Here is a 144,179-nt window from a genome sequence, read left to right on the forward strand (position 1 = left end):
TACCGTGCTCTTAAACATATCTCTCTAGTGATTGAATATCCTTATTGAATTAAACCCATAATTTTTTCTAGCCTTATTTTGGCAAGATTCAGCTTCCATCTCCTGCTGGATCACATTGTACGTTCTTCTGTTATAAAGCTGTTTACTAACAGAAATATGTTCCTTATGTAGCAGCTCTGAACGCAAGTCTCTGTAAGTTTCTATGGATAAACTGAATTCCTTGTAAGTCACTATCATACTTTTAAAAGCATGCATTTAACTATGCTAACTGATGGATTTTCTGTACTACGAAAAATCTGAATGGCAATTAGGTTTTTTTTATTGTCCGATGCTCAGAGGCCAAGCAGCAAGGTGAACTAAGCTTATAGCTACACAGTAAAAAAACAGTTGATAGTTGATATTTTTTCTTTCTTGCTTTTAAAAAATGAAATAAATTAAGATATGATTCTTTATGTCCATAAAAGTGTTGGGGGACATCTTAAGCTGATTTAAGCGATCATAGCTGTACTGGAGTTGGTAAAACCACAATAACCCGCATATACTAGCAACCTGACTTATCAGAATTAGCATTTCTAAACAGGATTGCAGGATTAATTCTTTTCATTAAGAAAAAAGCAAGGAGATCTGTGAGCAGTAGAACTAATGAAGCTTAGTTTCCTCCATTTCCCAGCAATTCGCATCCCTCCTGCCTCTTTCTGACTACTTCCCACATTATTTCCACAGCTCTCTGTCCCTTACGCCTTCAGTTCCTGCATCATCCATCTATCAGGCCAGGGAAGAAATAGCTGGTACTGTAGCTGGTTCAGGGCTAGGTGTATATACCTAGATGTCCAGGGTGTGCGCAGCAATCAGCTGGAGCAATCAGCAAACACAATAGGGAGAACTAAGTTCTCCTTACCTTTCTTTCCAAGGGGGCACTAACTTGGACCTTAATACTCTCAGCCACTGAATTCCATAAAATTTTTATTAAGTTAATATCCTTAAGAACTCTATCCCTCTACTAAACTTGTTTAAAGTTGGTGAAGAGATCCAACAGTTATGAGGAGGCACTGACACACAGAGTAACTGCATAAGCCTCATTTCCTTAGGAAAAAGAGGCTAGAAATGAAAGAATACGTTCCCAGCAATGTAACAGAATGGACGGCTATCACAGCACTTCAGTGGCATAACGTATGATGTGGTTTTGCTGAAGTTCAAGCTTAGACTAGTAATTGTACTTTTGCTCGCAGGCACACACGAGCAAGCCCATTTTAATGGCATGTTCTTATTGTGCTGCTCCGTAATGTGTTCTGATTTCAGAACTGCGATGCCATTGCCACAGGTAAAACAACCAGCATGACCAGAAAGAATTAGTAATATCCACTTAAAAGCAGTAACAGGATATTTGTGAGTGACTGGAGTCCCTGGGAATTTGAAGATTCTATAAAGCAACGCTACTTTGTGATAGTATCGCCAAAGATTTTTTCTCCCATGTGAGCAACTATATTTGCTGCTTGATTGATTAACACCTTCTGTGATGGAATCTAAATCTGAAGTGACCGTCAGCAGCCGTGAGTCACCAGCTCTTTGTAGGACACAACGGCGTTTGCTTCATATGGAGAATGGAACAGAGATTCTTCTGCTGCTCGGTGCAAAAAAAGTCACACCATCTTTGAAGTCTTTCCTTCAGCATTACTAGAGATGCAGATTATAACCCCCCATTATTCACAGGGAATAAAGTTCTGATAGCTTTTTTTATTTGGGGTTCCACTTTACTTCTCAAAACAGTTTAAAGAAAGCACCACTAGGATTTGAAGAGTTATAATGGGAGTGATAAGATTATGATGGTCCTATACAATATTCCAAGTAATAAAAAACCATATGTCCTCAATGAATTTCAGTTCTTGGCTTGCCATCATGATTAGTTTCTACCAGTAATGCTAGTGAGGAGCCATCTTTTACATCTATAATGTTCCCATAATGAAAGGCCTGCATGTATGCGTCCATAGAAGGCATACACACAAGATCGTGGCTACACAGGGATAATGAAGCCAACGGGGGCTGCCAGAAAGAAGTGTGTTGCACAGCAGGAATGTATTTGTTTACACCTGACTGCTGCAGCGTTTCACAGCACCTCTTACGGGACAGAGCAGAGGTGGGTTAGACAGAGAGCTCCAGAAGCGCAGGGAGAATAATTAGTCCCGAATTACGTATTTTGGGCCGGACCCAGCAGGAATTTACTGAATAAAAGAAACGGAAGACAGACATCTTGGAAGGCCAGTGTCTGTGTTAGGGGGTGACAAGGCTGAGGAGCAGGTCACCGAGAGCACCGCAGGCCAGCCATGAGCCTGCTGCCCCCAGCACCTGGCTCTGCCCGGCCGGCCGGAGGCCGAGACCTCTGCAGGGGACCAGGGCCGCGCCACCAGGGAGGATGTGGGTCGAGGATCTTCACACATTTTGCCAGATGTGCACTGATTCGTAACTACTTTTGTGTGGAAAAGTTACCGGCGTGCCCCCCCCAAGGCAGTGAATTACAGCAAGCGCAGGCACCCCACGGCTGCACCTCACTTGTTCTTCTCTGTGGAGGAATGGGTGAGCCTGATCTCCCCGGGTTTCTGAGGGAGGAGTGAGAGGACGTTTTCCAAAAGTGAAAAGCTGTTGCAGAACGGGAATTTTCTGTTTCCATCTCTGGGAATTTGGGGGACATTTTTGGCCAGGGCTGGCATGCATCGCAGGCCTCGCAGTGGTAGCCCAGGCCTGGTCACCGCCGCGTTGCCTCAAGACGCCCGGGCTTCCCTGGGGCCCCGGGTGTCCTCTCCCGCGGGTGTGCCAGGCTCGGCGGCGGCGGCGCGGGGCGGCGGCGCGGGGCGGCGGCTGCGGCCTCTCCTCCGGAACCTCTGGGCGGCGGCGGCGCGGCGCGGCGGAGCGTGTTCGTCGCGGCGCGCTCCGATGCCGCCCCGCGCGCAGGGGCATTGTGGGTGCTGGGCTGCCGCCGCTGCGGCTTTCGGCGGGTTCTGTTAAAATGGCGCCCTAGGCGGCGGCGGCCGGGGCGGGAGCGGGAGGAGTCGCCGGGTCCTTGCGCTGCTGAGCGGGAGCCGCTTCCTCTTCTCTTTTCCTCTGTCATCCTGCCGCGCTCCCGGCTCTGCCGCCCGCTGCCTCCCACCTCCTGCCTCCCGGGCGGCGATGGCGACTCCGGACCAAAAATCCCCCAACGTTTTGCTGCAGAACCTCTGCTGCCGCATCCTGGGCAAAAGCGAAGGTAACGGCTTTCTCCTCTCCCCGTCCCCCGCCATTCCCCCCACCGACAGCCGTTGGAGCCCGCGAGCGGGGGGGGTGGTGCAGGCGGGGGCGAGGAGGGTGTGCGAGCCCCGGGGGGGCGAGGGGGTGCCGGGGGGGGGAACGGGCGCCGTCGCCGTGGGGTGGAAAGGTGCGGGCCCCGCCGGACCGGGCGCCAAGGGCGTCCCCTTTGCCCCCCGCGGGGCCAGGCAGCCCGGGCCGTCCGCCCTGGGCCTCCGGGCGGCTCTGCTGGCGGAGCCCCGTGGCGGGAGGTGGGCTTGCGGCGCCTTCGGGTCCTCCTCCCCCAGAGCGCTCCGCCGGCGCTCCTGACGGCACTCTCCTCTTGCGGGGAGGGGGGCACCGCTGCCGGGGTGTTTGGGGCAAAAGGTGGCTCAAGTACGCGTTCAGGAGTCTCTGCCTTCCTCCGCTGTCTGCTCAAGTTGAGCCATTGACGTCCGTTAGGTCCTCTACAGGTCCTCTACATCTTGATGCTGCTGTGATCCTCCAGCAAGGGAATGCATCTCTTGCCTGTTTGCGTAAGTTTCTATCTGTTGCAATCAAGGCAAAGGCTCTGTTTGTCGTAAGCAGTTGGAGGGTGGAAAGGAAGAGGTGCATCTGCTAAGTCTCCTTTTTAAGTTGCTCTGTTTATAAGCATTGCTCACCAGACAAATTCATGCCATAGCTTTTTTTATATCTATTTTCTTGTATGAGAGATGGCTTTCTTCCTTATTAGTAGTAGCTGTGTAGTCTTTTATGTGTTCTTTCCTCCCTCCATGCCACTCTCTTCTGACAAGTCTCTCCTGGTTACCTTTAGGTATTTCTGCGACAGTAACTAATAATTTTGAGTATTGACCTGTTGTAAAGAATTGGGTTCAAACTGACTAAAACATGGCCTATGAGTTAATTACTCCTATCTTAGAAGTCTAGAAAATGAGTGACGAGGTGCAAATATACTTGTTTTGTCTCTCTCTCAAACTTTCTGTTTCCACCTATTGGAGACAGGACCTCACAGTCCCACACAACATCCTTGTCTCTAAATTGGTAAGATATAGGTTTGATGGATGGACTATTCGATGGATAAGGAACTGGCTGGGTGGCCCCATCCAAAGAGTTGCAGTCAACGTCGAAATGGAGATCGGTAACAAGTGGTGTCCTTCAGGGGTCTGTTTTGGGATTGATGCTGCTCAATATCTTTGTTAATGACATAGACAGTGGGATTGAGTACACCCTCAGCAAGTTTGCGGATGACACCAAGCTGAGCGATGTGGCTGATACCCTTGAGGGAGGGGATGCTATCCAGAGGGACATTGACTGGCTTGAGGAGTGGGCCAATGTGAACTTCATGAAGTTCAACAAGGCAAAGTGCAAGGTCCTACACCTGGGTCAGGGCAGTCCCTGGTATCAGTACTGGCTGGGCGATGAATGGATTGAAGCGGCCCTGCGGAGAAGGACTTGGGGATATTGGTAGATGAAAAATTGGACATGAGCCAGCAATGTGCACTTGCAGCCCGGAAAGCCAATCATATCCTGGGCTGCATGAAAAGAAGCGTGGCCAGCAGGTTGATTCTCCCCCTCTATTCCACCCTTGGAAGTGCATCCAGCTCTGGGGCCCCCAGTACAAGTCAGACATGGACATGTTAGAGTGGGTCCAAAGGAGGGCCATAAAAATGGTCAAAAGGCTGGAACACCTCTCCTATGAAGAAAAGCTGAGAGAGTTGGGGTTGTTCAGCCTGGAGAAGAGAAGGCTCTGGGGAGACCTTATTGCAGCCTTTCAGTACTTGAAGGCTTATGAGAAAGATGGAGAGAGACTTTTTACCAGGGCCTGCAGTGACAGGACAAGGGACAACTATTTTAAACAGAAGGAAGGTAGATTTAGGTTGGACATAAGGAAGAATTTTTTTTGCGATTAGGGTGGCGAGACACTGGAACAGGTTGCCCAGAGAAGTTGTGGATGCCCCATCATTGGAAGTGTTCAAGGTGAGATAGGATGGGGCTTTGAGCAATCTGATCTAGTTGAAGATGTCCTTGCCCATGGCAGGGAGGTTGGACTAGATGATCCATGATGGTCCCTTCCGGCCCAAACTATTCTGTGATTCATCTGAGAAACTTGAAAGAGTTGGGAAGAAGTTGATCTCCTTGTCTTCACTGAAATGTTGAGTAGGGACCCCTTCACAGAAACATGCTTAAAGCTGTTGATTGCTGTAGGTCTTGTTTTGTTTTTCCAAAATCCTTTCCCTCTCTATTGCATGTTTAAGTCTTCTGCAATGCCATAAATTTCCCATTTCCAGAATTGTCAATCTGTAATAGTTCTGTGACAAGAATTTCTGATGTGAGATTTTATCAGGATGTGGCAAGTTTCTACTCTTTTCCTAGCTCCCCCAAATCAGTGTTTGCTTCTGAACGGTTTAATACCTACTGTGTTTTTATGTAACTACACGTTTCTTTTAGCGACTGGTTTAATTGTGTATTAAAGGTTATTTCACATCAGCCTACAATTCTAAGGTGCTGTTATAGCTCTGCTTTTAGAGAGCTATAACTCGCTTCTAACATTTGGAATTTTCTTCTAATACAATTGATACATGTTCTTATTTAAGAAAACTTCAAACTTTTCACTAACAGAAATCTCAAATTATTGTGCTAGGTCTGCTCCCAAAAAGAAAAAAAGAAAAAAAAAAAAAGAAGAAAAAAAAAGAAAAAAAATTGGAAAAGAAATTGGTTTGCTTTATTGGAGTAGTGGAGGCCTCTTTGCTTCATGACTCTCTTTTGTAGATTTGAAAGGAGCTGTGATCTAAACTTAATCTAAGCTTGTTTCTTGGTATTGAGTATCTTATCTATGTCTGTGATAGTTATAAAACTTAAACAGAGAATTAGAATAGAAACAGAAAACTGCGTTTATTACTCACAGTATGATGTATGAGGATTGAGGAGAGGTGGCTCACTTCTACTGACTTTGGATCAAGTCTTCTTTTTGAAATCATAGTTTCTATACATCTCCCTCTCTTCTGGCTGGAGTAATAAGTTTATTTGCAAGCAGTACGTGTAAAAAAAAAAAAAAAAAGGGAAGAGAACTCTAATTTTTATTATTTTTTTAAAATAAGTGTTCAACCTATTCCTGTACACTGGGATTCTACTCATGTAACTAAAATCTCTGTTGCATGTGTGTGACTAATGAAAGAGGAAATTTTGCCCAAAATCATGGTAAGCTGCTGCATGCAATCTGTAGTTCACTTAGCTGTTCACTTGTGGGTTATCTGAGGAGTTCTTTGAAGTAACAACTTTAAAAAATTAGTGTGGGTTGTCCGCCACATATATTATCACCCATATTTTTATGCATGTGACAGATAGGAAGCCCATCCTTACCCTGCTCTTTATTTTTCTGCTATGAGGAACTCTAGCACTGAAGACTCGCCCTTCTAACATAAGACTTCTCTTGAATGAAGTCTATGGTCAACTGTAGTATGTGTGTTAGTTTGTCATCAACTCAGCTATTCATATAAAGCTTGTAGAGACTGATAAATCGAAAAGTCTTTGTGGAAGAAATCCCGGTCATGAAAGGTGTGTATGGCATCCTTTGTGTTGAGGTGTGATGCACGTATCCCTAGGTGATAGGGAAACCACCAGACAAGTTATTTAGCATCTCACTGTTTTTCAGACTTGTAACTCTAATTTCCTTTCAGCACAGGATAAGTTTGAAGTATGATATTTGTGTGTGATTAGTGGTCTACATGCAGCTTCCCCTCTCCTTGTGTATTGATGCAGTTAGGCTGCTTTGTAAACACATGTTCTCTTTTTTGAAGAAGACCTTACAAGCATTATCAGTTTAGTCTTTGATAAGTGATTTATAATGCTCAATTATTTCCACAGAGTTTAGGGGGGAAAAAAGCTTAGATCCTTAAGAGATTTTTAAATTAATTAGAGAAATTTCTCATAAGAATTAGTAACAAGAAGCTGAAGCTAGGTACAAACAGCCATCTTTAACCATTTGTATAGTTATCCTGCTGTGAATGTCTTTAAATCCTAGCTTTTGATACCTTCCTGGAATACGTACTTTAGTGAAATACAAGATAATGAGGTAATTGGGTGAAATATAATATGTAAATAATAGAAGAGTTGAGATTCGATGATCTAATGGTTCTTCCTGCCTGTACGTTCCCTGAGTTTTTGTATTTCAGAAGGTTTGATCTACTTGGCTATGTTCCTTCTCAGCACTTCTGTTTTATTATGTTTGTGAAGAAGCTATGGCTTCAGAAGGAGATGAAGGATTCCGTTTATATAATGTCTGTATCATAATAGCGCACTTACAACTAATGTGGGGTGAGTGGTCTTACTCTGCATCCGTGTTTATGTTCTGCGATCCCATGCCTGAAGTTCTCCGTAAGCCTGATGGAGCCTGTTGTCTGCTGGGGATTCTTTTGCTTCTGCCCGTGATGGCCTTAGAAGGCCTCTGCCTTCCCCACTTCTTAAAGATTTATGTTGCAGTGAATTTGCGCTATGATGGAATGTGACAGCAGAGGCTCCCAGTGGTGGAGCTATCTTCTCTCTCTCTTCCCACTTTTTTGAGACCATCAACTAAGTAGATGGCTTGCTTAGTTTCCAAAATCAGTCAGCTGCATAGGCCTAGTTACGATTTTTTTTACAAACAGCTCTGCTTCTGAGAAATTCATTACAAGGTCTGCTGAGTTACATGGAAGAACTCTATTTAAAATTAAAAAAAAAAAAAGTCTACCTCAACTTTTTTTTGGTAGAACTAAGGTTTGAAAGCTCTCTGTTCCTGTGCTTTAGCCAGTTCTCAACTAAGAGCTTAAAGCTAGCTTCCCATGGTGCTATGTGTCTGCAGTCACTCACTGCGGTTAGTTGGGGATCTCTGCGCTCTGCAGTTGGAGCCATTGCTGGCCTCTTTCTTCCTCATGTCCTCACAGTGTCTAAGAACTAGTGTACTAGTTTTGCATTATCAATCTTTGTGTTTAACCAGGCTATCCACCTCACTTTTACACTCATACCTGATCTTGCAGAGAGCTTGCCTGCCTATGCAGTAATTTCTGTCATTTTTTTTTTCCCTTATTTGTGGTCTCCCAACAGTTATACAGGGTTGCATGCCTCTCTTTGGACAGTGAGTTTAATCCTTCTGACAAAAAGCTGCTTGTTCTTAGCTGTCTTTCACAAACCTCCTGGTAATCTTAGTCAGAAACTTTGTAGACTGCTGTACAAGCTTGTCAGTTGCAATAACTCTTAGTGCCTCCCATTGAATCAAATGGTATTGCTGTAAATATTCAAGCTACATCTATTTGGTTTTGAATCCTAAAAAGATTTTTGTGTGCCAAAGTGCTTCTGCAGGTACGCACGCTCTAGAAAGTAGCATGTCAGTCTTCAGAGCGTAGTTTGCTACCTGAAGTCTGTAATATGGCCTTAATAACTTAATCTCTGTAATCTCAGTGGGGATTTTGTTATTGTTGTATGTGTGGGGTTTGAGGTTTTTTATTTTTTTTTTTTTAAGCTCTGAACTATTAGAATGAATCTTAAACTTTCATGGTGAGGGGAAAGCATAGAGTTCATTCAAAAGGTGGTATGGAGGATTTTTTACCTATGCTAATAACAGAAGCAAATGCAAGTTGACAATTTAGGTAAAAATTCACAGTGAGGGGAAAGTTCTGAGAAGATTATGTGACCAAGCTGCTGATAGTCCAGTGGGACATTCCTCAAATAAAACTGTTTACTGACAATACAACAAAAGCCAGCAATATTAAGAGAATTAAAGAATAGTTATGTTTCCTATGCAGTGCTTCCAAGTTTGTGGACATCTTCTAAATAAGGAAAGGCATGGGAGTGTGTGTGGTTTGGGTTTTATTTTGTGGGTTTGTTGGTTTTTTTCCTTTGTAGGAGAGGAGTGTGGAGATTGGAAAGACGGTTAATTAAGAATAAACTTAAAATGCTTCAAATAAAAACTTGGAGAATATTTTGACGTTTACATTTTATAATTTGTTTTTATTGTTATTTTTCCTTCTGAAAGAAATGAACTTACAACAAAGAAGTTTAAGATAGTTGGCTAAAGCAGAAGACTGATGCAAAATTAATTTTTTTCAGGAATACTTCAAACTGGGCTGGTCCTAAAATTACATTTCTCAAACACAATGTTTTGTAGAGGAGCAAGTATTTTTGCTTACTATGTGTGTAGATTCTCTTAAAAACAAAATAGTAACACTAGTGGCCTTCTAGACTAGTATTTTAGTTTATCAGTATATGGAATCATATCGATGCAATTGCTTTTTTTCCCCCACTAATAATTCATACTGACGTAGAACTTTTGATGTAGTTAAAACAGAGAAGATACAGCAGCATTACTGTATTGACAAACTCAGTATCTGCTCACGCTATATGTGAGAAGGTTCTCAAGTTTTACAGCTTTTCTTCCAGGCTTAGTTTTGCAAAAGTAGCACATTAGGTGTTTAGCAAATGCTTTGTTACAGGGAAGATGTTTGATTTTTTTCTTCAGCATGTGTTGGATGGCAGCATCTATATCTGAGTAAGTTGCAGCAATAGTTGTTAGCTGGTCAGTGCCACACATAGAGCATTGAACACAGTTTAGAGTGTGATTGTTTTACAATAATTTTGCATCTGCATTTAAGCAAAACTGTTGTCTGGGATGACAGACAGCTGACTGGAAGAAGAGATAGTGGAGAGAGTTTGCTAATCTCTGAAGTCTTTTAAGAAAAAGATTACTGTTTGGTTTAGATAAGCTTTCTTTAGAATTGTCCTATAGTTTAGAAATTATGCTTACAGACAAATTGAAATAACCAAATGTCTTCTTTCCAGGAAACAAGGTTTCTCACAATCATGATACGTTAATGTTTGGAAACAGGGTTTCAGTAGGTACTTAGGTTTTCAGGACGTTTTTTTTCCTCTGGAAACTTCAATAGACACATAGCTGACGTGTTGAAAGAAATGTATAAGACTGTAAAGTGAATTTCAGTTCACTTCCTTAAAATTATAGGTAATGTTAGAAGCTTCTTTTTGGCAAAAGACTTGCTGAATTTTAGCATTTCCTCTGAAATACTGGCTTCTTGAAAGTAGATTGGCCAATTGTCTCTTTGTCTCTTAAACTTTTCCGTTAAGCTTTTCTTTTGTTCTATTTCTCCTTGCTTTCTTTACAACCAAATTCTTCCTATGCATTGCTTCTATATTTTTGGCATGTGCTACACTTGTATTTTCTGCAGCTTTAAAATGCTGTTATCTGCCTTTTGAAGCAGTTCAGTTTTAATACTACATTGTTTGTAGGAAAGTTTGAATGGCTGGGTGGATAGAAATCTTTGAATTCTTGATAGATTGCTGTGCTCGAAGGAGAGAGTTTTACTTTTTTTTTTTTTTTTTTTTGGTGACTCACAAGTGCTATTTTTTTTGTTTAGCTGTATGGCTGCTTACCAGTATCATTAATTGCGTATGTATACGTGTATTACTTAAGGGGTATAGTCTGAGGGGGAGTGGCTGTTGTTATCTGCATTCACTGCACTGATCAGACTCTGGAAAACAGGTAATGATCAGTGTTGTTTTCCCCCCTTACCCCACAAACAGCTGCATCGATTTCATGCGTCAGATATGTTGAGCTTGCTGTTACATAATAGATTCATGCCGTAATCACTTTTTGATGAAGAAGGATGTACGCATACATAGCTGTGTATTTTATGCCTGTCTGCTGTCATAATGGCTGTTCTTTGAGGAGGGAAGCAATTAAACATGTCTATTAGTTATAAACTATGTGAATCTTTATTTTACTGACAGATATCCGTATTAAATTATGTTTAATCACTTTAGGTACTGAAGTTATTTTACAGACTTATAAGAAATAATCTGCTGAAGAAACTCCCACAGCAGGGAGTTTTGTTTGTAAAAGAGAAGCTGGACTTGATATGAATAAAACACGAAAATCTGAATAAAATCTAACATAAAAACAGTTTTGCTACAATGCTGTTGAATTGCCAGTGCAAATCTGTATGTGTAAAGAGCAGTTATCTTTGTTCCATATCGTTAGTAGTGTAACAGGTTTAATAATCAGAATTTTTTGATGGGATTGTAGTCTTTTAACTAGAGATCTCTCTCAGATGCCTTGTTAGGGCAGTATGGAAAAGACTATACTAAGTTTCTGTGCTTTAACTAGTCTTGCTATGGTTGGTGTTGAAACAGAAGGTTATTATAGAAGGTTATATGCCTTTCTTAAAACTTCCCCATTACAGGAAAAAACCCTGCTACTTGCTATTAATAATGTATCTGTTGTGTTTTTTATTAGATTGAGGACTTATGTTTAAATCTTCAAGGTTTCTGTCCAGAAACTTTCACATGTGTTTCTCTGTCTCTCAGTCTTGCCTTCAATATTCCCTTGTACCACAGAACTAGAAGCATAGGTAGCCTTTTAAAAGCGCTAGTGTCAGAGGCAGATTGGAGAACACACAAATGGCAAAGTCCATGATTTTCTCTTGTTGTTTTGAGGTAAATCCCTATTCTAACATCATCAACCAAAAAACCCCACCCAAACTTGTGGCAATATATAGCTGTCTTTCTGAGTCAATTTTTCTGGAGAAATTAAATTCCAGAGAGTCTCTAGAGACTTTGTATGTATCTTTGATGGATTTTGTAATTATCTCATCAGGTGACTCAAGATAGTAAGCCTACTTGATTTCTCATTGTGTTGATCTTGGTTCACTTGAATTTAATCTAACCCCCCCAAACCACAGGGAACAATAGAGAGAAAACATAGCATTTAAATCTTTTTGAAACACTGATTTGAAACATTTTGTTCAGAAACCAAAGAATTTTTAAAAAGTGAATAAACACTGTAAATACAGCATTGCTTACATGGAAAAACAGTGCATTGTCATTCAGTGTAAATAAATAAAATGTAATGCTCTGATTTTTAATTTTTTTTTCCAAGCATTAAGCTTACTGATAATCACAGTATAAATCATAGCGTATACAGAAACGTTAGCAGAAGCAGCTGAATGAATAATGCTCAATTGTCCAGATGTAGCAGAATTATTTTTTTAAAATCAGCTACATATTTTCTTATTCAACACTCTTATTAAGATAAACATACTGTGATATATTGCAAGATCATAAATGCATAGGAAGCAAGTTCATTCAGTAAAGTTAAATAAGTCTTTATTTCCTGTGGACAAGTCGTCTCTTCAGTAAACCCCCTGCATTCCTCAGCTGCAATACTGCCAGCTTGTACTTTCATTCCCTGTAGCTCTCTTCAGAAATCCCTCTTCCCTCATCCTCCAGGTCAATGTTCCTTTGTGCTTGCTGGCTGCGGTCCGGGCAGAATGGAGTACCTGATATTGCTAATTCTGTGCAGGCAGACAAGAGGGAATACTTAACCACTGAGCTTTCCCTGCAATCTCTCCCTGAGGGAGAGCTGTTTGGATGTTTGTTCTACCAGTCCCCAGTTTCTATGAAAGCTGTTTAACTTGATATCCCTCAGATCTCTATCAAATTTGTTGTGTGTTTTAAAAAAAAAAAAGGTAAAGGGCAATCCCTAAGGGATAGGGTGATGCAGGTGGACATAGAAGTTAATTTCTGAATATAATTTTCCTTAGAAAATCAGGGTAATGCATCTGAGGAGCGAGGAGGAACTGTAGGGGGAAGTTCTTGTGCCTTTGTTGTGGTTGGGGGGTGTGTGTCTCTGTGTTTGTTGTTTTATTTTTTAGGACTATGTTTATTTATGGCTTTTTTAATTGCTTCTTTCTTTTTATATTTTTCTATAACTTGTATTGAACTAGTTTACTGGAGATCCATTCTCTCTTGCTTTTTAGTGGATAATCAGTGAGGGAGTTCATTATTTAATCTAGATACATGTTCTAACTGAAAAAGTACTTTGGTATCAACCCTTGATCCTTCTCCTGACTTTAGTTCATCCAAAATGCTTGCCTGGAACTCCTGTAGCAATTTTATTTTTAATTTGTAGCCCATGTTAAGTCACTATAGCAACACTCCAAAAATATGTAAGAATGACTAGGAAAACCTAGCTCTTGCCTAACTGCTGCTAGGTATACAGTTGAGGAATTAACAAATGACAAAATTCTTACTGTTGTTTGGGATAACTTAGTGCCAATATTTGACTTCCATTGCCCTTGCAGAATACTTTTGGGAATCTTGAGTTGTTCTGTAATGACATGCATTGTACTTAAGAATTACTCAGAATTACTTCCTCATACTTACTCTTCCCACCTGGTTCATCAGTTCAGTTTAAGCTATCAATAGCTGAACTATTAAATTATTTTATATGTGTATTTCTAAGTCCTTATTGCAAACGAGGGGTTGCTTAGTCTAACAGTAGAGCTATTCTTTCTGTGAGGCATTTAATTTATGCAGATTTGTGACCTTACAGTAGTCTGGATATTGACGTTTTCTTCCCTGAAAGTAGAATGATACCCTTGCTCCTTTTGTAGTCCAATATTGTCAAATATTGTTAAATATTAATGATTCTATCTGAGCAGATTTTTTTCCTGATTGTGTGAAGTACTGCTTTGTGTGAACTGGTTAATGTTTGCTGGTCTACAGTTGTATTCTAGTAGATTAGGACCAGTGGGTGGCATTTATATCACAAGACAGTCAAAAATGGGCATTCAAAAAGAATGTAGCACATTCTGACTTCAAATTTCTTCTTTCCGTAAATTTCTGGAGTTTTTCATGTGTTTAATCAGTAATTGACTCCTAGTATCTCCCGGGTGATTTTTTTCAATTGTCAATATTAGTTAATTTAAGAGCTGATTCAACGTTTAAAATATCTCTGCTTCTAGTGGACCTTTACCCTATTCCATTTTTCTGTTCCTTTTGTATGTATTTGTCCAGACCAGCATTCTTTCTTTTTCCTTGGCTGAACCATTGCTGCATTACTCTATGATTTTCTCTGAAAGTTGACTGCTTAACTGACTAAATAAAACACATGAGGAGTCTGACGCATTTGCACACAAAATTTTTATATACAAAACAGACTTAATACGCAGAATTGCGTAGATGATTTTTTTTTTTTCCTGAAGTCGGGAAGTGTAAGGATTCAGTAGCTGACACCACGCATTTACATTTACTTTTTCTTATGGACCTTTCCCCTCATGTTATTACAGTTATTCCTTAAGAGGAGTAGAAATTTGTCTGATGTTTTGTAGGGGCACTTGACACGTCTGTAGGGTTATAATTTGATTGATTTTTCAGGTCAATAAATGGGAACGTTACTATGCTGTAGAGGCATTAATACTGAGCTGGCCCTATCTCAGTGTTACTAGACTATTAATCTTCCCAAAAAGCAGAGATTCTTGCACTAAACCAATACTGTTCAGCAACAATGTTAAAAACAGAGTTATTGCATGATGAAGGAGCAGTGGAGGGAAGTCACTGGCTTGTGACCTCTCCATTAGTATCTATATTATGCATTGGAATACGATGGCAATATCTCTGAGCTAGCTTTGAACCTAAGTGGTGAAACCATGTAAACTGATTTAAAAACAAAACAAAACAAAAAAACTGAAAACAACACGCAAACTGGTAAAACCACTGTTGTGGATATCTGAGTAAAGATCCACAGGTAGGATAATCGAGTTTTGGTGCCTGGTGAGAGCACGTGCCTGGTGAACATGGCTATATTGTTCCTATGTGTGAGCTGAATTGTGTGGCTTTGTGGCAAGTCCCGCAGCATTCCGGTCTGTGGAGAAGGGCAGAGCCAGTTGAAGTGTGCTAACGCTCTCTAATTAGTGGGCTTCTAATAAGAAAGGGTTATTGGCAAATTTAAGTGCAATTATTTTGTGGAGTGTGTAGAGGTGAGTGTGTTTGAAGTATAGCATGGATAATATGCTCATGGGTAAACTGGACTTTACCGCCCTCTGGCTAGAAGTGTGTCTAAGGATTATAGTATAACATTACCTGATCTGAGCCAGGTACATTTATGCTGGATTCAGCCGTAGCAATGCAATCTCAAGTTTATTTATTTATGTTAATAGAACTTTAACACTCTGCTTAACTGAGAGAGTTTTCCTTTTTTCTTTCAGCTGATGCAGCCCAGCAGTTTCAGTATGCAGTGAGAGTTATTGGAAGCAACTTTGCTCCCACCGTTGAACGGGATGAATTTCTTGTGGCGGAGAAAATCAAGAAAGAACGTAAGTGCATCTTTGGTTTTTTTCTTAGAAATAGGAATGGAAGTTCTTCAGGAAGTTATCTGATCAGTTTATTCCTCTGAAAATGGGACAACTCTGTCTCAGAGATTGTTATCTAATTTGTTATTAATGCTCACCCCCTGAAAATCTCATGATGGAAATTCTATTAATTCCCCAGTTAGTATGCCTGAGTGGCTATTTGTATACACAGCTCAGATTTTTCTGAATGCTCAGCTTAGACTTCCCTTGCTGCCATTTACTTCGTATCTTAGCCACCATGAAAATAAAGAACAATCGATATTGCACTCCTTTCACTTTAATAATACTCAGACTTTATGAATTCATGGTTCTTTTTAGAAGACTGATATTTTTGTGATGTGCACTTTAGAAATATTACACTTTGGCACAGTTAACTTCATGAGCACCTGTGTGAAACTTGCCGAATGAGCATCCTGGGAACTGATGGAATTGTTTATGTGACTTACCTGATATTTCTTGCCTTCAGTTTCTCTACAAGTTTATCTGCAACCACCTTCTCAAAACCAAAACATTAGACCGTGACAGTGTAAGTTATGTTGCAGTTACATTCCATTGTGCTCTGTGCTGCTCTGAATCAAGTGTTGCACTGTGTGAATCCAATGGGAATGTGATGCATTCTTCTTGAAAAGCCAAATACTGCTTTCAGCAGATTATGTGCTCTACAGTAGAACGTCCAGAAACAATTTCTTGAAGTATGCTAATTAAATTAAAGCTTCATATTTGAGCTTTGAATATTCAGTCAGGGAGATTGAATTAGGGTGACTGAAGTCAGTAGTTGTAACTGTTTTAAAGTACGTGTGTATTTCTTGCTGACGCAGAGCTTCCATGACTTGCTGATAGGCAAATAAGCCTATCAGAATTTCTCTAGATGCAACTCCAAAACACTGTATTCTAGAGTATACACTTTCTGCATGAGTTTCTATGTGCTTTGGCTAATACTAGCCAGCACAGCATATATTGTTTGGGCCTATTGCCAGGAGTTTTGAAGAGGGCTATCTCCCTCATCTTCCTTCTCCCCAGCTTCAGTTTGTAGGCTGATGTTAGTAACAAGTCATGTAACAAGTAACTGGATATATCCTTCTAACTTTACATTTATTTTGGAGTTACCGTGCAGGAAGTCACTTATTTGGCAAAATGTACTTAGCAGTGGCTTTTGATGCTAATTAACATTTCTAACATTTAACAGCAATTTTTTATTATTAAGGTTTCTTCAGATGTTTTTGGTTTATCTTTTTTTTTTTTAAACATGGCTCTTTCTGATGTAGCATGGCTTTTCTGAAGACATCTTAAAGCTTGAAGATGTTTTTCCTCTGAGCAAAGACTTCTGTTATGTAACTGGCAGTGATTGAGACTGTTATTTTTCTTAATATATAAAAGTTGTGTGACTGGAATTCTGCTTGACTTTGATCAAGTGGCATTACTACTTTTATTTCTTGCTTTTATTGCCTAAAATAGGAACAGTTACACTTAGTTTTGTGAGGGGCTTTGTAGCATTCTTTAACCCATATCTGCTTTCAATTATGTTTTAATTTCCTAAACCTACAGAATGGCAGACTAGACTTTAAAAGGGCACTTATTTAGGAGGTGTATATTTTTATTGCTCTAAGAAAAAACAGGTACATCACTTCTGATGCAAGAATTTTCAGGGCTCTAGTGCAGATAACATGAGAACAGGGAAAACTGTATGAGTAAATAGAGTGAAACAGTTAAGCATCATTATGCTTTCTTGGGTACGTTTTCCGATTTACCACAAATACATAATTTCAGATATGACTATTACAGTTCTTTCAATTTTTTAATCTATATTGCTTTTTTTTAATAGTTGTGCGACAAAGAAGGGAAGCAGATGCTGCTTTGTTTTCAGAACTCTACAGAAAACTCAGTTCACAGGTAGTGTAATAAATGTATAAAGAGTAAAGAAACTGAAAGCACACATATGCATTCTTCTGACATTATAGAGTTGTTTTGGAGAGTGCTCGGGTCATTAACAGCATTTTTCCTGAGAGGATGGTTGAATACTGGAACAGGTTGCCTGGAAAGTTGTGGAGTTATAAAACAAGATTCCCTGTTGTCATTTGCACATACCTGATGTTTGACAACAAAAATTAGTTAATGTAAAAGATAATGTTTTCTATATTACAGAAAATTTGTCCTTGTTTTGCTCTTTATGTTTAGGAGAAATGTTTTTCTCTGTTCTTCTGCTTTTTATTCATAAATTTATGTATAGATCACGGCTGAGTTCTACAGGATAATACTAAGATTTTAAGATGACAAAGAAGTGATTCTGTGGAGAGTATGACTAGTCAGAACTTGGTTCTGCCCCTCCCCTCATCCATACTTACTGACGAGTTTGTTAGTGCTTGGAGCTTAAGTTAGTATGTAACTCTTCCTGTTTTCCTTATCCTGTGGGTTTGTGTATTATTTGCATTGGTCTGTACAGTGAAGCAAGTGTCACTGGTTTGCACACAGCTGTTCCGATGACCTCAGTCATTGGTTTCAGCCTCTTCTTGCATGTATTACACTATGTGATCTGCCTCTTTTAATACAGATTTTCTGTAATGTGCTTCTGTAGCTTATGTACTATGTTGCCATACCATTGCATTTGGCAAGCAACATAGCTGCAGAGCATGATGGCTGTAAACTTTGAAACAGAATGCCTTGTCTGTGTTCATATCAGTGCGGATATTCTTCTGAATGTAATACATCAGCTATGTCCTCATGTTTTGCTGCCTGCTCAAATGTTTGAGGTTCTTTTAACCTTCTGTCTTTTTTTTTTTTCTGTGCTAGCATCTTGTGTACATGAAATGGTATCATCTGAATACTGCCTTCTTTAAAATTCACTCTACCAATTATTATTCAATCTGCTGTTAGGTTTATTACTAATGGTGGACAATCATTTATTTTCCCCATGACCTTAGGGAAGGGCACAGAAGGAATATGCGTTTTCTGAATCAATGAGGCTTTTTCTTCCTCCAGCAATTCTCTTGAAAGCAACTAGGAGAAAGCAAAAAGCTTGTGTGAATCTGTTTTAACTTCGTTTCACCCATTTCTCTAAAGAGAAAAGGAGGTCAGTGCTTATTTTAGTGGCAGCTTGCCAGTTCAGCAAACCACGCTTCTTGAGGCACTTAGACTTATTCTATTCTGGCCAGTAGAAGAAGCAGTAATGTTGCTACTCCTTCTTCACCGTTTGTTAATGAGTTGCTGGATTAATTATTTGCAATACCTCTACTTTTTGCTTGTTGAGATCAAAGCAGAAGATAATAGACTACTTTACATAATAATATAGAATGTCTCCTTCGACTCTTACGTAACAATATAGAGCTTCAGTAGGTTTGGTTAGTGGGCTCTGTCCTGAAGAAAGAAGTGTTCTATGGCCAAACTTCTTATGCTATGTAACATATGCGCACAAAATGCATAATTTGCAAAGAAACAGGAAAAATAGAAAAAGGTGAGAATGAAAATGTGTTTAAAAAAGAGAATTTCAAAGTGACCTTGAAAGTGCTTTTTGGCAAGACTGAGAGCACTGAATTACATTGCTTCATAAGGGATAGAATCTTTGTTGAATCTTGGTATGACTAAAGTTTCCTTTATATTCAACATTCTTTAGTATTCCAGACCATAGCCTGATCAATATTGTCAGGGAATTTGTATGAGTTTCTTTGACTTACTCCACTACTTAATGTCCATTATAAGGTTCTATGTCTCTGATCAATTCAGGTGCAAGCGTTAGTGTCACAGAACTACAGAGTAACATATCTAGAAACGTGTATCTAAAAGAAAACGTTTTAATATTTGCCATAAATCTTCTCTTCAAAGCGTTTTTTTTTGTAGCTTGGGCTTTAGCATTGTTCTGTCTTCTGCTGAGATATCTAAAGCTGCTGAGAGTGTTATTCTAACAGTCTGTATGTATCTGCCTATTTGTCTGTTTGCTGGAGACTATATTGCATATTCCTCAAGTTTCATGTTAACAATGTCTCTATCTTAAGCTGTGAAAATTTTGATAGCTCTCTTAAATGGCATTTAAAGTAATAGAAATTGAAGCCTCAAACTTTTGAAGCCTCCCTGTAAAGCAGAATGAAGGGGAAAGTGGAGAAAAGACAGTTCTTTACTTAAAATTGTGCCAAGAGTTTTTCTTCTTCACCTTTGGCATCTGCATCTAAGATGTTTTAAATGGTGAGAGTGTGTGGGAATGCTGGTAAAAGTTCAACTCTGTATAAACCTCGTTCTTAGTAGCTATGAATTTTAATTTGAGTGTATTTGCTGATCTCAGAGCAGCTGAGAGTTCATGATTTGAACACAGTGGAGAAAATGCATAAAATTAGCAATACAGAGGCTGTAGTGTACATTCCCAGTTTACTCAAGAACATGGCTCTGAGTTGGTCCTATTTGTATGGAAGATTGATTTGTATGTGTACATGTTAGTAGGCTGGATAATTAAAAAAAAATCCATTATTATCAAGAGTTAAACTCATTTCTGTTTGTTTTAATCTTTTTCTAAAGGGCATTTTGAAAAACAAATGGTCAATACTCTACCTCCTGCTTAGCCTTAGTGAAGATCCACGTAAGCAGTCTAACAAGGTAAGTGAGGAGACCTTTGTTACTTCTGAGGAACAGTAAATGTGTGTCACTTGGATGTCATTAAGAATCACTATCCAGACTTAGCCAACACCTCAGGTTGTGTTTGTGGTGTTTGTGTGTGAGGCTGAAAGGAAGAACATGCTTGACACAAGTATCTGCAATTTTTTTCTGTGTAATTTTTTTGTACTAAGTAAATGTAAAAATATGAGCTGTCCATTTGTAGCTGAAGTTGTGGCTTTATTAAATGGGCGATTTTTTTGTTTGCTTTCTGCTTGGCACTGTAATGTCTGCTCACGTGCTAATGAGTTTGAAATGGATTAGGGAGAGCAAAATTTCTCCTTTGGTTGCAGCTCTGCTAGCACCGAAGTGCTTTTAGCAGCTATTGCTAGTGATAATTCGCAGGCAAAAATAAGCTATATTGCTAAAAGTACTTTTGTTCACTGTAAGGGACTTGCTTTTTTGTCATTATAATTCTAACAACAAATTTTTCTCTGTATAAACATGGTCTTCAGTTATTATTTGCGTTCTTGAATATTACACTCCTGTTAACTGAAGACATGACTTAAAGCAACTCACAAATCTTTTCTTTTTACTCCTCCCTTTTCAAATCCTCTCCTTTTTAGGTATCAAGTTATGCCACACTTTTTGCTCAAGCATTGCCACGGGATGCTCACTCAACCCCTTATTACTATGCCAGGCCTCAAAGCCTTCCCTTGAATTACCAAGACCGCAGTGCTCAGTCTGCCCAGAGTTCTGGCAGCATGGGGAGCAGTGGAATTAGCAGCATCAGCCTGTATGCCCTGAATGGGCCAACGCCAACTCCGCAATCACTCCTTCCAGGGTAAACTAAACTGTTTTACCTTATAAATAGGTTGGGGGAAGACTAGAGATGATCTGCTCTTTTTTTCTTTCTTTCTTTTTTCTTTTCTTTTTTTTTTTTCTTTCCTGCACCCTCCCCATTTGTATGCCATTGGAAATACCACTGTAGGTGCATAGAAACTGAGTTCCTTAGCTGAACAGTTCGAATATCAAGTGCTGTCGTAGGACCATATGAAGCCATAAATGCCTGGCCAAGTGTATCTGTTCTTAAACTTAATCTTAGTTATCTGCTGACCAGCTGATCTTTCACTGGATCGACTCCTTTGGATTCTAGTGCCAAGTCCTTTTCCAAATTTCTCAGTTCTCTGAAACCCTTTAAAATAGTCTTTGTCTTTCTTCTGTAAACACCCTGGATTTAGAGTCCTCACTCAAGTTCCTTTTACTAAGCATTCCTCAGCCAGTGTCAAATTAGTAGACTTAACATCCTCCATTTTCAAGTGGGTGACCTTTCTTGCATGGTCTGACTTTCTTTTAAGCGTGTTCACAGCAGGTTGGCAGTTGTACTAGAGCAGTCTTGCATCTTGAGTGGACAGGAGGTTTTTTGAAAAAAAAAAAAAAAATTATACAACAGTTGATTAAAAAAAATTACTTATTAGAAAAAAAATCCTAAAACACCTACTGTTCAGCAGTGGTTTAATTGTCTGTTCGTACCAAGATGAATCTACATTTGGAACTGAAACATTCAAATACCAAATAGTTCAGATTTTTGATGGGTGAAAGCTGGCCATTGTAAGCCATAAGATGATGACCTGATTATTGACTTTGTTAAATAAGCCAACATAGACAGTTACATGCTCAAAATCTGAGCCATTCTTGTGCCATTGGATATCATGTTGTATTACCCCTGCAGTTCTACAAAGCCTGACAGAGACGCCCTGCACAGTCTGTGTTCTATGGAGGGAAAATGAACGTGTTCATAGTCTGTGAGAGGGAGTGGTTCAATGGCCATTCTGTAATATATACCTGGAAATACATTGCTTCATAGAAGTTGAGCATGGAAAAGTGAAAGAATGTCACAAAACTTGGAAAAGTGACGACTGTAGTTATTTGCATAGCCGTTTCAGCCTTGAACGAAAAAGCCTGGAAATAAAGCCCTCGTCCAAAAGCAATGGGGACATCACTTTTCAAGAAACTGTGGTTAATGTCAGAAAGACTCAAGAGAATATAATAAAAGGAAGAAAAATAATCTTAAGGCATGTGGAAATGATCAAAGCCCTCTTGTTTTGTCCTAACGGGAGCTTCGTGGGTTTTGATTTGACCAAATTCCTAATATAAGGCTAATTTATGGAAATTTTTATTAATTTCTTTCCTTTCTCATAATCAGAAAAGAGAAAGACACCATGTTCTTGTCTCTTAATTCTCCTCCCCACCCCCAACAGTCACGAAACAAACACAAAATCGGAATAGATGCATTTTCAGAAAGTACCACAGCTTTATTTTGAGTTGAAGGGTTTTTTTTTAACACAGTGTATTTGAGATGATTTATAGAACTCATATTATGGAACTAATAACCAGTGCTGACACAACTGGATTTTATTGTTATTAATGTGCTTTACAATACAAATACTTTCTTGACTTTGTCAGTACTAGGTTTGTATGGTGTATCTTGGATGCACAAGTAGAGGATATCTTTAAGCTAGGAACATTGTGGGAGGACTATGCCCCACAACTGAGTGAGGAGGTGGTAGACCAGGTTAGTAAGCAAAAGGTGCAGGGTGATGTGGTCAACAGAGACCTTGAAACCAACAGAGCCAGGCAGAAGGGGGTCCACCCAAGTGTGTGCACACAAATGAGGAACGTGGAGACGACAGCCTTATAAAGGAAGCTCTCACACTTTTTCTGGGACATCAGCACAACTTTGCTGGAGTGCCTACATGCTAACACATGCAGCATGGGGAACAGACAGGAGGACTTAAGAGGTCTGTGTGCAGTATTAGGGCTATGATCTCATTGGGATCACAAAAACATGGTGGGATAGTTCGTACCACTGCCGTGTTGTAGAGGGTGGATACAGGCTCTTCGGAAAGGACAGGCTAGGATGGCAAGGAGAGGAAATTGCTGTTTACATGAGAAAGCAGCAAAAATGTATGGAGCTTTGCCTAGGGACCGATGAGGTGCCAGATAAGACTTCATGGGTTAGGATTAAAGGGCAGACCAACATGGGTGATGCTGTAGCGGGCATCTGCTGTAGACTGCCTTATCAGGAAGAGGTAGATGAGGTCTTTAGACAACTGGAAGAAGCCTTACATTTGCAGGAGCTGGTGTTCATGGGGGGCTTTAATCACCACAATGTCTGCTGGAGGGGGAGTGCTGCAGGGCACAAGCAATCTGGAAGGTTTCTGAAGTGCACTGATGGTAACTTTCTGACACAGGTGATTGAGGAGATGATGAGGAGAGGTGCTTTGCTGGGCTTGACGTTTTTACAGACAAGGAAGAACTGGTTGGGAAGGCAAAGGTTGGGTCCAGCCTTGGCTGCAAGTGATCGTGAGATGGTGCAGCTCAGGATTCTGAAAGGAGGAAGCAGAGCAAAAAGCAGGATCCCATCCCTGGACTTCAGGAGAGACTTGGGCTTTTCTGGGATCTGCTTGGAAGAATCCCATGAGAGACTCCCCTGGACAAAAGAGGGGTACAGGAGAGAATAGAATAGTTCAGTTTGAAGAGACCTACAACAATCATCTGGTCCAACTGCCTGACCTGAGAGCTGGTTGATATTCAAGGATCATCTCCTTCAAGCTCAAGAATGGTCCACCCTGACGAGCAGGAAGTGCCCTTGCCACCTGCAAGGGTGGCAGGAGGCCTGCATGGATGAACAAGTTGCTCCTGACAAAACTCGGACATAAAAAAGTGTACAAAAGACGGAAGTAGGGGAAGGTGCAGAGCGGCATCCAGCGTGCAGGCGAAGCCCAAACTCCCCTGGAGTTGAATCTATCTAGGGACGTGAAGGGCAACAAGAAAGAATTCTACAAGTACATGAGCAGTAAAGGAAGGCTAGGGAAAACATAGGCCTGCTGCTCAAGGGGCAGGGGCTGTGGTGACAGACGATGTGGAAAAGGCCAAGGTACTTGGTACTTTCTTCGCCTTGGTCTATGCTGGTAAGATCAGTCCAGGACCCTGAGACCCCTGGGAAAATCTTCATTGCTCCCAATTTACCACTGGCAGAGGATGATCAGGGCCCATGTGACCTGATGGGATGCATCCAAAAGTGCTGAGGGAGCTGGCCACTGTCATTGTGAGGCCATTCTTGGTAATGTTTAAAGACATGGCAATTGGGGGAGGTTCCTGAGGACTGGGGAGGAATAGCCCCATGCACTAGTACATACTGGGGCTGACTGGCTGCAAAACAGCTTTTCAGAAAGGGCCCTGGGGTTCCTGGTAGACACTAAGTCGAACATGAGTGTGCAATGTGTGGTAAAGAAGGCCAACAGCCTCTTGGGCTGCATTAGGAAGAGCATCACCGGGAGGTTGAGGGAGGTAAACCTTCCTCTCTGCCCAGTACTGGTGAGGACACATCTGAAATGCTGGGTCCAGTTACGGTACAAAAAAAGACTGAAGAGAGTCTGGAGAAGAAACCGCAAACTAATTAAGGGGTTGGAGCATCTGACATATGAGGGGAGGCTGAGAGAGCTGGGACTGTTCAGCCTGGAGAAGAAAAGGCTCAGGGGATCTTACCCGTGGGATTGTACCTGACCAGGGGAGTAGAGAAGACTGAGCCAGACTTTTCTCAGTAGTGCCTAGGGAAAGGACAAGAGGTAATTGGCAAAACTTGTAAGACTGGGAATCCCAGTTAAACATAAGGGAAAAAACTTCTTTTACAGTGAGGTGAGGTGTGTGTTTGGGGGCAGGGGGGATGTTGTGAAACATTGCAAGAGGTTGCACAGAGAGGTGGTGTAGTCTCCATGCTTGAAAATATTCAAAACATGACTGGACAATGCACCAGGCAACCTTCTCTAGCTGACCCTGCTTTGAGCAGGAGGGCTGGAGGAGGTGATCTCCAGAGGCCTCTTCCAACCTTAGCCATTATATAATCCTGATACAGTATAGAAAGGTATATCAGTGAGGTTATTTTGTATATCTGCTTGCTTAAAAATATCAGCAGAACCTACCCTGTTCCTGTCATATTCTTGGTCTGACCTGTTCAGACTGTTCAATTTCATAGCAATTTCACTGCTCTCTTTAGTCCTGAGTCTGTGAGCTGGGCAACCCCAATTAGATCTTCCAGTGAGTTTCATTCCTCCTGAACTTCTCTTTATACGTGTTTCCCTTTCTTTCTAGAGTACATTCTTCTTGAAGTGTAATAGCCTAAATTCAGTGTTTCACTCTAGTTGAGGTGTTACAAATGCTAAGCACAACAGAGTTGCTCTGTCTTGCAGGCTGTGTTCTTGTTCACTAGCTACAATCATATAAGTACGTGTGACATCCCATGAGTTATGATGTGGGGGTTGAGAGAGCAAGGGCATTCCTCAGCTTTTTTTACATGGACATTTGTGTTGCAGTCTTGTTCCATCTCTCCCTGCAACTGTGCTTTCACAGCTTTGTGGAATTCTTTTATTTTTTTTTTTTTTTAAATATGCGTATACTCCAAATGTTTACATTCAATTGCGGGACCAGGGAGGAATGGTCAACAGCAAAAATCCTTTGCAAATATTTTCAACTTCTTTATTTTTTATCATCATGATACAGAAATAATCAGAAAGCTAACTTCTAGTCTTAACATTTTTCATGTTTAAGGCTATTTTTGTGAGAAGAATTGACAAGTTTGAGAGGGAGGGAAATCGGAGCTTGTCTAGATGTTCCCTCCTCGTTCACATCTTCAGGCAGTTGATACAAACTATCCTAAATGGTAGAGTAGCAGGAAAGTGAACTTTCTCCTCCTTCTCTCCTTTCCTTTAGTTCTTTGGCATGTAACTACAGTTTCAAGTGATAACAAAACTTAAATATTTGTTGTTTATTATGACTGTTGTTTATTATTATTATAGTTGACTTCACTTTTAATCCATTTCAGCGTATCTACACAGTTCAGTGTGGGCAAAGTCAATCTTTGATATGAAATCATATTTGTCAAATTCGTACCTTCTTTCTTTTCTACAGGTTTTTTTTTTAAAAGTGTAAGTTTATAGGAAGTAATAAATTGCTTGTATAGTCTGCACACTTTTTTAAGGTTCCTTTATTAAAAAAAGAACACAAACAAAACAGCCACAAAAAACAAACTCAAGCTTGGGGCATTTTTCAAAATTTGCATACCCCAAACGAGGTGGTGGGTATAGAATCAAAGTTTTTAAAGATGTTTCTTCCTTTTGTCCTTCCAGACAATCCTATCAAGCCCCAGGCGTTGGAGATTGCCTCCGTCAACAATTAGGGTCACGTCTCGCGTGGACTCTAACTGCAAGCCAGCCTTCTTTACAAAGCACTACCTCAAAAGGCTTTTCAAATGCTGTCTCCCGTGGTGTGCCAAGGTCAAGACGAGAAGGGGATGCAAGTGGTGAGCAAAGATGCATTTGTTAAAGATAACTTTTTACAATTGTTATCTAAATCCTCCATTATTGTTTAATGATTTTGAAATAGTTTTATAGCATGTTGAATTTTTTGAGGAGTGTTTTGCTAGAATGTATTCGATGGAATGATGGAAGCAAATACAGAAGACTAGTATATTTGGCCACAATCTCATTGGCTGGTTGTTAATTTCTTTTTGCAATGATTGGTTTGATAATGTGTTCTGGTCTTCTTAAAAGACTGACTTCATTGCAGTGTTTGTCAGAATCAAGTGATTGTGGTTTGTGAGTAATGATCACGCTTTTGATGATCAGAAGATGCTGCTGCTTTTAGAAAGTCAGAAAGGGAGCTTAATGAATAGAACTTGTTGAAATAGACTCAGCCATTTGTGATTCTGTCTTTTAAAACTTGGAAATATGCACTGGAATAGAGAACTATTAAAACTACTTTTTTCTTTAAATTAGCACACTGTTTATGGTGGTTGTATTTAGAGCAATTGACATAAAATATTGTCAATAAAATAAAAAATAGATAAATATTACCAATTTATTTCCTTGATTAAGCGGCTGTAAACTTGAAACTGATGCCTAGAGGATCTATTCTGAATTTACACGAGTGTAACTAAGGAGAAATTGTTTAACAGATTACCTCTGTGGCAATTGTGTAAGTTTCAACCCGCTCTACTTTTACTGTAAAAGTGGGAGACTTTTCTGAATAAGTGAGCTAATGGCGGATGTTGTCATCCTACAGTGCTGTTACTCTCTGGCAAAGAAAGATAAGAGATGTGGTGGTTTTTTTGTTTTTGTTTTAATAACTCCAATATAAAGAATTGTGGGTAGTTAGAAGCTAAAATATAGTCTGTTTGCCAGTCCCTGCATCTTTATGAGTAACAGTGCACAAAGCAACAGCTTGTAGACCAGAGTTGTACTGGTATATCTGAGGGCAGCATTTGGCATTTAGAACCTAATAAACAATACTGTTGATGTGCAAGAGGGCGTGTATATATATATAAAATATATTTATAAATATATATTATTTTTATATACATGATAGATTTAATATATATAAATATAGAAAAACATGTAAAAATAAATAAAATCTAGCACTGCCTCTTATTTTTGTTTTACTAATTGCTGTAAAGAGCAGTACAAACTTGTTTCATTCAGTCAGCCAGCAGCTGTGACTCTTGATTCTTGTGTTGGGTGGGTATAAGGACTGACAGTTGTCTTAAGTGTAGTCCCTGGTTGATGTAGAAATAGAGCTGCATTCAGAATATAAAAGGCTATTGTCAAGAAGATATATGAATATGAAATTCTTCTAACTAATTAAAAGGTGTTTTTTTTCTTCTAAGGTTGGTTTCTGTTAATTGGAGTTTTCTTATTGCTGCATTTGCACAGACAGTATAATCAGGAGCATTGTATGGCTGATATGAATACCTGATGTGTTATTTACCAATTACAGAAACATGCACTTGAATCTTCTACCATTTCACTAAGAGTTCCTAAAAGGGACTAGCTATTCTTGTGCACATCTTGATATTATGAGGAGAGTCTGGGTTTTAAACAGCATCTTGAGGTGATGGCTACTTTCGCCAAAATAAGAATAGAATCTATTTTTTGTTGTTTTTGTTCTGGTGAAGTGGATTGTTGGGGAGGCAAACTGATGAGAGTAAGAATGCTGTCAAATTTGGGAGAAGCATGTTGTAGCATCTCAATTTCTGGATAGTCGTTGAAATTGTTTTATTCTTGATATCTTAAATGAAATTACAGAAGCAGATGGTGCTGTTTAGTTATGATGCTTGCCTCAGAACTTGCTCTGGTGATTGAATCAGATAATGAGTTTAAGAATTGGCTGAAGTGTTGGTTAAAATATAACATGCCCTGTGTCATACAAGCTGACCTGCTCTGAGAGAATCCCAGGTATCGGTAGAGGCAGGTAAAGGGAATTCTTGGCTTTCCTGTCAGGTTGTTAATAGGACTTAAAACATTTCTTTACAGGTTATAAACACAGGCTTTCTCTTTCCTTTTTTTGGTAGGCTTCTAAATAGCTTTTTGAAGTTGTAATCAAAACTAATTGTCCCAACAAATCTAAATACTTGTTGTTTTTTGTTTTTTTGTTTGTTTGTTTGTTTTTTGTTTTTTTCTTTTTTCTTTCTAGGATCTGTTGAAATAACCGAAGCAAACCTTGTAAGAGATGTTTTGTATGTCTTCCAGGGAATAGATGGCAAAAACATCAAAATGTGCAATTCTGAAAATTGCTATAAAGTGGAGGGAAAGGTACTGTATGGTGACTTGTATTTCATATGTGAGCAGAGAGGTACGTAGGGGAAAAATAGCCATGAAAAACATGTTTAAAAAGTTAAAATATTATCACAAGTCTTTACTCCCTCCCCCAGCTTTTTTTTTTTTTAGTAGGACAGAGTAGATTCAACAGTACTATTTTAAAATTGAATGGGTAGATTAGGTCCCAGAAAAAAACTGTAGCATTTCACAAGATGTGAGTAGACTCCCAACTATTAAGCCAGTACAAAAACTCCTAAGTTATGGATTAATTTGAGGATTTTTGTCATCATTTTCCCTCCCCAGTGTATAAGAATGAATGTAGAGAAGATACAGGCTTTTGACCACATTATTTTTGGATTAAATTTAACAGCCTAAGATGTGGCATGGATGCTGGCCACTTGACATTATGGGCTTGATTACAACTTACAAGTGATCGGATGGGATTGTGCAGATCACCCAAGAAAGGACTGGTGATAGAACTGAAGAGAGTGTTTTCAACTCCTGTTGTTGATAGAAAATCCAGCTGATGTGAATTTGAAGGAAGGTGTCGAATAGGGGGCAGAGGAGCAGGAGAGAAGCCTGAGAGAGAGAAGATCTGGCTTTAAGGTGGTGAGATGTTAAGCATATTTGCAATGTGGAAAAAAACCCAAGGGTGAGATTGGGTCAGCTGAGCAAAGAACAAAAAAATGGCACTAGTTGCTTTAGCATCTTCTCCTTATTCAGTATTTAGACAGTACTGTATCACAGTTCAGTTTCAGCTCGCTAATTGGCTTTTGTGTTCTTGTTCGAATGGAGTGACAGTGCTTCTGATTTTCACTTGTATTAAGAACTTTGTACTATGACAATATGACATAGTCCTAAAATGGTGGGGAATTTATTTTGGGCCATTTCATGTGCCAAGAGCGCAGTAGACTTTATCTTAATGTTGATGATAACTGAATTAGTTTCCTCCATAGTTCCTCCATAATAATAGTAAAAAGTGGAATGTATAATTGTTCCCCCTGTAACTTTATAATGACATTTAGGGCTGCTTAGTGGAGGAAAAAATGGAAAACTTAAATCTTGTTAAATCTTGTTAATAAACAGATTCTTAAAGATGTCATCTTCTGCACCTATAGATGCTGCAAAGGCTGTAATTCCTCAACACCTGTCCTGAGTTAATTATGTTCGATATATAAGTTAGATTATATATGGCAAAGGAAAGGTAGCATAATAGATTTTTCTAGAGGAATGTGGAGAAAACTTAACCAGTGATTGCAAAATTGGCACTATGGGTTTAATTAGTTTTCCGTGTAGTTTTCATATCAAACAGGCTAGTTTGAGGTGAAAAACTGTTTTAGTTTTAACTCCTAAGTCTGTTAATACAGGGAGTTTGATTATTCAGATGGTTTGTGGTCAATAATGCTTTTTCCTGAGAACTTTGTGTCTTCAGTTATTTTTGTGAAGTCAGTTGTCTTCCATCCTTCTTCCTTATTGGCACTTGTACCGAGCTACCGGACCCAGTGAAGTTGAAGGTATTTGACTGACTAGAGCTGCAGCTGGAGCTTTTTCTGATGAACAAGGAGGACCAAGATCATACCTTCTCTAGCTGTGTTGACTGCATGTTAGGCAAAAAAGTAGTCAAAGCATGTAGTTTTCCCTCAGCTGCACAAGGAAAATGTCATTGTACACAGTCTGTTTTTTCCAGAAAGAAACACACTTTCCAAGCTGTTATTCTTGCCTGAATGTTTTCTAATGTCAACGTTAATATTAGGTCTGTTGGTGACATTCAGCACTGTATAAGCTAGCAGCTTCTGATTTGATCTAAGAGATACAAATGTAATAACACTAAGCTAATTTTCTTGTTCCTCATTTGATTCCAGTGGATGTGTATTGTACTTAACGCTTGCCACACACTCTGTAGTTGTAGAATTCTAAATAGTTCTTATGTCATCTCTTTGGTTTTAGCTGTGGGCAGAGTTTCTAACTGTGTCCAATCATGCTTGTTTAGGCTAGAATTTATCCCATAGAAGTTGTTCAAGAAGTTAAAGCTGTGTGTGTATATCTAAGCAAAGAAGGCCAGGGACTGAACTCTGGTCTTACAACCAAGTGCTACTGCCTGGTTCAAGCCCACACTGCTGTGGCTAACAGGCTCTTGTAGCTGATTTTTATCTTAGAGAATGACTGTACTGCTAACTAAAAGGCTTAAGGAGGGAGCTTGATCTTTAGCAATCTGTTCAGCTTGTTAGTGCACTTCCTTGCTTTGGTTTGGACTGTTCCAGCTGGCTCTCTAAGTTGAAATTGTCTGTAGAGGTGGGATAGGGCCAATAGCTGTGGGCAAAAGTCTCTGCCTCTTGGCCTAATGGATCAGTCATATTGTTTGTTTTTATTTATCCAATACAATTTTGAAAACTGGATGATGGTGTTCTTGGGTAATGTGACAAAATGTGGTAGAAGCAAAACTCAAGTAGGAACAAGAGGAAGAGTGTCTTATGTGTGGGTAATTTAAAGGAAGAAATGTGCTGACTCAGATGAAAATAGCAGTAGTAGTAGTAGAATAGGGTATTGGGACTAAGGCAGGCTTGCAGGGTGAAGCGAGATACCTGGCATGTGAGATACCTGGTATAAGAAAAGTAAAAACAGACTAGAAGAGCTCAGAGGGGCACAGGATTCAATAGCTTATAAAAGCTGTTACTGGTAGGTCGGGTTTAAATTTGGCATTGGGTCATTTGTCTTCTATTAAAGGTTTGTTTCACATGTAGTAGTAATAATTACTTTCTCTAGATTTCTTCATTAGTTTCAGTGATTGACTCCTCCTGTAGAGCTCTAATATTTTCAGTCTTGCTGATTATCAGGATACGGTGAAGTGTGATTCTACATCATAAAACTTCAGATTTCTTCTTTTCTGAAGACCTTTTTGTTACGGCCATAATTGCCTAATATAAAAAGAGTGTATGAATACTCTCACATTAAGATTTCCAAAAGGGAAGGTCACAAAGTTGCCAGTAGTTTGTTGCTGATGCCTTTTCAATGCTTTTCTGTATAAATTTAATGCTAATTACATGGGTGTCTGCTTTTTTGGCACTATCTCTGCTGTAGAATGTAAAATGATTGTTTCCTGAACTGGCTTGTTTTATGAGAAAGAGGGGCTTTCTGGAGAAACAAGTACTGGCACGGTAGATTCGACTTAAAATTGCAAGTTACTGTTTCTGTTAACTTTCTAGGTGAGCTTGTCCAAATCTCTTAGAGATACTACAAGCAGACTTGCGGAGTTGGGATGGCTACATAATAAAATAAGAAAATACACAGACCAGAGGAGTTTGGATCGTGCGTTTGGACTTGTGGGACAGGTAGGTCAGCTAAAAAATTGATTTTACTACAATATTTTGATCTTGTTTCCCTTAGAAACTACCGAGTAAAATGCAGTACTAGAATGAATAGTAAACTTTGGAGCCTGGATCATTTGTCCTTTGATTTTGCTCCTTTTATGGACTGCCACTTTTGGTATGGGTCATAGTCTGAAGGCAAGGGAAAGGCATTTGCTCTTGCTGGTCGTAAGGAGTTGCCCCTGTCATTTGTAACTGGAAAGTCTCGTGCATAGAATCGTTTTCTTAATCTCCTTTTTTTAAAATTCACATTTGTTTTAAGTACTTATGCATGTTTATAAACAAAAACATTGCTTAAATGGGATGGTGGCATCCCTGAGCTAACTAATCACCAATTCAGTTGTTAGGGTGACCTATGCAGGAGATGTTCTTGTCGGCTAATGTTCATGTTTGTGTTAATACTGCACTAACTTACATAAAATGCAAATACCCCATTATCTTCTGCCTTTCTTTTGAATACAGCATCAAAAGAGTGTTAATTTTTGTTTTTATAGGTTTCATCATCATGATTTGTAGTCTGCAGTAACTTCACAGCTGCTGTAATACCCAAAACCACATTTACTGCTAAGGCATTCCCGTTTCCTCTCACTTGCTCCCTCTGTAAAACTGGATATTATCCCTTCTGAGTCGACAGAAATGTTATCCTTGCCTCTAGCCATAACATCCTACCTAATCTGCCAAGAAATTGAAGTGCTTCTCCCTTCAATCTAATTTTTCTTAAGAGGTCAGTAGAGACACTGTAGTGCTTCCTACTTTTCTAATGTTTTATTCTGTTCCCTTCTGTCTCTTACTCCTAGTAACCCTTTTAGTTACATATTTCTAGTGATCCAATGCTGATTTCCATGTTTTATATGGTAGTGCTATTGTATATGCATTTTCTTCAGACTCTCCCTCTTATATCTGGGTGAAGTTTCTTATTCTTTATCTAGCAGTTTCCTGCTTATGCTTATTTGTACTGTCTCTGGCTTTAATCTTCAAGTTTACAGCAAGGGGAGAGCTTTAATTCTTCAGTGAATTTAAATGTGCAATATCTTAGCTACATATGCAGGTTTCAGATCCCGTGCAGAAGACTGTGCAGTTAGTTAGCTGAATCTGCACAGCTCTTATGCTGTTAATTTTGCTTGACGCAAGCACTTATATATATTTCTAGGACATAAGTGTACAAACAAAACCATATATTCTACTCCTGCTGTCAGTATCTGGGCAAAAAGAGTATGTACCATTGCTCTTCACGGCTCTTATAGCTGACAATTTCAGGTGCTGCACACTGTGCATTAAGAATTTAGCATAAGAATATATCGGGCATTCTAAAGCATCTTTTGCTTAATGTTTTAAAAGAACGCTAGCGTAAACCCCTGTTTAAACCACATGTAGGGTAAGATGTCTGTCACCTCTTTTATATGATTCTGGTGACTGTTTTTACCATGCAAAATGTCAGGTATTGACAATTATTAGGAGTAGAGATATAACAATATACTGCACTTAAACATTATATTCTTCTACCTTTGCTGCTTAGTATCTAAGTTCTACTTTGTCCTCAGAAAGCAAAAAGAATAATCAGCAATGAAATATAACTTGCTTTATATTTTGACATTTTGCCCATTTAGAACCAGTTGAGGTAGTGGGCATTTTAATTTTTTTCTCTTGAACAAGCATTCTGTTTCCTTCCTGAATTCTCTTTTGCTGTAGACCAAATCAGAATTCTAGGATAATGTCCAGTTTTCCGTAACAGTTTGGGAAAAAATGTGTAATCTGTAATGCAGCAATTGGCACTGGATGTAAATTTTAACTTCTAAAGCTTCTCTGAAAAGTTGATGGCCAGTTAGATCATAAATCCTTTTGGCTACTAAAGTCAGTGACTACTGTTCTCACTTTTTAAGTAGATGTATAGTGCCTTTGAATGTTTTCTTGGAGGCTCTACTCTGCCGTCTATCTTGGCAAATGCTACTTTAATAGGTTCAAAAATGTACTGAAGAAGCAAGTGAGAAGAAATGAAAAGTGGGGTTACACATAAGGGGATTTCTTTTTGCCCTTCAGTATCCTCTGGAATAAAATTAATTTCAAATTTCTTTCCAATTTATAATGTTAAGTTGAAGAAAGGAATCTTCTTTCCTTATAAAAGATACAATGACAAGATTAATGATTTTTTTTTTCCCTAGGCTTCTTAGCCTCCTAGCAGGTAGGCCTCTTAGCAGAAAGAAGATTTATTTTCTCTTTGTGCTTGTAGTAATGATTTCTCCCTTGTACATACTCTAGTGAAAAATATTTTACTTTAAGTTCTTGGGTTCTTTTTGTATGAGATTTTCCTTTTTTTTTTCCAAGTTACTTTGACTGTGATGATTTGAAAAGGTGTTGAGGGGAAAGTCCTGGGGAATTTCCTATTAAAAAAATTTCCATTAAAATAGATATCAAAATAATTAGCTAAGAATTGGTTAAGAAATCAGTTCTGAAGAATTTGTATGTGTGCATGGAAGTACTCTTCAAAAAACCCAAAACCAACCAAACAAAAAATTTTAAAACGCCCCAAAAGTGCTTAAAGTCCAAAATTTTCAACTCAGTCCAAAAATAATGAGCCATATTTTTCATTCTGTTTTAGAAAATGTGTTGCAGGATTTTTTTTAATCTGTATGGTAGGTTAAGAACATTACAAAAACAAAGCAGAACCCCAGGATCCCAGACCGTGGAAAACTATCCATTACTAAACAAGTATTCTTTCAGGAATTGTTTTTAAAATCTACCTTTATTTATTTATTTTTAAACAACCCAAAGTAGCTGTGCTTAGAATTGTTTTACAAAGAGGAATCTTTGCTTTAATTCAGGCCTGTTAAATTCTGCACGTTTTACAGATTTCTTAGGCTATACTTAGTGTTATTCATATTTTCCATGTCAAGTGAAGAATCATATACGACTGTCAATTGATAAAAGGCCAAAAATTTAGAGTATTAGATCCAGCAGCACTTACTGGGAGTATTCTTTTATGAGCATTGTGTTTTGTTGTTCATGTCATATAGTCTACACTGTAAATATAATGATGGTTGCCTAACTTCTGTGTTCTGTTACTAGAGGCGTTCCTGAAATTGAAACTTTATTACTTTACTACATACTGTATTTTACATAATTATTAAAGAAAATTTCTTTAATGTTATAATTTGCACATCCCTATGGTAATTATTAATGTCTTTATTGAGATGATATATCTATTTGGAGAGTTATGCTTGTCATAGTTTAATTGGTTGCTAGAATTAAGGCAGCAAGAAACAGAAAGTCACTTGACAATGTGTATATATTCTTGGAAAAGGTCTGTGCATCTCTTGGGGAAGCTCTTATACGTTGGCCAGTTTTCTAAGAGTTGCCTTTTGTGCTGAAACTTGTAGCTTGATTCCTTTTAGGAAATTTCTAACTACCTTCACAGTGTGGTGATAGGATAAAAATTATTCTAGATTAAACCAAAAAGATTTTTCCTGATTTTTTTTTCCTTTTTTTTTTTCTTTTTTCTCCTTTCTCTTACAGAGTTTTTGTGCAGCCTTACATCAGGAACTTAAAGAATACTACCGACTTCTGTCTGTTTTACATTCTCAGGTAAGTTAAGTGGTTCTTATTTAACTTTCTTATTTTGCTTTACCTTATCTGAATATTTCCTAAAAGGTCTACCTAGGTATCCCTTTAGAAAGGGAAGGATGTACAGCAATTTCTATTGACAGTGGACACAATTCTCTGTAACTTGTACATTTCTTACTCTTTGGATGTATGTTACCAATGAATATTTTTCTCTTAGAAATTCACTGTTATTTTGAGGTATTACATATAAACAAGGAATATAATGTGTATTTCTAAGCCTCTGTCCCTTTTTTGCATCATTTTTGTCAGTTTCATCTTGCGTGATATCTTTATCATTAAAATCCCAAACAGCATGACACATCTTTGAAGGGAGAAACGCTCTGTGTTTCAAGGAATGCATGGCTCAGCAGCTAGGAACAACAGTTCCAACATTTTGTTCTGTATGGGGCGGTTTGTGCACTTTCCTTGTCCCTCCCGTTCTATTGAGAATAAGATGTTTCAGTGTTTCATTATTTTTCTGTGGCGTATAGACCAACTCAATGCTGATAATCTTGCAGTTTTTTCACAAATATTTGTAAGTATGTGCACCTAGACGCTAGCTATAAAATAAAAAATAGATTTTTTTTTTTCCCTTCTGCTTTTTTTTTAATATGGTACTTTCAAGGAGTTCATTATTTATAATTGAGAAAAATTTATTCTGAGAATTGACCTAAAGTTAGATTAAAATGCCATTTAAAATTCTGATTTAAAAAAATCTGTAGTTTGAGTCATAGGCTTCTGTAAACGTTTTCAAATCTATTCCTTTTGACTCACTTGCAGTTCTTTAACATTCCTGACTTTTGGAATGCCTGTCATACCTACTTTTTGCTTGTTTTTCCTGGCTACCATCCAGTTACTCTTTTTGTAATTATTTGTAATATGTTTGCTCTCTTGGTTAGCTGGAGCTTTGATTTATTCTAACTTCTAAAACTTCTTGACCATGAAAATACTTACAACTTCTTTGAAATGCAGCTTCCTCTACCTTTTGTGCTCCACTAAACTTTTCAAAAGAAGAGATGAGTCTGGTGGGAGGGGAAGCATGTGAGGGAAAAACGAAAGGAAAGTTCTGGCATCACTTATTTTCAAACTGCATTTGCCTTTGTGGTGGGTTGACCCTGGCCAGCAGCCAAACACCTACCCAGTCTCTCGCTCACCCCTGTCTCTTGGGCAATGGGGAGAAAATAGAAGGAAGGCAAAAAGACAAGTCAATCAATTTAGTGATAGTTTAATAGGGAAAGGAAAAGCTGTGCGTGCAAGCAAAGCAAAGTAAGGAATTCATTCGCTACTTCCTATCAGCAGGCAGATGTCCAGCCACTTCCTGGCAAGCAGAGCCTCAGCCACTTAACACTTGCTTGGGAAGACAAAGTCTATCACCACAAATGTCCCCTCTTTCTCCTCCTTTCCCTGAGCTTTTCTTCCTGAGAAAAGCTTTTTGTCCTCCATATGTTTGGAGATGGTTTCCAAGATTAGTTGCTCTGTCAGCATCACCAGAATGAGGTGAGTCTCTCTGGTGTGTAGTTCAACAGATCCTCCTTCTTGAAGACAGAGTGACATTTGCTTTCTCCCAGTTGTCAGGAACCTCCTCTGATTGCTGTGGTGTTGCAAAGATAATCAAGAGTGGCCTTGCAGTGACATTGGCCAGCTCCCTCAGCACTCATGGGTGCATCCCATCAGGTCTTATAGGCTTAGGTATATCCAGTTTGTTTAATGTTTCCTAACCTGATCCTTCTCCACTCTAAGTCTCCCTTGGTCCAGACTTCCCCTCTGATCTCAGGTGACATCTGGTATTCCCAACGGCAAATCTTACCAAAAAACAGCATAGAAGGCATTGAGTACCTCAGCCTTTTCCATTTTTCCTGTGACCACTTTCTCAGCACCATTCAATAGCTGGACCCACATTTTTCCTGGTCTTCCTTTTACTGCTTTTCCTACTACTCTTCATGTTCCTTGCCAGATTCATCTCCAGTGTTAGAGTTCATGAGTATATTGAGCACATCGATTAAATGCATTCTAGTAGGGAACAGTCAATACAGTGTCTGTAATGTAATGTTTTGCTGCACTAGCAGACTGGAGTTTGTGGGATGTCCCTCAGCACCTGACTGAAGGGGGTCCCAGAGGATTTTCAAGAAGCCCCTGGCTTCTTGGGAAGGAGAAGACTCCTTCCCAAAGGCTGTGAAAGAAAGGAAGGAGACCCAACAGTGGAGGAGAGATTCTCTTGTGACTTGAAGGCTGGGAAGCACAAGGTCACATTGCAGGATGGAGAAGGGTCAGTAGTGTGCACCAAAGGTAGGTGCTGGCACTGCTTTTAGTTGATGTCGATGAGAAGGTAAGGCAGAGTGAAATCTCCCAGTCTGTCAATGAAAGCTTGCTAACATTGGTACTCTGGATGCTCTGTCCATGGCAAGGAGCAGCGTGAAACAGAGTGTGTGAGCAAATAAGTGCTGGGGAGCCCCGATATGGGAGGTACAAGGTTTTTTATCTGGAGGAAAGCTAATCTAGTGCATGCTTCCTCAGTGCCAAACTTGGCATCAGCAGGCCCAATTTGGGAAAAACCTTGGTGTTCTTGCAGGTGGTTGTCTGCACTGCTGGACTTCGTGTGCATTTGGGCGCCAGGGGGATGGGCACCGAGAACAAAGCAGCAGGTGCCAGTGGGACAGTGGAGCACTGTGTGCAGTCCTGATGGCTCAGACGTTGGGGAGGTGGAGACTAAGGAGGGAGGAAGTTGGCTAAAATCCTCGGGAGCATGGGACAATTGCTGTGTGGGGAGAGGGGAGATGGGCTGAGTCTCTTGAGGCTGAAGAGGAAAAGGCACAGGGGGGCTGTGGCTGAGGCTTCCAAACTGATGAAGGATAAGTGAAACACAAAATTGTGGGATATGTTGAATGGCTGCGAGAGGAAAAGGGGCACTCTGTGAAATCAGCAGGGGGTGGGTATAAAATAGAGGAGAGTAACCAACTTGCAAAATTTGTTTCCCTAGGATGTTGTGGCAAAAGGCAGTACCAACAAGTTGAAAAAGGGATTATACAAATTCATGGAAGGCAGATCTGTAAACTGTTATTAGAAGGGCTGAGCAAGGATGCATCCTCTGACGTCCTCAACGCTGCAACTGGGCTGCAAGGAGCCTAAGGGGGACAGATTACAGAAAGGGGTCAGCTTTGCATGCTCTTCTTGTACAGCACTTCCTTTTGTCATTATTGGAGATAGAGCAGTAGTTCATTTAGCCAGGGTTCTGACAGAGGATGGCATTTATGTTCATAATTGCTGGAGCAGAAATCTTTAAGAAAGAAGTCGGCATTCTCAAGACTTGTGCCAGATTATCCCAGAGGTGAGCTTGGTGACTTGTCAATTTTATTTTAAAAAGTGATGAAAAAAATCTACTTTTTTTGAAGGACACTTTCTTTGCAAAACTGTACATTTCAGTTGCTTGAAAACATGTAGAAAATTGTGTCTTGGAATTGAGTGCATGCTGCATTCCTGTATTCAGGAGATCATACAGGCTGCCAGCTTAGGAGTTGTTAGCTGCAGTTCTAGTTAGCAGTTCAGGCGTAGTAGTACATAACAAGAATCTCATCAAAGGGTTCTGTACTGTCTTTCTCTATATAACTTTATATTATGCCTTCAGAGCTCCCCCCAAACGTGTTTTTTTCTCTGAAAGAGTTGCCCTGAGTGTATACTATTCTGTAAGCTTTTCAGGTCTTTTCCTTGCAGACTGTTTTCACATTGTGAGCCCCTTTAAAAATGCGCTTCCATGATGAAGATGTAAGTGTATAATCTCTTCCCTAAAGACAAAGGGCAGTTCTTGCTCATATATCTCTCTTATCATTGCCAATTTCCATCTTTTTCCAAGATGAGTTCAAAACAAAAAACAAAAAAAACCAAAAACCAAAAAACAAACAAACAAAAAAACATGGACCCAGGAGCATTCAGAAGCTAATGAATTTAACTGGCTCTAAGGCTGAGCTTAATGTGGATGACACTAGTCTTAAGTTTAACTGATACATTGTATTTGGCAAAAAAATGTGCTAGCTGTGGAAGCACAGAGTGGATTTGTTGTGGCATACAAGAAGAAACAGAGCATCTTTTCTAAGAGTTTATCTGCTTGGACTGCTCTAGGAACTTGATTCTGTATTCTTAAGTTGTGTTCTTATCCTTACTCCATCTGTACTTGTATGAGATGTGCATTTGCATCTCAGATGCAAATATTTGGCTTTCATTTTCCATGGTGTTGGAAGATTCATGGTAGTCACATTGTGACAGATTTTTCTTATCGTAGCTTTTAATGTTTTTTTCAATAGTAGCAATTCTTTAATCTCGCTGTATACCTAACTGATGGCTTCTGGAGGAAGACGTTGAACAGAATTTGTCCCATGTTGAACTAAAATAAGATGGCTGTGCAGTAATAAAAATTTTGCCTCCTACACCCTTTCCTTTCCTTTAGATGTTTTTCTTTACTCTTTTCTGAACATCTCTTTGGCCAATATTTGCTGACTTTCAGGATCTCTGCTCTCTTTTTCTTTGCTCTTTTCTCCTTTTGTGACTATCTATCACCTTGCTTTCTTTAACTTTCTTGGCCTTTGTGCTCTGTCTGCCCTATTATACTTCTACTTGTCTCTGTCCTTTCACCTGCGCATGATTCTCTATTTCCTCTTATGTGGCTCTTGCGTTTTGGCCCAGTGATTTAATGAGAGAACATATAATACTGGGTATTTCAAGTGTATTAGTAAAAAGCTAACTTCAGAACAAAAACTGTGAAACATCAGTTCTGCTTCAGTTTTGCCAGTTTTGTTCCTTGATATGTCTTTCTGTTTCTAATTTGATCAGTTGCAATTGGAAGATGATCAGGGTGTGAATTTGGGACTTGAGAGCAGTTTAACACTTCGGCGTCTTCTAGTCTGGACATACGATCCTAAAATAAGGTTAAAGACCCTTGCAGCACTTGTTGATCACTGTCAAGGTCTGTTTAACATAAATTTAGTATTTATGGGGAAGTTATGTTACTTTGAGTGGTTGTGCATGCCAAAGGTGGATATCAATAATATTACTGTTATGTTTTTTTAGAAAATTTTAAGTAGCTAATCCAAAGGATTCTCTCTCTTTTAGTTAAAGCAAAAAACTGACAAATTGTAGTGCTGTTTTGATACACTTAGGCTTTTTCATGTTGTGTTTTTTTTTTTTTTTAAACTAGAACATGCGTGAGAAATCCTTCAAATTTTATGCACACACTTTGCATGCTGGTTTCAATTATTAATTTTAGTCATCTTTCAGAGAATGTTACACTGCAAAAACCCACTAATACACTATGAAATGGTTGGCTTAGTCTCTTCATTATGTATGAGTATTACGCTATTCCTCTATATATGATGGCATACAGGAGTCATTTGCAACTTGTTTGCAGATTCATGTGAAACAACGAAACTTTACAAATCCGCACATAGTGCGTGGCTGTATTGACAATCCATGCTGAGGAGAAAATGCTGAGGAGTGGTATTGGAATTGACGAAAACTTTGGCCAGTAACTGACCTGTAGGCTATGCTTCTCCCTAAGGGTACTTCAGCTTTGCTGTCTTTGAAAATAAATGGAGATCGTGGCCCTTTGGAAAGAGCATCTTAACCAAAAAAGCTTACATCTGTTTTACCTTGATTATCGGAATTGGTAACAATTTTGGAAAAAAAAGTGGGCTTTACTTTTAAGACATTCAGGAAAATTTTGAATGCTGCAGACTGTGCTGCAAGGAACCTTTAAGCTGTGCAGCATAACAGCAAAACAAGTACTAGTTCTACTTTTTTTTTCTTTTTTTTTTTTTTTTTGACAGCCTCTTACCTTTCAATTGCAAGACGACAGGAGATACTGCCTAGAGGAGCCATGGGGGGAACTGTTACCTAGAAGCAGGAAAGATGTGTTTGTGTGTATGTATGCACACAGATCATCTGAGAGAGAGTCAAGTACAGGAAAGAAGGAAAAGATACTAAGGCTCCTTTAATGCTATTCTGGTGGGGATGGTTGTGAAGAAAAGCATAAAGTCAACCTCTGTGTGTGATCTGATGCCTTGAAATTTGCATTCCTTCAAGCTACCATAAAGTAGACAGAATACGGTGTCAGAGAACTGTGCTTAATGCTTCAGTGAGATTAATGATTCATGCCTTAAAACCTAGGAATTCCCTGTCAACATAAAAAAAAACCTAAAACTTTTGCTACATTTTAGAATTTCTGTCCAGGAAGCTCTGGGTGACATATGACTAGCTAAAATCAATGGCTGCTGAATTTAAGTGTGGTATATATATTTTTCTGTCATACATTTTTGTTCCTCTCCCCTATGATCTTACAGGGAGGAAAGGTGGTGAACTAGCCTCAGCAGTTCATGCCTATACTAAAACAGGAGATCCCTACATGAGATCTCTGGTTCAGCACATTCTTGGCTTAGTATCCCATCCTGTACTGAATTTCCTTTATCGCTGGATTTATGATGGAGAGCTGGAGGATACATACCATGAGGTAATGTAGGTGATACAATAAATATTTTATCTCTGTTCGTTTGCTTTGTGCGAGTGTAATCTGTGGGAAGTTTAGAGGAGAATTTGAAAAGTAGACTGTGATGGAAATATGTAACATATGAGTAAGTAATATATACAGTGACAACATGAAATGTGACTCTCTTCGTGGATTCAGTCAGTGCGATGTCTGGAGGTTGCAATGCAGTACACTGTCTTCAGTGAATCATATCCTGGGTCTGTTTAGTAGAGGCAGAATGGTGGATTAACAATAGATGCTTGCTTCTGAAGAGAGACAAAGTCATCTCTCTATCTTTTCTTGCTTAGTGTAACAATAGTAATCTATGCCGAGTTCTTTGTAGCTGTTTAAAATGCAAGCCTTGTATTTGGAATAAAGTTCAGAATATTCTACTCTGACTACCTACGGTTATCTTCCGTTTCATAAATAACTTCAGTTTGTCAAATTGGGTAGAAGAGGTTTACGGTTCCTCTAGAGTTCCTCTAGAAACTCTACAGAGCTATTTGTTCTGACTTCGGTAACAGCAAGTTCTAGTAACTGTCCTTTTTCTTATTAGAAATGTCTCCAATCAGTACAGTCTTGTTAAAGTGACATTTTTTTGGTTCCAAGAAGCCAAAGAATAATTTTTAAAAATGAATTGAGCACTTCTGACACACATCGCAGTAACTTTACTTGTGAAATATGCTGTCTGATTTCTGAAACTGTCCATCTGGGTCAAAATGAAAATGAGTACAAATATCGCCCACAGCTGATCTTTAAGGTCAGCGTTAGGAGACTTGTGTGAGATGTCTATGAGTCTTTATGGCTAGAAGTGTACTTCTACTACACCTCAGACGTGAGGTGTTGTCTTTTTTGGTTTTTATATCATTCATTAGCTTTCAACTCTTTGTTTAAAAATTTACACATGCACTGTAAGAGTGTTCTTAATACTGAAAATCACTGTTGGATGTGGTATACTGAAAGCTACAATTTTCATACCTTAGACACAGTTTTTGAACAAAGACAATTGTCCATTCTTGGTGGAAATGGTTTTTGGAGGCAGTGAAAAAAGTTCTTGTCCAAAAAATGAATATCTTGTTTGACAGGATGAGGACAGAATCCATCTACAAGTCATTTTAACAAAACTAATTATGTAGTTTTAGTTTCTTACAAATGAAAGTATTCTCTTGTGTGGAATTGAGAGACCTTAGCATTTGATCACCAGTTTAATCACAGGATTTGTTGGTTTTGTGGTGGTTTTTTTTTTCTGCAATTCTGCATTTATTAAAACAGGAGGAAATTCAAAGGGGCTTGAGTAAAAATAGAACCAGTAAAATAAAAGCATATTATACTTATATTCTGAACTTTATCTCCTACCCTAACAGTATAACTAATTGCTGGAAAATGCTATACGCTTTGTATTTCATAGTGGATGTTTTACAGATAGTACATTTTACCCTGAGGTAGTCAAGGTTTCATAATGTACAGAGGAGATTAAGTTATGTGAGCTGTTGTTTAACTTTTTTCTTCAGAGTTCATATTGGCCAACATACAATTTACATATCAATTGCCAGGACAAGTCTGCATGTTAGCTATGAAAAAAATTTTTTTTTTTGCTTTTTTACTTAAAAGAATAACTCAGAATATTTTTAGTTCTCTGAATACAGAAATGAAACTCTACGGGAGAGAGTTTACATTAATCTTTTGGTTTTAATGTTTATTTCAATCTACAGTTTTTTGTAGCTTCAGATCCTACAGTTAAAACTGATCGGTTGTGGCATGACAAATACACTTTGAGAAAATCAATGATCCCTTCTTTTATTACAATGGAGCAATCAAAAAAGGTATGAATTCAAAAGTTAATCTTCTGATGATTTGTTTGCCCTATGCTGCTGTTTAGATTTCCATTAAGAAAATAGAGGCCAAATTTAACAATAAATAATTGTCTTAAGAATTTTAGAATTGTTTGCTGAGGAAGACTATAAGACGGTTTCTCCTTTCCATTCTCTAACTGATAAACTTTGTTTAAGGAGATCTCAAGGGAGGAAAAGAAGTTTATGTTTAAAACCTTTTTGTGTTAGCATTGAAGTTCTGCATTGCTGTGGTTGGGATTGTGAAGCTAAGCGCACAGAAAGATGACAAAAGACCCTGTCATCCTGGTGGCTGTACGTGGCTTTTTTGTGTTTTATTGTTTTCTTATATGCAAATCACTTAAAAAAAAAAAAAATCCTTTTTTCTTCAGGTCCTCCTAATAGGAAAATCCATAAACTTCTTGCATCAAGTTTGTCATGATCAAACTCCATCCACAAAGATGATTGCTGTGGCAAAATCTGCAGAGTCTTCAAAAGATGGTAGAGTATCAAGAAGTTAGTCAACTTCTTCCCTTTGAACTGAGCTCTGTAAAATATGTGGTTTAGACTGTAAACAGACATTTTGGATAGTGGGGTGGAAAGGAGTACAAAAGTCACATCTGCCCTAAAATATAGGTATTTTAATGGATACTTGCATTTTGCAAAAGATGTAGGAAGATGCATATGTGTAATCTTCTTTTCTTAATTTGATAGGTTTGCTGGATGGTTCTTGATGTACTGGATTTCTGAATGAAACCATTCAGAAACCAGTCTGCCTTCAGCTGACTTTTGTTGAGGGGGGTGGGGTGGGGGCAGGGATATTCTTGAGTGCTGCAGTAAGAATTTAGCACTTGTGACTTCTCATCAAATATACTTCATCATACAATTCCATAATAATACTGAATTAATTCTGTGATTAAAAAATAATAAATAATCCATTAGTTGTAAATAAGAGAATAAGCAGTAAAAACAGGCAGGACAGAAGCCTTTCTGTAAATGCACTCTAACACTATAATATGTCCAAAGTGAGTATGTGGAATATCAGTAAAATTCTTCTTGAAGATTACTTAAAATTGGGGTTGCCAGTTGTTGAACATTAAACCAAAACTTAACTGTCAGAATTCCTTCAAGTTATTTCTTTCTATTCAGAAGAGATTTCGGTTTTAATGAATGAGAACTTATATACCATTTGCAGTTACTCTTTGGTGGCATATTCTTTGCAGTGAAGTTAACATTGTTATGATGAAAGATAGCAAATAATAAACATCTAAAACAAGGAGACACTATGTGTAAATATTAAGCAAAGAAGGTAAGGTAATGCATAGGATGCCGCTGCATCTGGCAGAAAGGACAACTTGCTCTCGCCTGGTGAAGGTTATATTTTACTGCTATAACTTCTTTTTATAACTTGTTTAACATACCAAAGAGAGTCTAATTGTTAAGATGTAGATCACTGGGATAATTTCTCTGATGCTATTTTGTACATAGTTTCTAGAAGCGTAATGATGTCCTACTAGTATATCCAGCTTCTGCCAAGAGAAGAATTATCTAAACATTTGTTTTCTGTCAAGTTTTTTACTTAGTTTTCTAAGAACATCCCTCTTTGCACTTTTTGACATCTTGTACAATATCTTTTTTGTTATTCCTGTACTCAAATATGACTTTATTATTTACAACTTTGAAGCTTGGTTTTGTGGGCTTGTCTTTTTTTTTTTTTGTTTCCTCCAGATTAACCTTGGATTAGTTTTTATATTAACTCTTCACAGCATGGACTTCTAGCATGAGTACCTCCATGAAAGATGTTCTAATAATAAAATCCCATTCATATCTGCAAGAATATTTTTATCTAATAATGTGATTCTTGTACCATGCTTGACTAGTCAAAGGTGTGCTTAAAGTGCAGAGAGGGATCAGAGTTAAGTGAATAAGGGCTGTAAATGTATTTGAACCATCATCTTGCTGGCTACTCCTGAAAAAGGCAAAAACATTCTTCGGCTACACTACCTTCACCACTTTACACAGCGTTTATGGCCATGCTTTTCCAATTTTTTTTTTAATTTTCACTTGTTTCTCTCTCCTTGATTGAATGGAAGATCTGCACAAATACAGGTTCCCTATTATGTATGGGATGAGAGCTTCAAAGCAAGTACATTATCTTAAGTGCGGAGAATACCTGTTTCAGACCGAAGTGTGGTTCTAGAAATGGATGTTATCCCCCATATCTGCAGTGTGCTGAAGGCGTGCTGAGCTTATGGTCTGTGGCCTAAATACCTCATAGTATTGCACTGCCTTAATTCTGCACAAAACTGCATTTGTATTTAGGGCATTTTACCCATTCAATCCAGAAAGAACATTCAGTGTCAGTGATGTTGGAAATGCATCCTGTCCTTGTTTGTGCCACCTGACAATATCCTGAGAGTTCCTTCAGATAATTACTTATAATAAGACAATGGAAAGCTAGGATGCCAGCCTGAATTCTGGATGCTTTTTCTCATTTCAGATCTGAACATTTCATGGGGTTGGCTGTATTTTTTATTTCTTTAATTTGCTGTGGAACCTTATCACTTGTGTTTCTCCAGTTTCCTTTTGATGCTGGAGTGATCGTGATGTAAAAAACTGTCTGAACATGTATTAAAACAGGAAGTCCGAGATGAAGAACAGCGTAGAAGTTGGTCATCTTGCCTGACAGGGGATTGTAGCAGGCACTTAGGGAAGAACAACAGCAAAAAGGAAGATAAAGGGATCCCAGCTCCAACCTCTGGCTGTCCACAGTTTGGGAACTTCTGAACCAGGAATGACATGAGACCACTACATTCAATAGCAACTCATGGGCTTGTCTGTCAGTGCTTTTTGCCTGATCCTTTCTTGACCCATTTCTTGACCCTTTTCACAGTATCCTGAGATAATTTGCACAGCTTTAAAAACTTGTGCCTAGGCCTCTTGTTTGTTGATGTAAGCAGCCTTTTTAGTAGTTTTACGTGTCAGACGGGGATGGTGCATTGCTTATGCTGGTGTGCATGTATGCAGAGATGGTGTGTTACAGCTACACATGTAAACTTGAATTTTCCAGTCTCAGAGATGAAGGGCTGTGGCCAGATCACTTCCCTCAAGACAAGGAGCAGTATAAGGAGAGGGAAAAGGCTTTTTTTCTGCTTGGGATAACAAAAAGTTGAGACTGGTCCATGTGTCCTCAGCCATGGGTACTGCCTTACGCATGCTCACCCCTATTTGAGTGAGTGAGACTTGGTAGGCTTGCCATAGGCAAACTAGGCAATTGCCTGCTGCCTGTTGGCTTTGCCTGTGCCTGGAGCCAGTCCTAGGCCCAACCTCTGTGTCCAGTCGCTGAAAGTATTGGCTCATAACTCTTTTTGGGTTGGCTTGTTCCCTCTTTCGCTTTGCCCGTTAGGCTTGCAGCATCTTGTGGAAAGACACTTGCAGGAACAGATCACTGGGGTGTTGTAACTTACTGTGTTCTGTCTGTGAAACTCCTCTTTTAGCTTTTTTCCTTTTCTGGAAGTCCTTCCTTCTTCCTCTAAAGCCAGCAGTGAAGCCATGTAGCAGATCAGATAGCTGGTACCACTACACATGCAAGCAGCCAGACTTGAATCCATCTTTTGAAGATACCGGTTAAGAGGACAGGATCTGCTGACGGGGAAAGACTAGATGAAAGTCAGAATTGATTGGACGTTCCAGTGAGACAAATGCATTTGCATGAACTGATGTTTTTCCCTTTTTCCCAGGAGTGGAAACACTGCTACATGCTTCCTTACTTGAGCAATGCAAGAATTGCTTTGTCAGATCACACCAGATCTCTGCCTTGACCAGAGTGAGCAGAGACCTCGGTGAGCTGCCTCTCCTGGTTTGCTGTCAGTGACTGAAAAGAGCACTTTGAGGATTCCCTCCTATAGGCTGTATTAATTCTCACATCTCCTAAGCTTGATGAGTGTTACTTGACTAAGTAGTATGCTCCTAGTGTAGGGATTTTGAGCACAGCAATGTATTATACAATCTCTTGTCATCTCTTTGACATCTCTGCATATGCTTGCACTTTTGGGGTCTTATGGAGAGCTTCACAGGTTGCTGAATGAGAGTTTGGAAACCTCAGAGAATGTCATTGAACCAGACATTGTGAGGTTTCTCTCATTAAAGTGTGACTTCTTTTATTAGAACTGCTGTTTATTTCTTCAATTTAAAAGCATTTTATTAATTGAGGCTGAATCTCATCAGAACAACATGAAACTTGGTTTTAATTTTTCCTGTCTGCAGTACAGGTTGAAACTAATCCTGGAGCAGGCAGTGCACTGTTTTACAGTCTTAATTTAGTACCTGGATCTTCATTTTTTTACCTTTAGAGCAATAGTTGTGTAATTTAAAATTTTTGAATGTGGGAGCATATCCTTTAATGCTGAGGAAGGTCTGAATCTTACGATAGTTGGCAGTCCAGTATTTGGAGTTTGGCTCCATGTTGCCTGAAGAGGCCACACTTCTTGCTATCTTGCAACAGCCTTATTGCAGTCCATTTCTTAATAAGGTTGTAGTTGTAGAAAAGAGTGAAATATGCTTCCTACTAAAGGGCGGTGTCCTACTTTCTGCCCCAAGTTGGCATGCATTAACGGTAGAGAAGAAAACATCAGATTGCTGTCTGTCCCGCAGATGATGCAAGCATATTCCCTCCTCTCTCATTCTGACTTACATGTGGGAACTTTTTTCTGTTGAATGTTCTGATGGATCCTTTGATTTCTTTTTTCTTCCCCCCTCTCCACCCCCGAAGTGACTTCTGATTTAGATCCCCCCAACAAAGCTTTTCCCTAACTCTGACCTTTTAGATCTCCTTCAAATTATTTGATTCTGTAAACTGCAGTATTTTGGCAAGCTAAAAAAACCAAACAAACAAACTTTCTGTGTAAAAGTGATGAAATAATATGAGCTCTTATTGGAAAGTACAATCTGGGCACAGATTAAAAGTAATAATGTTGAAGTATGGGCTGCTTTAGACTTGCTTTCACTTTGGGTATGCCCAATGTATAATATAGTGGATCAGAATAAATAGCAATTTCTCTGCTTGTATGTTTCAATTCCAAAGCCTGTTTGCCTCAGTTTTGGAAAAATACTAATTTAATTTTAACTTTTTTCTTTTTTTTTAGCTGCTGATCTGTTCACAGATTTGGAAAATGCATTTCAAGAGAAAATTGATGCAGCTTATTTTGAGACCAGCAAATACCTGCTGGATGTTCTCAATAAGAAGTACAATTTACTGGAACACATGCAGGCCATGAGGCGCTACTTACTACTTGGTCAAGGAGACTTTATCAGGCATTTAATGGACTTGCTCAAGTAAGAGATTAGGAAGGGTAATTATGTTGAATTTCTGATGCTTGCAAATGAGCATGATCAGCACAGAAGCTGTTTTGCTTTTGGAAGAGGACCTTTAACTATCTTATTACTCAAAGGTTTAATAGAACAACTTTTAAATTCTATTTTCGATTTAATTTCTTTGACCCTGAGGCTTAAACTTTGTTCTTCCTTTTTCGTAGGAAGTATATACCGTACCATTTCACAGTATCTTGAAAAGTTGCACTAATATAGATACCTTTGCACTTGACCCTGTGACAGCATCAAGGAAGTTAGCACTTCTCTCGCTCCTGTCAGCAAATTTAAGCAGAAGAGTTCTGTTGCTCTTGATGCCACTAGTTAGCATTGCTGTGAATGTTAGACTTCTATATTTTGGAGGTGTTTGGTCCAAAACGTTGTGTCAAAACCCCTCAATGCGTTTTTAAAAATTTAATTGATGCCTCACCAGCCTCTGTTTTAAGCACTCAGGTGCACCCACAAGTATCTGTTTCAGTTCTTAAAGTGTATTTGCAAGCTCACTGCTTTTACATGCTGGTGCTACTGATGAAACTTAGTCTACCAAAAACATCCTTCACAAAGTTTTCCTTTGGTCTAGAAGGCAGGCTTTGTAAATAGAGCTTCCATTAACTTGTTTATAAATCAAAACCAACATTGTCTGGTGACGATTTGTACATGACCATGCTTTTTTAAGTGAAAATTAGTGTGAAGCAGAGTAAGGCTGGTTTGTGGAGTCAGTATTACATTTGAGGCAGAAGTAGTGAGGGGCTTTCTGGTACTGATCATGAGGGAGAGGAGTAGTGCAAGGTGCTTGTTACTTGCATGTTGCAACTCTTTGGAAAGTTTAAGGTGGGTTTGTGTGCTTCTGCCAGCACTTCTAAACCCGTGAGATGGCTATCAGTAAGTCTCTCAAAACTGAAATGAAATTATTGATTTGATTTGTTAACGATGTAATCTGCCTCACTTCAGATATGAATGCAACTCAAATTACAAAACAGTTATGCTATCCAGCAATTTCAAATTACTGGCGTTAAATGAGGATAAAGTTACTCCTCATGCTGATGTTCAGGTGTATAGCTGCATATGAATAAACATATTCTGCTCATGTTCTGCTGAAATATTTTGCTCATTGATTTTCTGCATGGTTAAGACTGAAAAAGTAATACAAGAGGTTTTAAAAGTCTGTCAGAAAAGTGTTTCACTGTGTGCTGCAGTTACTACCAAATTGCTGCTGCAGAATATCTCAGTAATATGCAATGACTGTTTGTTTCATAACCACCAGGCCAGAGCTTGCACGACCAGCTACAACCTTATATCAGCATAATCTAACTGGAATCCTTGAAACAGCGGTGAGGGCAACTAATGCCCAGTTTGATAATCCTGAGATTCTCAAACGATTGGATGTTCGACTTCTGGAGGTCTGTTGCATCATGGTGACTTTGACCTGAAACATACCTTTTTTTTTGTGTGTGTATACATGCAGACATCTATATGAAACAAAATTTTCATATGTGTATATAGTAAATACATCCCCCCCCTTTCCATTGAGGTCTACTTTGAATTATCTAAACGTCATTTAATAACTCTTCTCTTCTTTTCCCCTTTCCTGCCTATTGTCTATTTGTATTTCAAGCTGTGGGTTTACAGCTATTTCATTGACGATACGAAGTTCAGTATTTGGGGTCTAACAGTAATTGATGCTGGTGGCCCTGATTTGAGGTTCTGCAAGCAGTTCCTACTGCTGTTGCTCTTAGAAGAATCTGGGAGGTGGTCTCTTTGTCGCAAGTAGTTACACAGAGCGAAGCAATGAAAGTGCGTTTCATGAAGGAGACCTCTGGTAAGAAACTTGAGTTAATGAGAAAGCTCCAGTCCTAGAGGTGGGCGTTAACTGATGTACTGTAGCATCTGAAATAAGTCTATACCTTAGGCTGAGTCCTGCCTAGAAAGTTTTTCCTTCCCTTCATTTCCTTTACTAGCTCCAATGGAAAAACACTGACATTACAAACATCAACATTTGGGTGAGATGAATCCCACCCTTATGTCAAACTTCGGTTTGTTTTTGCTTAATCTACTACTTTCGACAGGGAACTCCTGCTTGCTTTTTCATAGGCTGTGGAGAATGGAAGAGTAAGCAAGAGTTTGCTCTTCAGCACTAGCATGCTCTGGTTATACACTGAAAGTAGCATATCTTTTTAATGCAGGTATCTCCTGGGGACACTGGATGGGATGTCTTCAGCTTGGACTATCATGTTGATGGGCCAATAGCAACGGTAATGTTATATACTGCTGGCTGTGAACATGTCTCAGATACTGAAATCAATTGCTAAGTTTTTCTTTTAATTGAAATAACCTTTTTTATTCTGGCGTGTAAGATCAGAGAGACCTCTTTTTTTTTTTTTTTTTTTTTTTTGGCATCTTGGATACATCCACTGTATAAACAGTTGAGCCAAAATCTCAATTCTTATAAATTAACCGTGAGTGCTAAAAAGCTACATTTAAAACAATCATTACTGAAAATCAGTAATTCATTTGTTCCAGCAGAGATTTTAGCAAGTACTTAATAAATGGAGTGCTCCTCGTCTTCCATTATTACTAGGCTGTAGCTGCTAATTTGGGATAATTGGCAAGGAACTGAAGAATGTATTTGAGGAGAACCTACTTGTAATATCTAAATGAAATTTGATAGATAGTGTTCGTTAGAACTACTGAGAAAATAGCTGCACTATTGATCAGACTGCATTTAGCCTCTATAAAGAACTTGTAAAGAACTTCTTTTTTTTTTTTTTAAAACAGGACATCAAAATGTGAGTCTGACCAGCAGAAGGAATTTTCATGTACATATGTAGTTTGAAAAGAGCGAAATGTTTAGGCTTTGTCTTGTTCATCCCTTCTTATACTTCCTCCCATTTGGGATTGGAAGTGCTCAAAACCTCCCAAGAAATTATTCCCTCCTACATGTGGGTCCAAGCTTTTTCAGTTGGCATGTTGGTAAGACAACAAATACAGTTGTACTTTCTCAGCCTACGATGAATTGGAACTGGCAAAAGCGTCAGAGCAGTACTTAGGATTTAAAAAAAAAAAAATTAAATAAAAAGGTTGTTTTGTTTTCTTGATTTTTAAATATGGAAAAGATGCTTATGTGGAGGACTCATGTAGAGAAGCATATAAGCTGCAGTGTGTTCCTACTTCATTGTCTTCAGTCTTCTCAAGGATATGATGTGAAAAAATTTATGATGTGGGAATCTTTTTAGTGTTAAAATGCAAAAAATAAAATGATGGTGCTGTTGAAGTGCACTCTGGACCAGAGGAGGTGTTTAGCTCTGCCCTCAGCAGTGCCCTGTGCCTACTTGAGTGTTAGGTAACTTAGTTCAGCCCTTGAGGGAGAATCTTCCCAAAAGCTCTGGGGTTTCCACGGATTTTGTTTAGACAATATTTACCAGTAAACTGCATGGGTCGGAATAGATGGGCTGTGAAGAGGTTCTTGGTCCTTCAGAACACATGGCATGTCTATTAAATTTGTACTGATATTTTGTTTGGTTTGTAGGTATTTACACGTGAGTGCATGAGCCACTATCTAAGAGTATTTAATTTCCTTTGGAGAGCGAAGCGAATGGAGTATATTCTTACTGATATATGGAAGGGGCACATGTGCAATGCAAAGCTTCTGAAAAGTATACCAGGTGAGAGAAGTCCAAATGGATGACATACTTGCAAACTGGATTTAGATGACTGCATCTTATTTTAAACTGTATGCTAAGAGGGGGGGAAAAAAGTCTGTTGGAACAGATGAGTTTTATATTTTGCTGCTCCTCTTGACTGACTGTTTAATGATAGATGATGATGAAGATAAAGTAACAGTATTCTAACTGGAAGTTTCCTGTTTGTTTTACTTAATCCTTGGTTGTGAGTTTTTGTAGCAGTGAGCAAATGAAACATCCCATGTCTCTGGAAAGAGACCATTACTTTTCCATCCCCTTTTACTCATCTTCGTTGATGCCTTCCTATCTGTTACCCTGTGTCTCCCTCTTTCTTGTGCTGGAAGTAGAAGTCTCACACATGCACGCTTCTAAATTTACTAGTTTTACCTTCACTCATTCCCTGTGCTTTTGTTTAGCTAAGAACAGAAGAGGCAAAGATAAGAGAAACAGACGTTTGAGAAGAAATAGGAAAGCTCTTAAGTGTAGTGGTTCTGGTGTATGTTTAATGAACTGGGATTTTTTGATCCTACTTCTCAGCTGAGAATATAGTCATATTTGTGAGCATCTGTACTGGCTCAAACTTGACTTTTTTTACCTAGCTACATTTCTCTGAGTAAAAAATAGCTATTGAGGGTTACACTTTTTTTGTGGCATAGTAATATTTACAAAGATATATTTATGTTTTTATAATTAGGAACTGTTTGGTGGGTGGGAGTGGACACCTTGGCCTTGGAAGGTTGCTGGGAAACAAGATCTTGTAAAGTCTGCTCCGGTGCACAAGGCTGATCTTTGGAACTGTATGGGATGACTAGGTTCCCTTGTTCCCTTTCTGTTTCTGTGAGATAGAATTTAGTTTACTGTCATTTTTGTGTCCCAAATAAGTGCTTGTTTGACTCAAAACTAGTAGTCTGTTTGTGGTTTTGTTTTCTATTCCCTTTGAGACTAGGGTGCAGTTAACTGATTTTATTCTCATCGCCTGAGGGTCTTCGGGCTGGAGCTGTCTGCCATTGCTAGGGTTTTGTTTGCTCTTTTGTTCTCAGAAGGAAGTTTGGGTTTTCTTCCTTTTTTTCCTTCCCCTCCCCCCGCCCCGTTCCTTGGGAGGCCTTATGCTTCGCTATGGAGCAATCTTCTGTAAGTAAAAGCTCAGTTGCTTGTCACCTTTAGGTTTGGCTATGTTTTAAGTAATGCAGACATTTAAAAACCTGGCCAAGCTCTTATAGCTATTGTTGGCAGAAGGAGGTGAGTGTTGTAGTTCTCAGTTTGTGCCTCTGACAAAGGAGAGTGTGTTTACAAAGGCCTGTACTGCCTTCTGCCTGGGGGGACAGGAGCCTTTTTTGCGCACTGGCATGTCTAAGTTGGAAGCTGCAAGTAAAATTTTTTCTGAAATACATAGAGAGTCCACCCCAGCACTGATGTATGAAGAAGTAGTAGGACTTGCTTTTATTTTCTCTCTCTTCCTCCAAAACAGTACCTTGCCCTTCCAGTCGCAGAGCACCAAATGGAAGACAGTAACTGATAGGAGCAAGCAGCTGCAGGGTCTTTTGTTTTTCAATTACAAATAGGTAGCATTGACCAATTACAAATAGGTAGCATTGACTTTCAAGGATAGCTTTATTCACAATTCCCAAAAAGTCTTAACAGCCAGGGATTTTAATGCTTTAAAGGAGTATTTCTAGGCAGTAGTATCAAGCTTCGTCTTTTCCTATCTGTAATTTGAAGAAGAAACACAGGTGTATCCAATTCACCAATGTTGAGGAATTTCTATTGTTTAGCCAACGCTGGAGATTTTTTTCATTGATCCTATTTAAAGTAGATGCAACATAATGTGAAAGGGATGGTCTTCCTGCAAAGTCATAAGAAATGAAGGACAGAGTAGCTTGTAATATCTTTCAGATCATTGGATGGTTCTGTAACATCCCAAGATACAAAAATGTAGAATTCCTTTTGTAGTAGTCTCATAGCTTGTCTGCAGTGGCAAATTACATTGACAGCTTTTTAGAAATTAATTCCTCTGTCTGGATATCTGCCTGATTCCACAAGGTTGAGTATCTTCGTTCCAGAGAATTTTTGCAGTTGATGGTAGTTTCGATAATACCCTTCCGCAACAGAGAGACCTTCTCTTACAGGTGAGCAGCTGAGGCCATTAGTGACTTACCTGTGGGTGTCTGTGGTGGATCCGGGAATTGAGCCTGGACCACATGAGCCACAAATTCCCTACCCCTGTCACAACCACCCTCTCTTTTGGTCTCAGTGTAGCTAAGTAGTGCAAAATATGCTCTTTGTGGTTTGAAGGCTAATAGCAAGAGATGAGAGGCCCCAGAAGCAATGGTAAATCTGTGGCTCAGATTTTCAACCAAAAGAGTGCATGGGACGTTTACTGTATTTTGGTCTCTTGGGACTGAGAAGGTCTTTTTCGCTTGGATACTCAGCAAGTTTCCAGCACCGTCTGAGCACACAGTCGGTGTCATCTTTGGCTCACGTTTTTTAGGAATTACTTGTGCAATGTTCTTTGCTCATCTGTTGCCAGCCAGTATTGCTGCTACCATCCAAGACTAGTGGCTGTTTTATGAAGTATTCATATTCAATTTGGTAGAAAAAGTTTACCAAGCTGGTTTGATGGCTGTGCCTGTCCTTGCAGTCTTTAACGTGCCATGTCTTTGGATTTTTTACAGAGCTTTCTGGGGTGCTGCATCAGTGTCACGTTCTGGCATCAGAAATGGTCCATTTCATTCATCAAATGCAGTATTACATTACATTTGAGGTATACTCTATCCACCCAATTAGTTGCTTAAAAATGAAGTACTTTTAATATTCTGTATGTGTTGTGTGTCTTAAATTTCAAAGAGCTTGTCATCTAGCAAATCAAAACAGCCCAATCCTGAATCATTGCTCCAGGTGCTTGAATGTTCGTGGGATGAACTCTGGAACAAAGTCCAACAAGCACAGGACTTGGATCACATCATTGCAGCTCATGAAGTTTTTCTAGACACAATCATAGCTCGGTGCTTGCTGGATAGCGATTCCAGGGTAAGTCTTCTCCTTGGCGTTAAATTGTAGCTTTGTGATCTTGGCTTATGCGTTAGGAACCATCTTCTCTTATGTTGTAGGAGCAAGGGGAAAAGTCATTCTTCTTTCTCTGATATAAGACCTTATTGTGGTAGGCTCTGTACATACTCCCCACATCAGTGACAGATGCTGATTATAAAACTTGTCACTGTGTGGGCCAGTTGCTTTTGGTGCTAAGAAGCTGTGTGATCATGCAACAACTAAGGGCTTTGCAAAACAGTCTCTCCAGCTGTGTGTAAAAAGATTTAATTTACTCACTGAAAACTCTTTTGCCATACAGACTTCCATCATTTTGTTGCTTAACTGTGTCACAGGTACTTCTCAACCAGCTTCGAGCTGTTTTTGATCAGATCATTGAGCTCCAGAATGCCCAAGATGCAATGTACAGAGCTGCTTTGGAGGAGCTGCAGCTGAGATTGCAGTTTGAAGAGAGGAAAAAACAGCGTGAGCTTGAGGTACAGTAAGGATATTGCTAGAACGTGAAAATCCATTGAGACAGATATACTTGTCTTTTGATATACGGAGGATTTTAGATATCATGTAGAGTACAGCAAAAATGAAAAATGTAGTTGGGACAAATGTAAAAGTCATCAGCAATAGCTAGTGAATTCAAACAAAACTGCTGAATGGTGTTTTTCATTTCTGTCTTGCCCAAAGCATCTAGGTGAATAGACTCTGTAGTGGGCTTTGGAGGATGAGAAGTTTAGGTCTGTTTTAGGTGAAGGAAGCAGAAGAGGCTTTTAATATTCTGAACCCTTTTGCAAAAAATGCCGTAGCTCCCTGCTTACCTCCCTACTGTCAGTCTGTGGGACATGCAGTGCTGGTGTGAGACTCGCCTGCTTTGCTGACCTCAGATTTCTTTCATGTGCTGTACAACCACCAAGGGGACTGATAGTTTCAATACTAGAGGCTCCATGTTTGGCTTTTTATGGCAATGGTTGGTTTGTATAAACCTGGTGGTTTAGCCAGGCAGAAGGTGGCCCAATTAGCAATTTTCATCGTGTTACACTTGACCTCTTAACTCATTTGGTTTCTGTGTAGGGCAAGTGGGGTGTAACTGCATCAGAAGATGAAGAAGAGAGCAAGAGGATGAAAGAATTTCAAGACTCAATACCCAAAATGTGCTCACAGCTGCGAATACTCACTCACTTTTACCAGGTGCCCTAGATTATTTTTTTTTAGTATGGATGCTGAGCTTTGATATGTAGAAATCAATTTCAAATGTGGAGTAGGTGTAACTTCTGTATTAGTGTGTGCAGTTTGTGGATCTAGGTCTTCATTTTTTGCTTCTCTACTTAGAAGCCTGTATTCACTGTTCCTCAGTAGATAGCAGGTTTTGTGGTCATGTATGTTCCCCTGACAAAGAGGAATAGTAGTCTTTTCATGTAAGCCTCCTCCTTCCTCCAGTAGCGGAAGTAGTAGCTATCTTCTGGTGTAATCTGAAAAAGAAAATAGAATTCCTTCTGCATTCCATTTCGTCTCACCATCTTTGCAAGTCATTGCTATTAAAGACTGGAGACAGGGTCCTTATTAAGGACCTAACACTTGATTTTAAGTGCACTGAGATGGGCAATGGGTAGGGTGCTTGGGGGAACGTGCATAGGCTATCTTCTTTGTTGGGAATTATTCTGGCTTTGTTTTAATTTGTTATATCTGATTCTAAAGCTCCCATTCCCCAGGAAAATCAGCTGTTAGATTTCAGGAAAAGCATTCCAGAAAGCGATGAAAGGGAGGGACACAGCACCATGTACCACAGCAGCCTTTCAGGATTAAACCCCAGGTCAACTGAAAACCAAAACCCTACCTCAACTCATCTCTTGACTTTGACTTTTTGAGATACTCTTGATGCCATGTAGCGTACCTTTTAACTTCTTCTATTTATCACCTTTGGCATGCCTGAAGTTAGGATTTTTTAATGATGTTGATACTGAGTTTGACTTAAAGCTGTAGGGCCTGATTTCTTCTATCTTGCTGTTGATATTTCTTGTATCTTTCTTTCTTATTTTTATATCCATAAATACACATTTAGACAAATATTAAACATGTAAGCATGCATTGTTTCCCTAGGTAAATGAATGAGGTTGAAGTGGTTTTGCTGGGTTGTTACCCGTACGTTCATTTTACCTTGTAAGAGTACAATTGGTTCTTTATAGCATTTATAGTTGTGACTTAGCACCTGTACAGCATGTGCAGAGCAATTCCCCGTCCTTCTCTCTGCTGGTTTGCACCAGATCCATTTCTATATTGTCTTTAGCTTTGCCAAGCTATAGCTACCCCAAATGAATTGTCAAAAGACTTCAGTTCACATGGAAGTTTGAATGAAAACAGAATAGGGCACTCAGATTATAAAATACTGGTGGCTTCTGTTGGAAGGCTGAAGAGCTCCTGAGCTCTGATGTGAGGAATTCAAATCTGGGAGAAATTTGCTCCTGGATCCAATTATTGCAGTTCTCCCTTCCAGAGAAAAATGGAGCCAAATTCTTTAAGAAGCATAGGCTGTGAATAGATTGTAGTTTGTGTGCTCTACAGGATTGCTCCAAGTTGGCAATGTAGCTTTTGCCTGCTTGGACTGTATTCCTGCTCAGACCTACTGTGGATTTTCCATGCAGGACTTCCCTGGCCAGCCTTGGTCATCTTTGGAAGTAATGGGATGCTCTAGTTATGGGCATGTCCACATTAGTATTTAGTGGAGATCAGGAATGAGCTCTTCAAGTGAGTCTTCCCATCCTCCCAAAGTCCTCTGCTTTCCTACATGCTGTGGAGCTCCCACAGTCCCTTGGCTAGAGCCGAATGAGAAGATGGACTCTAGAAGCGTGCCTCCTGCATGTCGAGTGCAAGTCCCACATAGAAACCGCTCCAAATGCATAGAGTCTAGCCACTGGGTCTGGAGCAGTGACTGCCCTTCTGGGGTGCCACTTGCTGCTGTATGGCCTACATCAAATATGTATTTTTGAAGCAAGCAGTGGTCTAATGCTGGCCTGGCCTGCATTGTCCATGTAACACGGAAACAAGGTGAGGTCTCCTTTCGGCACGGGTGGGATCCTGAATTGGTCTCTCGGGTACGGTGGGGCTGCCCTGGGACAGTGGCGCAGGGGCAGTTCCCCTGCAGCCTGGGACCCTTTGGACAGATGGCGGGTGCCAGCTGGGCAAGGGGGAGCGGTTTAAAAGACTGAGCTGTTTGCACTGGAGACTGAAGTGCATGGCAGACTTTTGAAGGTAAAATGAAGCTCTGGGTTTTTGCAGAAAGAATGAATCCAGCATAACTCATTCGCTAACAGTGGGGTATAAATGCTTGTGCTTGCCCTTTCCCGGATTCCTGCTGCCTCTTTGCCAGGCCTGGGCACCACCTGGCATCCCTGTGCAAAACACACTACTGATGTCTTCTTAGCTGTCTCTTGGGTTTTTCTTTCTCTTCCAGGGAATCGTCCAGCAGTTCTTGGTCCTGCTGACAACCAGTTCTGATGAAAGCCTTCGGTTTCTTAGCTTTAGATTGGACTTCAATGAACATTATAAAGCAAGAGAGCCAAGGCTTCGTGTATCGTTGGGCACTAGAAGCAGACGAAGCTCACATATGTGAAACGACTGCTAAGGACTGCACCTCGGTATCCGAAGGATGTTGAACCTCTTGTTGGACAAGGCAATCAGTGTTGACATAATACAACCAAATAGTGTGTGATCGGTGTCTACCATTTCTGCTGGCAACCTGTTTTCAGTCATGTGATTGTGTGACACTGTATAGCAGAAAGCAAAAAAGGTGGGGTTTTTTTACACTGACGTTTCTAGAATTACCAGACTAAATGGGCTGATTGAACCTCTTCCAATCAACTTCTTAAATCATCCTTTTAAACAAATGCCAATTTTATTTGAAGCTTTCGAGCTCTCTCCACTGTAACTTGGGTCTGTGTCCAGGAAATCGCTTCTTTTGTTTATAGAAAGCACCATTTCCTTTTTTAACAAGAAAATAAGAAGGTTATTTTTTCTATATATACTTGTTCTATTTGAAGAGAGCTTTTGTTAAAGCCAACAGATTAGGACCCAGACCTAATGTCCTTGTTAAGAAGCTATACAGCATTTCATTATGCTGATTTTCAGTGTTGTGATGTGTTTGACGGTGTGAGAAACTTTGTATCAGGAGACATAAACTTATATTTAATTTTTTTGTTGTTTTCAAAGCTAACGAACTGAAATAAAAACTTTAGTAGGGAAATTCTATGGTCACTGTACAGGAGAAAACTATAGAAGCAGAGCAGGAGTGTATCTATTGCACATAAGATCTAAAAAATGAAGTTTAAAGCCTCAGTACTGTGAAAGGAAAGTTTTGGTTAAGATTGAATAGAATGAAAAAATTGATGTTCAAAATCAGATGTGTAGAAACGAACTGACTTGGCTAATGTTGACTTCATTCTCTTTCCTTCCCTATTTTTTCATTGTAAATATTTATATATTGCTGTCCAGATGTTGGGGAGAGGGGGATTCTTCTTTTGCAAAGTTGTCATTATATCAGGTCATTTATTATGTTCCACAAGTGCAAGCTTAGAAAAATAAAAACACAATTATCTTTCAAACAAGTAGCTTGCTTTTTGTAATTGAAAGATTATGATTTTCCAACAGGGTAAGAAAGGTGAAGCATCCAGTTAGGAGTGTGTTGATTTACAGATCCGTACCCATGACAGGATTTTGGTACTAGCCTTATCTATACTTAGAGTTGCGTGCAATTCATTAATTAACGGTTACCTTCAGATCAACCAGGTCTGTGGCCTTTTTTGCCTTTTGCCCTTACTCCACTTGAACCCCTGGGAAGCAGAGGCACCTGCCAGGCCATGCAGGCGAGGCTGCCGTGAGTCATGAGGAAGGTGAAATCTCATGGGGACGATGCACCGACTTGCAGCCCTGGACTAGCAGGTTTGCCCTCCGGACACCAGGATTCTCGTTATTGTGCGGGCCTTGGAATCCTTGCTTTTGTTAAATAAAACATGTAAGGCTTTTAACCCTGTGCCCTTAAAGGACCTGCTGGTGTAGCTACCCTCATGGGATTACTTGCAGGCAGCATTTCAGCCGTAAGAAAATATGGACCCTGAAGCCAGTGATATTCTGTGTGCCAAAGGAAAGCTGAAGGAATCCGAGCTTGGCATCACAAGGTCGCAGATCACTTGACAGGCAGGAGTACTCTGTTTTGGTAGTGTGGTGGGAGAGTATTTTTCTTGTAAAGTCTGAACTACAAAGCTTATGTGATGGCCAAAACCGTTGGGGAAAAAAAAAATTAGCTGCATGGGCACTCTTTTGGCCACTGCCTTGAGAGACATGTTGCATGATCCCATGTGTCATGAGACAATCCACAGGCCAGAGAGGTAGCGTCGATGTCAGAATTAGAGGACAAGTTCCAGAGGAAGGTTTAGTTCCCTTTGGTGCTAAAATGAATCCAGCAACATGCAGGAAACCCACAGTAGTGGCTGTGCTGGGAATGATAATTTGGGGGTGATTTCACAGATATCCGTCAATCTGGCGAGAGTCCTCACTGCTGCAGGAGTTGCTCCGGCTGCCAGGCTGAGGGGGACGTTTTGAATGCAAGGCACAGAATACCTGGGCCAGTGGGGACCTGCCATTGTCCTCGGTGCTCCTTTGTGGGTGGAGACCAGTCTTTTATCCGCTAACCCAGAAGCTGTCGGGTTTATTTCAACTTACACGTTTTTGTAGCTTCTGATCTACAATTAAAACTGAGCAGTTGTGGTGTAACAAGCATAGCTCGAGGAAGCCAGTGACCTCTTTTCAAGTAAGATGGAGCAATGGAAAAAACCTTCGTCATCATCTGTTGGCCCTATACTGTTAGGGCCAGATTCTCATCAAGAGAATGGATCGAAAGTTGAGCAATAAATACTTCAAATGTTCCTTTGGGCTTGGAAATAATTATATTAACAGAATTGTCATCATAAATTATACGAGAGTGCCAACACTTCAAACCAGAGCAGAAAATTAAGACTTGATGCATCAATAAATATTTAAAAGGCGAGGCACAGAATAACCTGTGCAGCTCTGCAGGAAAGTCCCCTGGAAGCGGACAGGAACTGTTCCTGAGATCTTCAATTTCTCGGGCAACAGCGTCCGTTCTCTCTTTCTCAGATTGCTCTGCCCTGTAGCGCCTGTGCCTGGGGAAGAGCCATCACCACTGTCAGACCCCCTCTGACTGCCAGGCTGGAGGAAGGTTCTCAATCCCTGGCATGGAGTAACTGGACCAGCTCTGCTGGAAGATCCCCTGGAAGTAGATGGGAGCTAGCGATGTCATCTTTGATTTTTTATGGCGATTTCAGCCATTTTTTTCCTTTTGCTGATTTTTGCTTTGCCTTCACCTGCAGCTGGGTCTTCCCTCTTTGGGGCACTGTTGCCCTTACCTAGTGCTGCTTCTCTGCAACACAAAGCATGGCTTTCGTGAAAGAATCTTCATCAATATGAATGAGAAGACTGATTTTACAAAGCTCTCGCAACAGAAATGCTAACGGGGCTGCCCAAAGCTAACTGTACTGCAGGATGCTGTCCCTAGAAATGCTTCACTGCGCGGAGCAGCCATCCGACCAAGAATGCTGGGAAAACCAACTCACCCTTTTCTCTTCTTCAGCAGTGATTTAACCAGGTGACCCAAAGTTGATTTTGGAAAGAGAAAGTGTGGGAACATAGTGGGGAAAGCAGATAAAAAGGGCTGGTCGTGTGTAAATAGGGTGCTGGTCAATATGGTTTTCTAGCCTTGCCCTTCACCTCATCAGTGCAGCCTGTCCTATCTCCACACTAAATCCCTTTCCCTTTTCCTGGGGGTGTGTGATGGGGGTCCGAGTGCAGCGACTGGAGTGGGATCACAGGTGGGAGGTGTGCCTGTGGTGGCAGCAACTGCAGACACTGCAGTGAGAGGACGTACGTATCCGGAGGTGAGAGGGACTGGGGGTCAGCTGCTGGCTGGACCGCGTCTAACCCCAGCTACCGGAGAGATCCATGTTTGTGCTGCGAGCCTTGCAGAAGGTGTTGTATTCAAGGAGTTGGTGATGTTGAACAGACGTGTCTGCTCTACTGGGCCTCGTACCTGGCACTTGAGCAGCCCGAATGTCAGCATCAGCAGCCGCTGTATGGGAACCTGATGGAGTGCCCCATGCCAGCCCATCCTGCGCAGCAGGGCGTGGGAAGAAGGAAACCCTCCACGGATGGGACCTGCGCAGCGCTCCACGGGAAGATCCATCCAGGCTCCATACGGTGCTGCACAAAAGCAAGGTGCCCAGCATCTGAAGGGGTGTAAGTTTTACTCGCTACCTGTATTCCTCTTTTTATCCTATTCATATTCCTGGTTTTATTCTGTCGCATTAGAACAGCTATTTTGTTAAGCCATTTGTTGTCGGGCCTTTCTTATCGAGATCCAGAGAGAACCCTGCACCCTCTCTCTCTCTCACTGACCTCCTGATGCAGAACAATGTTGTACTTACAAAAGTAAGTAATATATCTATATATTATATATTAGCGTGAGAAATAGATATGTATCTATATCTCCCGCTAATATATCTGTATCTCCCCCTAATGGACCTGCACCCTGCTCAGCCAGAGAAGCTGTTGATGCTGCCTGTGTCCATGCGAGTGCTCTGTATGCCTGTCTGTGACCTGTGTGACCAGCCATGTATGTGTACGTATGTGGTGTGTACGTGTGCGCTGTGTGCATGTGCCTATGGGGGACATATCCTGAGCCTTGCTGCTGGTTGGACCTGGGGCCACGGAGCTGTGGCAGCCTCGCCTCTGTCAGGCTGCTGGATTCAGCAATTCCTAACAAAAGCGAGAAAGAAATGATCTTACATTTCATTTGTGCCTGGAGACCAATATTGAATTCTACATAAATGTGCATACTGGGTGTAAGAGTTGACAGCCTCCTGCTGCGGCTGCACAAGTGGCTTACCTTTCAGTGGGTGGCAGCAGCGCCATTCAGGTACATTTCTAAAGAGAAACATGGGAGTTTTACCCTTTTATTTTATTTTTTAACACTGAACTGCTTATCTACTACAATCAATATTAAAGATTATCATTCTTAACAACACGTTTACTCTTTCAAGGCTATTCTTTATTTTGTAAGGTATGTAATGCAGGCTTCTGGCTGGTAATTTCACTGTTTTTCTGTTGGAGCTACAGTGTCCGAAAATACAAATACAGCTGAGGGCCCAAGCAGTCACGTCTCTGGGCTGAAACCGGCCCAGCTCCTCCTGCTCTGTGCCTCCTCTCCCGGGGCCATCACTAACTGACCCGGCGCGCTCGGCCCCCTCCTTTTCAGAGTTGCCAAGGACTAAGGAAATTTCTGAGAAAATGCAGTAGAAAGCAGAAATGCAGAAACTAAGAATAAAATTGTCACCCACCATAGGATGTCATACAATATGCCAAACTCTTCTATCCGTGCGGTGCTACCAGTATCATAAATGCATTTAAAGGAAAAGAACTGGAAAGTATTTATGTATTATTCTTTTAAACTGCAAGGGATATTTGTCCTGGTAACTGACACAGAAATTATATCTTAACCAATATGAACTCTGAAGAAGAAAAAGTTAAAAAACAGCCCCTGAAAGTTTAATCTCCCTCTGTAAGTTACAACAGCTTGTCTGCCTCAGGGTACAGTACGATGCGATTTAATACCTTAGAAACGTCCGCTAGGAAATGCAGAAGCCCAGGTTAGAATATATTTTTCAGTGAATTAGTTACAGGTTTAGGGTAGGAGATCAGGGACAGAATATAATCATAATCTGGTTTATTTTAGTGATTCTATTTTTCACGCAAGGCCCTGTGGATTTTCTCCTCTTACTCCAGACGCAGTGAACAAATGCCAAGGTCTTTCAACTCTGCATAAGAGGATACTTTTCTTTATAAAAAACCTAAAGCTACGTGATTTATTTTGTTAAAATTACTTGTGGAAGGATTCTGTCTTCCTCCTGCCACATATGTAACAACTTTTTTCAATCCTTCAAAACAGCATTTCTATCAAGAAGGGCCAATTACCTTTGGTCAGCGTGAAAACTGTAACTTCCAGTATGCCACATCTAATAATGATTTTCAGTATTAAGGAGACTCTTTAAGTGCGCATGTAAATTTTTAAACACACTAAGAGTTGAAAGGTAATGAATGATTAAATAAAAGAAAGATATCTGGACAGAAAATTGAAGCTTATATAAAAACTTCTAGACTTAAAGAGTGGAGTCCTCTGTGACATTTCATGCATGTCTCCTAATGCTGGCCTTAGAAACCAGCTCTGGGTGTACACATTTGTACTCATTGCAATTTTCATCCGAACGAGCAGCCTCAGAAATGACAAAGCATATTTCATACACAAGTAAAGGCGCTCAGAGACTTCTCAGAAGTGCCTAATTCATTTTGAAAATCATCTTTTGGCTGCTTGAAACCTAAAATATCACCTTAACCTCTAATGAGATTCTACTGATTGGAGAGAGGAAAAAAGAGTTGGGAGAGCTGCAAGAGATGTGCAAACATTTGTAGGTAGAGCAGGGACAGTTGCAAGAACTTGCTGTTTCAGAAGGCAGAAGAAATAATTCTGTATGGTTTCTAGAAGGGCTTTGTAATCATCAGCTGCTCTATCCAATTTAACAAACCAAAATTACTTACAGAGCCAAGGATAACAATAGACAGCCAAAGTAAGATATTCTCTTTCTGTCTGCAAAATCTCTGCAGCCATTGATTTAACTAGTCGTTTGTCACCCTGAGGGCTTGCTGAACCACAATTTTCAAATATAATGAACATACGTTAGTTTTATGTTGACAGGGAATACTGCGAATTTAACATATGAACTACTCAGTCTCTAAAGCATTCAGCCAGGCTCCCTGACATAGTATTTTAACTGCTTTATGTTAGCTTGGAGCTTCAAGGCATTAGAATCACTCGTAAGGGTTAACTTCATACTTACTCTATTTCACCGGAAGAGCAGCAAAGGTGCCTTAGTCAATATTTGTTTTCCTTCTTTTTATTCCGAAGTTAGCCTTTTGCTAATGCGTTTCAACTCTCCACTATTGAACATTCTCTCATAAAATCATTGGGCCAAAACCTGAGCTCCACAGAAGTGGAAATAGAGACTCGAGTGCAGGTGAAAGGACAGAGATGAGCAGAGGTGTACGGGGTCAGAGGGAATACAGAAAGTTAAAGAAACCGAGGTGATGGATAGTCGCTCACAAAAGGAGAGAAGGGGAGAGAAGAAGAGAGCAGGGATCCTGAAAGACAGCAAATGGTGACCGAAGGGGTGCTCAAGAAAGAGTAGAGAAATACATTTAAAAAAAAAATTGAGGAGTGTAGGAGGTGACATTTCTATTACTGTGCTGTTAATCTACTTTAGCTCTTTGTGGAACAAATTGTGTTAAATGTTTTCCTCCAGAAATGATCAGAACAGCAATTAAGTTGGCTAAACATTAGAGTATGGAAAATGCAATTGGAGTGATTGTTACCATCAGTCTGAATATTCAAAGATATGATAGGAAAAAGCTGTCGCAAGGTGATTACCCCGTGTATGAAATCTTCTGGTGCCATGGAGAATGAAAACCAATTATTTGCATTTGAGATACATGCCACAAGAACAGGGAAGTTAGGCATCTAGGAACCCTTTCACTTCTACAATAGGAACATTCCCCAAACTCCCATAGTCAAGGTCACTTCATCGCCCTTTAAAGATTTTCCAAAAATTGCCAAGTGAGAGGCAAAGAACACAGTCTTCTGCTTTGCTTTCTAACAAGGCACTGCATTCAGCCTTTAGAAGAGGGTATTTGTACTGGGTTTTACCTCTTGTTTCTGATGAACGGTGCTGAAGGGCGTAAAGAAACAGAGGGAAATTACAGATGGGCTTACAACAGCAACTAAAAAGGCAAATGGGAACTTTCCTTTAACAACCTGCTGTGTAAAAATAAGAATTAGGGCATATTATAACGGGCAGAACATGAAGAAAATAAAATTCTTTAGAAAACAAGCAATTGAACCATCAGATGGAGAGGAGTAAAATTGCACCGTTTAGTGGAGAACAGAAAGCATAAAGAACACAAAACGTGGGGTGAAAATGTATTTGATAAATGAGAAAAGCAGAATTCCCACTCATTATGACTTAATTAACACAACTAAAGTTTAAGACTGTGATCCAGGTTATTAAAACATCCGTAAATAAACTGAAATATTTTGTTTATCATCCTGTAAAAGAGACTAAGACAGCATAAATTTATACTCTGTGTACATATATAAGTGTGTACATAATGCATGGACATAATTGATAAAAGTGCTAGTAGACCAATAGAATATAATTACTATGTCATTTTATTTGCTAAGGAAAAAGATATGATACAGATTTCTCAGCTGCAACAGAATGGATAAGCCAAGACTATTTTTCTCCAAAGTGCCAGGTAGGGAGTTAGACGCTACAGAAAATGGGTTTCATAAGCACTGCAGACAAAACAAGCGCTGCGCTTCCGCAAGACCCATTTGCAACTTAGCTGCAAGAACAATTGGAGATCCCTGTTTCCCAAAACAACTGAAGAGGAAAGGTGTAGTGACTTTACTTCCTAAACCTCTCATCATTCTTGTTTTCAAAGACAACTGAAATAAGTCGTGTCACAACTTCCCTTTCATCTTGGTTTCCCTCCCCACCAGCCTCAATTCTCCCTTTCAAATGTCCAGGGGAGTTCTGGGATCCTTGATACATACAATTAGGAAGGAGAGTTTAAAGGATCTTATAAATGCAGTTCTTGACAGATGAAGTTAGTCAAGAGTTGCAGGAAAGGTGGATCCTTTAGAAAGGATCAAATAATCATAACCGCAGCATTACACAAACACCCCCTCTGAATTTCCCAGAACACCCTCCTAAGAGCATTCAGGTGCTGAAGAGCCCTGCGCTCAGATCGCCTTTGTACTCCACATTATATGGTACAGACTTTACAAGCACTACACTCCAGGTCTTTCATATTTCCATCAACCAGGTTACCTCATTGCCCACAGGAGCAATTAGTTGATTAGATCTACTCTATAAGCCCCTGTGGGGAAAAAAAACAGATATGCATGTTCAAAAAGTCTTCAGGGGACACCACAGAAAGAGGCAAAAACCAGTTTTGGCATTATGAAGAGACACCTTTACTGATAAGATGTGCCATCTTCTAGGAGAAAAGCAGCAAAGCAGCTGTGAGAGGCGGAGCAGCAGAGGAATGGTACCCGTCTTAAAGATCCAGACTTATCCTAGAGTTAGAACGTGTGCACAGGTTCCAATATTTCACAGGCAAAAAGTTTTGGAAATTAAAATAAATCAAAGCTCCCGCAAAAGAGCAAAACAGACAATAATAACAGAATAGGAAATAATTACAAAAAAAGTAATTGGATGGTAGCCAGGAAGTATAAGAAACGAATAAATGTTACCGTTTCCTTAATTAAGACCATTAAAGGGCAATACTGTAAGTGACTCAGAAGAAACAGCTGCGTAGAAGAAGTTTACAGGCGCTTGTGACTTAAACTATAGGGTTTCCTAATGGGCAATTATATAATTGTAGGCTTATTTTAAGGCTTGACCTTTCTCTGTTATAAATAAAGAACCCCTCAAGAGCACCTTATAAAGGCGTAGGTAGGTACCAAACAAGATCAAATTTTTAAGTTCATCCTGGCAAACTGATTTGGATGCGCATTACTATTTGCAGCGGGCGCCCGGACATGCTAAGGGACTTCCAAGCCTCACCAGCCAGAGTGAACTGGATCAGGATGCAGAATAACAGAAATCCCACTGATCCCATCCCTTGCCAGAGAGAGCGATGCTGCCGGTGCGGCGTCACACACCTCACAGACGTGGTCTCTCCTGGCTCTGGTCGGACCCATCTCTTGTAGCATCTTGTAGAGCTCCGGCTGAAGCTCTGCATAAACCCCCCACTTTTCTTCCACCCGCTGGCCTGCGCTCTAGTACACGGGCACAGAGCAGAAGCAATTTGCTGTTCAAACTCCGAGGCTGAAATTCCTGAAACAGCCTTTAGGGGACAGCGGAGAATTGCAAATGACACATTTTCAGCTCTGGCCTCGTAGTCTGGGATCCTCAGGGGGGTTTTATATGAATTATGAGTTCTGATTCAAAGTGCAGACGAAGTGTAACTTCTGTATTAATGTGTGCTGTTTATGTACTGTGGCTTTGTAAGATAAATTGGGGCTCGTAACAGCTGTGTATTTTTAAGTATATTGTAGCCTTTTCTATCATTCAGAATTCCAGTTTCCACGTGGCTAAGCTATAGCCTCGCTTAACAAACTGCTGCACTGTCAAAAGGAGCTCAGGGCTCCACGTTCAGGTCTAATGGAAAAGAGAACAGTGTCCCCAGATAAAGAATACTGGTGACTGTTGTTGGAGGTGTAGTGATCCTGGGCTTTGACATGGGGACTTTAAATCTGTGAGAAATTTGCCATCTGGGTCCAAATACTGCACTTCTCCCACCCTGGCAGAAGTTGGGCTAATTTTTTTAAGAGCTGTTAGCAATAATGAGATTGTAATTGGCTTTTGCTCTAAATTGGTAGAAGCTCGTTGGGGCAGCAGCACTGACCGCCCTACTGGGGAGATGCTCTGCTGTTCTGGGGTGCCACTTGCTGCTGTAGGTATAGCCTACATCAAATACGCATTTTTGAAGCCAGCAGTGGTCTAATGCTGGCCTGGCCTGCATTGTCCATGTAACACGGAAACAAGGTGAGGTCTCCTGTTGGCACGGGTTGGATCCTGAATTGGTCTCTCGGGTACGGTGGGGCTGCCCTGGGACAGTGGCGCAGGGGCAGTTCCCCTGCAGCCTGGGACCCCTTGGACAGATGGCGGGTGCCAGCAGGGCAAGGGGGGGTCTGTTGAAAAGACCGAGCTGTTTGCACTGGAGACTTCGAAGTGCATGGCAGACTTTTGAAGATAAAACTGCTGACAACCAGTTCTGATGAAAGCCTTCGGTTTCTTAGCTTTAGATTGGACTTCAATGAACATTATAAAGCAAGAGAGCCAAGGCTTCGTGTATCGTTGGGCACTAGAAGCAGACGAAGCTCACATATGTGAAACGACTGCTAAGGACTGCACCTCGGTATCCGAAGGATGTTGAACCTCTTGTTGGACAAGGCAATCAGTGTTGACATAATACAACCAAATAGTGTGTGATCGGTGTCTACCATTTCTGCTGGCAACCTGTTTTCAGTCATGTGATTGTGTGACACTGTATAGCAGAAAGCAAAAAAGGTGGGGTTTTTTTACACTGACGTTTCTAGAATTACCAGACTAAATGGGCTGATTGAACCTCTTCCAATCAACTTCTTAAATCATCCTTTTAAACAAATGCCAATTTTATTTGAAGCTTTCTGAGCTCTCCCCACTATAACTTGGGTCTGTGTCCAGAAAATCACATGGTCTTTTGTTTATAGAAAGCACCATTTACTTTTTTAACAAGAAAATATGATTCTTTTTCTATATATACTTTGAAATCACTTTGGTTAAAGCCAAGAGTTTTGGACTCAGACCTAATGTTCGTGTTAAGAAGCTATATAAAGCATGTAGTTATGCTCATTTTCAGTACTGTAATGTATTTTTGACAAACTTCCATACTTTTTTCTGTGTTTGTTTTCAAGGTTAATATTACAAATAAAAGTCATTTAACAGGAAAATTCTACAGCTACTGTACAAAAGCAAACTGTAGAAGCAGAGCAGGAGTGACCTTATTGCATATAAAATATCGTAAGAACTGAAGTTAAAACCCCACTACTGTCAAAGGAAAGTGTAGTTTATTTTCAAAATCTGATGTGTTATAAAGGAAATGGCTTGGGTAATCAAGACTATTTTATTTCTCTTTCCTTGCCTATTTTTCTGTTGTAAATATTTGTATATTGCTGTCCAGATATTGGCAGAGGGAATCCTTTTTTTGATTGCAAGGGTGTCATTATATCAGGTGACTGAAGTATCCATATATTATGTTCCAGAAGTACCAGCTTAGAAAAAGAAAAACACAGTTCTCTTTCAAACACTTGTTTTGTCTTTTGGAATTGAAAGACACTAATTTTTGAGCAGGGTAAGCAAGGAGAAGCCTGCAGTTCGGAGTGCAGTTGGTTTACAGATCTCTCTAGCAAACAAACCAATTACAAGGCTTTGGTACTAGTATTAACTATAATTACTGTTGCGTACAATTCATTAATTAATAGTTGCCTTCAAATAAACTAAGTCTGTGGCCTTTTTTTGCCCTTTCCCTCACTCTGCTTGAACCCCTGGGAAGCAGAGCAGAGGCACCTGCCAGGCCGTGCAGGCGAGGCTGCCGAGAGTCACGAGGGAGGTCAACTCTCACGAGGACGATGCTTCAAACCCGCAGGTCCAGACCGAGAGGTTTGCCCTCTGGACATCCAGACGCTGCTGATGGTGGAAGCGGTGCTCCCCAGTAGGTTATCCCGCACGACAACCTGCCTTTCCCAGCTGGGACGTACACAGACTTTTCAATTGCACCGTGTGGTGTAAGATGGACGGACCCGTAGAGAAGAACGAAAGTTTAGGTGGTGAGCGAGTCCTGGGAAGGGGGGTGGCAGAGGGCGAGGGAGGTGGGGATTCAGCCACGATGTCGTTTTCTTTCTGGACAATTAGACGTATCACTCTCGAGAGGAAGCCTTTTAAATCGAAATCAAAAGGGACAGATTAACTTCTTAGCAGGCTGCCAATCCCTTGAAACAAATCCCCTGACCAAGACTTTGCAGATTCTGTACTGAGGCAAAGACATTGTTTTGCCTCCTCCCAGCTCCAATATAACATGCCCTGTATTTTTCACCAGAAGAATCTGGGTGACACGACCTGCAATTTACACTGCCGGTCCCTTCGATTTGTCTGTCATTTTGCCGTCTCACAGAGGAGAGTAATCTCTCACCACCGAGTCGCTGATTTAGGCCAGGGAGGAGCAGCTCCCTGATGATGCAAAGGTCTGGCATAGTATAAACTTAGGTTAAATTGGCATTAAGCTTCTGAAGCACTCAAAGGTCAATCTCTAAGGTTAAGTAAGCAGTTTTGCTACGGAGAGAGGGACCTGCCCTACATCAGCCTGCTCACTCTGCCCACAGGGGTAGCTTCTTCCTCCCCCGCATTACGGGACGGCTGAGCTCTGTCCTGACCTAGGTAAGCTGTGCTGAGATTCCGATCTTTGCTTGGAAGCGGTTGTTTTTAGCAAGATAAAATGTAAATCTCCAAGTTTTGCAACAGAAACATCCAGTATGGCAGTGTATTTGAGAAAACTAATTGTGACCTAAGTAGAGGATGGAGACCTGTAATACCAAACTGTTGTGTCTTTCGGTGTCACTTGCAGGTGTTGTGCTTATTTAATGAAGAGAGTTTGTCTCATCTTTCCTCCCGCTCCCTTCCCTCTGCTTTGCCCCCTCGTCACTTCTCTAAGCGAGCTTTAGCTGAATTGTTGCCATGTCCTCCCTCCGGCTGCAGGTACAGCCCTCGGCTCTTCCCCTGATCCTTAGAGATCTCCTGCAGTGAGCTCCTGGGACTTGCTTGGTGCTCCCCTGGGCCTTTTAGCTGAGACTTGGGGATGGACTTCAGAAAGTCCACTTCCACTTCTCTTCTGGGGTCTAGTTTTGTTCCTTTTAGAGCTATGTTTCTCCTTTAAAACAGAAGCCAGGCTTTTTGCCTCCTTCTTCTCGCTCTTCTCTCCCAACTAACTAAACCCCTGCGTTTTTATTAAGCCATTTCAGCAACTCTCTGGCTTCACCAATTACAGTTATGAGTTCAGACATGTTTTAGGGATTGAATCCTTCACTCCTGTGAAATAAAACATGTAAAGTTTTTATTTCTGTTCCACTTAAGGGACCTGCCAATGCAGCTTCATGGGAGCACTTGCAGGCATCATTTCAGCCAAAAGACAATTTGGTCCATGAGGCAAGTGTTGTTTTGTGTGCAAAGGGAAAGCTGAAGGATTCAGAGGATTCTGGTTTAATGAATTGCCAAAGTAAGTTGCCTCTGGAAATCAAAGTGCATTTCCAGACCTCTGGCAAACATCCTGAAGGGTTGGTGACTGGCTCATTCTCCAGTATAGGCACCTTCTGTGCATCACCGTTAAGGTAACTGTGTTGCCACATCAGCTCTGACCATTTGTAAAAACTCAATATTCATTTACAGGCATGTTTAAATAATTTAATGGTCTCTGTATGTGCTACTGTAACTGTTGCAGAAGTGTCTCTGGAGCCCCAAATATTTATTCTCTGCCAGCTGATCTCATATAGCCAATGCTTGCAACAAGTTCTATGTTGGTGGACCCAAATACCCAGACAGAAATCACTGCAGCCACCAAGAATGTGCTCCATTTTAGCCAGATATGTTTATTTTGGAGATTTGGTTAGTTCACTTTTCACTCCTACTTAAGATGCTCTTAATATGCAATTATTTCTAATATCAGCAAGTAACCAAGCCTAATAGAAAAACTTCTTTTTTTTTTTCATTAGTATGATTACAAAAGAAAACTTGACTTTCAGCACTTGTAGGACCAAGCCACAATCATACCAGGTAAAATTACTGATGCTAAGATCTCGTGGTACAAAATGAATAGTACTAAAATGATCAAATGAGATTGCAACTTCTCCTCTGTTGTGAGGCAGGCACTGTGGTTCTTATAAGTTTTCATTTCTGAACAACAGCTGTGGACAACACATATTTGTGAAAGCTGCTCGTGGTTTTGGGGTACAGTAGAATTGCAGAAGTTCTGGTCTTCTCGTCATTTGTTTTTGGTGCTGAATTAGTGCAGGATGTCTCATGAGCAGGCTGCTCTTCTGAAGCTGCTGAGTCCATACCATCGCCATAGGATTCCTCCACTGGCAGTCACAGATTGTTGACTGCAGTTATTGTCGAGATTCGCATTTTGTATCGCAATCACATCCTTTCTTTGCTTATATTCCTGAGTTCTGTCTGTGTTCTTCTGCTTTTGATTATTATCTTTTATAGGCAGTGTCAGTATTAGTTAATATTCATCCTCTGCAATAACAAAAAAACGTTTCAGAAAAGGACACTCACTGGTATGAATTAAGAGGCCAATTAAAAATAAAAACCTTACAGCAAAGATCTCAGTGGATTATTGTTAACAGCTAACGTCGCACTCCAGAATTCAGTGGTGAATACTATAACTATAAACACTTAATTGCTGATATCAACCATCTAATAAAGAATTATGTGCATGGGGGGGGAATCAACGGACTGTTTTTTCTCCTCCATCAGTGAAGTAACTACTGAAGTCAAGACTGTCCTAACCAGTACGAAACCAGAGACTGCCGCAGAGACTGTTATACAGTGTCTTCATACGTCTTTATGATCTGCAGCCTTCATGTTCCTCCTGCTTGGAGGAAATCATGCAATCCATATGTTAGAGGGGGAGACCTTGCATTGCTGATAATCTCTGAGAGTGTTTGACGTTCTTGTGTAATCTTGTGTAATCTGTCTCGACATTGACAGGAAATTTTCTTTTTCACTTTGTTAGTGTCTCCAAATGAGTGAAAATCCTGGAACAGCAACATTTTCTTGATTTCAGTAGCAACAGAGGGAGCTTCCAAGTCATTGCAATTTAATGTGCTGTGGAGCCTCTCTGTGGACTCTCTCTAGAATCACTTTTATCGCTATGGCAGTTCTGACTGTTTTAATGATCTGATTCAGTGAGATGCAGCTACATTCCCTCTTGTCCTTACAGCCTATCCACATGGTTACAGAGGGGCTCAAACAGAAGGGAAGTCATCGCTGTCTTCCTACACACCTCATTCCTGTGTCAGGTGCTAAAATCTTTCCTACTAAACGGTGCCGAACTGGGCCTTTAATAAGCACTGGTCTGGGGAGCTGTAGTTTCAACATTCACGGGATACTTGCCAAGCTTTGCTAACAATTTAAATTCGCTGTTGTATTTAATGTTTTTTTACCTTTGCACATGCAGTCTGGGCTCTGGGGCGCAGGCCTGGGCTCAAAGCTGCTACCCCGAAGGGGACCATTTCGTCTCGATCGGGAGGCTGTAGGAGGAAAGACTTTGAAAGAGCTTGCTGGTGCATCCATCCTATGGCCACTGCGTGTTAAAGGATCTTCTTCCATCAGTGGACTCAGAGTTCAAGGAACATCTGGACGACACTCTTAGTCGTACGGTTTAGTTTTAGGTAGTCCTGCGAGGAGCAGGGATTTGGACTCAATGATCCTTGTGGGTTCCTTCCAACTTGAGGTATTCTATGGTTTTATGATTCTATGATCTTGACCTTCAGAGCAGTGAATGCCATTTCTCCCCACTGCTCCCACTGGAAGACCCATCTGCCACCGAATTACTTGAATGGTTACACATCACAGCTGTTAAAAGAAATTTTTCCATGGGCAGCCTACATGTATATGTTCCTATGCTAACAGCCTAAAGGATAAGTTTCTCTTCTTCCTTCCTTGTGTTCACACAGGACCACATGAAGCCATGATTACCCTTGGCCGGCATTTGGCCCTTAAAGCACTTTTGGACAGTTTTAAATAAGGAAATATCTTTCTTTTCCTACCTAGTTTGGCAAATCCGGAGACTACAGTAACAAGTTCCCTCCTTTCCACTTTCATGTTAATCCATTCTTCTTTCCATATCTCTTCTTTCCTGCTTTCTTGTTCCTTTCTATGCCATCTGTTATTTTGGTATTGCCTTCTTTTCCCTTTTCAACACTTTTAAAAGCGAAAGAAGTGAGAAACTTTATAATACTCCTTTTCTTCAGTTGACATGTTTCTTAAAGAATAATTACTATCCTTAAGAGTTTGCTACAACGCAGATCTAAAGCACTCACTTTGCTGCAGGATCTTCCCTGCTGAAGTAGGCATCCCCAGAAATAATCCCTATGTATGGAAGTTGTGACACTAACTCTGGCTCACAAAAAAATTTTGGGGATCTGTTAGGCTAATTCCAGTGCAATAGCCATACATGGTGGGGTAGCCACAGCTAAGAAGCAGGGGCTCTCTGTGGGCTGCAGCTTCCTTCAGCAATACCCAGCTGCTCTGCTGTGGGCACCTCCTCCTCCTCCTTCTCTGACCTTGGTGTTTGCACTGTTGTTTCCCACCTTTTTTTTTTTTTTACTCCTCTGCCTCTTCAGTGGTTTTTGCCCTTTCTTAAATGTATCATCACCAAGGCACTATCAGCCTCACTGATGGGCTCAGCTGTGGCCAGCGGTGGGTCCACTGGAGCTGGCTGGAAATGGGCTGTGCCTGGCATGGGGCAGCCGCCTCACAGAGGCCACCCCTCTAGCCCCTCTGCTGCCAGACCCTTGCCATTTATACCCAACACACCATATTACTTTGGCATCCAAAAATCAGCTTCAAATGGGGAAAAAAAAAGGAGTATAAACAAAGATATCTCAATGCAGCAGAGGGAGACTTCTGGGATAAGCAGCATTTCCACTGGGCTCCTCCTCCCTCCCTCTAATAAATACTGTTCCTGCCCATCTCTCCATCATAGTCTACTACCTACAAACTAAAAACTGTACACTTCTCACTGAAGATGTGCTGCATGAGGGAATTGGGTATCATATGCTTTTACCGCATTATTATTATTATTAGAGCATTACTGTGCTTACTTAACTTTTTTTGTTCTGTAGAATACATTTCAGCTGAAAAATATTGCTCAGCTAGACCCATTAGTGAGCTTTAATTTGTAAAGCGTTTTCTTAGGGTCTGTTTGATGAATTCTCGAACCAAATTTGCACAGCTGGATTTCAAAATTAATGCAGCAAATAGACCATCAGTTTTGTGCAGTGTCTCATTCTGAATTCTCACGTCTTGCCTTACTGGAGTTTTTCCTTGTATTCTAAACAACTCAATAACCGCAACAAAATCTGCCCTGGTATTTCTGTAGCTGAGGTCATATAGCAATAGAAAAATGTTTGCTGTCTTTTGGCTGAATAAAACCCAACTGTAAGGCCCAAAGCAATTGTTCAAAACCAGCATGAGGATGGCTGTATTTTACTAAATTCAGAAATACAGGACCACAAGGACAAAATGATACCCCTCTTGTATTAGATAAAACTCAGTTTAACTACACAATTGCACAGAGATGGGCAGGAAGCGCAAACTGAAGTTCACCAACTCATCTCATTCATCAGTCTACATGCTGGTATGCAAGCAGTCCTGACTGGATGGCCTTGGGAAATACGTACTCTGCCTAGTGAAATGTCAGGAATATTTCAAGCAGAAAGATCCTGGAAACAGAAGGAAGATGAATAACTTTAGTATTTTAGTTGGGGTGAATTGTGCTTAGAGGTGACTATTTTCCACATTGACTGGATGGTGTCTCTGGTGACCACTTAGCTTGGATACTGCAGCTGAAAACCTGAAATGAGGTTGGACACCACAGTGGGCAAGAGATGATGAGGAGCAGAAGGTGCCTAACATTATGCTAGGGCTCCAGAGTTGCTGGATTGCTATATTGGAGCTGAAAATCATAAATTGACATTTTTGACTGTGTTTGGGTGCTGTTTGTGTGCTGCTGCTCCTTGCACTGAAGTGACCTAATTGCTTTTATTTAGGACTAGGCAGAGCTAGTAGAAGTTCCCAGCAGCTCCCTTCTTCCCCCTGCCATAGGGAGGTAGAAGCTGCTGGCAGGCAACAGAGAAAGAGTTCTCCCTGTTCTTCAGAATGCCTGGAGAACCAGAGGGTAGATGTCTCCTCTCAGGCCTGTCAGGGGGAAAAGGAGCAAAAAGGGTAGATTGCCCTAGTCCTTTCTCCTCCTTTTTCAGACAGATGGTTTAGATGCAGCTACTTTGCTAGCATTCAGCATCCATCCACTGCTGAAGTTTCCATCAGAGAAGTGCACCATCAGGCATCACATGCCCGTGTACAACTTACTGCCATTTTCTTCAGTGGGAGGATTCATTTTGAAAGATTTTTTCTGGCATGAATTTAACTGACACCAAGGCAGAGAGTGCTTTCAGAACATAAATCATCATTTCCCTTTATGCAATAAGGCTTTAAAACACAAATCAAGGGACAAAACATTACTTGTGCAAAAGATGCTGCTTCTGCAAGTACCCTTTTAAACAGGTGTGTAGTATCCAGTCTGCTGGGAAAGCACAAATTGCTCTTAAATCCAACAGAGGTGGGGATAAATAACCACTAGTCCATGTAATTGAGTAGACCACAAATCATGCTCAAAGGCTGGGCTAAACTTTGCCTTCAAGGGACGTTAGCAAACCATCCCCAAGGGCATTCTATCCACCACCTGCACCACAGTGATGTCAAAGAGTGATGTCTCTCCCCCAGACACCGACGAGTGACGGAGGCAGTCTCTCTGCAACTAAGAGCCAATGTTTTAGTATGATCTGGATTGGGGATCTATTTTAACAGATTTCTTCAGATGTGACTCAAAAAAGACCATTGGCAAATCATATATTATGAATGGCCAACTTGCATCAGTAAATCTTGAAAAAATAAATAGTCGAAAGTAATGGAAAGTGACTTAGTGCTTATTATTTTGACTTTGGTCTTTGGAAGCCATGATGGAAAAATATGTCTTGTTGGCAGTAGGTTTCAGTAGTCAAGAATTGCTGTAATTCCATGCTTACTAAAATGTAATTTTTCTTCATTTGTACCATGAGCTTATATTTCCCTTAACTTTATCAGGTTTTAAATGCTCGCATTTCCCAGGTTCAAGGCTAGAAGCTAAAAGGAGAGCAAGGCTAGCAGGCAGTAACCTGCATGGGGACAGGACGTGGAGCAGGACCCAGTCTGGTGAGCCAGCCCCTGGCTCTGTGCACTGGCTCTCTCTCTTGCTTGTACCAGACCCTCACTCTGGGGCAATGGGTTGGACATTTCCTTCTAGCAACCACTGCTTTCTGACAACCACACGTCTGAGAAGTGTGAAGGTCCCTGCAAATGCAAAAGCACAAAACCAGCAGGGGATCACGTCTCTGACATGGCAAGCTTCTTTAACCTGGGCCACACAGTGCAGGTGCACGGATGGCCTCCTGCTCTGACGTGTTGATGAAGGTCCTCAGAGGCAGTGGAAAAGAAGAGGGCTGGGCCAGCCTGGATTGCTCCAGTTCAGGCTGGGAACTGCCTGCAGGCCAGGCAAAGTCTGCCAGTCTCAGCAACCCAAACCTGGCTGTGCATCTTCTCCGAGGCCCAAGGTCATTCTCCCCTTGGGCAACTGGAAGGCTGCTTGTGCTGTGACAGCTAATAAGGAGTTAGTCCCTCATCAAGACCCCTGTGCACTTCGGTGTAAGCGCCATCAACAGTCACATTTATCCCATCACAATTATAGAATCACAGAATCAGAACGGTTTGCATTGGAATAGACCTTCAAAGTTCATCTAGTCCAACCCCCTGCCACGGGCAGGGACATCTTTCACTAGATCAGGCTGCTCAAAGCCCCGTCCCACCTGACTTTCGTGATGGGGCATATGACAGTTTGCAGACTGAAAATTAAGCACTGACAGCAGTGCCTGCAAAGCCAGCATCGTGACCTAATTTTCCGAATTAGGAAAGGGCAGCCAGTATTGTTTTCAACATCATTCCTGCCTTGAACTTGCCCAGCTGCAGGCAGGGCTCGTGCATGAGCTGAAGACACCAGTTCCTGACACTGGGATACCAACGTCTGCAGAGCACAACTCTGAGCAGTCATTGTAAAGCTGGGGTAGCAACAGCCTCTGGGGCTCAGCTTGGACTGGGGCTGGGAGAAGAGGCTCTGGAACAGCTCTGAGGTTCGCCAGCAAACACCAAGTGTGACATGGAGTGTCATTGCGGCGCAGCTCTGATCGATCCCGTCCTGCTGCGTAAGCAGTTTATCCACACATGCTTTAAAAAGCTCAGGTTTACAAGTCTTACAGTTGACACAGGCTGAAATAGACCCATCGCGCTTTCCCCAATTCCTACAGTAACTCCTCCATCTTTTCAGCTGGCACTTCAGAATGTTTTGCTTTTATATCTTCATAATTTGCTATTTGAGTGCCTTAAGAGAACATTTTAAGTTAAATCTCACCTGAATAAAATATTTTAAAGTAAATTTTTGTTCTTTCAAATAAATAGCTTTTTATTATTTTACCATGGAATTGCCCCAAGTCAAACGAGTACAGGAATTATTCCCAACGTAGATTTACTTTAGTAAATTGTACAGCATTAAACATGCCTTTGCAACGTTGCAATTGAGAAGACTGCACCTTCACGTAGTGTCATATTGAGGATATTTTAGAATACCATTGATGGTCTTGGAATGGTGTACTGGTTTCCTCAGTTACAGGAATAGCATAACAACACAAGTGTGGACACTGACAGCAACAGGGATGTGTGTGAGGTATGTCATGGGTCTCTTGTACATCTGGAAGTCCCCTGTGACAGAGAAGCAAATCCTAAAATAGGTTACTTAATTAAAACGGCAAGGGCATGCGGTAGTTATTACCAGTGAAAATGTTTGCAGTAGAGTGGCAAGATGGCACAAAACTCCCTCTACATGATTCTGAAGTGAGTATTTGGGAGTGTAAGCAAAATGTAACCTTGTGATAAGAAATGGGTCTGTGTATGAGATCAAAAAACAAGAGCTACAAAGGTCTGACATCTGACATAGCATGTCTCCAGTGCTATAGGGCCACGTGGTACCACCTAGTCTGCAAGCAACAGAGAGTGTGGGAAGCAACGCACCCAGCTGGAAGAGAAGCTGGGACACGGAGACACGGGTGACCTTGCTATTCAACATCACACAGGGCAAATCACTTGCACAGCTTCTGCTCTGTGTAGTGTCAGAATTACTGTGACCGGCCAATACTTTCTCACTGACCAGAACATCCTAAATTGATGGGATTATTGTATTGTATTATTCCTAACTTAATGAGTGATGACTTCTTCAGCCCTCACAGTATTTTATGAGCATGTGCCCATTTTGGTTCATTTCCCCCCACAGGAATGAAAAGAGAATCTCTCCAGACAGAATCTCTATGGTGACCGGGTGTCTGGACGAGTGCACATATCCTTGTCCTTAAGTAATGTTATGCTTTTTCAGGGGGTGCTGGGAGGTGACTTCCAACTCTAAGAGTGTATTTCCATTAAGTCACCTAAGATGGTACTTCCAGTGGCTGTTCATTTGCCTAACTTAGATTTTTTGCATAGCTTACATGCTACTTTGCCATTACTATGGTAGAAACCATAGAAATTACAGAAAAGTCTGGGTTGGAAGAGAGTTCTGTAGATCATCTTCTCCAACCCTCTGCTAAAAGCAGAGCCTTCAGTAAGTCTTCCAGGGCCCTGACAAGAGTGTCTTGAATATTTCTAGTGAGGGAGATTCTACCATGTGTCTGGCCAACCTATTTCAATGTTTAATTGTTCTCGGAGCAAAGGCTTTTTTCTTGTATCCAGTCAGCATTTCTCCTGAAGCAGCTCATGTCCATTGCCTCTCATCCCGGTACTGTGCATCCTTGTGAAGAGAGCACCTCCATCTCTTCTATAACTCTATTTTAGGTATTGGAAGACTGATTAGATCTATCCTGAGCTTTCTCTTCTCTAGGCTGAGAAAACTCAGCTCGTTCAACCTCATATAATGTTCTCCAGCCCTCTAATGGTCTTTGTGGCCATCCACTGGACCCTCCCCAGTTTTTCAATGTTGTTCTTGAACTAGGGGGACCAAAACTGGACACAATATTCCAGGTGCCAACAGGAGGGGAATAATCACATCCCTGGAACTGCTGACTGTGTGCTTGGTGATACAACCCAGGAGAATGTTAGCTGCCGTTGCTGCCTGGGCACACTACTGGCTCCTGTTCAGTTTGCTTCCCCCCAGGTCCTTTCGGCAGAGCTGCTTTCCAGCCAGTCAGCTGCCCGCCTGTACTGCTGCTTGGGATTATTCTGTCAAGTGCAGCACTTTAAATTTCTTTTTCTTAAATCTCATGCAATTCTTGTTGGCCCAATCTTCCAGCCAGTTGAGGTCTATCTGTATGGTGGCTTTTTCCCAGTTTGGTGTCGTCTGCAGTCTTGGCAAGGGTGCATTGAAACTTGTTCATCCATATTGTTTGTAAAAACTTTGGATAGTGTTGAACCCAGTATTGGTTCCCGAGGAACTCCACTCATGAGTGGCTGCCAGTTTGACTTTGAACCATTAAACACCACTTTTGATCACAGCAGTTCAGACAGTTTTCCATCCATTTTCAGGTCCATCTGTCCAGTCCAGAACTTTCCAGCTTGTCAACAAGGATGTTTTGGGAGATGTTGTCAAATGCCTTGCTAAAATCAAGATAGTGTTCTCCACAGCTGTCCCCTCATCTGCCAAGAAAGTTGTTTCATCATAGAAGGCTATCACTGACTATATGGCTTTTCTCAGTCACCTTCTTGTCCTTCACTTGCCTGGAAATACCTCCCATGAAGGCTCGATCCACAGTTTTCCCAGGGAAAGAAGTGAGCCTGAGTGGTATGTAGTTTCCCAGATCTTCCTTTTTGACCTTTTCTAGATGAACATAATGTGAGCCCTTTCCTACTTGACTGGGACTCCCTGACCTGGTCTTTCAAAGATGATAGAAAGTGGTTTTGCAATGAGGTCAGCCAACTCTTTTAGCTCCCTCAGCTGCATCTCATCAGGTCCCATAGACGTGTAAATACCAGGTTTGTACAGATGGTCCCTAACTCAGCTCTTCTCCACTATTGGTAAGAATTGTATATCTACATTTCCTGTTCTTCTAAACCCCCTGATAAATTGCACATTGTTAAAATGAACATTTCCTGTCATTGAATCTTTTTATATAAATGTAGTTTTTAATTTTTACTTTCATTTTATTCTGATTATGATTATATAGTTCACTTGTTAAGGAGAGAAGACTTTTATGCCATTTGACACATCTACAATGCAGCTGCAAATAAAAATACTCCTTTTTTTCACGTAGAAGTAATTAAGATGTTTTTTGTAGATGAATGAATCCAGGTCCTGCACCAAGAGCTTGTGATACCTGAATATGAACTGCCAAAAAAACCCCAGAGGAAACACTAAAAATCTGTGTGAAGATAACAGAAAAGGCAAGTGGCCTTCGTTTTCTGAAACACTATTTCTTGCTCGAAGCTGAAATTCAATAGTAAAACCAAAGCAGAATGCTCCGCCGTGGGTGTGTGTGAACTCTGGATGTGTGTGGGTGGCGGTGTGGGTTCAGTGCCATGGGCAGCGAGGCAGCAGGCGGGGAGATGCCATCTGCTGGAAATGTGGGACCAGCTCCGGGGCTGATACCTCTTCCAAGGTGGCTAGGAAAAAATTTTGCAGCCTTTTAGATAAACGTATTCGGACACTGGGGCAAAACACAACCCAGCGAATAAAGGAGGAGAGGAGGGAAAGGCACAGGCACTGATATGGCCACATGTAGCCTACGTGGTTTGCAAAGAGAAGGCAGCGTAAGCAGAGGACTTCAGCTTGCAGGCCTGGCCCCGGGGAAAATTTCCCTTGAATTCAGTGGAAGTTCTGCCAATATGAAAACCGGGACCGGTCCTGCGGGAGTTTGGCACAGCCACCCCACCGCACCCATGAGGGACAACGCATTACATTCAGGAAGGGTATGCAAGCTCCAGTGCTAAACCAACGACAAAGCTGATTTTGAAATGGTTTTAATGATAGACAATCTGCATACCAATTGACTCATTTGCATATACGATAGCTTGGAACAATACCAGAGAAATATGTAAAAAGTCTGCAATGCTGTATGACAATAGCTTCCAAGTATGCTGACCTTCGGTAAATGAAACAAACGGAAAGTACAGTACTCTTTTGATGAGGCATTAATGAAGGATTAGGAGCGGATACAGCTGCATCACACGAGCACTTTGTCAGACACGCTGTTTGCACTCCGCGCCTTTTCCGCAATTACGAGAGAAACACTGCGCGAGGCGGGCAGCGAGCATACGCCGTAACACGTTTCTATTTTACAACAACCAGGCGGCAGGGAGCAGCACGGTGTGGCCTGACCTGACCCCCCCACTGGCCCCGCACCGACCTCTGCGGCACCCACCGGGCGCTCCAGGCCGGCTGCTCTCAGGGTGTCCCCCCGAGCGGGGACCCAGGGAGAAGCGGGGGTGGCAAGGGGCCCTGCCCGCCTCCGCAGAGGGGACGCCTAAAATGCATCCCAGCCAGCCAAAGGTCTGCGATGCGGGAGGGTAAACAGAAGGCAAGAATAGGAAGCCTGGGGAAAAACATATATTAATAAAGCAAACGGGAAGGACACGAACACTCGTGCAACTGCTTTGTCACCAGGGCTCTGACATTGCATGTAACAGCGGCGGAGAGCAGGGCTCATGGAAGAGTTTGTAGGCTGGACCACAGGCTTTCGATGTGCAAAACAATCTTCTAGCGTGCAGCCACCCCCATCCATTTCAAGAGATTCTAGCTGTTTGAAGTGGTGCTCAAATCCTCGCTGGGTGAATAGTGACTACTTACGTTTTTGCTCTTACCTTGTTGCCTTCCCTTCCCCATCCACCTCCAGCATGGGGAGGCATGCCATGTATGTATGAAAAACAAAGTATATATTTTTTTCCTTTTTTATATCATTATACTGTCTTTCTTCTAGAGCTTATTTGTAAGGAATGACTTGAATAAAACTGAATAAAACTGCTAACATGCCAGGAGGCTTTCTATTTTAATGAATTGACTTTGAGCGGTTCAGTTCAGACACTGCAGGTCTGCTTCCTGACTCTTCCCACTGCCGTGTACCCAGGGTAACTCCCATGGAGCAAGTGTTCCAGGGAAAGATTGCTCTTTCTTTTTTTATTTTTTTTTATTTTTTTTTTTCTTCTGCAGAGGCAGGTGCTCTGGTTGGGTCCCAGGTATGGTCTAGAGTACACCATCCAGACCAAGAATCATTAATCCTACTTCTCAGCTCGGTTAGTATTTGGTGTTTCCGACTCCATGCCTTGATGTTGGTGTTTTTAAAAAACTATTAGGGGTCCAGCTGGGAGCTTAATTCTCACTGTCATTTCCATTCCCCCAGTACCAGGGGTGGATGATGCTTGCTCTGGCAGCCAGTGCAAGCTTTGGCAACCTCGTTGTTCTGCTGTCTTTGTGGCGGAGCAAGGGTACTTGCCCTCTCCTCCAGAGAGTCCTGACAAAGATCGCTGGGATGGTGTGGTGAACCTCTTGTCTTCATTTATTTTTAACGTAGGTCATTTCAGTCATCTGCCTTGGAGCTTACCCAGGCTACCAGCAATGTTGGCACAAGTGCAAGTCATTGCAGCAAAGAGGCAAGAACAAAAAGGTATACATCTTAAAGGTATATAGTTTAAAGTTAGTTTTGATGTAGAAGAAAACATTAGTAGCAACATCAGGAGCCATTTGAGCCACAACCACAACAATATGCTTTGAACAGGTCTTAAATATCTATGTTTGAGACAGCAACGATTTGCTAGACCTGTTTAGGAAATGATTTCTTGCAGGGTACAGACTTGCCCTGCAGAGTTGCAGATCTAAGATAAAATCAGATCACTGAGATGTGAGTACTCAGCATGCTTAACATGTTTGAGGCGTTCTGAGCAGTTTAGCCCTTCCACTGCTATTGTTTAATAACTTCCTGGTGAGTTTTTCAGTGGAAGTTGTTCACATACATCTTTTCTATGTCAGTGACTACTAATTAGTGCAACTGGAAAAGCGCTAGAATTTGCTGAAAATGGTCAGGGCAACTAAATGCTCCATATTGCTACATAAAGCTATATGGACAGATACACATTGTAGACTTTCCTGTGCTGAAGTCATACACAGCTTTTTCAAACTGTCCAGTTATTATATTTACAGCCAACATTCATGCAATATTTCAATTAACTGCCTTGATATTGAAAGACAACATATGAGTATAAAATTTTCATAAGATGAAATTTGGGGCAGTCTGTCAAGCACTTTGGAGGACAGATTCATAATTCCAGAATGATTTTGACAGACTGAAGAGATGACCTGACGTTAAAAAAAGAACAAATTCATTGCAAAGTGCATAACACTACCTGTAAGAAGAAGAAATTGATGCATAAATGTGGAGACTATGTATTATCTCTCGAAGTAGCAGCATCATAGGGAGGGATCATGGGTTTACAGGAGATCAGAAGCCAAATCTGAATCAGTGACGTGATCCTCCTCCAGAAGCACCTAATTCTGGGTTGTCTTAGAAGAAACATCTAATGTAAGACATGGGAAAACGCTGGTGAAGCTTGCAGTGGAATCCCGTGACTGGCTTTGCACCCTAGAATTCAAGAAAGAGGTAAACAAGGAAAAGTGCCATGATAGTGGTCTAGCAGTACTTAGGAGGACAGATGATAATCCTGTCCTGTCCTGTGGGAAGTTGTAAAGAAACTTAATTTGCCATAAAGACTTTGTAGGCTAATTGTAAAGAAAAGATTCCTAAAATAATTTAGGCAAGTTGATTTTCTGAGAACAGACCAGCTTGGCAAACCTGCGGCCTGCTGGTGAGGACAGCTGAGTTGAACCCTGCTCTGGAGTGGTGTAGGTCACTCGGTCTCAAACTCCTGCCTGCTGTCACTTCATTTGTATATGCTATGGCCGTGCCTGAGCGACGTCCACCTGGAAATCCCATCTTGATCTCACAGCAGTCCACAGGAAATGGACTAGATGACTTCTTGAGGCACCTTCCAGCTCAATTTCTAAAACATCCTTCTCTCAGTCCTCAGTTACTGCACTAAATCAGAAGTCTGTACATTGTTATATAGTCTACGCTTACCCTGATAAATGTTAAGATGGTTGCAGTCAACATAAATTCATCCAGAGCCTTTAAGAGAAATGTGAAGTTTAAAACAGTTCTCAGCTGAGCAGGTAACAAAAGGTGAACAAAATTTACTTTTTCTTTGGGTCCTGTAGGTATAATTGTCTTACCTTTGTACCCACCTATTTTAATAATTACAACAGTAGAAGACCCTCCTAACCTACTAACCTAGAGCACCTACAAATTTGCGGCAGACGAGCTTTCTGGCAGACAGTGTCAGCTCTCAGTTAGCTATTGTTGTTGCTCTTGAGATGTGTGCTGGGTGTGAGGTTACACCAGGCAACTATTTTCAGGCCTTCTCCTACTTTTTCAATTGTTTTTTTATTCGTCCTTTTGTATTACCTACTTTTCAATTCTAACACCATCTCTGTACACAGCCACAGTTCTACACAAGAAAACAAAAATGCAAAATAAACTAGCGGTATCTTCATTCTCTACAAGAAAGAGGTAAAAACTAGCTAATCTGTCTCCTTTGATAATTGTTCTTATTCCTGTAGAGGTGGTAGAAGTGGACTAGCGTCAGGTTCAATTCCCTTTTGCAGGCCACCAAAATGTGTTAACTTCATTCATGAATCTGTCAAGCTTTACATTTCCACTTCTTTCTTTTTTTTTTATATCTGCTTTATCTCCAAGGAAACTTTGTCCAATAAGGCTTTTTAGCACACTAAGAGCTCTTTGGTAAGAGGTGCGGGGGATACTATCGGGATAATACTAGATAATCCAACCCAGAGAGAGTTTACAGTTTAGGAAAAATTATTACTAGAAATAGCAGGGATGTAATTTCTGGTTTTGACTCAGTTATGGGAGTAGTTTAAAAATACCTTGCCATGAAACCCACTGGAAAATTAGTAAATGAACTAGAGGCATATTAGTGGATAGATTGACAATAAAGACCCTGCAAATTGTAAGCTAGGAGTCAAAAACAGTGGAAGGGAAAAAATCATATAAATCTAACCTATTTGAACTTTCTTGGTAGGAAGCATGGGATTAGCCGTATCCGTTGTGAAGACTGGTCCAGAACATCCTTGGTCTGTCTCAGTAAATAGGCAATAGCTGATGTTTTAGAAGAGCATAGAGAAAACCTCAAAACATAGTCTTCCCTGTATGATGGTGAATAAATCATGACCATACATTTCATATGCCTCCACAGCTGGAATACGAAACTCCAAGAAAAAAGAGAAAGCCGTTATCTGCCAAGTAGACTGTCTTTGCTCTTAACAGATGCTTCCACCTAGGCTACCTTTTGTGAATGAGTATCCCCTCTTTTTAAACAGCATGCTTTAAAAGGACTGGGCTGATTTTCCTCCTCACTTTGAACACCCACTGAAACACATAAATTGCCGTACTGGCTCAGCTCAGGCTTCGTTTTCCACAGCGCTCTGTGCTCCAAAAGAATCACGGAGATGCAGCAGATGATGGAGTCTCACCCGGCGCACTAAAACAGGATGGAGTATACCCAAACTGTTCCCGAGAAATGTTTGTTTATCCTGTCCTTAAAAAGCTCCAGCAGTAGAAATGCTACAGTGCACTGAGTTACACCTTTCCAGTGTTTTGCCATTGGGTTGGAAAGTTTGTTTTCTAGCTTAAATCTCCGGAGCAGAGTAATCTGCAGGGGCTCTCTTCTCTTGCTTCATTCGGGGGATTTTCAAGTTAGCTGGGGATTTCCAAGTTACTCAAGCAGGAGGGCAGGCCTGAAGGACAGTAAATTACAATCGTTGAATGTTCAAGCAAGAAGAGACAGTGAATTGCATAGCTGGAGGTGGATGGAAAAGAGAAAGGATAGAGGTGATTGATTGGAAAAAGTGGTGAACGGAGATTGCTGTGACTGAAACCAGAGGCTTTGACTTCCCACGTTTCTTCCCAAGCCACCCCACACTTGTTTCAAGTCAACTGAACAGAAGCTAAACGAAGCTGTATGGACGTGGGTCTGGGCAGGCTCATGCGTTTTGGTAGATGTGAGGGTGCTGCTGTTAGGTGTCATTCATGCTCCTGGCAACCTCCGGTAAGAAAAAGGAAAGACCTGGGGAAAGTGTCCGGTGTGACAGGGGGTAACAGTTTGTTGAAGTTTAAACTTTTTTTCATAGGAAGCCAAGTTAAAGGTAACTTGCATTACCAATTACTGATTTTATTAACTTTGAGAGTATACTTAGATATATATAGAAAGAGACCTGCAATTTGGCAATATACACTGCATATAAAGTAATCGCTTGTTTTAAAACACAAATGATGCTGACTACTGTAATGCGAACAGTTTTCCAGATGAAAAGAATTAAAGAGATGTAATTGGAGAAGTATGCAACAGTGGCTAATATGCTATTATTTGCAAAGAGATATTACAACTTATAATCTTCTTTCACGGGTTTATGTTGTTAGTGTTTAATCAGGCGTGTGAGTGTATTCAGGTGTTAAACCATTCTATTAGCTAGGAAAATTGCACTATTATTTACTGAGCTGTTTGTGATATATTGTTGTTGGCTTTTTTTACTTTCTATTTCTTGTCTTCGTGCAGTTTATGTAATTGTCCTTTCTACTTTTGTCTTGTACCAAAGGCTTGTGAAGTGTCACTAGGGCAGATTAGCCATGTCAAAAATCAGGAGATTTTTTTTGATATGTTATATGGATTAATCTTATTTCCTATCTTGTTTTATTGGAAGGCACCACAGCTACAAGCTGGTGCCTTTGAGCTTTTATCAGCTTTCCTCTGGGAAACTGGCATCCCCAGTCATCTCCAGTGCTCAACAGTGATGGCAGAGTGAGAGAAGAAGGGCTTGGTAAAATAGTGTTTGCTCCAAACTCAGGTCATCGGGAAGTTTGTGGTGATGAGGATGGGCCAAGGTCAGCCCACGGGTTGGGGTCTGAGTGTGGGTCAGGGCCCGCATGTCCGGGCAGGGGCAGGGATGCAGCGCAGGAGGAGGGATGTGCCCAGGGGGTTTCTAATGCAGGGCATCAGTCTCGTGCTTGGAGTTAGGTGGGAGGTATCCAAGGCTGCCTCAGCACCATGCTGCGTGCACGGATAAGAGAGGAATTTGGGCAGCCCACGGCTCTGAGCAGCCTTCCCATCTCCTCGGAGGAAAGGTGACGGGCTGGATGGACCAGTCCTGTGAGCCACAGCCTAGCGCAGGACAAAGGCTGATTTGCAGTGCTGTATTTGGGACAAGCTTGCCTGTCAGTTCCTGAATAGGAATGGCTTCAAGCATGTGTTAAATATTTCTCTGAATCAAAACTGAACCCTGGGAATTTGTGAGTTCAGCAGAAGATGATGACAACATTGCCCGCCCTCGTCCTGGACGAGTCAGCAGGACTTCTAAGCGGAGCGGACTGGAGGTGTGTTACTTTAAAAACCGTAAAACAATTCTGTTCCTCATCAAACTCTTAAGTCTTTCTTTATCCTGAAGGTTGTCTGCATATCACTCAGAGCTGCCCTGGCACTATTACCTGCCTGTGTCTGATCTAGCTAAGGGGAAGCTCTGTCCAAATCCCTTGGAAAGCCTAAATGGGTAGTCATGGTCTAAGCACATTTCTGAAACAAGATGCAGTAACTGCAAATGCGTCTGTGTCCACTTTTTAAAAAATGACCAGGGAAGATCTTGGATGATAAAGATAAAGAATTTGTGTGTTTAAGAGGAGACCTAAAGAGCTGAGCTTGCTTAGTCTAGCTGAATGAAGACCAGGAGAGGAATCCGAGTGCTCAGCATCACTCTTTTGGGTACTAAATAACGGAGAAGATGTGAAAAGCACCAGCATATTACCTTAGGGATGTAAGTTGTTCCTGAGTTATTTTAATCTGAAATGAGAAGAATGGTTCTAATCCTTGGGTGGACTCTGAACTCCAGTCTGTAAGTCAGCACCCTAAACTTATGCACTGCTACTTGGCTTGTAGGTATGCGTTCTCTCTTTGGAACCAAAGCCTAGTTAAACTCTGACTTTTTTATTTTTATTTTTTGACTGGAAAGTATCCCTCTCGCCTGTTCTGTGAACTCAGATTGTATTTGTGGCATGTCTTTCAAATTAAAGCTGTGGCATGTCACTTCTAGTCTAGACTACAGTGTCTGAGTGATCGGGTCTGAAGGGAAAGGCAAGGGTAATGCATACAATCTGATATAAAAAGGATCTCTACACCTTCTCTCTGGTTGGGGTCACTGCAGCTTTCCTCCCTTCTGCCTGGGCAGCCTGTGATTGTAGTGTAAGGTTTTGCTTCTAACATTAAAAATGGAATAAAATTTCCAGTAAAATCCCTGCCATACTAGAGACCACATTTCTGTGAATCATCAATACAGCCATATTCTTTTACATCATCACACATCACAAAATCCAGGATGAACCCTGTGAGAAGTGAGACCGAAGTCTTATGAGTGTAGGCAATTCAGTTTGAAACAGCCTTCCAAATAAGACCAGTCAAATCAAGGTTTGTCTTTTTGGGGATTTCTTCAAAATTTCCTCTTTGAAAAGGTCTTTTCATTAAAAAAAGCCTAAACAACCCTAGTACTAGCCCTTGAACTGCCAACCTTCCATCCCATCCCTCTAAAAGACAGTAAAATGGAAAAGAAAGGAGATGAAAAATATTCACTCCAAGCAGAGATTTTTATTTTCCAAAGGGAGAAAATTCCATGTTTCTAGTAAATCTACTCCCCTGTGCTTATATATTTCCGGTGCAGAATGGAGGCATGGACAGATTTTCTTAATAAGCTCATCATTCTAGTATGGCAAAGCACAAAGGATGGGACCAAACCGTGGGTGTTCGTAGGACATGGTATCATTTACATGTCTTCTGAAGAGCTAGTCACTCAAGGCTGCTTTATGGTTAGCAGAGGGAAACAATCATTTATAGACCATGACTCACCTTACACACTTTAATAATTGACGTGAGCATAGATGTACCAGGGCCCAGGTAGACCTCTTACTTTCCATTTCTTTTTCGGCCTTCTTTCTTTTATGAAGTTCATAGATCTCAATTTTTGCCTCAGTGTTACCTTTCTGTACCCAGTTCATCATCAGGCATAAGCATGTTGTAATTCCTGACACACATAAGAAAATACACAGGTTATTATTTACTAACATCCAACAAAACTTAATTAAAACCATAAAGATTTTAAAAATATGTGGAAGCACATATTATAGAGGAGAAAGCACATGCTCCTCTCCGTCGTTATAGCAAAGGATGAAATGAAGGGGCCTGGTGGTGGATTGACTCTGTGTGGGTGGAAGTGCTGGCAGAGCAAACTGACTGTGGAGCTAACCTACCTTCACTGGTGTTTTGTGGAGGCAGTCTTGGACAGACCCGTTCAGGGAATGGTGTCAAGAACAGGGAAGGATCAGTGTACCAGTATACAAAGAGATTCAGGAGCCCATAACCTTGCTGGGGGAATACTGGGAGATAGGGCACCCGCTACGATACCCATCAAAGGCTAGCAGCACCCATGAAGGCAGTGAGGATAGAGTTCATCTCCTTTGCCCTTGTTTCAGGTCTTGCCTTGCACAAGGAAGGATGCATGTCACCTAAGTGAAGCCTCTAGTATTTACTTACTACCACCAGTAATACTAGAGGTACTACCACCTCTAGTATTTAATTACTACCACCAACTACTCGGAGGCCAGAAAATTTGTTTCCCTTCTAGTATTACTTGTTCGTAGTTGTAAACAACAACGGCTCCTTGGGGTGAGCTGTACTGCTGCTGGCAGGGAAAGTGGAGGGGAAAATCCACAGGATGTGGGCAACAGAAGCAGCAGACTGTGGATACGAGAGCACACAACTTGGTTGCACAACCTATAAATATGTGGACAGCCTCATTCTATGACAAAGAGAAGTGGTGCTACACCCTATTGTTAACATGACAACATGTAGTTAGAGTATTTCATGATTACTAGTCATTTAGCTCACTTTTCTCACCGTTTAAAGATATCACTTGTTTTATACATAGCACTGAAGCCTAAAGGGAACTTCCTTCTAAAATGATTTGGTGAGGTGGACTGAAAAGGAGCAAGTGTGATGGAAAATGAAGGGACATCTTGATACATTCAATATAGGGACATTGAGTGATATACAGTAAAATCAATTTTCACTCAAAAAGGGGAATTCTCACTTCACGGAAGTTGGTGGAAAGACTCCTGTTGCTTTTGATCGAGTGAGGAATTCACCCCATGTGTCTGGACGTTTGTTAGGAACCATGTGAAGAAGAAATGTTAGGACTGGCTCTTGTGGAGTGCTGAACCCTTGAAACTCTTGAGAAGGTACACTGAGTGAAGGTGCACTGAGTACATTGCTGGACAGACCCTTTTGTTTACATCTCAAGACTTGCTGTAAAACACTTTTTCAGGGTTGGCCTGAAATCTTTGTTCATATAAAACTTCTCAACGGAGAGCAAGATTTTAATATTTCCCCTATCATGGTGATTTCAGATCAGGTGGTTCTGGCCAGATTAAATGGAATGGGTTGGATTGGCTGGATCACATGAAGTCTGGGGACAGGGCTCAGAGGTGAAGTCAGGATACCCCAATACAGAGCCTTAGGTCATGGCATCTGCCTCTTCATTTTGCCCCTGTGGCTGCTATGAGAAGGGAGGTAGTAACAGACAGGAGCCTTACCTCCAAAACTGCTCACAAGGTGAACAGGTCTAGTACACTGCTTGCAGGCTGCAAAAATCACAGGTAAGGGGAAAACAGGAGAAAGCGTAAAGAGTGACATCTTCAAATAATGAGAAAAAACATCTCAACGCCTGTACTACACTAAAAGGAACCGTTGAGTCCTGTTCTCACTAACACAAGGATTTCAGGGTCAGAAATGCTGTTGCTTGTCTGTTCGCTGTGGAGAAAAAGGCCTGTGTGAACATTTTCAGTAAATACAGTCATTTTCTGACCATAATGGAAACAAACCTTCAAGTCTATGAATTTTGGCTGCAATTTATGCCTGAAAGGGCAACAAACATTTTGAGAGAAATGAGAAAGTGTTAGTCAAAGTTCAGTATGTTGTTATGGGAAGTGTTTTAACAGAGTGAGATTAAAACAGTCTTCAAAATTAATTTGTATGAATTTTAAACTCGCCTTTGATGACACAGTTCCATCCTCATCTGCTTTACTGAGAAAAATCTACTGAAATGCAGACATTTCCAGAAGCTACTGCAGTATTCTTTATAAACTTTAGGTTTCTTTGCTAAACCTGTGTTCTGTCAAATGTGATCCTAATTGTTTGATGTTTAATGTCATCCATCAGACCAATTTTTCTTTCCTCACATGCTGTTTCAAGAACTCTGATCCCTAATTTAATTAATGAATCATTGTTTCCTGAGATATTAGCTGCATCTGTTCCTCTTCATTTTTTAAAACAATTGCAATATTTTTTTCACTTGTCTCCTTGAGAATAAGTGCTGCAAATTGGTTGTGATGCTCAAAAGTGCTGTTGCTTTTAAGCCATTCTTCCCTTCCCTTCCCTTCCCTTCCCTTCCCTTCCCTTCCCTTCCCTTCCCTTCCCTTCCCTTCCCTTCCCTTCCCTTCCCTTCCCTTCCCTTCCCCTCCCTTCCCTTCCCTTCCCTTCCCTTCCCTTCCCTTCCCTTCCCTTCCCTTCCCTTCCCTTCCCTTCCCTTCCCTTCCCTTCCCTTCCCTTCCCTTCCCTTCCCTTCCCTTCCCTTCCCTTCCCTTCCCTTCCCTAGCATGGGGTTAAACCTGACCCCTGTAATGCCTTCGATGCTCCCGTGGGGTCAGACCTTGTTGCAAGCTATTCTATCCGTAGGCTTTCTTTTATGTAATGACATCCGGGCCCCAATGAAATCCGTGAACATTTTGACATCTAGTGTTTTTACTCATATTACAGCTAATTAATTCATGCCTGTGAAGCACTTTGAAACTATACAAACACTTACTTAATATTGTTCTTTTTTATGATTTACCATTCTTAACTCACATGAACTTTGAATTAGAGGATTTCTCTCTTTGTAATCTGAAATCTGTCTTATCAAAGATTGGTAGACGGTTTCCACTTTTCAGAACAAGCCTCCTCAGTCTTGGCTCAACTTTGCTACTCACTGAGTGAAACACTGTGAAAGCATGACCTCACCAAAGTCAACAGGGACCACGAGCCCATCCAGAAAATGTCACCTCAGACACGACTGAACTCCTAAAGTGCACGCAAGAAAGATTTTAGGAAGTTGTACGAAGAACCAGGGCTTAAGTTCCCACCTATGGGATCTGGTCAGGCTTCTTGCCTTTGCTTGATCAGCCTCTTACCCCAGCACTGCGTGGTAAGAGCCAAACTCAGCCAACTTAGGCTGCCATCTGCAGTAAGGCAGCTGGAGTCTGTGATCATGTTTTTGGATTTACGCCTAGTCTAACTGTGCTTAGAAACTAACACTACAGTACCAGTTTGGGCAAATGGTAGTTTCATCCAGAACTTCCAAAAACTTACTCCATTTCTACTCAGTGCTTGAGGAGGTGCCATAGATCACCATTTTTGTAAAAAATTTATTTTGCAGGAATAAAGCTGAGCTCTTTATAAAAGTAAGACAAGGACTTAAGACCAGAATAATTTTCATCGAAAAGCTGTGGCTTTCTTTTAACCCAGTTGCCTGAGTTGTCCTCCCAGGAGAAACCAAAGTGAAGGTGGTGGGATGAGAGAGGACATTGTGTTTAGGTCTTACCCCTGACTGGGCATGGGACATGGCCACACTGGCACTTCAGACCATAAAAGCATTTCTGTAGACTGGTTCAGACAAGGCTGGGATGAACAGGCACTTCTCAAAACCATATTTAGAAATCATCTTAATCCTGTCCGTTGTTAAAATAGGTGTTTTTATCTTAAGCAGTGACATATTATTATTATTTGTTATGTATATTACCATACTGCCTACTTACACTTGTACGTTATTTGAAAGTTAATTATACCTCCTGTCCTTTCGCAGTCTCCACTAATGTTCAGTTTTAATGCACTAATGTGTTGTTCTTGTATGACACGTATCCTGGATGCAAGAATAAAAATTAAATTGAAATCTTAAGGTAAAAAGAAAGCTCATCTCAGTTAATTAATATTTACCTCCAGCAAAACACTGACTAATTACATTGGTGCTGTAGGGAGGGAGAGACCTGCAAGGAGCTGGTTACCCATTACCTGCCCAGCCTGAGGAGCTCTCCCAGCCCCTGCGAGCTGATGAGATCCCTTGGGAGACTCCCAGCCGCGGTAGCAGGAGCACAGGTGCTTTCTTCCTCCGTACCACGCCTGTGCTGCTGAAGAACCAGAGCAGAGCCGGCACCCGCAGCTTAAGCAGCCCGAGGCTGGTGAACAGACAGATTTTGTGTGGCACCCAGCAGCCCCACGAAAGGGTGAGCACCTCTCTGCTCCCGGCTGCCACCGCGCCTGGATCGCAGTGAGCGCTGGGGTCGATTGCCAGGGAGGCGGATGAGGCATTGCAGGTCACGCGATTCACGACATCACTTCTCCTGGAAAGGCTGCGTGCCCTGGCTCCTGCTGAGTGTCTACCAACGCGCTTAAATCTTAGGTTGGGGAAGAAAGCGTCAGACAGGTTACTGACTCTTGGGGTAAGGTAATAATAAATAGTGCCATTAAGTGGTACCTGCCAGTACGCCCTGGTGTCCTTCAGTATTTGTTGGGCCTGACCCCTGTTCCCTTAAGGTAAATGAGGTTCTCTCATCACTGGGAAGAAGCAGTGGGCTAGGGAATGCTGGTGCCACAGGCCAGGCTTTTTGGAGGGTCTGGGCTCTGCTGCCTGTTTGCTGTGATCCTCCAGCATCACAGCACAGCAGCACTGCGGTCCAGCAGACACAGGGACCTGAGCTTGGGAAAAGTGGGGTTCAGCGCCCAGTGACACTGCTTCCCTGCTGATGTTATTTGGGGCAAATTATTTTAGCTTATTCTACACCTACAGCTTGCCAGCTGTAAAATCAGATGTTTGCAGGTCTCTCCAAGGTCTGCTGATAAACAGCTCAATGGTAGCCCTAGGAACAGGGAGTTTCTTACGCAGATGGTCTTGTGAGTGCCACTGAGAAGCTGGCTGCCACCAGGAGAAGACCTGAGTCCACAGCTGTGAGATTCCCACAGTTGGAATGGGGGGAAATGGCTGCAGTCTGACCATACTTTCCACTGGCACTGCTGCGGGGTGCGGATTCCTTCCCCCATGCACATCCCCTCACTAGAACTAGGCCACGTAATCGTTATACGGCCGAAACAAAATTCACCCTATTTTCCATTGAAAAGATCATTTTATATGTATCTTGAGTAGGTTTTCTAAGTTGGTGGCCTAACAAACTCACAGGATTGAGTAGGTATCATTTCTCTAAATCACTTTTAACAGATCTTCTCATTAATCATTGCTGAGCTCAACAGTTTGATCCCACTGAAGTATGTAAAGCATGCATTCAGTCACTGACTTAGTTATGGAGACACCATTTAGTCCAGAGGTTAAATGCGAAGTTGTCTTACGCATAGAGCATTGCAAAAATAACCCCAGGCTTTTAGTTTTGATTTCCACTTTATTGATTTGCACTAGGTAAATTTAATTCCAAATCTTACAGATGGCTGAGATAGTCATTCAATTTTGTCATTGTAGTGAAGAAACCATTAGGAAAATGGAGAAGTAAAGGTCACAGTAATCTTTTCTGGAATGAAGAATGAAGAACCAATTTTATTCAGAGGTCAGATTTGTACCAAAAGCTCTGAAGCACTCACACTACACCATTATTTAAGCATTTACAAAGTTTCGTTGATACACAACATTTGCGGAACACAACATTGCACAACAGAAGATGAAAAAGTAGGAAGCAGCTTCTTTCCTTCCACACATGGGTTGTGAATTTCCCATGTTATGCAAGCAGGGTAATTATCCATAGGCATTTTTGTACTCCTTCATCTTATGGAGGTGTTTGTATTGGCCCTGTGATCTCTGTCTGTGATGTGGAGAAGGACCTTGGATCTGCCTGAGACGCATACCCATAAGCTCTCAAATAATCACTTTTTTCTTCTGAGCTGTTACTTTCTTCCTCCAGGGATACTTAGAAGAATTACTTTCTGCTATATGAGATAAACTCAATTTTTTTACTTTAATTTTAAATTTCTTCTTTTTGCACATGAAAGATATTCAATGTGTTTTAAGAAAGCCTTTTCACATTTAAAAGAAGGCAGTATAAGTATGAAAGTTATATATTTGTTTCTTGGAAAAAAGACTGGCTTTTACAACCACAAGGTATTGTCGAGTGCCGGAAAACGCCTTGTAAGCCCTTAGCATGTAAGTGTTGGGAGAAATTCATATGCCTAAACAGAGGGGTCTAGAGCTGCTGCAGGTGGCCTGGGGGTACCTGACTTGGCTCCCCAGCTATCCTGTAAGGGCGAGAGTAAGTCTCCAGCAGGTCCTGGATCAGATCTGTCAGCCTCTCAGATGGCTCAGCTGCACAGGGTGGCATGAGGCACCTGCACCGCTTTCCCGGGAGCTTCTGTGCTAAGAGGCGAGGGATGGCTGAGAGCAGGCGGCCTCGAGTCAGAGCTGTCAAAACCCGGAGGTTAGGCCGTGCAGAAAGCTGCGTTTCAGAATCCCCTTAGTTTAAGGCTTAACTACAGCCGTTTGCCTGCGTTGGTGTGCTCCACCACTCGGGAGCAGCCACACTGGGAGCAGAGTTTGGACGACTGTATTAGAAGACAATATTCACGTCAGCCACAGCCGGCAGCTCCCTTTCCGTCTCATTACCAGCTCAAACATCAGCAGCAACTGAGCTTCGTGGCCACATCCAGGTTGTGGTGTACCATTTCCACCCAAAGCCTGGTACCAGCCATGCCACGCAGAAGAAGGATGCTGCAGCACCAGCTGTTACAGTATGGGGTTTGCCCTCCTCTGGCCGCAAGGATGTAGTAGTATTTGAAGTCTCCTCCTTGTTGTGGTACCGCACAAAAGGCCACTTGCTGCTGAATTATTTTACTTACTCCTCTCATAAAAGTCCTCACCAGTAGCTTAAGGTATCATTGGCTACCAGGGCTAGAAATGGAATTGAGTAAATGGAGCATTTTCTGCATAAATTCCTATCTTGCTCTGTCAGTCTTACACGAATTATATTGATTTCCCACTTGCTGTTACTTTAAATTCTTTCACTATGAACATAACGCCCTTTGCCTCATTTAGCTGTTTCTCACACCTTTTACTTTCAATCAAAATGCTGATATCCTTCCTTGTACTCCTTACGTTTTGTCCCGAGCACCAGCAACCTTGAACCCGTAGCACAATGAACACTCACAAAACACAGAGATAAGTTTGTGCACTATTATTATAAGAAAATATTATATATATATATATCATAAATATATGTGAAAGTCATGGAGTTTTCTGCAGAATTTTTTCCTTTGGAAGAAAGCAGTAATCCAGAGAAAAACAGTGGATTTTTGAACCATGAGCCTTAAGTTTTAGTCCTATTTGTTGAAACATGACTTAAAAACCAATGTGGACAGAACTAAAGGAAGCAATAACCACAAGCATCTTGAGGAAGCTCTCCCAAATTCTGCTCCACATATGTCAATGGAAAAGTGTTCTATAATTGCACTCTATGAAGGAAAAAAAAAAAGAAAAAAAACATCCTTTTACCTTTGGCACCACAGCAAGGTGACAAGCCTTATTACTTTTTTATTTACATATTACAGCCCCCTGACTCTGTTCTAGGGTAACGTGGGGCTGGGAACTCTGGAAAAAGGAAAGCCCCAGTTCTTACAGAAAACACAGGCAAAGGAAGTGCCTGGGTTTGGAAGAAGGGGCACGTAGCTGGGGATGATAAGCTCTGCTTCCTCTAAGCTCTCCGTGCCAGCTGCTCACAGATCACTTTTTTACCCTGACCTATTCAGGGTTCACCTCTCTGTTGGCCATGGCAGTATCCTGCTATCTTCCTTGCACTCTCCAATGTACAACTCTTGGCAGCAGCAAACCTCTCTCTGATCTCAGACACATTTCCAAGCATGGGGTTAACACTACATGTGTTAAAAAAAGGGGACCCATGAGGACTGGAGCTCCTCCTGGCTTTTTTGCAGACTCCTCCTGTAACTCCAGGTGAGCCCCATGGAGGCCTCGTTTCTTCACTAGCCAAAGCAGAGCTAGCAATGCACCTGATTTCCTGAGTTATGATAAAGATTATTCTTTTCTAAAAAGAAATGTGTATGAAGGACTAAAAAAAAAAAAAAAAAAAAAAAATCTGTAACTGTACCTCTCCCTCCTTTTTTCACACTGAGCTATCACTGAATCCTATTATTTTTATTCTTATGTGGCTTATTATTATGGGTGTGCAGCAGAAGTAGTGATTATTTACTTAATAAAAAATGACATATGTTGAAGATTTTGCTTTCTGCTTACTGCCCCTTCCACCAAGGCCCCCTTCCACCTTGTATCCCACAGGACTGCCCCCCTGATTTCTCTACTGAGATAAATGCTCCTGTTTGTTTCATTTGATGTGCCTTTTTAACGGGAATGATGTGCGTAAAGCCAAATATTCTACAAAAGTTTGATGGGAAATTTTTCCGTGGTTTCTATGAGTGCCAAGATCAAGTGCCTAGAAGTGTGTGAAAAAGTGTGCTTTCCTAAAATTTCCTTAAAAGTGGACCATACCTATGGTATAGTTGATATACTCATTTCTTCAGTTACTTCTACTTGAATAAAATTAGCAAAAATACTTTTTTATTATGTCAACGCATTGTAATTAATAGCATATTGCATTAAATTTTCTGGTTTAGATTTTAAGCTCTTTTATGCCATTGATGTGCCAGTGATTTTCAAATGTTACTTTGGCTGAAATACACAATAAAATAGAAAATGGCTTCAGAATCTTGGATTAGCTGTCACTGATGGCATAAGTCTGTCAATAGCAGCCAGTAAATGCGGGAGACTGACTTTCTCCTCTTATTTTTATTTATAAATTCCATTTCAGAATAGCAATAAGACACTGCAGGCCATGAATTTTGAAGGGATTATTGCACTTCTCTTATGACTGAAGTCGCTTGCTCTTTAGCCTTGTGTCTTATAACACCTCCCAAGGTGTTCAGTAGCAGTCCAGAAATGCACGGCATGCTGTGTCTTATAGCTTAAATACATTTAGCTTGATCATACAGAAAAATAATGATAAAGTAAGAGAATGTGCAAGGAACCGCCCTTCCCCAGGTATTCCATTCCTTTTCCATTCTTTTTTAACCAACTCATAAGTAAAATAATTCACAGGTTGCCAACTGTTTGTTAAAACGTACATGAAACATGGAAGAATTGTTTCCCTGTTAGGGTTATGGTATCTTGCAGTATATATGAAAAACCAACCTTTTAATACAGTTTGGATTGTTGCATAATATAGAAATACAGCTAAATTCTTAAAAGGGTTAAACAGTTCCATTCTGCCTTAAATTACCACTGTCATTCAATTCATTAGATGAGTTTATGGAGTTACAATATGTCTGTAATTTATAGCCTGCTTACTGACAAAGCTTAATGCTAACATATGCCTAATTTGCCAAGGTTATCTCAAGCCCCATTCATCTCCCCCACTAACAATATGCTGCTGATTCCATGCTTCATGGATGAGGTACATGCGGTTTCATATTTAGTGCTATCAATCACAAGTAATTGCCTCCAGCTCCCCGCCTCAGTGTTCAAAGTGATTTCTCTTCAGCCTCCGAGGCTTGATGAAAAGGGGATGCGTAGCCAGAGGAGGGCATCCTCCTCCAGCCTTAGCAACTGCAGACCTGAAGGAGCTGGAAATCAGAGAGGAGAGGCGTACCTGCCGCTGACATTTCCCAACTTTTCTCTTCTGGGGCACACGCTTTTTGCAGTCAGGAAAGTACGCTCCTGGGTATATGCTTGTGCAGCAGTGGCAACCCTCCATGGAAGTGAGCCGGCTTCTGGACTTGGCGCCTTTGGGATTTCCCCAGTGATGTGCTGGACTGACCTGGGACGCCTCCAGCCCAGCTCCCCCACGCCCCGGGCCGCAGCTGGGGATGCACCGCTGTGCTCCTGGGCCCTTAGTGAGGTTGCACTGACATGTGGGACGTGGGTCTGCCAGAGGAGATCGCAGTTCACATGTGTATTTTCAGTATCTACTGAGTCGTCTTGGAGGGACTGTTATACCACCAACAAATTGTACCTTATGTAGCATAACATTTTTAAATTGTCAGAAAAGCCCCGGTCCTACCGTGCCCAGCTTCATCCCTGGGAAGGGTCCCGTTGGTTTGCCTTGCAGAAGTGTTTACAGTATCAGGATCTAAGGAGAGCGACTAACTCACGGTTCCCTATTCTCTTTGTTTCTTGCTGGTATTTTCTGCAACTTCATGTTAAGCTATAATGGCCCCTTGTATCAGCATGTACCTACCCCTCTCCCTATCTAATCAGGCTTTTTTTATATGGCTGTAGTCAACCTAGAAGCTGAACACTGAATGGAAAATTCAGCTGAAGCGTCTGATCCTGAACTGTTTATGCATATTCTTACCACAAGTCATGGGGATTGCTCACATTCCTGTATGAGCTAGCATTTGTATTTATAGTACGTGGATCAAAATCTTTGATTTTATGAATGTGAACAAACACACACACACGCGCACACATTGTCTATCGAATGAGCTGCTGAGCCATGTAGCTATGTAGCTTCCTGAGCCTTTAGATACATTCCAGAGATCTCTCAGATCACATTAGAAAACATAGAGAATGAGTTAGCAAGTATATTTTGCCTAAAATACATCTCCCACTTTATTTTGGGATTCGACAACGAAGAATATCTAGGAAAAACTTTGTTCTTGGATACTCTGCTATCAACCAGCTGTAATCTCAGACTTGTTGAGGATGTTGTGCTTGATATTCTAAAACTTCCCCAGGATAATGGAGACTGTTTGGTAGACCCAGTGAAACTCTCTGCTCATGTGAATTTACTATGATCTGCAGTACTGAAAGAAATTACCGCAGCTAGAGCAATCCTGAATGGATGAACAGATGTATAGGATTTAAAACCAGAGTGATATTCTTTAGTTTTAGTGCATAGGAACACCGTAATTTTAACATTTACTTGGAAAATGAAAAGCATTCTGGAGCAAAAAATAAGTTTCATTAAAGAAACTGCTAACGCTGATATTGTTGTTTTCTATGAAATGAAAATCACTGTCCTGTATGGAAGTGACAGCTGATGATATGAAAACCAGCTTCTCTTAGGGGCTTGGGGTTTTTTGTTTGCTTTCTGTGTTGTGCCAGAACTCAGAAGCATGCCACGAAAGGATAGCAGCCATGGGCTTCACATAAGTTTACTTAAGAAAGAACTCCTATAATAATTAGAAAAACTATTGCACTTGCAGAAGAAAATACTAACTCTGTGGCTGTGTGGTTAATTGTGGTTATGCTTGTTATGAACTGACATTTGGGTGAATTAAAGTAGTGATTCTTGCTTGTACTTAAATAAGCTTTTATTTCTAAAGAGTCTGATAGGATAAAGTCAAAGAATCTGCTAAAAATTTGTATTCATTTTACTTCCTGCCTTCAAATAAAAAGCCAACTGTTTTATTTTTATAATACAGTTCTAACTTTTTAGGTTTACTTTTTAGTCAAATCAATTGAGCAATAGAAATACATGTAACACTCTTTTCCATATAATTTGTATTAACATGATTTACAATTCAAGAGGACTGCACCGTAAGGGGAAAAATAAATTTAAAGAATTTATTTATTTAAAGAATACAATATTAGCTATTAATTAATAGAGGAGTTGGGGTTTTTTCTATTATTTGGAATATCTGAAATAAATGTAAAAACAAATCAGAGAATTTACAGAAAACTTTTCTGAAATAGAAGAATATGTAAAGATTCTTTTGAAATACAAGTGTTGTGAGGCTTCAGAAAGGTACACATTTATCTAAATATAACTTAAGCAGTACTAGCCAGTAAAAGAAGAGAAATAACTGCCACAAGTGTTCAGAAAACTTATCTTTTTGTTTCAAAGACTGTTTCTTAATCAGTGGCTGGAAGGAAATGTCTTTGTGAATCTTTGCATATATTCCAAAGGGCTGTGAGGCTAAGTGGCTGCACTCTGCATCGCGTCTGCTGACTTCCCATTCAGAGCCTCTCTGACAAGCGGGGGGTGGAGGGGTGCTGTGCTGTGGTTTGTGGGAATAGGCTCTTTCAGTTCTGGTTTATTACATGGCTAATTAACCAAGGTCACCGAGCTCTTTTATAAGTCTGCCAATAGAGACATCACTGGTGCCTTAACAGATCTGTTTGTGATATTGCATGCCCTCATAATATGACAACGATGAAAAAAAACTATGGGGGAGCATTTACCTGGAGCATTGTATAAACATGCAAACATGGGAAACAAAAATAAAACTGCAGTAATAGGCACCACAATATTCTGGATTTTGACATGTTTAATATTAAAACCACTTCTTTTCTATGTTGTTATTCCACAATGGTTATGTGTAGCAAATATGAATAACGACTACAGGAATTTATAAGCTGTAACAATAACATATCACATTAATAACCTGATTGACCTGTGACACAGGATCTTCGGTGAGATTACCACTCTGTAAATTAACAAGGAATGCATGGTGGTGAATAATTAGGGAGAAGACAAGGGACTTTGTCTCAGGATTGTGCACCCGGCTAAGATAAACCTCAGTGTCAATGCAGAACAGAGCTCCTTACCGTTGACTCTGCACAGAGCCATCTTGCAAGATGTTGTCACCCTCATTTAAGTAGCTAAGGGCTCTCTTAAAACTAATGAGACCAGTGCTGTGCTCTGGCCCAAATGTTTGGTGGTCAGAGGCCTCCTCAGGCCATCCTTGGCACGCACGGCGTGCTCACTTCTGCTCCAGCCCTCTATATGAAGCCAGGCGTGCGTGACGCTGTCCCTGTGTGAGTGACAGGTACAACACTTCCCAGGGGAACTTTGGCAACAGCTCATCAACCCCACAACACCCAGCTTGTACCTGCCTCTGGGAAACCCCATGGCAGCTGTGCATTGCTCCCTTCTCATCTGCCAAGAGCAGCTCATCTGCCAAGAGCAGTACTCGGAGGTACTGCTGCTGCGTGACAGTATGCCTAACACCAGGAAGGAATTCCCGTTCGTCGTGGCAGCCTCCCCTCAGCTGTGAGGTGAGCTTCAGCCCCCGTGTCTGAGACTGCTGGGTCACTGGTGATTACTGGTCCTGCATCTGAGCTGATCCGTGTGGGGCGTGTTTGCCAGTGGCTACACGGATGTGTGCATGTGCCTCCAAAAGTCCCATCTGGATGTCACCCGGGGTGGTTTGGCCCTCACAATGCCACTGACTGAACGGGAATGATTTCTTAGATATGTATATCTACTTAGATATGTATATCTAAGTGTGTAGGTGCCACATATGGGCTAGGAGCCCAGGCCTCCCTTATGGTCAGCTGTGTCTAGTTGATACAGTGGAAATGGCAGGGTGATTCAGCTTCCGCAGGCGCGGACATTGAGGCCTTGATTCATCTACCAGAGCTCCTGGTAGAGAGTCGGTGCACAAGTAGGAAGCCTACAGTAATACATGTAACAAATAATTATAGCCATAAAGGGATCCTAAAAGTAGATTGGACAAAAAAAAAGAAAACAAGTAAAATAGGAATTTTTCCTATAGTTATCTGGCCAGAAGTCTTTGCTCCTTAGGAAGTTTGTGTTGCCTGGAGAAACTAAAGAATGGTTATCAGTGCCTTTTAAATTGAGTAACATCACCACTGAAGCTGGTGCTGGTCATGGTCGACCATATCTGCAGTAGTCACAACCGGCAACAGTCATCACTGTAGTCCTCCCTCCAAAGACCTAACACAGCACTAGGCAAGATGCAAAGAACGACCAGGATTTTTCAGTGTCTTTTACAGTCCATCAGACAAATCACATCATTGTAAATCACACCTATGTAACTTGGTTTCTATTCCTTCCTGAGACCATTTCTGGTCTTGTCTCTCAGACACAAGTATGCTTTGTAAACATATGTTGTCAGAATGAAAAGAGAAAAAGCCCAGAACCAAAAAAAACCCACCCTAAAACCCCGAACCTAAAGAACTACTCCCTGCCAGAGTGAAGTGTCAGTAGGAGTCAGACGTCTGACTCCCTGAAGATCAGACAAAGAGAAAACTTTCTACTTTCTGCCCCCTGCACTTTACCATTCAGTAACCTTAGCGGATGAATCTGGAACTATATTTTGCTCTTTGGTTGCTTAATGTCCTGTTACTGTCCTTGGAATACAGGTCAAAATACTGTCCTTTATTTAATACACTCCATTTTAAGCTGGTGTCACAGCCAGCAGGCCACAGAGTCACGCTAGTGACGGCTTAGATTACAGAGAGACACTTACCAGTTTGCAGCTTTTGTGTCGCACATAGATTTGCCTCCTCGCTGCCAAGAAAGAAATTCAAGCACGTCGTTCATGTCCTGGGTGAGTGAAAGGATGGAACAACTACCTCTCACATTTTTAAAAAAGAGAAGAGTGATGGGTTCTCCATTTTTTATGAAACAAAATGAGACGCGTCTGATTTGGTCTGATTTTATTTCAAATTTTATGGTATTGTTACTCACAGGGGTCTCAGCATTTCCACATGTAGTGAGGGCAAACAAGTTGTTCTTTTGGGGTGAGGGTTACAGGGAAGTTCCCCACAGACTTGTATCCTGTGACATCCATGCAATCGTACCAAAAGTTCAACCCTCTGGTGATGACTGTGTTAAAGGGAAATATATTAATAGTTTAAATTGGGAGTAACCTAAGATATTGGCTTATTCATCACCAGTATAAAATGTGTTAGTCTTACCAGGATAATTTTTTCTAAGATGTGACATATTTTTGGTTGTGGAGCCTCAGAAGTAAAGACTGAATTGGCACAACTTTGTTGGTATCAGTACTGATAGGTCAAATAGTAGCACCGAATACATCCAGTTCTTACTCATGAGTATAATTTGAAAGGGAATCTCACTGTTGCTGCCACTCCAGTTGTAAGGGCAGTGTATTTGTAAACATTTAATTAACTACTTTGTAAAACCTGAACTAATGTTTTATAGGAAAAATCTAACTATGATGTTTCTGGAAAGAAGAATGTTAAAACTTTCATTGCTTTTATTTCATTCCAACAGTGCCTAATATCTAAATGGCATAGATTTAAATCGCTTCCACAAAGCTGTTGAATGGAGTAGGCCATGCCAACCATTTTACCAATAATCACTTTTCCTTTCACATCTATATTTTTTCCAGTCATGTGAAATCTGCTCTGTTTGGTATTAGCTTTCTGTAATTCTGGGTAAAAAGAGCAAAAACCTTTTTATCCTCATTATCTTTTATCCTGAACACGATCGTTCGCGCCTGGCTAATAACTTAATGCAGTATGAAAATTTAATCAGTTAATGTCTGTTCCCAGTGTTTTTCAAGAGTCCTTTTGGTTTTAGACACCCACACATGGTCTCCTTTTGTAAAAAGGGGTGCTATTCCTTTAAGCCCCCATACATTGCTTGCTAAATCCTCAGTGAGTTGAGGTGTTTACACCAGCAGGATTGGTACACACAGTCCTCTGAAAGCTGCCATTAGAGCACTTCATAAATGGGGGTAACAGTGTAGTAAAGGCATTGTGTGTTGTAAAATAACTCCACATCTTGGATTTCAAAGTTCTGTTAAAGCACTCTGTAACTGCAGTTTTGACTTCATTATCAGTAACAAAATGGTGAACGTTACGATACCTTAAACTGCTGAAAGACCTGTTTGGAAAGTTCTTTAAGCCTCTCTGTCTGTAATCTGCTCATCCTGAAGCCCAGGCACATTATATATATATATGTATATATGTATATATTTTATATATATATATATATATATGTATAAAATGTCTGTCATTGTTACAACGTACTTGAAACTACACTTGTGCTTGGAGAACTGCTGTATACCCAAAGTGGGCTTCCCATTGTGCAGCCCCATATAATACTTCTGTTTCTTGTAAAATGTATTTGAGTTGCCTTGTGCAAGTGGAGGCCAACCTTCTGCTTGTTGGCTGGTCAAGCCCTCGCTACATTGATTTGGCTTTTTGAAAAACAGTGTTCACCCCTCCCAAAATTGCAATCAGGTCAGTACAAAATTTTGTTTAACGGGAACATTCCTGTAGCCACCACTAAGGTTTATTTGGCTTCTTGAAGGAAGGTGAAATATCTGCTGAGAGGAACTTTCCTGAGACATCTGTGAGTTTGCTGAAACCCTCAGAAAAGATGCCTGGAGCTTCTCTTCTTGCAGCCAGAAGAAAAGAAGAGCAGGAGGTGTCTGTTTGTATAAGCTTGAGGAACATAAAGGACATTCGGGACTTTGTTTGCTTTGATCCAGTAGGCAAAGACCAGTGGGTCTGTGGGTTAACCCTGAGACAGGAGGATTTGGGACTCTTGTTTGTCTTGGTTGGAAAGAAAGGGAATTTAGGACTAGATAGGCCTAAAAACAGGCCCAAAGCCTTTACTTTTAACCCAAACTTGAAAAGGAAGGCAATGGTTAGGAAAGGGAATTGGCTGAAGAAACGTTTCAGCTTCTGGAGCAGTTTCCATTAATGAGATAGAGATGTATGTAATACTTCTTATGATTGCCTAATCCTTTCCATTACATGACATTATTTTCTTCTGTCCATAATTCCATCAAGCTACTGTGACCTGAGATGAAATTTTCTTTGCTTGCACTCTGCAGTCCCTGAAATTCCTAGATGAGTATTTGTAAAGAGAGGCAAGACTTTTCTGTGAAAAAAGTTAGAAAAAGTTTTTGTGAACTCTTCCGACTCTTCTATGTAAATCTTCACCATTTTCATGGTTTTGAGCAGATATATGAAATCTGTCATGAGAGGGGACCTGGAAATAAGGAGGGATTTTTGCTGCCCCATGAGAGTGCATGTGGATTTGAACAAGATAGGAAGAACTTAACTATTTTTTCCTATCATGGACCCAGTCTCTCGAAAGTGGTGACTCATCTTACGTGTCTCAGATCTTGCTTCTCTGACTTGAGACACCTGAAGGAGGTTGGGAACCAGAAAATTTTTTAACAGAACCACTTACCACTTTTTAAAATGTTTATTTAATATAAAAGGAAACTCTTCCAAAATATTTCTGCATCCTCTTTTCTGCTACATTTTTTTAATTTGATTTTCAATGTAAGTATTTACTTACCTATCTAGCTTTTCCCTTTAGCCATTTTTATTTTAATTTTATCCCTCCCTTCCCATTTTCACATGGAAGTATTTTATACTGTGAAAAAAGAACCTATTTTCACTTAAAGCTATTCCATCTCCAATTACATATGAACATCTACCTCTGTGTATGTGTGCTTACTTAAAAGTTAAGTGTCTTAAAGTACTTAACGAGATTATTTTTTAAGAATCCTAAGCATGCCCATCTTAATACTTGAGGATAAAAAAAATTAATACTTTTTATTCATGTGTTTGCCCTGGAAGTGGAACTTTTTATAAAGTGAGAGAAATATTGCTGGGCCTACAAGGGGAAACAGCATGCCAAACCCTGACAGAAAGAAATAAAAGGATAATGAATCCTTTACAAGTTGGTCTGAATCAGCATATTTTTATTTCTTTTTCGAATGAGAAAACTTACTTTAAACTAGATTCAGTTAATACATTTTACCATTGACTACATCATCTCCTTATTCTTAAACACCTCTTCTGACTAGCAAAAACAATGTTTAGGCTTGGAGAAGGATTGCAATTATGTAAAACTTTCAATCCTATATAAATACATCCTCTCTTCAGAGGCTTGTTAAATCTCTCCCAGTTGCAGAAGTGATTCTCATCAAGCCAGGAAATAGCTATAACATTATGACCAAACTCAAACTAAAACTCACAGTTCAAACTCTGACTATTGGATATGAAGCATTTCATTAAAGATCTCACAAATATTTTATAGTAAACATAAACAATAATATTCAATGTTTATTAGTTGAAATTCTCAAATAAACCTGAAGTAGGGCAAATATTCAGTGAATAGAAAAATAGAGATTTCATTGTGTAACCAGTAACTGTCAATTAGTCATCTCCATGAGGTACGTAAGAACGTCTGAAAATTGATTTCGTACTCTTTTGGTGATCCTTGCATGCTTTATGAAACTCTTTAGAGAGGGGACATTGTACTACAACTGAGATAGCTGGGTTTGAGACTTATTACACCACGGTGTTGAGAAATCGTCAAAAATGGCACATGGAATATTTGAATTGTGTCACCATTTTGTACATCATCTCCCTTCTCAGTACTTCACAGGTGGCATTGGTGTCTCTCTGTCTTGTGGCCTGAAAGAAATGTTTATATTCTGGATACTTCAGAGCTGCCATTCTCCAAAATTGCCTGTAGCTCTATTTGCTCTGTTCTGCACACAAGGGGAGGACAGGCTCTGATTTTCACCCTGTTATGTGTACATTTGCTAGTTGTTTGTATTTGTTGTATGTCTATTCTGGGCTTTCATCCAATACCTTTTATTAACATTTTTTCTTGGCTGTCTTTCCCATTCCACATCCTATTTTTTATTTATTTTTATTTTTAACTTATTCCCACACTTGTCTTTTTTTTTTTTTGTTAGCAACTCCTGCAGTCTTTTCTGCTGTTTGCTGGAGCTGTTTTCTTCATGACATCCCTGAGCAAGGGCACTACATCTCAATAACAATGTTCTATTTAAGCTCTCTGAAGAAACTTAGTTGTGTTGTTGTCGACTGACATAGCATCTCCCTATCCCAATGCTTTGAAATGGAGTGTGTCATTGTATTCAGCTTAACGGTGACCTTCAGTGGCCAAAGATTTAGTTTTCATTGTACAGAACTAACCTACGATTGGAAAATTTATTAAAAAAAAATGCTAGGCTTCTTATTTAATGGACCTCTTGTCCACCTTCTAATAGGGTACTGGGGAAATGTTGCAGCCAAGCCTGACACACTGGTAATATATTTTGCATTTGTACTACTGGTCTGAAAGGTCTAGTTTAGTTTCTTTTCAGATTTAGAGGACTGGAAAGATCAGTCCAATATCAAGACTTCTAACCATCTGTGGTTAACCTCCATCCCCTATTAGGCTCTCTTTTCATGTCCTTGTGGGCTAGGAGTACATTTACCAGAAGAAACCATAGGGATTTGAAACCCTGTAAACTGGACATCGGTGCGTAAGCCTGGAAAGATATGAGGTCTCTGCGTACTGGGAGTTGTCTCATCCTGACGTCTGTCTAACCTACCCTTCTTCATAAAGATGGCCTTCTTGGGAGGTGGCAACCATGGAGGCTGCTGTCCTCCACAGAAGCACTGTCTTTGTGGCTTGGCTGGCTCAGGCACCTTTTTAGGCTCTGCAGACCTTTCCAAGGATGGGAAAGCAGACAGCCGGCTGGCTCAGGTGCCCCTTCTGTGCCCCAAATCCCTGCTCTGGCTGGCATGGGGCTCTCTGACTTGCAGAAGCTGCAGTCAGATGCCTGGCCAAACCTAGACCTGGCTGCCTGGGCCCACGTAATACCAGCATTACAGAGACTTTTGGTGTTGATTCACTCTTACTGTGAGATGAGGGCCCACAAACCACCTGGGTGTCCAACTCTTACCCCATGCATGGCTGCAAGCACCCACACTTGCTTCAGTCTGGCAGGAGCCACGCTGTGCTAGAAAAGCTCCTGGGAGCACTAGGTGGCAGGGGTTTTTTGTTCGTTCTCTCTTACAAAAGGTGTTATTTCAGAGTGTGGTGAACAGAGGAAGGTGTAGTTTGCTGCTAAATTCACGTTGATCTAAGTTCAAACAGTCATGAGTGGCATGGGACACAGCAGAAATGGGAGCAGCAGTGCCAGACCAGCTTGGCTGGTGTTATGTTTCCCACATTCAGAGCCTACGGGAGCATGTAAAGTATCTGGAGTTTTGACCAAGACCCTCTCACTTTCTTTTAAAAACAATTTACAATGTATTAACCTCATTGCAAGTTTGAGCAAAAAAATGTACTCAGAGAGTTGCTGCATCTTCTGGACATATGAAGAAGCTGGAAGGTTTCTAAGGAGGATGGAGACATCTCAGGTGAGGTAAATCATCTGTTTGTATCTGCCTTCCATCCAGAAGATATTACAAAAATATCTGTCTCTTCAAATAATAAAAGTAAAACAAGTCAAGAGGTGTCAAGAGAAGATTCTGGAGCACGTTAAGTAGAAAGAGTTATCTGAGAATGGTAAAAGCATATGTTTTTAAGAAAACCTTTTAACTGAATTGTAAAACGTTCTTCCTTCAGTACCAGATAGGGCACTGCCAGGGCAATGGCTAAGGGCAAGCCACATTATGCCAGAGATCCAATATCTGACAATTGATACAGAAATCTGGTATGGTTTTCCTGAAAAAAATATTGTGCTATTCAAATTTGAGTCCTCTGAGGTAATCAGAAAAATCACCAACAAATCGACTTAACAAGTATTTGGACTTCTTAAAATGCTCCTACAGAGTTTTGTACAAGAAACCAAAAGCCACAGTAGTTTCACAGACATCTCACACAATAAATAAAGAAGGGATAGACACGAGGGGGACAAAATAAATATTGGTTAAATAGGATAAATACTGTCAGCACAGCATTAATTTTCTGCACTACTGTTTTATTTAAGGGGTTTCTGGGGATGCACAGGACCATCACTTGAACACAGTGTGAAAATGAATTATAGAGAAGAGGGATCTTGCCTTCAAATTCCTGATTTCTGGTGCAGCTATTCCTCAGCTGTTTAGCAGTCCTCTGCCTCATGCCAGTAAAATGTTGCCATTCTTCTTTAGGTGAAACACCTATTTCTCTGCAAAATCTAAAGTTCTTGAGAGGCTTGGCTCTGCTTTTAGTGTGAGAACTCTCATAGTCCAACAAATATAAACACCATGTGCCCCTTGTAGTGTCTTTGCTTACCCACTAATTGGTGAGACTTGCAGCATTTTCCATAAAGGTGAGGTCTACAGTTTTTGACTCTGAAGTCATTTTAACTTCACATAACATGTGAAGTTTGGAGTCAGGATTTAGCATTCCTATTGTTGTCTGCTTACGTCTGCAAGATATAAACTGGGCAGAAAATAAATCTGAATATTTTTAAAGTTCTTTGTAAAACATATCAGTTTATGAACACTTTTTAAATTAAAGATGAGCATTTTCTTTTTTTTTTTCCATTTCACTTTTTTTTGTCCTATATTTCTATTTTGTTTCTTGTAGGAGCCTGTGTCCCAGACTGGTCAAAAGTCCAAGATGTACTGGGACAAATCATCATCCCAGGTATATGATGCATAGGATCTATTTTTCCAGTTTTCTCTTTCTTTTGTAATTCCCTGTGCCTTACTTCTGGTAGGGGAGGTTCTGAAACGATTTGGGCCACCGTGGCAACATTGTGCTGCTTAGCGGCAGTTTGTTTAGTCCAGGAGGAGCAGCATTGTTGTCCTTCAAAAGCCTGACTGAGCTTAAGAAAGAGGTATGAGCAAATTCACTGAGTTTTAATCTGGGCGAGACAGAGCCGATGCTGAAGCAGGAATGTGCGGGAACATATATAACCCGGGGGAACGGAGATTTCTTTTCTCAGTGAGTGTTTGCCTATCTTTCCACAAAGCATCGGCCAGTACAGGAGTGTGTTTATTACCCTACGTCCATATTGAGTGAAGTGTGGCCAGATAGGCATTGCCTTCCCGATTTCTAGAGTGGCGTATTTCCTCTTCCTAGGTGTATCCTTGGGGCTGGCAAGCTGTCAGGGAAGGCACTGCAGGTATGCCACCCGAGACCTGCCATCCTGGGACAGAGCACTCCCCAGGACTGCGTCTACACTAGCACAGCTCACCAGCACTCCTGATGGAGCGCAGCAGTTGAACGGTTTGAAATATTCCTCCTTCACTTCCTCTTCCTCCCCAGGACAGAAGAGGTTAACAGGCACTTGAGTAGGAAGTCCACAGCTTTAATTGTCTAGCAGTCGCTAGCGAGACAATTTCAGTGGAGGACTCTTGACTCTGGAGCTCTCATCCAAGGAAGGCCAGAACAGATTCATTGACCTGTGGGGCACAGCCAGGCTTTCACCTGAAGAAGAGATGGGCGAGCTGGTTTTGTTTTGGAATTACACACAGAGAAAAGAGAAAATCTGTTGTGTGGCAGTGATTTGGTGAATTTTGTGCACCCATTCTGTGTTATGCACGTGTTAGATGTGAAATGGAAATTGAATGATTGGTAACACAAGCCGCATATTAGCTCCCCATCTCCATCTTCTAGTTTGTTTTGATCCCATAGTTTTCAAAAGTGGGATTAATTTACTGTTCCCTGAATTCATTCACCCATCCTACTACCACCCCCAAAGACTCACACCCCCCAAAATGGAACAAAAGACAGCTGAATATCTTATCCCCAGTGGCCATTCCATTAGTTTGCAATTTGGACAATGGTATTAAAAGTCAATCTTCACTGTAAATGTTGGTGGAAAATATGTTTTGGTAACCTGAGTGGCCATGTCCCAATTTGAACAGAACCTTCTGAAATCCATTGGTATTTCATGGACTCCAAATGGCAAATAGTGTCAGAAAATCTATTCCTTCTCTTCTGCCTCAGATTTTTCATTACCTCAGCTAACCCAGAGAAGAGTTATTCAGTGTAATTTACTGTGTGATGGACAGACTACACAAATCTGCTAGCATGCTCTTCTGCTGTGGATCATTATTGAATTAGACATGCAGGCAGAAGAATCTGAATGTCAAGCAGTGCCAGAATTTATAATCCATCATTTCATCTTGCTTTGCACTTTACAGCCCAAACTTGTAAGTAGATGTATCTCCAGTGACTTCATTTTTTTCTGACTTCACTAAAGATTTGTCAAAGAGAAATCTGTCTCTTTCACACTGGCAGGAGCTTACAAACAACAGCAGACAGCAATCCCGTGGTAACACCAATGATCAAGAATTGGAATCTAATGGAGAATAACCCATGCACATGCCAAAATTCAAGCAGAAAATTGAACTTCAACTTTTATTTTCTACAAAGGGAGAAATCTGTGTGGAATACAGAGGTGGGTTTTTTAAGATCTATTTATGTTTTTATCTGAAATTTTATTTAAATGATTACAGTTGGCTTTAGTAAAGAGTACTGATGTTTTGAGAACTCCTGGGCTACATCCTGAACTGGATGACCTAGAAGTGTTTCCAGACTCCTAGGCTGGGATGTAATCTCTAGCTGCATTTTTACTCCGTGTTCGAGTGAGATGCATGTGCCCATCATAACATCCCTTCTCTAGCAAGGGAACTTTTGTGTATGGGCTAAATAGGAGCTACACCGAGTTCTGAGAAATGCCCTCTGCAGACAAGATGCGTCCAGTCAGGATGCAGACTTCGTCAATGCAAATGATGCAGAGATGCAAGCTGTGGCTGCTTTATTCACAACATACTCATGGGATAATAATGTTATTTTCAAGATGTCTACCCCCAGTAACTTCAAGCAGCCTGGGAGGTGGGCTTAAGAGAGAGTTAGGAAGGGAGAGAGCACTTTGAATGACTTCGTTAATGATTTTGGATTAGCAGATATTGTCAAGTATCATGCCAGCAGTGTTGCTTCCGACTTATAAAACTGTTCATGTTTTGCATATCACAGTACAAAGATGTACATGGAGAGGCTCTGAGATCTTATGCAGGAAAAAGGCATGGTGTGTGCAAGTCAGAATGCCCCCAAATTGCTTGTGTCTGTAAATATGCACCCTGGGATTGATCCTTTGTCCCTTCCTTTCACAATGAAACTCCAACTTGCCAAGATCCCCAAAAGCCTCGTCTAAATGAAGGGATGAGGCTACAGAGGTTTGGTTCTGGATGTCAGCAGCTCCTGGTTTCGTAATCTCCACTGATGCCTGTTCTTGGAGCAATTTGCATTCCTGAGTGATTAAGGGATGCTTTGTCCTTCAGGTTTTGTAGGTCATTTCATTATTAGAAGCTTGCAATATTTTTGCCAGACTCTCTCTCTCTTTCCTTTTCTCAAAAAAAAAAAAAAAAAAAAGAAAAGAAAAAAATCTGATCTTTTTATCCAGGACCTTTTAAGAGTCATTGGTGAGCTCAGAAGCTTTAATGGAGTTGTTTATTGTAGTTCAAATAATCTCTAGCGGCAGCTTCCTGGAGCTATAACAATGGAAGGGTATTTTATAGCTTTGAGCATAATAGTGTCCTATGGAAAAAAAAATCTTTATTATCTCAAACTCTCTATCTCAGACTTAAAGAGCACACTAGAGAGACATTTTTATATATCTTTAACTCAATACTTAATAAGAACAGAAATAGACCAAAGAACAATCTTTACATAAATTACTGAGCCTACAGGACTTCTTACCTCCCTGTGTTTGAATATGTGCAGACAGTCTGAAAACAAGGCACCACTCCCGAGAAGAGTAATTATTTTAATCTTTGTCCTGGAAACTTACTGCATTTACTCTTTGATTGCAGAGGAGCCAGTCGGGAAACGTGGGCAGCTCAAGTTTGCTTTTTAAGAAAAAGTCCCCGTGTCCTGTATGCTGGTCTTTGGCAGGAGCCCATCAGACACCTGTGCTCCCAAACCTGGCCTGCTAGAAGTGCCCACTACAGATGTCAGAGCTCTTTTGTTGACTTCCTATTAGTCGCCACTTAATGGATGTGAGCCGAACACAGCTTTGCCTAAGCACTTATCAATAGACAGCAAACATTCTTCTTTCAGTGGGCAAAGGGTCAAACTGTTTCGCCTGGCTATAAAGCTGTGCCAGATAATTGCTGGTGATTAGCAATTTTAATTACCAGGTGCTAGGGGTCGTTGCTTGTGGAGCTTTTTTTTGCTGTTGTTGTAATTGGGCAGGATGTTAATAGGTATGGCTTATTGTACGCATGGTGTATATTTTACAGATACATCGTGCATCCTTTTAAAGCAAGTAAAATAAAGTCAGTAACATAACCCGCTTCTGTTGCATCTGATTAGCCGCATAGTGCTCCAACAGGTTTTTCGATAAAACTTGTCTGATAAAGGAATCTTTAATACTACTCGCTAAAGCAGCTTTTTAATCCTCTTGTAAACACTTGTATGTACTATTGTTATTGAAGAGAGGCAATGATTTTAAAATCTTTTCCTGCTACATTGGTCATGTTGGAACTAAGCTTGTCAAACATGTTCTACCTCATTGGTTTTGCATGCAGACTTTTAGGGGGGTTTCATAGAATCACAAAACCAACAGCACAATTAGCAGTGAACTAATCTCTTCCCATATTCAGCAGTGAAATGGGTTCAAAAACTGACACAAAAGACTCTTCTCTGATCTTCCTCACAGCAGTGAGAAAGGAAGCAGCTACAATACTTCAGTTTCTTCTTTTTTTTACTAAAATTTCCATTTATTTCCTTTGCTTATATTATTTTACATCACAAGCCCTGCAGACATACTGAAGGTCTCTGGAAGCTGAATGTACTGTTTACTAATCTACTCGGGTTAGTAGATTAGGCTTGTTCTTTGAGGGAATACAAAGGATGAATACCTCTGCAGTACGGAGTTCTAGCTCTGTTTTTATTTGTTCTGCAGTAATACCTCGTGTCCCAGCTCAGATCACAGCTTCATTTATTCCAGCAATAGCCAGGCTGTCGGTTGTGGGCTGCTTCTTGGCCGACAGAATAGGGCTGTGCAAACCGTTCCCCGGTATCTTCTCTCCTGGGGAGCAAGGAGACAGAGGCCAGTGCTGGGCTGAGGTCTGTGTCACTTGTTCTGACCCCTCAGCCCTGCAACACCCTTTCCTGAGCGCTCCCCAGAAATGAGGGTACGCATCTTGCCCTGGGGATGGGACACTGGAGTGTCGGATGCTGCCGGATTCACGCCTGGGTTTTGTGAGCGGGGAAGTGCTGCAGTGTAAGATTTTGCCTGGGTCAGTTCTCAACCTGACAGTAGCCCTGCCCTGTAAATACAGTAGCGGAAAGGGGACAGATTTTTCAGTAGAAAAGACAAGTAAGACCCCTCACTCCATTTTGATGTGATACAGACTCACTCAAGCCTCAGGACCCACTGCTTTCACTTGAGAAGGAAATTCCTGGGGACGAGCACAGGGCACCATGGGCTGGTGCAGCTGACCTGTGCCGGCACTGCACCAGCCTGTCCTCAAGGGCAGTGGCAAAAGTTACAGCTCCCTTCGTCTTTTCTTTGTCCCTAGGTACGGATGTTTATTAATGTACGGATGTTTATTAATGACGGTCCTTGTCATTATAGCAAATCCCAACCTAGGAACCTGGGAATCCCTTATGGAGCACGAAAACACACAGGAATGAAGAAATACAATGCATGACAAACAGGATTTTGGGCCAGCTATGAAAGCATCATCAGAGGGCTGGCCCTGTCTGGCCTAGCAACTTGCTTCAAAAGCAATGTCATCAACTTTGAAGGCACCATTTGTGCCATCAAACGCTATTGATCATTGAAAATGTCACTGGGCCCTGGCCCTAGGTGCACATGGCCATAACTCTGCTTCTATAGATTTATGCATTCAGGGTGTGCATTTTCACTTTAAGAAGTGAAAACATGATGTAGATTTTTCTGCAGAAACTGTCAGACAAAATCCTGTGGCAGCTGCCATTGAAATTGAGGGCAAAGCTTTGCCTGGCTCGAGGAGCTGTGAGACTGTACTGTCAGGTCTCTTTGGTGTCAAAAAAATGAAGATGTCTTAATGCCTGAGATTACTATAATGGTCATTATGAAACTCTTCAATCTGACCCATTCTGCAGCTACAGATTAGCCATACAAGTTCACCTTCTGCTGCTAGTTAAATTAATCAGATCTTTGAAATCATTGAAACCTGGAGGAAAAAGAAGTATTTAAATAGTCAGTGTACATAGAAAGATGCTGCTGGAGAGGAGGATGCAGTGCTCAGGGTGCTCCCATCCCCTGTGTTTCCCTGACACCTCATGGAAAATATGGAGCCTTCTCCTTTATGCTGACCCCAAAACCTGCAGACAAGCTGCAAACCCCCAGCGCCAGGCCTGACACCACTCCAGAGAAAGCTGCAAATAACTCGTATTCCTGACAAGTGGGGCAGCCTGGGGCAGGATTTGATTTCCTGAAATCAGTCTTTGAGCAATAGGCACCTGGCAGCAGCTATTTTTGGCAGGGGTTAAAATTTTGGTTACAGGACTAACACACAGTCATGACAGGTTGATCGGTTTTCACAAGCAACCTTTTTTTCCACATCTGAAATCTTCGTTGTAGAAACAAATTTCTTAGCTCAGTATGGCTGTGTTCATTATGTTTCCCTCTGCACATTCACCTGGGAACAGATTATTTTGCTTCCTACTCTGTATTTTTGTTTCCTTACAATGACAGGCTGAAGTAAGAGGTTCTTAATATTGAACACCACTGACGCCGTTTTATTTTGGTTTCAACAGGGACTTATATCCCCTCTTTTTTCAGTCTCCCAGGAACTACAGTTCAAAAAGATGCAGAAACCAACGCCAGACTGACCCTTCCTGTTGTCACAAGAAGACAGTTCACAAAATCGGTGTTTCCCCACCTCCGCTATCACAAAACTCCAATATGCCCCAAGAAGCAAAGAGAAATATGCAGTCATCTAAACCCCACTCATCTCAAACACCTTTGGCAATTATCGCAGCCTGCCCCCAAAGTCCCAGGTTTTGTGCTCAAGTAAATGCAAATGCTAGTAGATGGTATCTTTGCCAGATATAAAACAATCGATAGCAATCTGCATAGAACGGTGGGTTTGCTTTCTCTCACCGTCTGTGTGGCAACATGTAGCCGCACAGACTTGAGATGAGAGTTCAGCTGCATTCATAATGCAATTCCTGAAGAGAGTGGATTATAGATAGAGTTTAAGCCTTAAGTTTGAATTGCCTTGCTTTTATGGATTGAAGTTAGACCCATACAACATTATTTGAACATAGTCTCTGGTACTTTGTTGATATTAGTTACCTGCTGTGACACACAGCACATGGCAGTTTCATTTTTGTACTCGGTAAAATACAGGTATTGTACACCTGAATTATAATCTTGCTGTGATAATATGCCTCTATTGATTCAACAAAACAAGTTGTCTGTTTTGTCTTCACTCAGACATTGCTATAAAGGAAAGACTGACAATCAGAAAGGTAAATATTTTGGACTTCACATCTCATAGCATGACGAAAAAGATAAAAGTGCAATAATTTTGAAATGAGACCTCCAGACAATGCCACTCCATTTGAACCAGTGAGATGAACTTCTTACAAAAAGTGTTTATTATACAGCAGTGTTAAAATGTTGAAGACCAATCATTTAAAAATGTATAAAGTGAAAAATGGTCTATTTAGTGATGTACCATCTGAAGTATAAATATGCAGGAACTAAAATGTAAAATAAGGCTGAATTTTGAACTTTCACAAAATGAATGCTCTCTTAACCAATGAGCTACAATGCTTCACTTTCTACAAGGATTTTGTATTTATTGTAATACACTAGAATCAGACAACATGCAGGTTCTGAAGAGAGAGTTTTATTCATAGACCGCTAATTTTAGTGTGTTCCATGAAAATTAAAATTAAAAAAATAAAAGCCATGTAGTTTTCTTATGAAAGATTTCAGCGTCATTTTGAAGTGCCTTAATTTTAAAATGTTATTTCCATACATTCACAGTAAATGTGTCGCAGCCCTGATGGAGCTGTACCCAACGGGGGGTGCCCTTGCCGATGCTGATTTCAAAATACTCCTATATCCAGAGCACGCAAGCTGTACTGTAAGAGGCCAGAATTCAGCCTGGACCAGTATTATTTGACAAGAAACATTGGAGTGCTTTTAGAAAAGACTTGTGAAGCCATGAAAGGATGCGTCTTTGACCATCTTTTCTACCGAGAACTTTTACCACAAGGGTGGCAGGTGGCTGGAGGCTACACAGCAGCACAGCTGGAGGCTGCAGAGCACATCTGGCTATCCCCATAGGGGCTACATGTGCATAAAAGGGTACTGCTACAGGCCCCAGGCTACTCAGATTTCTGCCTGGGGGTGCCAGATGCTGGGTCCACAGACCAAGCAGGAGCAAGCTGGGCAGGCATTAGATTTGGGCCTCCCTCCAACCACCTCAAGGGCCATCACTAGTCTGTGTAGCCTCAAGAAATACCTTTTTTTTTCCTGCCTGGCACCTCCCTATGCACAGGCTGTCTCTGTTACTAACCTTTCACTAGTACTGCACTGAGTCTGCGGGGCAAACTAGTTAAGTGCATCTTTCAGTGGATATTTTTGCAGTGTTGTACTGACTTTCTCAAGAACAGGTGTTATTTAAATTACATTAATTCAGGAACAGGTGTTCCTGAATAAAACTTGAGTGGGCAGACCAGGAAAAATAGTCCAGTAAAGACATTCATAACAAAGCAATGAATCAACTGCTGGTGGACTTTGAATAACTGATGAAAGTGATGTTCAGGTCCCATGAAGATGAAGAGGGGTCAAGACCTCCTCAGAGATGGAGAGAAGCCCAAGGCATGCTCAGGAAACTAGAGGGGATGGAGTGCTGAGACACACATTGACTTAGTAAATGTCTGCTGAAGTTCAGACAGTTATGGTCCACAAGCTCTTTACTTCCTCACGGCCTCTTGGTACTAATCCTACAGAGCAGTGGGAGAAGACTGGATCATGAGCTCTCCTCCATGTCCTTCAGTGTGAATGCTGGCAGCCTAGAGGCAAGCCAGGGTTTTTGTGTGAGCCTTGAGGAAAGGGTAGAGGGGTGCCCACTTCTCTTGTGCCGTAAGAACTGGGGAATGGTAACCTGTGGCAGGATAGTGTATGCCAAGAGGACATGGAGAGGCGTTTTATTTTTCATTGCTCTGTGCATGTCTTACGCCATCCCAAACAGAAAGATAATTCCGGTGGAACATGCGTACTATGTGTTTCAATCACCATATATCCCGCCATATGCAAATTATTAACTGGAGTGATCATAAGGTAAAAACTGGGAAAGAGAGTATGTACCAGCAACTGAGGTGCTTGTACAGGGGATTGAACCCAAATCCCTGGCCTTGAGGGACTACCGCAGCGGATGACAGGATGGTGCTTCTGCAAGTGGGTAGCACGCTTTGGGTCCTGGAAATGTGCCAGAGGAGAAAGTGCTGCCGCCTTTACATGCCAAAGTAAGCTGAAAGCATCCAAACACAGCAGTGCAGTGAGGTGTTCAGGAGAAGACCATGATGCGGTGAGTCCAACTGAATAAATTAGGTTAGAGAAATGGGAGACCTGACCTCCCAGGATGCTTTTTCTCTCATTCCCTACGGTGAAGGATACGATATATCGCAGCTGATCGGGGCAACAGCCGCTGGAGGCAAGTGACTTGAGAATGATGCTTGAGTCCACAGCAGGGGAAAATCAACAGAAATTAGTTGATATATTAATAGGACTTTCGGGGATTGGAGGAGGAAGGAGGGTTTGTGGTATGCAAGCATAAAAGTAACGTGATGAAAGACATTAATGTGGTAGATGTCTGTGAGAAAGAATAAAGGAAGCAAGTCTAAAATGAGATAACTACAAGATGAAATTGTGATCAGTGTCTTACAAATAATCTCTGCTTTTCTAGCCAAGCCTTTTTCTTGAAATCATAGAATCATAGAATTGTTAAATGATATAAGGAGGACAGAAGTTTGTATACAAAGATAATATATCAGTGACTTTTAGAGCCTCTTAGATGTGTGTGAGCCATAGTGACTACAGGACAAACATGTGGCGTGGAAAGACTTTCTCTAAGATGCATCCACCATATATGTCAAGGAGATAATGAAAATCATCTAAACTGAGACCTACCTGTTGCCTTACTTATTGTCCTACCCTGGTCCTTACATTTTTGAAAGCTGTTGTTGATCAGTGCCCTCAGTCTTCTTTTCTGGCCATTGCAGTTCCTCCAACTACACCCTTCCTACGGCCCTGGTCAGGGGTCATCTCCCCTCTAGACCCTTTCCAACTTCAGTGAAAATCAGTCCCTATGCCCAGACCCAATGCTTTAGCTGAGGCTTTTCCAGCATCAAATAAAGCAGAAGGATTATGCCATGTGTCTTACAGATGACCCTCCTGTTTACACATTCCAGCACGTTGGGATTTTTTTTTTTTTGCTGCCACATGATGTCTTTGGCTGACATTCAGCTTGTGATAACTCCAGATCCTGCAAAGCTGTAAAGCGGTTAGTCATTTCCCACTCTGTATTTATGCAGCTGAAATACAGAAATGAATGTAGAACTTTGCATCCAATTTTTTTCAGACAATTCCAGTTTTTCAAAGCTCATTCAGATTCTGACTCCTGTCCTCCAAATTACTCCCAGCTCCTCCCGGCTTAGAGTCAGCTGTAAATTCGCAAAGTACGCTCTCTATTCCATCATCCAAGTTGATAATGCAAATATTGAATAGTGCCAGACACCGGACAGACTCCTGGGAAACCCCTCTCAATGCATCCTTTTAATTTGATGGTGGACCATTGATAACTAATTTCTTAGCACAGCTTTCTGGCCAGTTTTGCATCCACCCTATGGCTGCTCTTTTGTTACTGTCCTGCAACTGGGGGCTGTTCCTGTAAGCACCTGCTCTTTTGTCAAAAAATGGTTTTTTTTTTCCTCCCCCCTGTACTCGCATGCTGGTAACCCCAGGGAACAGTAGCCAGAGAGGCGGCGAGCACACAGCGTCTGAGGAGCTCCTCCGGGCCCTTAGACAGCCAATTAGTACAGGATGAAAAGTTGGGGTGCCCGTGGGCAATTTGTCTTTTCATTCTGACAGTTCACTTCTATTCAGCGCTCCAAAGAAATGCCCTCAGTGTTTATGCAGGGTTTTTTTTCATATACTGCTCTTGTGTCCCTTGGAGGAAAGAAAGTATTTGTCTGCCTGAGAGTGAGCTAATGTTAAACGCTGGTTTATGGTGGGTTCTTTTTACTTCCTAGTACTTGATAGCCTTTTCCTTAATATCAGTATTTTAATACCATCTTTACTGTCAAAAAAGGATGTAAAGAAACACTATGTGAAACCCTGATAACTCAAATACACTTTGGTCTGCAAGCCTCAAATGCATGTTGGGAACTCTGGTTGCTCAGGTAAAGAATTAATATTTTGGAAATAAGAAGAAAGATTTTTGCTTGGGAAAATGATTAACCATGCCTAATATCAGATTTTTTACTATTCAGCTCTTTTATAACAAAGTTGCCAGTAATTTTTCTGGATGTTTTAAAGCCCTGGATTGAGTCCTACACTTCATTAAATGAATATACCCTGTAAGTTAAGTGAAAGACAGTGCTTCCCAGAGAGGACTGATAATATTTTTAAAATAAACATCAAAAATTTGGATATGATTCAGGGATAATGAGCATTACCAAAGGTCAGACTGTTGTTATAACCAGCCGGTGCAAGTGGAGATGGTGAATCAGAAAATATTTTACATATTCAAAGATACATTTTTCAGAAGCTTGGATCAAGGCATTTTAGTTCCTCATCTTTTACAAGAGGAGCAGACATGAGGTGACAAGAGATGTTCTGAGACATAGTTCAGGAGTCCTTCACAATTTGCCAGTAGCCTGTAAGAACACAGCCCGCTCTGGGCCCCACCTTGAGAAAATAACTGTTTGTGAAACGGTTTGATATTTAGAAGTACTTCAGATCTTGCCACTACAACATTTTACATGTCAAAGGCATGGATGGATAAATGTGAAGAGCCTTTAAAAAAGGAGTCTTTAGATACTGAAGTTGCAATCCCATACTGAATGAATAATCCACTCCAGAAATGTGGAAAACATTTAGTGAACAGCTGGAGTGACTGCAGTTGATTCATCACTGTTTTAATGGGGGATAGAGGTCAGCAAATGCTAACTATGTTTAAGTGGGGATATGAAAATGAGTATAATCAAAAATTTTTAAAAATATAAACCATCTGGTTAAAGCAAGAGAATTAGAGGATAATTTTCCAATATCAGAAGCTAAGCTAAGGGATAATTAGTAGAGAAAAAATATGAATTCTGAACCGCTGAGAACATTTCAGCTATCAGCAGAACACACAATGAGGCTAACACAAGCCCTAGCTCCAGTTTTAGCAGAGTCGGGGACTGACATACTCGTTTTCACCCCAGGCAGCCCAGTGCTTCCCTGGAGTCAGTGAAGTCTCTGGTATATTCCCACTGCTGGAGAAGTGGTATCCTGCAAATATCTTTCTGGCATGTTGCTTCAAAAAAGAACAACAGTGCAACACTGGGACTTTACAGAGCAAACCTTCAGCTGGGCTGTGAACACCGGTCAGATACATCTGCCTGGTTGAAACGGGTTCCTCTTTGACATTTTTACTGCAATATATTATGGGCTTGCTTGTTTTCCCTCCGCAGTGATTTGGTCCTAAATGAGTAATATAGGGGTTTACACAAAATCAGCAGCATTGTAAATCACCAGCAACAAAAATGATAACACTACTTCTAGCATCTTTAATTTCCAATCAATGAACAAATGAGGTTATTGGCTGAATAAGGGGTAGAGGATTGTCAGGCTTTTTAATTCAACCATTCTTCTGGTCTGACTCAGCTGTCAGAGCTGACTTGAAGGGAATGGTTGAGACAACACACAATCTGAGTTGTTAGAGGGCAAGGAAATCTATAGAATGAAAGCAATGATTATGACTTCCCAGGAACATTGATATGCTAAATCTGTGAGCGAGAAAGATATCTTGGATAGGAGTTTTAAATAAATTCAAGATTTTTGTAAAAAATTAGCTTTTGAGGCCCACGAGAAAAGCTTGCATTTGAAATGTTGGCTGCCTGGATACACCTCACCTACATGAATTGTCTTGTGCGATTTTTTGGTTGCTAAGGATGCTATCGCAAACAGACGGAATTTCAATTGGAGCCTAGAGCAGGCAGCCTGCTCTTTCTGGTGGGGTGCGAAGTAGACTATTCTCATCTATTTATTATTACTTTTGTAGCAAGGTATCGGCTCCTGGAACTGGCAAAGCAATCTTTCTTGGGATGAAATATCTTTCAGATGGGGGAATTCAGAATACCACCATGCCAGTTGCATTATTTACCAGACTTACACAAAAAGTCAGGGCATAGTGTTTCCCAGGCCCATTTTTTTTTCAGTTGTGTCCACATTTGGGTCACGGCAGGTCAAAAAGGCATATTCAGACATAGCAGGTTATTACTAACAGTGGAATTAAGACAGCACAAAGCTCAGTAGAGGTCACAGGTGGGAGGAAAATCCCAGTAAACAAACACACTGAAATCGGTCACGTTAGGTATTATGGTATCGCAGTTATACAGCCATCTAAACGCAGCGAGTTTTAAGCTAACTGCAATGTAAACATAACCTTAGTGGGGATTTGCTGGGGAGTAATGGTCTCAATCCTTTTTTTTAGAAGATGTAAGAACAGATGATACCTAAACGAGACACAGAGATGTCTGCGAGCTCTGCTCTCTCATGGGGGCTTTGAAAGTTTTCCCCGCAATCCCGCTGCCACTAAAGAAGAGCAGGCTTGTTCAGCCAGCAGATGTTAAGAAGTCCTGTTAAAGCAGTTCCCAGCATCTGTTCTGCTTCTGTTGCTCTAATGTCCTAGAGCCAGGCAGCTTCTTTTCTCTCTATATAAATTTAGACCTATCAGAAGTACCAGAAAAATTCGTCTCCTTGCCTGTGTTGGCAACAGGGCTTAAAAGAGCTCTTTAAATAAAGCTATTTAGGAGAATATCTTGCAAGCTATCTCCCCATTTAAACAACCCCCTAGTCCCACAGTGACGATTCTCTCCATTTCCAAAGGCCTCTCTGGATGGGAGGAAGGAAGAGGGCACCCGACCGTTCAACAGAAGCTGTGAGTTCCCGGCCGTTCGGGTGACTTTTCAAATTGCCCCACCTACCATCTGCCCTCAGATTATGCTGCGTCAGTGACTGACAGCAAGACGCACATCTGATATCACTGCTCTTAAACATGAGATTCACAGTGTGGATTTTAAAAGTATTAGACTGTGGTTGGTCAATTGGTCTTTTTCTGCTGCTGCCTCTTTTTCTCCATCTTCTTCCAGATGTGCTGTTGAAAGTCATACTTGAAGGAAGTTTGTTACTGGTGACAGCCCAATTTCTTAACTAACAGTGATTCACCATAGTGACTCGAGAGACATAGAATTACTTTTATTAAAAAAAAAAATCCAGATAAGCTTAATTTTTCCTGTATTTGAACTGATACCCCTTGTTATTCATTCAAAACGTATGTAATTCAGCTTAAGCAGGGGAAGGGGAATCAGAAGGAAAAGGATGCATCCTGTTAGAAAATGGAAAATACTGTATTTATCATCTTAAAAAGAACAAAAAGATCTGCAAGTTATGTGGGTTTCTGTGACAGTAATTATCCTTCTATTCAAGAATGAGTAATTACATTATTCTGCATGCTAACTTTCCCCCCTCCCCGGTTATGTGGCATGTGCAGGCAGGCGCACACACACGCGCAATGTCATTGCACCCTCAAGAATAAAAACAGGGTGCACTAGAAAAGGTAGTTCTGTTGTTTTCCTGAATAATGGTGATTATGGTACTTTTTTGTTTATGCTAAACTCCAGTGAGTGAGAGGAAAGAAAGTGGAATTTTTTTTACCTTTCTTGTTAGGGAAACAGGGTACTGCTCTGCCTTGGCACCAGCCAGTGTGATGCTCTGGAAGTGTTCGCTCCCTTCTTTCTACACTGAGAGATACAATGAGAAAGTATTAAGTACTGATTAACTTAGAAGACAATTTCTGGAACCTGTATATAAAGGGAGAGCTTATCCACCGCCCAACACTTCTGAAGAGCACTTTCCCTTTGGTGGAAAGGACATGTCTCCCTTGCCTTTTACACGTGCTGACTCGTGTAAGGTGAACTGCACGTTGTACCTGCCCTTCTCCAATGGTTCAAGGTCAAGTCTTCCATGAAAAGTTGAAAGTCTATAGTCTAAATTCACTAGTTACATAGAATCATAGGGTTATTTAGGTGGGAAAAGACCTCTAAGATCATCGAGTCCAACTGTAAAGCTAACACTGCCAAGTCCACCACTACACCATGTCCCTAAGCACCACGTCTACACGTCTTTTAAATAGCTCCAGGGATGGTGACTCAACCACTTTCCTGGGCAGCCTGTTCCAATGCCTGACAACCCTTTCAGTGAAGAAATTTTTCCTAATATCCAATCTAAACCTCCCTTGGCGCAACTTGAGGCCATTTCCTCTCGTCCTATCGCTAGTTACTTGGGAGAAGAGACCAACACCCACCTCGCTGCAACCTCCTTTCAGGTAGTTGTAGAGCGCGATGAGGTCTCCCCTCAGCCTCCTTTTCTCCAGACTAAACAAACCCAGTTCCCTCAGCCACTCCTCATAAGACTTGTTCTCTAGGCCCTTCACCAGCTTTGTTGCTCTTCTTTGGACACATTCCAGCACCTAAACATGAAGTTTACTTTTAACTTGCCTTCCTTCCTTTCCATGCTGGCTGTGTAAAGCAGATGTATCTTTGCCAGATGTGGTAGCTACTCACAGATTAAAACTCCCCAGGGAATTTTTGCCTGTTTTTACAGAACTCTTCTTTCTTTATGCAATGCTGTGCTGCTGAGTAGCCTCTCATTTAATCAGTAGTACTCACTCCTCCATCCTACTTGTCATGCACCCACAGCAATCCTCATAAAACCTTAGGTAGAGTCATGGATGTGACCTCAGGGGCTGAGCTAGACCTTTCCAAGGCAGAATCACCTAGACACTCTAATTCCTTAGGGAGGCTCATCCAACCCGTTCTTAAGCAACCCTGATGTTGGAGGTCCCATCATCTCTGAAAATCTGTCCGACTGCTTCTCCATTCCTCCTGATACAATGTCTTTTGTCATTCCTAACCTGAAGTTTTCCTGCTGCCACTTAATCCCAGTATGGTCCAGCCTTCATAGAACACATATCAATAAACATGTGTGGAGAACACATATCAATAAACATGAGTATTTATAGTAGTCCTCTACATATTTGAAGACTGTTGCTGTGTCTTCTCTAGGATAAATCCTTTCTCATTAGGAAGTGCATTTAGACCTCAAACATTCTTTTGCCTTTTTCTGGACAATCTGCAAATAGCCCACTTTTGTCTGTGACTAAGGGACCCAGAACTTGGCACTGCTCTAGGCAAGTCCTCAGCAATCTACTTACCCACCTTGAACCTACATTTTGGCAGGTAAAGAGGCAGTATTCTTAAAATAATGCCCTAAATTCCTAAAACTCTTAATCTCCAGAGAAAAGTGAAGTCTAGGTCAGATCTCAAATGTAGACTGACAGATTTCCCCTTTGGAGATCATCAAAACTGCCTGCCTATCACTCTGCTAAGGCTTAATCCGCTGCTCAGGGCTAGTCTTTTCTAGAACAGACTAGCCACGTCCGTGTGTGGCAGGTCACTGGTACTCCTTAGACTTAGTTATTATTTTTCTTGTGTTTTTCTTATTATTGTGTTTTTCTTGTGTTTTTCTTATTATTTTTCTTGTGTTTCTCCATTTCCAAACATCAAAAGTGATGGGAGGGCTGTGTCACATTCTCTCAGAGCACAAAACCCAGTTCGTGTCAGTCTGTGGTGTGAGGGTTTGCAGGGGTGGGTGAAGGAGGCTGGGGCTGTGTTTTGGGACCAGGTAGGGCAGGGGGTCCGGCCTTGCTGCAGTGTCACACAGCCTGTCTGCTGCGACCAGTCTCCAGAGAGAATTGTCCCCTCACGCTGTACTTGGATGTTGTTCTAGGGCACAAAACAGAGCGTAAGAGCATGATAACACAAGTACAGGACCTGGGAGTCGGCTGGGGAGCGAGGTCTGTTGACAGTGTGGTTGCGCATTGTGTTAGGAGAGGAGGTTCTGTTCGTAGCATTTTTAGAGACATACTTAAAAGAAAGGACTGCAGGACCAATCTTGTGCCATGTCATGATAAAAAAGTCTTTCTTCATGTTTATGCATCTGTCTCAACAGCTCAGTGTCCGCTTAAGAGAAGAACTCATCACAGCCTCCTATACATTTTTCTGTGGGAGTTTCATTTAACTATGGCAGAGAAGACAATGGAATAATGTATTGAGATGATTAATAAAATGTCTTAAGCAAATGTTTGTTAATGCTCTGCATTTAAGCCCCAACTGCATTTAAACCCCAGCTCTGTATTTAAACCCAACCCCAATTTATTTAAACATTTATTTACTCTGGAAATAAATCTGTGATGGCAGGTTTCCTCCCAAACAGCTATTTGAATTACTAGAGAATTAATTTTCTCTTATAGTTTGCAGAAAAATAATGTTTTTTTCATTTCTTATAGCATTTTCTCTCTTGCCCAGCTATTGGAAGTTCAAAGCACCCTTACAGAATAAGTTGCTTATTCCTAGCCTTGAACATATTTACCAAGCAGACATTAGTTTTAACAGGTAATTTTCAAGTGTCTTGTAACAAGTTCCTCCATTCTTTGGTTCCTCCATCTTTGGTGATTATTTTCCTTAATGATATTCATTCTGTGCTGAGAAACAAAGCAAAGCAAAACAAATGGGAAAAAAAAACCCACTCTATAAAGCAAAAGCCAGGCTTCAAACGTATATGTATTGAATTTTGGTATCCCAAGTCCTTGGGATGCAAAAAATGTAGGCCTGCTGTAGGTAATTCCGTTACAAACAACAGTACCAGAACATGCATACTCAGAGATTAAAAAAGAAAATAATATTTTCTCTGTTTTCCCACCACAAAATGACATGTTTCACTACACTGAAAAAGAGCAGCTGAGTGCCAATGATCTGGGTCAGGTTTCATTAACAGTCTAACTGATAGCATAGCAACTGCGTTCAACACATTTGCAAGCAAGGAAAACTTGAGAAGGGTTGCAGGTGTGCTGGACCAGGAATAGAATTCAAATGTTCTTGGCAAATTGGAGATAAACTGAAAAAGCCAGACGTCATGCTGGGGTATATGAATAGGAATACAACATGCATGACATGTCCAGTTCTTCTTCTCTTCTGCTCAGCATTGGCAAGGCCTCATATGAAATACTGTGTCCATTTTGGGAAGAGTAATTGGAAGGGGAGCAGTGAAAATGAGCAGAGCTCCAGAAAACGTGGCATCTCAGGTCTGCTTGCGCTAATGGAGTGAATACCGAGGTGTGACATGGCAGGTGTTGAAGTACGTGAAAGGCTGCTGCCCCTTCTTGTCTAAGATGGATGAGAGAGAAACGATGGGCTTACACTGCATCAAACAGAAATTCAGGTTAGACACAGAAAAAAAACCTCCAACTATGGATGCAGAAGTGCTGGAATACATTGGGAGACCTCATTATTACTGGAGATATTAAAAAACATGTTAGACTGGCATCTGTTAAAAAGGAATTGGGATGCTTGAGCTTGCTGGGGATTAACTGGGATCCCACCAGTCCTGTAGTTTTATGACTGTATAAATAGTCCACAAAGATAAGGGAATCAACACCAGACTAGAAGGTAGGTCCAATCTTATCATTTTGTCATGTACCTGCTACCAGAAATAAGCAAGGAAAGAGGTGCTTCCCCCCCCTCCCCGCCAAAGGCATTGGTGACTGGAGTATTTGAAAGCTCTACCCTAACTTGCAAAGGCAGAATTTGCTTTCCTGCTGCTTTCATAGACACTGTGTGACGGTGCAAATGTATTTCTGAGTTTCCATGTAAAAGCATACAGGATAAAAATAAAATTACATTATATCTGGATCCATGAAAGCTGTGGGTGGGTGGGAGGGCTGCTGCCAAAATCCTGATTTTAAGCTTCATGGGAGAATTGGGGAGAAATTGCAGCTCCTCAGTGAGATTGATTCCACGACTGCTCAGCTTGATAAGCTCAGCAGAAGATCAGCAGGAAAAAAAAATCCTAAAACCTGTGGGGGTTTTTTGTTTGAATAAAAGCCCATGTTATGAAACTGTAGTACTGCTTGTTAGTAGCTTTGCTGTTTGACACGTTACCCATCAGCTGATAGTGTTAGTGATTATTTAGTATTTCAGCCTCTAATTAACAAATACAATGATAAATTCCTGCAGAAAATATCATTGTACTTTGCCCTGGATACTTTTTTAAACTTGTTTTATGTTTTCTAGTTAGGCATATAAATAGGATTCAGCAATAGAAAGGTTTTTCTGTGTGGTTGGGGTAGAAAAAATGGTTGTGTATATTTACTTCATAGTTTGAGAATTCAAGGGCACAGAGGAGCTCTTGGCACGTACGTCTTGGCTTTAAAGGGAACTGGGAAAGCTACACCAGGCTTCGTTGTGTTTTTCCTGTAGATCTCCATTCCCTTTGCCATCTCTCCTCCCTCTTTTCAGTTGGGCTTTGAAACTCCTTACGGACCTGATACAGCATTGCTCTAGGAGTTTCCTCATAACCAAATCCTGTCACATGAGGATACTGCTAAGAGAAGAAAAAGCCCTAACAAGTTCTAGCAATGCCAAATTACATTCAGTTCTTGTATTTTCACTTGGCATGGTAACACTTCGAAAGAGCAATTGTTTCACAATCAGAACTTCTGCGGCCTGTTCATTTCCGTTCTCTTACTTAGCTGTTCAGAAACCATCAGACACCAGGCAAACCAATAAACGTCCATCTGAGCAATTATATAGCATAAACATCAAGTGAAACAAACTATTTTTTTCTTGCAAGTACAAATTAAAGGGACAAAACTGATAGTATCACTAGAAATAATTCGTTTGCATGGCATCTCTTTTCTCTTTAATGAGCTTCAGGTATTAATTAAATTAAAAATCCTGATTTTAAGAAAGCTTTTCTCCTAAAATAATCCCTCTGTCGTGACAGATATGGGATACAATTCTCTTAAAGAAAACTCGGTACTTGCAGACATGATTCACGCGACCTTTTCAGCAAAGTACTCAAGAATATGTTAGTTGTTCCTAGGCTGCTTGGACTTAAACTTGTGCTAAAAGTTGTATTTCTAAATCAGGAGCTTGTGCCTGCATCATCTGGAATAGAAGCAAGTCTCTTTTTAGACTAGTTACTGGAAGAAACAATGCTATGCATAGGGATTTCGATGGCACTTCCATTAGGGATCACTGGTAACATCATGTAAGATGCTCTCAATGAAGAGATTGAGTGGTTTACAGCTCTTCATTCTGATCAGCATTGAAAGAAAGGAAATTCCTTTACGCAGCGCAGCAGATGTGCAAAAAGATGACATGCTTAATATCCACGCTGATAGCCATGTTACCCACAGGGAAGTCCTGAGCAAGAGGGATTTCTGAATCACTGAGCTCTGAGGGAGGAGGAAACCTGATTTGCTAAGAAATTGGTTTTGGTGGGATACTTGTGAAAGAGATCAAAAACAGCTGGGTCTGGTTAACGTGGCTGGCCGTGAATTGCAGAAATCTGCAGCCTCTGTCCTTTGTTTCAGGGTCTGCATGCAATATGGAAGTGAACAAATGAGATTAAGCGAATATTATTTGGAGTCTCAGATTAATTGGTGTCCTTAACAGGACAGTGACATTCAGTCATTCTCATCCCAGTAAACTCCAAGTGTTCAGCAAAGGGGTCCACGCTGATGAGCCACAAAGGCTAAAAGTCATATCTGCTGTCTTTAGATATCTGCGGTAGTGTACTAGTCTCCCTAGTCTCCCTAGTCTCCCTAGGATCCCTTTACAATAATTGGAAGAGAATTTGACCCTATTTTTGGCATCTGCTTTAAGATGGCGTGAATCACACCTTCAAAATGCTTCTTTCTCTTTTTTGTTTAGGCAAGCAGCCAGTGGTGACGAGCTCAGAAACAGACATTTAAGTAACAACAGATCTATCAGGTTAGGAGAACTGAATCCCAGCCAAAAGCACAAGTATACACAGTATGCCGTGTGTATATGCACAGCCCTTTTTCCATCATCCTCTGCCGATGCCAACTGACATCTGGCTGGGCGGTGCCACGGGGCACTCCTGGGCTGCAGGTCTGCCTTATGCTCACCTGGAAAGTGGAGAAGAGGGAGGGAAGAGAGGGGCTGGCTGCTGCCCAGCTCTCATCCCAGTATGGAGCAGGGATGTGGCTGCAGAACACACCAGGCCTGAGAACTGACTTGTGTTTTGGGGTCCCACAGGGCAGAAGTAGCCAATGTGCCTGTTATGAAAAGGCTGTAGTTCAATTCCCAAGACAATACGCAAGCACTAGGTTGGGGCCCCTCAGCTGGTGGCCTCACTGCCTCCTTACCTGATGCTTGTCATGGAAAAAGAACTCACAGGTATCAGGGCTAAAAATCAGAGCACCAGGTTTCTTCCTGCTTTAATTTACAGGTATAGGAAATTACTGCTCAGGAGGGGAGCCAGTGTTAAAGCAAAACCTCGGCTTAATGGCCCAAGTATCTTCTCTGGTTGCAGACCTATCACCGCGTTAACACTAGCAGTCTGGCAGTGCACGAGGCGTTGCTCCAGCTGAGGATGTTTGATGGGGGCAGCAACAGGGAGGCAGGTCACCCTTCCTCATTGTTCTTTGACTTTGCTTTCAGGTTATTTCAAAAAGACGTTAATAAAGACTGTTTTTCTTTGAGCGAGGCTTGCTTTCTGTGATCATTTTCTGATAGTATCGTTTGTTTTCAACCTGGCAGTAGGGTTGTGGAATGAGGTCCCCCTGGACATCCATGACTTTTTATTTTACCTGGCAGTTAACATCTCAGCTCCTTCCCTTGTCACTTGATCCAGGATAAAAGAAACCTACCCCTTTCTTAAAGACAAAAAAAAACAAAGGAAAAAGAAATCCCCGAGGGAAGGAATGATTATAGGGAAGATGGGATGCATACTGTACTGGGTGGCCATTTTCTGGCAAAGCAAATCAAGCCCTGAACTCAAACTCTGTTTATTAAGCAAACAAAATGTTTCCCCATGTGCAGTGTGCCTGATTCTGCAGCACACAGCAGAAACAACCTTGAAACAACCCTGTGTGCCAGGCAAGGGGTGAGATAGCATTACAGTTCTACAAGCTCTGAAAAGAAACCTTTGTGCCAGCTTTGGTGCAATATTTGGTTTGCTTGTAAAAAATCCAGTCGTCTATAATTTATTGTAGGTGTAATGAAATATGTTTAATTTGATGGAAAGTCCTTGATAAGATACCAGCGGTGGCAGCATGTGGATGTTTCCTAACTGGCATTTGAGAAAGCCAACATGATTTAATCAGGGCTCATTTTAACTTGACTTGTAATTGCCTGCACAGGAAAGGTAAAAAGTGAGTTCCTCTGTAACTATGAGATTCTGTTCTCCACATCCAGCTGGAATATAATATTGCTGCATTGGCTTGTAGGCCTGTGGGGTTTAAATAGTGTCTGCAATCTGGTGCCATGCTGATTTACTAATCCTTGATCTTAGTTGAACATGATCACAGTCCCTGCTTCTGTTCATAAGGGATAGGCTTACTGTTAATTGACAGGCTTTGGCGTCCTACCAAAAGAACTGCAATGTAGAGAAGGAACTAAAACTGAACAGAGGATGTATCGGACAAGCCAATTTGGGGGAAAAAAAATCTATTTAGTAGATCTTTATGCCAAAAATTATTTTCTATTTTATTGTTTCATTAAAACTACAGAATGTGATTTGCATTTTAACAGCAACCTAATAAAAACAGAGTAATCTGAAATGTGTTTGCAGAGTGATTAAGTAACTAAGACGTGGTGTTTGGAATCTTCCCAGCTGCTCTGCTTTCCATTTATTTAATTATTGTGTGAACTTTCGTGTTTGTGTCTGCTCACAGAAACTTGTGTGCAATTGTACATGCTATGCATACCCAATCTCATACTTGTGATATTGCTCACATATTTCAAAGAGATTGTATCCGGGGTTTGGGGGCTATGTGCCATTTTATCCAGCGTGTTTGAAATTTGATGGAAAAATGTTAGTACGCTGTAGTTTCTTTTCCAGTGACTCCCAGAAGTTTCAGACTGTCTTCTTATTATTCAGAACTATGTTTGCCCCAAGTTTTGATCCCTTTCTCTAGCTTTCTAAACCTGGCGAAACTTCAGAGAAAAATTACTGTGAGGGTAGGCTGAAATCCTTTTAGATACATCTGCCTACATTTCTGCACTGCTGGCCTTGCAGTCCTCAGACACGTGGCATTGAAGGGCAATATTTAGATGTCTGTGGCACTCTAGGAGAACACAATCTTTCATCAAGCAGTTTTGCAGCCTTCAGTATGGCTGAGCTTGCCAATGTAGGTGTGCTTGTTTGATGACAACTTTAAACCTTTCTTGTGTTTTGGATGTGTCACTCATGCTAACTTTGAGCCCACCTACCTACAGCCAAATATAAGTGCTTTGTATTCCCTGGAAACTTGTTTTTACAGAGTGAGCCAAACTTTGGAGAATGTCCTGCCTAGTTTCATAATTTCATCTAACCAAAGGAAAAGACAGGTGTTCTTTTTGGGTTTTGGAGATCAGTTGTAACAGACCTTTCACTGCTGTGCAAGTGAGGAGCAAACTAGGAGCCTTCCTTCTTGTTAGGTAATTTTTTTAGATTTAATGAAGAGGAGTGTAAGACTGAAAACCGAACAAATTATTTCATACTGAGCCAGAGCTGAACTGTGGAGCAGAACAGTGCGTGGTATCTCTAAAAGTCTCAGACCAAACTCAAGCCAGGTGAGACTACAGTGACTTGGAGTCAACTCTGAGCCTTCCCAGTTCCTAACAGCTTTGGATGTTCAGGTGTCCCTCAGATAACCGAAATGACTCTGGGGCATGTCTACTGATAGTCTTCCAGCTTTGTCCAACTGATTGCGTCATTGCCTGGTATTCCAGCAACACCATGTTTTGCTTCTGCCATGCAAACCTCCAGCTGGTGCATTTTCCATACTGGCTGTACGGAAGATTCCTTCAAAAGTGGCTGTACAACTACCTTGCAATCCCCATGCCAAATAATTTATGCCTGACTATGTACTTACATAGGGGTATTTGGAGGTAAAGACTGTGATGTTAACAGTCATGTCGTGAGTGTATGTGTAACCCACCTGTGTTTAATGGGCCTGTGGATAGTGAGCAGAGATGTCCACATCAACACGAGGTTTTTGCTCTCAAGGTACGTCAGTTCAATAGAAAAATCAAACCTTCCTCCAAGCTGTTCCATGGCCTCTGGGGTGGTCCGAGGCCTCCGTGGCCACAACAGGCTACCCGAGCTATTGCCATATAACTGCAGGTCCGTGACTCAGTGTAAGCCTCTGTCTTAATGATGGGGGTCGGTTTATACTGCCAGGTGTGGCAGATGGATGAAGAAAGAGTTCATGTTCACTCTAATGCCTATCTACTTTCCCAAGCCCTGTCAAGGTCTTCCAAACTCTGAGGTCAAAAACTTACTATCTCAGGCTTAGTTAGCAGTGTCACAGCAATTTTTCCCTTGTCATCTGACTGACTGGGTGATGTCAACGTTTTGGTGTCTGTGTGGTCACTGTATGCCTCACTTGCTATTGGCTCAGCTGATTTTAACAAAATCTCATTCTCATCCCTGCCATCTCTGCCAGACATATCCTTACGGAAAGGATGGCTCTCTTTGTCCACCTCCTGTGAAGGGATTTTATAAACATGCACTCTCATGCTTGGGGCCTTGGTCTTCTATGAGACCTGAATCTGGTGTCAACCAGAATCAGAGAAGTCCTTCTTCAGCTTGCCTGTGGTGGTGTCCATAACCTTGCCTCAGTTATTATGCAGCATATCCTCTTCTCTGGCACCCTGATTGCCTGGATTATGCTGGAATACGGCACAGCTCTTTCCAGTCTGTGAGCCCTTGTTTTTGTCCGTGAAGACGAGAGCACTGCAGTGAGGAACTAGGGAGAGGAGATGCTGTACACCAGCTCCTCAACCTATCCTGGATTCAGATGAGGCTGGGGTGCACAGCTAAACACAGGAGCTGGGGGACATTCCTGGGTTTAACACCAGAGAAATGAGCTTACCCTCTAATTATTCCTAAGCAGGTTAAAAGCAACAAAGACATAAGCATTGCGAGTCTTGACAGATCAATTTATGCAACACTTCATAAAGTGATATTTAGATAGCAGTGCAACTTCAAGACAAAAAAGCATAATATTTTTGTATCAGACAATTGCCAGTGGTTTTCCTTACTGGCTCCTGGGCATGCTGTGGTTGTGACAATCTAGATATTAAAAGACCTTTGGCTTCTAACCAGACAGTCATGTGCTATGGAAACACTGGATGGGCTGTTTCTGGAGCTGTGAGAGAAGCTGAAGCCTCCCACCTTGTCCTAAGGCTACTGGACTGTCCATTTAACTCTGAACCGGTAATAACAGTTGTGCATTTTTGAATAATCTAAGAATAATCTTGTTGTGATCACTCAGGAGAGACTGTTTGAATTAATAGAGGTATGAAATTGAAGTGGATAGCTAAACCACATTAAAACCCTATGTGTACATTCTAATTCAAAATTAAAATGGGCTTAGTTCTTAGTTTCATTTATTTCCTGCTGTGACTGTTGAAAAGTGTTTCAAATCAGGGCAACTTTAATTCTGAATAGGAAAGTCCACAGGGGAGGTGAATATGTTTTACCTAAGGTGCATTAAAAAGTTAACTTGAATTAACTTCTTTAAGAAAATCTCTTATCTTGAATGAGAGAAGAACATATTTGCTTGATGCTGAAAGTTGAAAAATGGTTTGTCATGAGACAAACATAAAAATGTGAGGTGAAAAATAAAGTTATTTTTTAAAAATCCTTATAAAATTTAGGAGAGTTTTTAATTAAACAAATTGCCCGGTAAATTCAGATATCCCCTAAAGAGTCATTGTGTTCAATCTGGAGACAACACTCAGCCGTTACAATGCGAAACAGATTTGCTTTAATTGCAAATCTCAGAGCAGGCTCCTCCAGGAAGTTGCTTCCTACCTTTCATTAATAAGGCTTGACTGTGAGGGGTACCTGCAAACAGCTGACAACTGCCTTGTTATAAATATTTTATTAAAAGTACTTATTTTATAAATAGCTCTGTGTATCAGCAAAGACTTTTGACTGATGTTGGTAAATTTTAGCTACAATTAAGTAGCTCACTAATAATTCAAAGCTGGGGAAAGTTATCAGAAGGGTGCTTAAAAAAAAATCTTGAGTTAGAAATGAGGACATGTATGTTTAAAGACAGCCCTGGAAAAAAAAGTATTGTGGTGAGAATGTAATGTATTTATTTATGGAGCTCAAAAGGGTGTGCTCTGTGAAGGTATTGATAGGCAGTCTGTCCTTTTTTCAAGTCTTATCTTCAGGGTAGCAGAGCTCAAATGTGCCAAACACTTCTCGTGTTCAACTCTGATTGCATCTGTGCAATTTTCTCTGAGATTTATGTCTGGTGCGAATGAAAGCAGTGGGCATTCGATCTCATTGTCTCGTTATATTTAACATATTTGTTAGATTAACTGATTGCTTAAATGTTTTTATTCTTATCACATCTGCAGTGCCAAAACTTCACTGATCAACAGAAGGGTGCTGGCTGGATGGATAACAAAGTGACTGCTGCTTCAGGCAAGAAATGCAGGCTCAGAAGTGTGACTACCCCAGCCAGGAGAGAACACAGCTCGTGTGCCTTCAGAAGTCGCATTCCTGCTATTGAGAGGGAAGGACAAGTATTGTTTTAAGATTGTTCTAAGGGTTCTTGGGTATGCACCCCTTCGCATACGTGCTTTGCTTCTTCATTTAGGAGAGACTGTAGAAAAGACAAAGACATCTGCAGCAGGGAAGGCAAAAATATTCACACCTTGTCTTTTGCCGATGTTCTCTCAGTGAAAATGTTCTTGCAGAATATTTCAGTACCACGCTACTTGCATGTGCTCTGCTACCCCAGCACGCATCCAAGTTAACTGAACGTAGCTGAGGTCATGGATGTAGGAAATAAATTGCTGTTGCTGTCTTTGTGTTGTGGTTCTTAATTCTAGAGGCTTTTGGTAAGTGGTTGTAGCAGTTTGCTTGAAGTCAGGCCTCTTTAGCTTTCTGATGTGACTTGTGGGGTCTGATGTTCTCAAGGCACACATCTGGGTCAGAAGAAATTATGTCTGCTCTTTGCTGGGGGCTCCTCTGGTGCAAGTTAGTGCTCCAGGACTCTGCGCTGCTGGCCTTTCAGAAGAGGGACTGATTTACTCCTTGACTATGTCTGGTCATAAAAAGCCTTTCAGCATTGCATAGCTTGACTATATGCTCATTAGTAGCCTCTGGGCCGTTGGGTGATTGACGTGATCTTTATTTATGTATTTGCTGTATTGCACTTGCCAAGGTACGGTGAGACTGGATAAAATACTGTATTTACTCTTCAAATTCTGTCTGAGAAGTGAGTTGTAAATGGTGGATGTGGGAGATAGAAACCAGCGATGTACCTTCCTACACACTTTTATTTGTCTAGTTTCAGTTTCTCAAGTGCCCTTTATCCCTGTCATTAAACACTGGTTCATTTCTCGTAACTGCTGTGGCAGAGAAGGGCTTGAGAAGGGTTTTGAAAGAGAAGTAAATGTAAGTCTTATGAATCAGCTCACTTTGAGACCTTCTAGAGCAAAAAGCAGTTACTGTGGTAGAAGGTCAAACCAAGGCTGACATCCCAGCCAGCAAGGGGAAGAGATCAATGGGATGAGCGGAACAAGAGGAGCGGCTGAGGGAACTGGGACTGTTTAGCCTGGAGAAGAGGAGGCTGAGGGGAGACCTCATCGCGCTCTACAACTACCTGAAAGGAGGTTGTAGCCAGGTGGGTGTTGGTCTCTTCTCCCAAGTAACTAGCGATAGGACAAGAGGAAATGGCCTCAAGTTGCGCCAAGGGAGGTTTAGATTGGACATTAGGAAAAATTTCTTTACTGAAAGAGTGGTCAGGCCTTGGACCAGGCTGCCCAGGGAAGTGGTTGAGTCACCATCCCTGGAAGTATTTAGAAGATGTGTAGATGAGGCGCTTAGGGACATGGTTTAGTAGGCATGGTGGTGTTGGGTTGACGGTTGGACTGGATGATCTTAGAGGTCTTTTCCAACCTTAATGATTCTATGATTCTATGATTCTATGAAGAGAGAGTAGACAGAAAAAGGCACAGGGTTAATTAGGAAGGATAAGACAAAAGCATTGAGCTTGACAGCGTGAAAGAACAGAACATCAGGCAAGGGAAAGGACATTAGCCATTTTACCTGTAAAATTGCATCGTAAGCCAATTATTATAGCTTCACGTTTAGTCATTTGAGCAACAATTTTTTGTCTGGGTTGTCCCAGAGCTTGCACCACCCTCTTCATGTTCAGGGTGACCAGGAAAATACGCTTTTCTATTCACATGAAGAGAAGTTTGTGGAGAGGTAACAGGTACCATTGACGCAGTGGCACAGAAACAGAGGTTACCTGTTCCAGTATCGGGCTCTGTGTGCCTCAAATTGAGCCTCGTGGCTGCATCCTTCAGTGCCCCAGCCGTGCTTCTTTCAAAACACATAAAGAAGGTGGAGTCTGAATATTGGAAAGCCTTGGTAATTTTAAATTTGCTTCTCATCCAACTTCAATGTCATTGTTTAGATTGTGTGGGCCTCTTTTATGTTCCTGCATATGATGTACTTTCTTACCCAGAAAACAATGGATAAACTTTGAAACCATGCCTACAAAATCCACACAAAATGGACATCTCATAATGCCCAAATATACTAATTTAAAAGTTGGTGGGGAAATTGTCCAGGATGTACAATATCACACCAAGGTTTTGTTCAGAGCAATTTTTTTAATGAGGCTTTTGTGGTTGTTGTTGTTGTTTTTGTTTTAAATCTTTGAAAATAGGATTTGAGGCTGATCTGCTGAAAGGCCTTATCCAGCAGTACTGCTGGCACTAAGTCACAGTGTAAACACAGCCTGGCGGTATAAGTCACAATGGACCACAGCTTGAAAATTATTGGCCTAGCAGCCCAGGAGCGGGAGCTCTCAGAGCTCTGCCTTTGAATCTCTTTTCCATTTCCTTTCTGAATTTCATCATGAACAGTATTAAAACCAACATTTCTGCTTCTTGCTTTTGCCTGTGTAAAGGGAAAAGTGCAAGCACAGAAAAAGATATTTTTTTTTTTCCCCCCATAAACTCTTTATTCAGATGCTCGTCAACCTAACTTTTCCTTCCTTCTCCTCTTTGCTCACGGGCTCTCAGCTCGCCTTCGCTCTATCCGCCTGCTTCTGTTAGCATTGCTCTTGTGCCTCACGTTGTTTCTCTTCCCAGCGTGGCCCGCTGATGTGCCATCGTGCTGAGCAGAGGGGCTGGAGCGAGCGAGAGCCCTGCCAGCAGTGGAAGAGGCAATGCTGTGCCTCAATTCAATGTCACGCTTATGTTCACTGATTATCAAGAGGTGCTGGACCCAGCCGAGACACTTCAGCTTGGTATGACAGCGTATCAGCAGGGTAAGGAGGGAACCCCAAGCCCCGGTGCACCTTGATTCAGGAAAGCATCCCACAGCAGACTTGGGCTTTCTTTCCTTCTGATCAGAGGGGACTTGATTCCCTTTGTGTCTGTCCAGTGAGACACTTCTGAGACGATGTGATCATACTGCATCACTTGTCCGCCTAGTAGCTCCCAGCAGACGGGGCTAAGGGTTTGATCTCCTGTATTAGTTCCTTGGATGCCCTCCAAAACATAACATCTTAGGCTCTTGGTTGAGAACATCAGCTTGCAGCAAGCATCCCCTCTCCTGCTGAAGGCTGGAGCATTTCACCTTACTTTGGGGTGCTGTGACAGTTGCTGTGTCTCAGCTGGGACACAGTGGCTTGTTAAGCTGCTGTAACCTTCTTTACACTTGGCTGTGGCTCTCCAGCCTCGAACAAGATAATGCTTTGCATTGCTTGTTTTCACCAGCACTTTGCGGCCACTGAGATTGTGTTTGCCATCAGGCTGGCTTCACTGTGCCACCATGGTCACCTACAAGGGTGACAATACTGTGTTGGGCTTTCAGTCACTCTGATCATTTATATCCCATTCGTATGACACTTTAGCATCTTAATTGTTCCTTGGGTTTGTGTAACATTTATATTCCCTCTCCCCCCAAATCCAAAATCTAGTGTTATTTAGCCTATTGAGACTGCTAACAGTGAACAGAGTTTTCATTTGAATATTTTCCCATAAAGGAAGCAATTTATTGCTTCAGTTGATATGGCACACAGTATTGAGCTATCTTTACATGTTGATTGCCAGGCAGATGTGCATAGTTCTGTCCCTCAGGTGATGATGTTGCAAACCTTGTCGTCATCTTGTCTGCAGACTGCTGCAACACTTCAAATTCCACGTTGGTCAGAAAAACTTGGCAAGCCAGGCCTCAGCTTTATGCATGTATGGTGCAACTGTTTGGATTATAATCTATCAAATAGTCTCCTACTTTTTTTTTTTGGCATAGCATGTTGTACACTTTTATAGATAACCTCAAACTCCTAGAAACCTTTATTGAGAGGTGTGTAATTTTGTCCTTAGTCTCTGCATCCTTTTTACTATGATTACTTTTGCTGTGAATGTCTCGAAGTTTTTTTCCCAGAGTCCATCTTTTGAGATGTGTGTATCTTTGGCAGCCATTTCACAGAAACTGTAGAAAAGTCAGATCACCAGTACTGAATGGACATTTTGTCTTTGAATTAGTCAATGGAAATGTTAAGTCTCCAAGTCTTCCAACGGATTAGGAGAACTATGATGGAAAAGTAAACAAATACCAAGGAAAAATTGCGGAGTCTCTTTTCTTGCATGACAACTTCATATTTCATCACAGAATCTGTTATGTTGACTTTCAAGGTCCTGTCTCAGTTTCCAGTCCAAATCTAATCCAGTAGACTTTTCTTAAATTTTGGGCCAGGCAAATATGTTAAGGACCATTGGTAATACAAGGGGTTTGTTTCTTGTTCTCACCTCAGAGAAGAATGCTGTTTGTTCTTTTGTGGCTAGTCAGATGCCATTTTTATTTACAGGTGATTCTGCAAAACATTTAGTTGGTGCAACAGAGAGCTCCCAGCCTGCACCCAGGTAATCCACTGACTCACAGCCATACTGGCTGAAGCAGAAGGTCAGATCTGACACTGCAAGGGTTAAATAGTCAGGTTTGTCCAGCCATGCCAAAAGGAGCTGTTAGCAATGAAGAAGAGTGAAGGGGCTTGATCGGCAGTCAATCTCAAATGCTTCTGAATCAATTGGACTATCTAAGCTGCCAGCTCAGCGATAGCAGTAGCTGTGATGGGATGGGAATGCATGAGCGTGCAGTTCTCCTTCCAGGCATGATAATACAGTTTCCTTCTGTGGACACCTGTCCGTGTCTAGAGAGAGCAAGGAAGAGCTGTGAGCTCTTGATGATCCTGCTCGGGGTGGGATTTCCAGAGCAAAGGCGCTCTGCAACCTCCCTTGTGTTCCCGGGAGAAGCCATTTACCCTTCTCCTGACTCAGTCCAGGGTTAACAGCGATCTTCTGTTCTCTGCTGGTACTGCCCCAAACAGAGCTTTTAAGTTAAGAGTCCCTTTTTGATAACACGGGCAAATCTAAAGAGACTCCGTAAGAATTTATATAGGTTTTTCATGTCAGTGTGGAGTCTGCACATAGCAAGAGAGTGAAAG

At 41.2% G+C, this 144,179-nt stretch overlaps 1 protein-coding gene and 1 long non-coding RNA gene across 6 annotated transcripts; both read left to right on the forward strand.

The window, feature by feature from the left end:
- The first annotated feature begins 2,878 nt into the window (after window positions 1-2,878).
- On the forward strand, window positions 2,879-63,429 carry TUBGCP3 (tubulin gamma complex component 3). 5 transcript variants are annotated; one of them, XR_012670929.1, is made up of 23 exons: window positions 2,927-3,238; window positions 15,285-15,392; window positions 17,251-17,318; window positions 19,929-20,006; window positions 20,630-20,847; window positions 26,192-26,364; window positions 28,533-28,651; window positions 31,861-31,986; window positions 35,533-35,601; window positions 40,441-40,573; window positions 41,946-42,112; window positions 43,840-43,950; window positions 44,349-44,457; window positions 49,101-49,290; window positions 50,588-50,723; window positions 51,507-51,575; window positions 52,850-52,985; window positions 55,676-55,764; window positions 55,899-56,030; window positions 56,384-56,524; window positions 57,111-57,227; window positions 59,488-59,823; window positions 62,420-63,429. XR_012670929.1 is itself a non-coding variant. In XM_075137068.1 (22 exons), the coding sequence occupies exons 1-22, from the start codon at window positions 3,163-3,165 to the stop codon at window positions 59,644-59,646; spliced, it is 2,724 nt and encodes a 907-aa protein (XP_074993169.1). In that variant the 5' UTR covers window positions 2,879-3,162; the 3' UTR covers window positions 59,647-62,412. The 5 variants fall into 5 exon arrangements, 4 of the variants coding, with proteins under 4 accessions (XP_074993169.1, XP_074993182.1, XP_074993192.1 ...); XM_075137068.1 differs by lacking the exon at window positions 62,420-63,429 and having other exon boundaries at window positions 2,879-3,238; window positions 59,488-62,412; XM_075137081.1 differs by lacking the exon at window positions 62,420-63,429 and having other exon boundaries at window positions 59,553-62,412.
- Window positions 63,430-71,355: 7,926 nt separating this feature from the next.
- LOC142076489 (uncharacterized) lies at window positions 71,356-74,034 on the forward strand. Its single transcript, XR_012671200.1, has 3 exons — window positions 71,356-71,589; window positions 72,890-73,031; window positions 73,525-74,034. It is a non-coding gene; the product is annotated as an uncharacterized LOC142076489 (long non-coding RNA).
- The last annotated feature ends 70,145 nt before the right edge of the window (window positions 74,035-144,179 follow it).

Source organism: Calonectris borealis, chromosome 1, assembly GCF_964195595.1.
Source record: "Calonectris borealis chromosome 1, bCalBor7.hap1.2, whole genome shotgun sequence".
NCBI classification, from domain to species: domain Eukaryota; kingdom Metazoa; phylum Chordata; class Aves; order Procellariiformes; family Procellariidae; genus Calonectris; species Calonectris borealis.

Excerpts from the sequence above, each read along its gene's own strand:
- TUBGCP3 (XM_075137068.1), top strand. The coding sequence starts at position 3,163 with ATGGCGACTCCGGACCAAAAATCCCCCAACGTTTTGCTGCAGAACCTC. Across the intron at positions 42,113-43,839 it reads TGGAGGATACATACCATGAG|TTTTTTGTAGCTTCAGATCC; the intron begins GTAATGTAGGTG and ends TTCAATCTACAG. Across the intron at positions 52,986-55,675 it reads GCTTCTGAAAAGTATACCAG|AGCTTTCTGGGGTGCTGCAT; the intron begins GTGAGAGAAGTC and ends GATTTTTTACAG.